The sequence below is a fragment of the Lepisosteus platostomus genome, chromosome 24 (genome assembly GCF_059453375.1).
Source record: "Lepisosteus platostomus isolate fLepPlt1 chromosome 24, fLepPlt1.hap1, whole genome shotgun sequence".
NCBI classification, from domain to species: Eukaryota; Metazoa; Chordata; class Actinopteri; order Semionotiformes; family Lepisosteidae; genus Lepisosteus; species Lepisosteus platostomus.
In genome coordinates this window covers 15,959,367-16,081,262 of record NC_142634.1, presented here as the reverse complement: position 1 = coordinate 16,081,262, position 121,896 = coordinate 15,959,367, and the positions used below count along the sequence as shown (strand labels likewise).

Here is a 121,896-nt window from a genome sequence, read left to right as displayed (position 1 = left end):
ATTGTGTACCAATCTGTAATATGAACAGTATGTTTCAAAAGGAATGCAGTAATTCAGATAGGGGATATTCACCCATTGTCTGAAAGGTGGTGGAGATAAGATTTTGTATATATATGACTTATGAGATTCAAGGAAACAAACAAAATGCTCATTATTGTGTGTTGAGCACTAGCTAATCCTGGAAGCCCCAAAGTTTCTCTATACATCAATTAGTCACCCTTTTGATAATTCATGTCTTAGCAGGCTTTAAAGGTTGTGTTTGTCATTTAAATGGAAGTTGTAATAATATCTGAAGGGATTATTTGTCACCATGGAAACGGCAAGAGATCTCCCTGCAGCTTTATTTTCAGAATATTCCCCTCAGGTTTAGATATAGGAGCAACACAAACATGCCGTTTGGGTATATTCAATTCCTGTTTGACACTTTGACAAGACTTAAAATTAGATACACAATAAGAATATGTAGAATTCTAAATAAGAAGATGAAAGATGTTCCTTTCATTCATTTGATTAAATATTGTAGAAACTTCAAGATGATTCCAGCACTTGAGATTCATCTTCTTACATTTATTATCATGTATGCTCAACTCTAAATTAAAGCTTTAATGAAGTAGAAACATAAAATTTACAAACCATCTGTAAGCCCCTGACTTTGGAAGAATGACCAGATTTTATAATTTCACTTATAAAAGTACTGGTAAGATGCATTTATTTATCCTCTTCGATTTCAACGTGTGTCTGAAAATGTTTCCAAGTTTCAACTCGGAACATTTCATGGCCCTATAGGTTTCCCAGTTATCTTTTAACTCCAATGTTGTTATAAAGTGGGGGAAAATAGGCAGATAAACAAATGAGCTTGATCAGGATTAGATGAACCTCAGAGGCCCACTGTGATCAAAAGCTGAGATCAAGAGCTGATTGTCACTGGCTTAACTGATAAATGTAATACTGTCGTTAATAATATGGCATTTATAAAATTGCTTAGTTTGTTTAAACTAAGCACATGATCTCAGCTACCACAAAGGCTCTATATCATTAAACATTACACTTCACATCACAGTCATGCACCAGTGGCTTGTATATACTGTTACTGTATACTGTTACTATGTTACTATCATTGCCTGGCTGCAATTGTACTTTTTATCCTTACAGCAAAAAAAAAAAAAGGAAATTGCGAGTATTTTAATTTGAATGAATTTGCAGTCATTAAACTTAATATACACTGGTCATTATAAGTGTTGCACAGTGTATATACAGTACAATGATAAATTCAATATAAATACAGATGAAGAACAATATTATGATCTGTCAGTTTATTAAGCAGCTCAAATTTTCTTGATATAACAGCTGCACAAGCAGCTAAAAAAAAACAAAAGCTCAATAATAATAACAATGAAAGAATGAACATAAAAGTAATCAATAGTAGTCAATATTAAAAAATATTAACAATAATAATGGTTGAATTAGGAACCTCTAACTAATTGCATGAGGCACAGCTATATCACAATTACCAAATAATAAAAACATTTAAGAGGGTTTTCAAAAACATCCAGATGAATAATAATTAAAAGGTCATTTTAATTGTTAGAAATATCTTTGCTGCACTCACACAAAATGATGTACATGTTGTGATAAACTAGCATTAACGTGAAGAGGGATGATTTTTGATGTGACACTGGAGTTTTCATAATCTTAGACCTGCTGTGCCTCTTCTGGAGAACACTAGTAATGTTAGTGCCTTCTGATGACTTCAGACACGTTCCTGGGAATACTTTTACTGTAGCCCTGACTGTATGATATTTCAAGGCTCCACAGTGTAGTGTTCATATTATGATTATATGAGTAGAAAAGTTTACTTTAGAAACACCCTTAAGATATATAACCTTATTTTTGTTGTTAGGATTAATATATCAAGTGAGATTATGTAATTATTTTTATTTTTAATATGGCAGATGTATTAATTACTGCCAAATGGGTGAATGAAAGTGGACAATAAACAGAAAAAATATTGTTCTTATTTTTAAAAATGATAAGTTCATGCATTAACATAAATATGTTAATATGTATGCCTGTATACAATATTTCGTATACAGTATAATAGATAGTTAAACATTTAATAATATTATAAATCCAGTACATTAAATAACAATCCATTATTATTGTCCAAATAAAATTGTTCAATGTAAAAAACATAGCTTAAAGAAAGTTAAATATGCATTATTAAATACAGTAAATATAATTACTAGCTATGGCTATTGAGAATTGGGCTGGCATGGAGGCATAGCAGTTAGACACTATATGTGGGGAATTGGCAGTCATTGCTGTATTTCCTGGGTGCTCCAGTTCCCTAATAGTTTCCTACTATCTTAAGAAATAGTATCCTGAAATATTTGCCACGACCTTGTGTGTATGCCCAGGGATGGAATGGCATCATGTCCAAGATATTGTCGCAGCTTGGATGAACTCCAGGTTGTGGCAACCCTCACCAGGAAAGAAAATGATTCTGATTATGGGTGAGAGCATTCATTCCAGAAACAAAGAACTAGTGACTACTTAAAACCTCTCAACAGCAGAAGGACAGTGTGATGCAATCCATACAGTACATCGTATATTTGCAGTTTGAGAAAACAAAGTTCATCACAGAGTATAAAGAACTTTTGTTTTAAAACATTTGTTTTAAGCAAATTTGTCCTTTTTTGGGGGGGCATTTAAGAATATTCTCTGACATATTCCCCACATCCCCAAAAAAATCACATTAAATATGCCTCTCAGGGCAAACAGTTCTTCATCATACAATAATGAGAATGTGAGAAATAGAAGTTACATACAAGAATCAATTATGTACCAAAACTGAGAATTCTGCATTGTTAAAATAGGGGAGCCAACCAGCTGCTGCTTTGTAAGAAAGACAGTTGTAGAAAGAAACACTTCATAATGAGCTCTCACTACAACATATTTATTTTTCCTCCTACTTGCATAGCACCATGCCTCGTTACTGTGCAAATTAAGGTAATATTGTTCTGTGAGGCTACAGAAATATAGTAAGGCAAGAGGCTGTACATGGCTAACATAATTTGTGTAGGGAGTGTAAAGATCCTTCATTAAGCTTTTAGTTATGCATCTTTCCTCTAAACCCTTCGGTATGTTCTACAGCTTGACACAATAAACAGGGGCTCTTATCGACTGGGAGGGGACTGGTATTTCACTCGGCAGTCTAAAAGCTGCTTGCTCTGAATGAGAAAGAAAGAACCGCATCCATTTTAATCAGAGTACATTCATGTTGTAGAAAGACTCAGACATGCAAGTTAAACAATTACACAAAGCTCTTAAATGGACCTGCCATTCTACAAATTCATCCTCACAATGGTTTAAATGTTTTTCAGTATGTGATATTCAAACCTCAGCATTTGAATGGTTTTTCAGACTTTAGGGGGGTACGTATCTGTGTCGTGGTTTTTGGCCTTTTTATTTTACAGGGAGGGGGTGTCCTTCTTACCTTTGGCAAGAGGCTGGAGAACTTGCATCTTTTTATATTCATGGGGGGTTCTGCTTGGCCCAGTCAGGTCTTTCTCAGTTATCAGAACGTAGGGGAAATTATGGTGAAACAGATAGATTTCAGGGACAGCAACCCTTCATCTCTCCTGGCAACACCCCTAAATAAATACAAGAGAACTTTTTAGGGTGAAAATAAAACAATTATCTAGTAGCGTTTTCAGTTTTTTACCCTTTTTTAAAATGAGTTTGAATTCCAAAGAGAGGTACAGAGTCTCAACCCAGAATGACTAAAACGTTTTTTTTTTAATTAATAGAGACAAATTAATACCATACAGAAAATGTTACAGTAATAACATTATTATTATACTAATACGGTTGGCTACAGGAGGGAATATTAGCCTTTTTCCCTGTAGAGAAGAGGAGGGATTCATGGACTCTCCCCCAGGAACCATAGTCAATGCCGTCTGGATTCCCTGGTTTTCCATTTTTAACCTATGGACATCACACAGCTAGAATAGGCAAGTGTGCAATCAACAACATTCCAAAAAATCAACTGAAGGTACAGTACTTAGCATACATACTACCCATTCTGAATTATACATGGGACCTGCTATGATAAAAGGACTTGGCATTGATGATTTCAGAGGACTAAACTTCCAGGCACTGGCTTTTTCCCTCTTCTTAGTACTGAATTTATTTCCACTCAAACTGGTGCCAAGAGACATATTAAAGTCAAAATGAGAGACAGTTAAGCTCATTTAACACTGTTTCAGAATGTTTCTAAGGTGATTACTTTTTCAAGTGTAATGACTGGATTGCTTTAAAAACAAGGATGATTTTTACAGCAGGTGTTGGTGTATTCAGACATCCTATTATTCCCACTTTTAAGGCAATCTGATATTCCTACTTGACATCCAAATAGTATAGTTCAGGAAATATTTTATACTGTCATTATCATACCTTTCCAAATGAATCTCATTTATTATGATTGATTATTTTCCTTGTTATTTTTTAATTTCAATAGCAGTTTTTCTAACATGGGATAATAGGTAAAAGTGTCCCTAAATGTTCTGTAGATATGACTACATTTTTAAATTAACAATTAAAGTATAGTTGGCAAAATTAAGTTCACAATTCTATATTAATGTAAACAATATTGTAGTTTTATACCTCATAGCACTTCTGGCATGTCAAACTGAGGTGCGTTTTAATTACATTTCAATGGACAAGAAGCTGTATTTTCTCTCACATCCTCATCAACTACCTGTATATTCAGAGGACCTGACCTTTTCTAAAGCAATTAAAACAAATTCCATTAAACTGATATAATTCCAGTTTGTTGACATAGCTCCTTAGAGATTATATTATATTATATTATATTATATTATATTATATTATATTATATTATATTGATTATAAAAGATGGAAAACCAGTTCTGAGTGAAGTATGCAGGTTTGGCAGTTCATACTCAATACACTTTGTTCACTTTGAAAACCTTGCTCTACAAATTTAGTCCATCTAAGCAAGGTCTAGATGTACAGTATGCTATAGTATAATCTCCCTAATTTAGTATTGTTCAATTAAACAGTGCAGTAAAACAAATTATGAGAAGGCAACTACAGTACACTATGCTGGTCTGTGGGTAGATTTCCAGATGTACTGTACTTACAGAAATTACTGGGCCTCTGCTGAAAATCTGCTCTCAAGGCTACTTAGTGATTTTGGATTTTCGTTAAATCCAACTTCTAACTGAGACCTCACTTTCAGGCTGCCCATTGAAGAGGTACAAATTCCACTGAGGATTTAGTGTAAATTATTTTCTTTCTTTTGCATCGTTCTTTTGGTTACCATGAAACCAATGAACAAAAAGGGATGATAATTGAATATGTTTGCTGCTTTTGTTTGAAAATTCCTATATCAATGCTTGGTTAAAGCAAAACAATTTAATATTTTTTTTTAATTATGTTAAATTCTTTGTAGTGCAAGGGAATGGTCATTTCTGCGATGCTCTCAAGTCTTGGAGGTCAAAAACAACAGCAACAAGGAGTTTGGGAGATTCTGCTCTAACAAGATTACTGTGATGATGTTGTAGCAATGCAGCCAGATGTGCTCAAGGCACATTCTAATGCTACGTTGATAAATATGATCATTAAAGAGTTGCAGGGAAAGATGAGTGTAGTCTAATAGAAGACATAAAAACAAGTCCACTTTAATGGATAGCCCTCACATAGTGAGTGGTATGGTAGAAGGATGAAACGGAAAGAGAAAAAAACTTGAATTAAAATCTGCACATAAAATGAGATATTGAAGTATTTAATTGAAGTATTGCTGGAAGAGTCTGGTGCCGGCTGTAGAGTACGGACTAGTTTTAAAGAGGTACGGCTGGTTGTTTAATTTTCTTTGTTTCATTCATATACTTAACCACAAGATTTACAAAAATAAAGGAAAGCTATCTCACATTGAAAGAAAAATATCCTAACTAAATTTCAGGTTATCTTCATGCCTGGGTTAATCACAGTTGCTCCATTCTACAGATGACTGACAGACTCACATACAGTACACTGCTATAGCACATTTTGTGGTTGATAATTTAATTGATAATATGGCAGCTGAATTTAGAGTAATCAATGCACTGAATGGGAGTAATTAAGAAAATTCGTACAATTTTTCTGTCCAATAACTGATTAGTGGATTTGATCACCTGCAAGTCACATACAGTATGGGTCATTAAGACAGTTAATGATACTCAATTACCTGGAACACAGCCAATACAAACAAGGAGAAAAAGTGAGAAGTCTTAGACTGTCCAAGGCAATCTGCAGATTTAAATCCATTTGAGGATACATTTTACACAATAAAGAACAGACTTAAATCAGAACACTCTGAATGTAGGCAAGAGATCAAAGTGGCTGCAGAAAAAAGCTTGGAAAAGCATCTCACATGATTACAGAGAATGGTGAGACATGGGTCACAAACATCAGTAGACCTTTGCCTAAAATGAATATGCAATTAAATGCTGAAAAAACAAAAGTATGTTTTGTTATGATACAGTATGATCAAATGTATAGTATGGAATTACACAAAATTAAATTTAAGCATATTACATTGCTTTTGTCATTCATGTTAATCTGAAGGTACTAAATTACTTTACTATAAAGCAGCAACAAATAACGTAGTTTCTTTATTGTCCCAACACTATTTGAGTGCCCTGTTTGTAAACGTTTCTTTGCCTTAACTAAAAACTATTCATTTTTAATATTCTATGTGAGATTAAGCAAATACATTAAGTCCAGAAAGAGGGAAAACATTCCAGAACAGTGTTTCTTCTACAGAAATAAATCATATTTAGATAAAAAATAATATCAAAATAGTAGGGAGTGTTTAAACAGTGACATTGTGGATGTGAGATGATAAAGAAATAGAGTAATTTCAGGAAAAAAAAATATTTTTGTTTTGTGCATAGATAGGCAGTGTGTCAGAGAGATAATTTGCATACTTGTCACCGCCCTGTGGATAGCACAGCAGCTAGCACTGGTCAGAATCTAAACTGATGACGATACAGTGTCTGAATCTGGTTACACTGACAAGTATAACAAGACTGGATAGGGTGAGAAAAAGGAAATAACTAAACCATCACACAACTACATCGCTCAAGTTTCTATTTTTGGATAAATTAATTTGTTTTGGAATATCTACACAATGTTCTTTTTCATTTTCTTAATTACAAATATCTTAAAGGTTTCTTAACAATTGGTGTCATAGGGTCAGCTTGTTACAGTTTTACGTTCTGTATATACTGTTTTTTGTAATGTAATATAATATTATTACATTAATACCAGATATACTGTAGATATAAATATATACTGTACTGTATGTGTATGTTAAGCACATGCTCATTCACCTAGAAAGTGCATTGCTACTAATGTAACATACAGTATAAAGTACAAGATATTGATACTAGAAAGAGACCTATTCCCACTGAGCACGTTATCTTAATGAGCACCACGAACCATCCATCAATCCTCCAGGATCAGTATTAGACAACATAAAGTCTATAACTGAGATATTTTATGGGATAAACAATGAGAGACATAACTTTAGCTCTCATTATTATGATCATGGGGCAGCATGGTAGTGCTGTGGTCAGCACTGCTTTGCTTTGAAGTGCTGGGGCCCAGTTTGTATGTTCTCAGCATGTTCACATGAGTCTCCCACAATCCAAAAACATACTGGTATTTTAATTTGGCTTCTGGGAAAGATTAGTCACAGGTGTGAGTGATTTTTATTGTGGTGTGATAAAAAAAAACTGAGATACAAAAAAGATTCAGATAAAGCATAAATTATATAGACATACAGTATCAAATACCAAATACAATACAATCAGACATTACAATGAAGATACAGTAGAACTCCATTCATTCTTGAGCAGAATCCTGCCCTAGCTGTCTGAAGTATCATAAAGTCCTTGTGCAAAATTACCAATACATACTTTTATAAAAGAACAAGTTAAATGACCAAATAGCCTCAGGATAGGTGCTCTTCTGGGACCACTCTGTTCTGGATTTGATATATCTTAACCTTCCTCCAGAAGGAGGAAGCTCAAACAAGGGAAAAGCTGGTTGGGAGGGGGAGTTAGAGGAGATGGGAACAGCTGAACCCCCCCCACACACACACAGACAAACACTCCTAACCCTGCTATAGTTAAGAGATGACTGTATGGGTGATGAACAATCCAAAGTTATGAACAAAAGCATTTAGTTAAGGAAAGTAAAGGAGTAGGATGAATTGCAATCACAGGTCAGGGTCAGGGTATCTGAAAGCTCAAGGGAAACAGAGGAAGGTGAAGAGCAGTGCAGGCTAAAACAATAAAAACGATAGTTCAGTACTAATGCAAAATAATTATTGAGAATAACGTAAAGCATGTCCAAGAAATCGACGGTAAACTTGGAGTTGATGAAAGGGACATGACAGATGTACTAAATTAATATTTCGCTCAGGTGTTCATTAAGGACGAAAGCAAACAACATGCCTTAGGCAGCAGAAGAATGTATTTCATTAAATGGTATCATTGTAGAAAGAAGCACAAGTGTTTAAAAACTAGAAGGACTCAAATAAACCTCTAGAAGCTGAACTTGGATTTAATTCCCCCCTTCATATTCTTTATAGCTACTGTATAACGAAACCTCTGCTGGTTGCTTGGTGTAGTCAGATTATACAGTATTTACGCTTTATCGTTCTAGCATAACTGCTACAGAAGTACATTTAAGACTGAGAATGGGAAACAATTCAAAAAGGGTTGCATTAGTATGGAATTAGTATGGTACAGTACCTGCCATGTGGTTGAAGCTGATACTTTGGCTTCCTTCAAGAAATGGCTGGATGGAGATCATTGGATCAGTAAGGTATTGGTCAGATAGGCTAGAAAATCCCTCTGTCCATTTGGCCTCTCTAATAATTTATATTTGTACTTTGATTGCAGTGGCTAAGGCTGAGAACTTCATTGTAGCACAGTACTTCCACATTCCAGTTAAATTATTTTTTATGACTGAATGAAAAGTTCATCTAAAACTTTTGCCCTGGAAGATATCCATGACCCACTCTATAACCCACTCTCTGATAAATATATACACAGACCTGAACTGACTTGATCGGATGTTTCGCTGCTGTAGAAAACACAGAATGTAAACTGTGCTAACCTATCATTATTTTTTTTCCATTTCACTAAAAGGAACATCCTACTGGAAAGAAACATCCTACTAAAAAAGAGAGAATAACAATTGGCAAGAGGATTTCTGGAAGATTAATGCTCTTGTTGTGAACCATAACCTACAGTGGGTTCACTGTATGCCCTGGGTTGCACAGAGGCATTATTTACATCTGGAATGATGGCGCCTTTGCATTACAGCAAGACTCTGAAAGGCTTACAGGCTTGGACAGGCCTGCCTAAACCCTTTTGTCAATGCTGTCTTCCCCAGCCCCCTCATATTAGCTGTTTGTCATTCTGCAGTAACTGAGCTACCAAGGATACATCTGCACTGTTGCGTATTTGGCAGCCACAGAGAAGATTACTTGTTCTGTTATGATCAGGTACACAAAAACACAAAACCCAATATATTATATGGAATATTATGGAAAAATGAAAGCATTAATGAAAAATTGTGTAAATGAATGTATTGGTAAATTATTTGCTTAAGATTTGTCATGATTGTTAATTGATGTAATGTATACACTGAACCTGTAACAAAATATGAATGTGTTTATATTATATATCATTATGCAACTGCAAAGTATTCTACACTGTCTCAATGTAGTTCAGTAATGTTCATTGTTATTTTGAAATTAGTTTAGTATATAAAATGTAATTGAATATCACCACATCCATCCATTTTTTAACTGCTTTATCCAACACAGCATTGCAGGGGGGCCGGAACTTATCCTGCCAAGCAATGGACTCAAGGCAGGATCACCCTGGATGGGACATCAGTCCTTGCTGGGCACACAGACACAAACACACACACTCGCACCAGGGCCAATTTTCCCAGAAGCCAATTAACCCGCCAGCATGTCTTTGGACTGTGAGAGGAAGTACTAAAGTACCAAACAGTCTCTCATCTTTTTCTTTGACTTTTTAAGTTCTTCAAAGATCTTTTTGCTTTTACAATGTCTGGGTTTTCTTCCTTCCTTCCTTTATCTTCCTTACAGGTGCTTTTAATTGTCACATGTAATGATTCATCACTGGCAAAGTAATCACACATAACACATGAAAGAACTGATACAGGGATAGATGTAAGGCTCCTGTTGTATGGCAGATCAATGCTTTCATGGTTTTTGAGGTTTTAAAACTTTTAATTTTATACGAGATTCTAAAAAATTAAACACTGTATACTGCAAAGGTTTCTTGCACTGCAGATACAAAACCAACAATAGGACTCTGCTACTTATTGATAAAATTGGCTATTCTGATAACTAAGAAATTAATTGGTGCTATAAAACGTTAAGATATATCCACAAAACTCTGTTCCTTATTCCCAGAAAAGAGTCTGTGATCATTCTCCTTTTCCTTCAGCGCTGTCTACTGATTTAACATGATCCTAAAATCCTCTGAGAAGTGCAGTACATGTGAATTAAACGTTAAATGCAGGCTGTTTCCTCATTTAATCCCTCTCACTGCTTGCTGGCGCTTATGGCTTTAACAGATGCCATTCTGCATAAAAGAAACTTTCCATCATGTTCTTAAAGATCTCAACCCATTGCCATTCATTATGCATGCCCCTTGACTTTAGTTAGGTTATGATTACAATTATCTATTTATGAGGTAATCAGCAATTGGAACTGTCCCTGTAATAGAACCTGCAGCTTGGCATCCTGTTAAAATTAACTCCACTGAAGACAGCATTGTGGGCACTGGTGTGGATCAAGTGTGCTAATAACCCAACTAACAGCAATTATGTCAATTAACCGTTCAGACATATGTTGCTCAATTTCCTGGCCTAAACAGCCCACTGCATCTCTGAAAATTCCAGACCTATTTTGCTCCAAAGTGCTGCCACGTTTACAGCCAGTTTAAGCAAAGAGAAGTTCATATTCTTTAGTTTCGGAAGAAACCAGCTGAATTTACGCAGGGGAGGAAAACTACTAACCAACAAATTATAAGGTGCTAGAAAATATTTAAATTCCGGTGCAAAACCCTTATGAAAAACAAGCAATGACCTTTGGCTTGGCACCACTTGTCCTTGGTTCTGTATCGCTTAGATCGCGGGTTCAATGCCCTGTTATTTGAGAAAGAAGTACTTTCTCATACTTAATACTTCATCTTTCATTCTCTTTTAATACAAAGAGCTGCCTTTGATTCATTGAAACCTGCAGGGAAATGTTTACCTTTTACAAACTGAAAGACTTAAGAAAAAAGGCTGGATAAAAAGTTTGCTTTTTATCTTCTCACTTCTGATTTAGCATACTTGCATGCCAGTCAGATAACAGTAATTGGCTTTATAGTGTAGTAGGGCAGCATCACTGGCACAACGGTTTGTCCTGCTGTCTTGCCTTGGGACCCTGGGTTCAAGACCTGGGGTGCTATCAGTGTGCAGTTTCTATGTTCTCCCTGTTTGTGTGGGTTTCCTCTGATAGACCCTGGTGTGAGTGCATGTCATCTCATCCAGGCTGTACACTCCCTTGAAGGATCTTCATATGTGGTAATATTAGTCCATTTTAATTATTCATTCTGGAAAATATTGGTATATCAAACTTGATCTTAGCGTGAAATAAGTTCTTACTGTATATAGAAGGGTCTGCAATCTGCAGTTGTGATATAGGCATTCTATACAAGTCCAAGCACAAAAGGAAAGAGACACAACAGTATCTGGTTGCTTACTTTGTATTTCATACAGGCCCTGATACAGACAATTGTGAACTTGACTGGTATTTATATAAGCACCACGAGTGGAAATGCTATGTAACTATAGTTTTACCAGTAATAATACCAGTCAGTCAAATCTAGCTTCTTACTTGAACCAAATCTAGTCATGTTAAGCAGAGAAAAATCTAGCCTAGCAATGAATTATCCCTCAATTGAAGGAGCACAAGGAGTATTTGTCCTCAGAAAAATATAGCAAAATTGTGGAAACTCACAGAGAACATCTACTGTACTGAGGACACAGCAATGGAAAACTACAGTAGTTTCCCACTGGGAAACAGCTACAAGTAGTCAGATACACTCCTATACATAAATTCAAAATTAATTAGCACAACGTCTTCAATGTGCTAGAGGTACGTACTTTTCCAGATTACACTGAACCTCAGTGGCTAAATGAGGATCTCAGTAGGTGGGTATAGACTAAGGAGATCAGCCCATTTGTTTTGCTCTCTAATGTTCAGCATTTTATGCAAGTGGTGAAATGCAATCTGTATGCCTCAGGGCTATCATCAGACATTACCAAATGAAGACATTAATAAAAAGTAAGATATACCTGTTAAATTATAGTGTGATTAGGGATCATAGAATAAACAAAGATATTTGTCTTTTGTGACACGTGCCAGAGAGTGAATTCCCAGAGCAGATCACTGGGGAAAACAGAAGGGATTTTTATAAAAAAGAGGGAAAATAAACCAATTAAATTTGTTCTTATATACTGTGATTTTCCTACTGTGCGACCAGATATATAAAATAGGTGGATCAAAGCTTAATTTACATTGTTTAAAGAAAAGTAAATAGAGGAGTACAACTTGTAATCTATGAGGAAATATTACATATTCTTCTGCTGTAGTTGTTTAAACAAAACAGCAGTATCAACCAAATCAAACTGTTACTGGGCACAATACAAACAAATATGATGTAAAGCAATTGGAAGACCAGTAAAGGAAACCCAGACAAGCATTTCTCATTATGCAATATATGGAATTTGACATATGTCAGTTTGCCCATTCACACAAATTTATAGATTATTGCATGGAATATAGAAAAAGCACTGATAAAAAATGTATACAGGATACGTACTGTATACAGGCAGTAAGACTGCTAAATAGCCAACCTGCAGCTCCTTTAGCAAATCACCTGTAATGGCTACACGGACACACAGTTTTCACTGTATTCAGCATAACTGCACTACATGTATATATTGCATACACCATGGACACATAGCAGCCCTACTCATATTGAGTTTTATTCCATTTCTATTACATCTATTATTACGAAACCTTATTTTCGTAACCTCAATTTAGTGCTTTTTGAGTTTTTGTGAATTTAGTGATTTTTGCAATTTTTGTGATTCTTGTGAGCTCGTAGAAAAAAACATTTCATTGCCAGCAACTACTGCTGCACGCTGTTTTGTTGTGCATTTGATAAATAAACTTTGATTTGATTTGATTTTGATTTAACAGTCACTTATTCACTTTGTACTTTGTAAATAAATCACTTTTGCACCAAACGTTTGTTGTCACGCTTCCTAAGTCCCTCACCAGAAACCCACCTGCATCCAGACGCATCCTAAATGTTACTCCCCTTTACCCCTAGACACCTGGGGTCGTAACAACAATGATTTAGTCATGGAGTTAGAATAATACTTAAATTGGTTCATTTACTGCTTCATCCACAGTAGTGCTGTTAATAAGCTATAAAACCAAATTGCACAATAAAGTTTGGTTTGCATTTTACCTTGTGCCATCATTTTTCCAAAACATGCTATATGTAAACTACAGTTTATTTAAATTATTGTACCTACTATAATGCAAGAGGTGTTATTTTTTCTGGCACTGGCATCAACCCTTTTATACAACATTGTAATTCAATAAGCTTGCAAGTGCTACAGTAAAAAAATATTGGAGATTAGTATAGTTTATTAAACAATTATAGTTGGCAGCATTGTGTACTAACATTTCCTACAGTATTATTTAAAAATAGTTTATAACACTACTACGAAATACTGTAGGATAGTATATTCATCCCCTTTTTGGATTTTTTTTATTTTTCCTGTAACTAGATTGCACTGGAAATTAGCAACAGTCTTCTCAGAATTTTCACAAAGAACAAGGAGTGCAGGCTACAAATGCCAGCCACACACAAAAAAGACAGGGAGCTCTTGCATTAAGTTTTAACCCAGAGCAATAAAAGCCCTGTAAAAAGATACTGCTCCTTTAATGACTCACTCACTTACTCAGTGGCAGCCCGCTTGCACACTTAGTGATCTAAAGATGCAGTGACACAAAAAGCTCACAGATAATTAAATATTGATTTTTGTTTTCTAATCCTATATAAAAATTGTCCTGGGCCTCCCAGCGGTAGTTTTCATCCCACTAAAAACGTGCCGATCGCAGTTTAACCCTATGTCATTTCAGGTAGCAGCGGAGTGTATAAAATAGAAAGCCTGCTGAGGCACCATCATGATGGCAATCTGTTTTGGGTACTGGCCTTGAACTGTGAATTGGCCATTACTCTTTTCTTCTATGGCGTTATAGAGAGAACTCAATGTGCTTGCCTTCCTCATTTTTCTGCTGTACTCTTAGTTCTTTTCAAGTGACAAGCAGCTCAGCGCCGCTTATTTTCCATAAAACTCCCTGCTGTTCAGTCCATCGACTACAATCCACTTCTCACCGCACCGAAGCAATCGTTTTCAATAAAAAAAATCAGTTGGTGCATTCATAAAAGATTGTTTGCATAGATGGAGAAAGTGATGGGGAGTGGCAATTTGGTTAGGAGAGTCTCTTAGTGAAGCATATGCTAAGTTTCAGAAATAATTATTTTAACAATTAAGCAAATGGAAAATAATGTGCTTCAAGGAAAATAACACCAATTTTTCAAAACATTATACAAGAAATGATTACGTAGTAACTTGCAAAAAAACTTCCGTCTTTAAATGTGTATCCCCGATACTCTGCAGAAATATCGGGCACTTGAAATGATAAACAAAACATGGAACAGAGACGCATTAATACTGTAGAAGTCAATACACCTGTATGTCGCATGTCCTGACACAGATGCTTACCAGAGGGCTGATATACTACATTTATACTTTGGGGCAGACAAGCAACAGAAGGAGACAATTCGATAATTTGATGGACTCACTTAAACAAGACTAAGTAACAATAGGTGTTCCATGCCTTAGCGCTACTAAATACAAAGTGTAGAGAGCCAGGAGCTGTACCAGTGACTGATGACATACGATACTTATTAAACTGCATTATATTGCTCATGGCGTGTAAATCCATGTAAGGATAGCTGGAAAATTATTGTACTCCTATGCAAAGCTTGAAGACTTTTCCTATGATGCTACATTGTACAGATACTGTATTAAGCTGTACAGTTAATAGCTCAGTGGTTTGTGATAAAGTCTTTTCATTGATTTTTTTTTATTTGTATGTTTAGACTAAACTAATTTATAAAAAATAATTCTATAAAAAATAATTCTATAACAACTCACTGTACAAGTCATGAACATTTTAAAAATTAACTTTTTAAGCAAAAGAAGGCTAAGTACAATTTTCTTTTTTTTTGCACAAATATAACTTCATACTCCTTGCTCTCTGTGACCCTCTAAGGTTTAAGATTTCTAAAAGCTTACGATTACTGAAGACCAGTGGAGGGATAGTTGTAGAATACAGGGTATAGGATAGTTTGTAATAAGATAGATCTGTTGTTGTGCAATAATTTAAAATACAAAAAGAATGAATAAATGTTGCCATGCATCTTCAGTTCATTTCTTCAGGGAAAAGCTGGCATAACTCATTAGAAATATTTTCAAATGTAAATGTTTCAGTTTGAACATTAAATGCAAACTTAAGGGTACATGTATTGTAGTGTGCCCATTAGAGTTGAGACACCTATTACATTTTATTTTTAATTATTTTATTATTATTACAAAATACGAATATTGGAAAATATCCAACAGTAAAGGATAAGAAGGATGAAAGACATTACAGCACAACACTGAATGGTTTTATGCTTTTTATACAATTAATAATCAACAGAACAGTGAGAATAACATGACATTGTCATCTAAATCATCCATGGGAATGATCTTTCATTTTTTCTCTTTGCAATTTGGAAACGTGTCCTTTAATGTATTTACATTATTATATTAATAAGAACATTTAATGCATGTTTAAAAGTGTGTTCAGTGTAATAAAAAAGGTCACGTGAATCACATTAACCTTGACACTGTCATTTACAGTATATCAAATTGAGATAGAAATAAAAGATTCCTTCAGCTGATCACAGAGCAAAAACTGAGAAATTAGAAGTTTAAAACAAAATGCTAAATAATGACACCCTGTGGTGAATGTTTCAACTCAGCAGACAAATGGTTAATAAGTCTGCAATACTTAATACTCAATATAATACTTACTGCAAAGAAATGTCTTTCCATATCAAATGCCAATATAAATGATTATTAAGCATTATCATAAGAAATCAGTGCTGCCTAAGGCACTGTTGCAGATGATATAAGATGCTACCAATTTTCCATCTCCAACTTTTCCTTTGAAATGGACTTAATACATGCTTTCCATTACAGCAAATTATTTTGATGTTTTCTTTTTAAAATACTTTTCCTCCTCCCCATTCGATTGTACTATGGTTTGCGCTTCTTAAAGTGGTACTAAAATGCCACAATCCAACCCAGGAAGATTTCAGGAATCTATGGGCTAGAATTAAGCCTGCTACATGGCTGTTTGTGAAAACTATGACTTGAAAATTCCAGGAAAAGATGTTTGATGAGGTATGATTAAATACATTTGTGTCAACCAGAAGCAGCACTAACTGCAGTTAGGGCTTTGTAACAAACCACAACGTGCAACTAGATTCTTAGTAATACACAGTTCACAAGATTGCCTTTGATTAATTACTTATTGGTTTGATTTTACAATGAATTACACCTGGTAAACTGCATACAATTTACAAGCGACTGGAGTACATACTGTACAATATTTTTTTAAATATGAAAGCTTTTGGTCAAGATAATACGTAACTAAATCTGCTCTTGCGAAAAAAGTGTTTTACTTTAGGATGAAGGGTCTAAATGAAAGAAATCACTTTAATTGGGAAATTATTATTCAATAAAGTATCAAAGCCACAAGAACAAAACAAATGTTTAAATTTATTCATTCATGTATGGAGTCTGAATTGAAATAAAAAAAGCAAAGGAGACAGGCCTATTTGTTTTTCACAATTAACTCCCAAAAGAGGAAGATAATCTGTACTTGCAAATATGAGTCACCAGAAATGATTTATTGTTCTTTTGAATGCCTACATGTTTTACATATCTAATTATTCTGAATATATCATGAGTTTATGGAGGGTTTGAGAGAATGGTACAATTGTGTTTCTTACACAACACTCTTGGGTTTCAAATTTACAGCCACAGTCATATTTCATATGTGTGCTTTTCTTTCTCTGAGTGCTTTATCACACAGCAGACTCTGTCCTGTACCCAGCCCTGTCCACTGCCTTGGACACTCACAGCTGCAGCATAAAACCTAATGAACTTGTCAAAGAACATTGTTTGCTTTCAGCTTCTGCTGTAATGCCTGGAGGGGGCAGTATTAGCAAGTGCAGTAATCGGCATCCACACAGTGAAGTCTTACCCAAACCACAAACAAAAAAAGTGCAGCTCTGGGTTAAGCACAAATGAAAGGATAGGTTAATATTCTTAGCATAGATTTGAAAACACACTCCCCACCTCTGTGCTTATTCCCAGTCCCCTTGCGATTTGCAATTTTCTGGCACCCAGTATCTGCAATGAAATAGGCTTTTTACTTTATTAAAAAGCACTCCTGCATCATTATAAGGCTGTCTCTTGCCAAGGGTTTCATGCGATTTAACAAATGATGCGTTTAAACAAAGGGGATTTTAATCAGTATTTGAAACGCCTCTCATTCATTCTTTTTATGGTGTTTTGAAGCCAAGTATCAGGAAGGCCTCATTGCAAAATAACACTGAAATGAAGGACATTACTTTAGTTACAACCAGTGCAAGCGCATGTTACCTGATCAACGTGCAATGCTTTGCACGTAGAATTTTAGTTGTCCCACTACCTTATATGAGCTGTCTGTCAGAAACTAAAAAACTGCACCTCTTCTGTCACCATTCTGTATTGCGTCTGAAGAGGTGTCATCATCTCTGGTTACTGTACCAGCATCATTAGAAAACCTCATACGTGTTGAACCTCACAGGAATTTAATGCTATAAAATGTCTTTCAATGTTCTAAAACCATCATAAAAGTTTATTGAATTGCATGATTTTTGATGGCATGTCCATCCTCAGATACTCCTGTCAAGTACCGTATTCAAAAGGTCAGGATGTGTGCAGTCATATCTGTCTACTGTATTTCTGCAGCACATTGGCATTTAGGATATCATTGAATTACAGGTACAGTACCCTGGCAGAATAAAATGGGCACCTGTGATATACATCTTTCAAAGGGTGTCTATTTTGGGCTGTAGATGTCTGTGTGATATGGCCTGCTTAAATATTTCATCTCTGCCTGAAAGAAGAACTGATTGCGTTTCAAAATGTAATAAGATATTTAGTGAGCCAACCTTGCTGCAAATGTAAATTGTGTGATAAGGATATGTCTCCCACAACACACTTTATTGTGAATATTATATTCATAATATTATATAAATTATAATCTGGTATGTTCTGTAACACAATTGCTTCATCTTTCAGACACAAGGAAGATTTGATAAACCAGCCATTTCACTCTTGAACCAAATAGATGCCCTGCCTTTTAATTATTAATATATAACACAGGTGTTAATTTTGTTTTCCATGCCACTATACTGCATATGGGACTTTAAATCCTTTTGCCGGTCTCATTTTATTTTCTGAAGTAGTTCATAAAGTAATACAGCTTACAGATAAGAGGTCGCTGGTTAATCTAGCTTGTTTATTTTTACTAAATTGTTTTCTAATGATTGTATATTCTATTTTAACAAAGTAGTATATTTTATAAACTAACTAGTATTTGAAAAAAAATCACTGCGCGAAATTAAATCAATACAACTCCACACTATAACGTGGAGCAAAGTTAAAACAAAACTTTACAGGATGTACTGTTTATACTGGGAGATAAAAAATAACAGTTGAGTTATACAAATTTAATTATTTAGAAAATAACTGTTCAATTGTACAATTGTTTTGCTTTCTCTGGCAAATATTTCACCTCTTCTCCCAGAACACATCATCTGTTATACTTTACAACAGAGACCATGAGAAATAAGGCCGATTAATTCTGAACTCACTGATATAAAATGAATTTTCACTTGATTGCTTTGTCAAATGTCCACACCCCTCTACGTTTAGACACCAGCGTTGCAAGGTACATATTGATTCCAGCCTACTGTACGCTGGCCTGTGGCGTTTTCTTTCAAGACTTCTTTGGAACAATCTTTTCAGACTCCTCTCAGGGGAGTTGCCCAGTTGTTTTTTTTTTCTTTCATTTTTATTCTGTAAAAGATTCTGGGAAGAAAACAAGGTCAAAAAAGGTTGTCTGCCCGGCACCAGCAGAGGCGAGATAGCTCTTGAAAAGACAGGCCTGTGCTGGCAATATCCCAGAATGCCTGCCGCTGATAAGAAAGTGGGCCATGTAACCTTTGGGAGCACGTGATGAGAATGCAGAGGCCTGGGTGCTATTCTTCAAGGAAACTAGTCTGCTCTAAAGATGAAGTCAGAGCTGAAAGAGAGTCCTGATAAGAGAAGGAAGATTTTAGCTGCCAGAATACAGAGAGAGAATGAGAAAATGGGATAGGTTTGTCTTCTCGTTTTGTGTTGGGGATAACAATTTTATTGCTTTCAACTCGGCACAAAGGATAAAAAAATTGAAAAACTTTTTTTTTAGAAAAGAGAAAAGTATCTTCAGAGTTAGGAGGTACAGTAGGAATCATCTCAATGCAGTATATCATTTGAACTGAGATGAGTATGGAATTTTTGCACAGTCATGATCTTTCAGCTTCAGCTGGACTTTGCTATCAGAGACAGGAGTTCTGAGTAAAAATAAACTGAACGGAGCAAAACGTGGGCACACTAATCTTTTTGCTCCATGTACTGTAGCTCTTTTTTTACTATATCTGGTTCATCTAGACTGTTTGTGAGCATCAAGTGAGTACTGTATCTCATCACTTATTACTCATATTATATTTATGCAGCCAAATAAAAGCATATGCAAAGCTGACACACAGTCTGTGCTGTAAGTTCGATTGTAGGTGCTCACTACAGATTTACTCAATCTGTTTAGTGGCTCTTAACAAGAGTTCACTGTATTTAAAGTGATATACAATTAAATATATCACAAAAGTGATATATTTAGTGGAGCTGTCGTGCACAATGTACTGCTTATCCAACACAATACCTTGGCAAGCAAAAAAACAAGAAAAACCATTATGCGTCTTATGTATTAATTACCCATCTAATTTTACATCCATTTCTTCAGAAGCCCTTTACTGTATATTAAATCAGATGAACATCTGTTCTTATTCTTTTAGAATATTCTTTAAATATTCCTTGACTTGAAGTTCTTGTTGCAAGACATTCTTGCTGACATTATGTATATTTTATTAATTCTTAATTTTATTTTCATTTACAGTGCTTAATTATCAAGAGAAGTACAGTATAATTCCTAACGTATGAACTTATGAAGCTATATAATGAAATGAAAAACAAATGAGAAAATGCTTACTTGTAACAGCATGCAATGAAATCAGCCAAAAATAAAGATCTATTTGAAAGAAAAAGGGACAATTAAAGAAGCAAATGAAAATCAAAATACAGTATCTATTTTACAATATATCCTGATGATGATAGACTACAGCTACTGTATGCTTCATACATCAATCTGTTTTCCAACCATTTTATCCTGTTTAGAGTTGCGTGGGAGCCAGCGTCTATCCCAGCAAGCAATTTGCACAAGTGAATGGGATGCCTGTCCATCGCAGGGCAGACAAAGACACACACACACACACACACACACACACACACACACACACACACACACACACACACACACACACACTCACACTCACACTCACACTCACACGAGGGCCACTTTTCCCAGAAGCCAATTAACCTACCAGTATGTCTTTGGACTATGGGAAACGGGGACACCCGGAGGAAACCCACACAAACGTAGGGAGAACATACAAACTCCATGCAGGTAACACCACAAGTCTGGAATTGAACAAAGGGGATTCTAAGCACTGCACCTCTGTGCTGCCCTACAATTATAGTTGTATTAACCAAATGGTTTGGAAGAGCAAATGTTTTTTTTTATCTGAACAAGTTCTATTAACATTGGATCTCAGCTGACCAGCATAATTATGTGTGTTTTTTAACCTGAGATGAGCTGTTAGTGGGCTGACACCCATTTCTGTATTGACTGTGGTGTGGGGACATTAGCTGAGCTCTTATTCAGTAATAAAATGGCAAACTAAGAGCGCCACTCTTATTTTCCACAATCAGATCAGATCACAGCATATGGAATTGTATTTTCAAAGTAGCATTGTTGGCTCAAAAAGTCTAGCATGAAAGAAAATAAAGTTGTACTTCCCTTACCCAAATTTGTGACATTCACAATTTACCAAAATTTAGCCTTTGTGTCTATGGAATAGTCAACATTGTGATAGTGGAGGATGCTGCCCTCCGCTAGTTATTTGACAGGTGCGTCGACTCCTTGAGCTGGCAGACTTATTGATTGACAAGCATGATAATGTACCTCCATGCCTTATTCTGATTGCTCACCCACTCAGTCAGTCATTCACTCAGGGGTTAGCATCCAGCCCACATAAGCTGGCAAGCCAGGCTGGTTCTTTGTTTTGTTCTCTGTAAATTCTTCGTTAGGACTGATTGGCTCCACAAGTGTCATACATATTAAGGTTTTCATTGGAAGGATATTTATTTTGAAACATCAAGCTTACTCTAATGTCTTGATCTGACCTGCTGTGCAGTTGTACTAGTAGCACACAAGGGTCACAAATACAGTACTGCAGGTAGGTACTGGACTGCTGTGCTGGATTCAGCAGCATCCATTTTTAAAGTAAATTGAGATGCTTTCAGATGAGAAGTACTATATAAATTGAAAACATTAATGACTGATTGATGATATTTGTCACTGCTGTAGTTACTTTGGCAGGGATGCTTTCAAAGAAAGTAAGTTTTGTGTTTTGATCATTTTCAGCTTTTCTCATTTGCTTTATTATCTAGATACACCCACAGATAATGGATATTTACCACCTTACCAAAGCACTCTATTCTGCGATTTCAATGAAAAGACCCAGCTTTAGATTGTATTCTGACTCTAGGCCACATTTGTGTATATTGTATAAATTGAATGGGTACTTGCGTGACCGTTCATTCTCTCAGTGTGGTAGAAACAATGAATTTGTATCATTTTATATAAAAATATCACTGCATGGCTAGTGATACTGTATATATTGACATTAAATACACAGATCCAGTATGAGTTGTGCATATAAGTAATGACACATGGCTAGAGGTTTCATTTTCCAGATTTTGCAACCTCTTTCCTTCATCCTGCCTTATGTAATCCTGAATATTACATAATGTACTTTCAAGAACATAACATTTTATTCTGTATGGCATCTGTATGTGTGCACAAATATACACACATATGAATCTTAATGTATAAATCCATAATTAAAACAAATAGAATGCTATGTGGTATTTTAGGAAATGGCTTCTTAAAATGAAATTGCAGCAGCTGAAAGGAGGAACTCACCAGCTAGCCTTTTTATGTAAATGCATTGTTCAGTAGCTCAATAGCAGCATGCTACAGCACATCAGTCTGATAGCTCTCGACTTGGGAATAATTGACCCTAAACAATTATTACAGTGAGTGCTCACATTTTTACTAAGGACTTGCCATAGCATACCAGATTTCTGGTGAAGATGCTTCACAAATGAAGTCCTTTTTATCCCTTCAGGGAATGCAGTACCATTTGTTTTCATTATCTTGACATGTCTCTTAAAGGGATGCTGTCTTTTTTTAGCATTCCTTTAAACTGGTACAGTAATTCCAAAGCCTTGGCTCCATTATTGAACTTGACGTTCAGCGAGAATGCTAATGAATGTTCCAAAAAACAAATATGAACACTGAAGATTCTCATTAAAAATGGAAAGGTGTGAGAAGTCACTATCATATAGATGAGCTGTAAAGAAATTCAAATAGTGTCACAATATACGGCTGCAAACATAAGATTGCAACTGTATAGTGTGAAGGAATTGGCAAACTCTGCAAAAAGGTTTCTCATGAATGCAGTAGGTTAAAGATTGTTTTTAGTCCATACTTATTAGTTAATGATACATCTTCTAGGTTAAGCGAATACATTTTCCTTCAGGCACATACATTAGATCTGCTGAATGTGTTTGGCTCTACACATTCTTGAGGAAACATATCTAATGTACATAATACAGTAAATATTGTTTTGATATTCCCTTTTGTCTCCTAGGTTTTAAAGAAACACTAAACGTTGATACTTTCCTTTCCTGTGTATTGCCCAAAACCTATTCTGAGGTACTTTTTAACAGTTATGTTCATGGTTTATTTGAAACACTTTCATAGAATGCTATACTAATTCATGACTACATTACACCTAGTTATGCAAGTATTCATAATACATAACATTTGTCACAGATGACTTTAGGAAAGGGTAAGATTATGAACGCTTACTGTGTAGTATGTGTCTGTTAGCTATTCTGGAAAAAATAGCTGAAACTGATAATGAAAGTTATTACATTTACCATACTATGCTGTACAAAGCCATGTTGGCTTAATATTGCATTCAAATAAATCATTATCAATTTTGCCATCCTAATGGTGAAAGAGAGCCAAATACAACAAGAGCACTTTTATTAACAGTGTGGTCTCAGTTCCATCTGAAAATTCTTTGGAAGGACAATTAATTCAAATAGTAAATGGAAATTGATATTAATCTCCAGTATTTCAAATGGTGAAATAAATATCCTGTCTCCTCCTGTACGACTCAAGATGTCTCCTTTACAAAATATTCAGTGATACATCTGGGAGTGGGTAGCCATAACAGAGATGTTTTTAGTAGTAGGGAGGTTTCAGGAAAACAGACACATACATGTAGCTGTAAGGTAATTAAAGTGCTCTTTGATTTGTAAAACACAAAACAAAATGCCTTGCTTTATTTTTATGATCTAACTACATTTCTTCTGTATCCTCTTTTTAAATACCCAGACAGATAAGCTACCTACAGCATGCAAAATCCAATTCAAAACTCTTCTTTCAATGTTCACAAATCATGTGTCCTTCCTCATTCCCTTTTCACCTGTGATGCAGGGCATTACAAATGCTTTGCTCTCTTCTTAGACAACACCCTGTTAAATGTCTTATGACTGTCTGCAGGTTTAGGACTGGAAACAATTATATTGAAATATTATTTATTATACTTCCGATTTCCCATTAATTTCCATAACACATTTTGTTGGTGGGCCTGCACAGTAGTGAAACATTTCACTGGTTCCTCACAGCTTTTGGGTCCAAGTTTTGATTCTGTTCTGGGGCTTCCTATAGAAAAAAAATAGCATATTCTCCCAATCTTCATATAGGGTTTTGTATGGTGTTCTTGTTTCCACCCCCTTCCAAAGCATGCTAGCTTGATTGGTGTCTCTAAATTGACCCTGTGTGGTTGTGAGTGGTGTGTTGTGTGTGCCCTACGATAAACTACAATGCACTGTCACGTGTGTAGTTTTGCTTTGCACTGTATTTCTTCAGGTTAGTCTCCACTTTGCTGTGACCCTTACCAGAAATTTTCTTTATATTAATTGATGAGATGGAGAGATAAATTTGCTTCTGTATGTCCCTTGTATACTGATTCAATATTTTCAAAGATTATAGAGGCGCCTATGACTCCCTCTCCTAATTTTCCTTTGAAGGTTGTTTCACAAAGCAGGACTAAATATCACTTATCTTCTTGAAGCACCTTGTCCAGTTAAAAAAAGAAGCAGAAGTGACGTGTCTAAGTTGTAAAGAGTTTACACTTCAAGACAGCTTCAAAATTGATAGCAAAAGCTTTCTAGACTGTGGGACAGATACAGTATTAGCAGCTTCTACTGGTTATTCCAGTTGGGTTCCTCCCTCCAATGTGTAACTAGAAGATCTTTTAAAAGTTAACCGACTGTATAAGCATAGTCTATGCAATTCCTACTTTTCTGAAGAATGTTTATCGAGTGAATTGCCAAATTTAGCGAGTCCATTTTTTACAAAATAGCAAGTGAACAACACTACTATGGAATCTTTAATTTACTTTTTTTTTGGTAATATGCATCATGGCAGTAACCCACAGGGGGAAAAAAACTCAATGGAGAAAATGGGGAATGGGATATCTGGGTGAATACTGAATTGTTTGGTGGCTGCAGTTACTCGTTAGTTTCATATACCCCAGTTGAACAGTCAACAGCATATTCAGAGTCAGGGTTTCCACAGTGCCCTCTTCTGGACTGGAGGGGAGCTAGTCTCCTCATCCCTTTAGTAACCAGTGTTTTACAAGCAATTATTTCATTTACAATATCATATTAAAGGAAAAGTATATTAAAAAAATACTTCAGGGTCCACAGCCGAAATGTCGTGTTTTCTTTCTTCTTTTTTTCAGCATGGAATAAACCTATTGCTTGTTCCTTTGCAGCCTATGCAGGCTGACGCAGCTGCCCTCCTGAACTACAAGATGCCTTTTAGGTGTGCTGTGGGAGGTTACAGGGGTGGACCTCCACAGCACAAGGCAGAGGCTGAGCTCGGCCTGGGTGGTTCTCTTGTGGGTTCCATGGAGAAAGGTGCTCTGCCTTTTTTGTTATGAGGGTTTTCTTTTTGGAGTAAGGCTGTTTTTATTCCCCACTGTACCTATGCTTCCTGCCATATAAATGAATTAGGACCTTTTTACATATCCTTTTTGATTGTGGACGGGTTTCATTTGGCTTTGGCGAAGAACTGATTCCAGGTGACTAGACGGGGGCAGAGGGAGCCTTGTGACACCTGGTTTGATTGCTCGTTAATTGGTGGCAGGTGGTTGAGAGAAGCTGCCATACTGGGCCCTTGTGGCGCTGGACAGAGTTGAGCTCCTCATGAGAATGAGATCGGTTCCTATGGAAACTGAGGACTGGGAGCATGGACCTGCCCAGGCATAACAACCCCTCCTTGTGATATTTGTGATATTTGGCATTGTAAGGATGAGACAGGCAATAAGAGTAAATGGTGTACAGGGAATGGAGACTATAGTGTAATTAGTGTTAAAAGTGTTACAATATTATTGTAATTCCTTATTATTGCTCAAGGTAAGCACAGACTTTACTCCATACATTCCTCAATCAAGATTTCTATTTCTTATCCAGCCCAAGGTCCTTTAAATTAACTTGTTGATTTTTTTATTTTTATGCTAACTAATTGACTTGTTGGACAGAATTTGTAAACAACAGCAAATCTAGAAAAATGCTTTACTAGATTTATTCTAGATGTGCCTTTAATCAGCTATGAGAAAATTATAATGCTTTCATGTTCTATCCCTGCCTTTTGTGCAGACTAGGACAATTCAGTAGCTGCAGAGGAAGAGTTTATTCCATGCTGAAAAGAAGAGACGTTTCAGTGTGAGAACCTGAAGAACTGAACCTTTTTAGTCTTGAACTTCAAAAGTTCCCATATGATGGGATCTGTTTCATCTATCCCAAACCTACAGCTTTTCAGAATGTAAAACACTTCATTGAATACTACTTTAAATACCAGGACTGTGCTGTGCATTTAATAAAATTCAAAGACCACGGATCATCTTAAATGTAACTTGAAATGCACTGAATGAATGTTTTTCACTGTATTGCAAATGTGAAGTACTTGACATTTACATATGTGTATGTGTGTAATTAACACTTTAACTTTTTATATACATTATGAAAGTATTTATTATACTGCCATGAAGAGAGATGAACTGTGGAACCCCTTGATTTTGGAAGAAGTAGATGGTCAAAATATTAGGAACGCCCTATCAAATTAACAGACTCTCTGAGGCACACTTCAGAAACAAGAAACAGAATCCCATCACTTTCCATGGACTGAACAATTCCCAGATCTACATCGTATGAAAAAGGTGGAACTGCTGGAACATGCAGCTCAATCCCACACACCATTAGTCTCATGACAACCTCATATGAATTTAATACTCCTAGAAGAATGAGATGAAACTTGGCTACACATTTGTCAGAAGCTTTTAGAACACCTCTTGCACCTGTTAAAGCTTTTCTGGCTGTTTGTCAGGGCCCAACACATTATTTGATAAGGCTCCTAATATTTTGGCCATTGAGTGTGAAATGTGTAGATTTTCAGATCCCCACCTAGTGTTTGGAATTATTCAGTAGTCTTGGTCGTAGTCTTATTCAATAGTTGTCTCATGCATAACAACTAAAACAGTTAAACAATGCTAACTTTTCTGGTACTGTATGTGCTGAAACACTGGTACCCGTGACCAACCGAAGACATTTTACAAAGTCACAGAACTGCAGCTGGCTTCGTGCATCTGCCACAGTTAGGCCTGCGACTTTCACCTTAAAAAAGGCTAATTAAAAATTGAATGTTTGTGGCTGTGTTAAATACATAAAATGGGTTGTGCGATACAGGGTAAGGGCATTTTATATTCAAGTAAAAAAATATAGTTGGAGTCATTTAGTCAAAGGTACGGTAATGAGGTTGACCCATCAATGTACAGAATGTTAACCACACATGTGTCTGAGTATTTAGATCACTATGCTCCAGGAGGTGGAGAACCTCATCTATATCCCACACTCAATCAACTAGAGACAGACTCAGAGCATTCATTTCTGAAGTCAACTTGATTAATATCACAAGCCTCAGTGAAAAGAGACAGAATACACCAGAGGCCAATAGTTAGATACACATGCTTTCTGAAGTGAGAATTATTATTATTATTGCTTGTTCCTGTAATTCTCCTTTTTACTGTTAACAAAGACTGTTTAGTTTATTATTTTATTATTATTATATCAAGTTTAGTGGGTGTAATTTATACTTTATAAATACAAAATAAACTAGCCCTTCAAACACACATTAATAAATGTTATACTGTTTATGCTAATAATTTAGCTACACTTATGTGAATATTAATTTGCAATAGTTCATCATTATTTGATATTGACTCTATGGTAATGCTTTATATGTTTTATATACAAATGTAGAAATAAGCAAACCATGTTCTAAAGTTTCAACAATACCAATAAAATGGAAAGAATAATTACCTATGTCATTCCCATCTAACAGTAGAAAAGCTAAAAGATGTTCGTATTAACTCTGGTCCCTGTGTGGTAAAGACAAATTTGCATCAGGTCATCAATACTGTTATAGGTGTTAGAAACTGTAAAGTGACACTTCTGTTCCTCTTTATTAACATAACCTCTAGTGAAAAACAGTTTAAGGGTTAATAGTGCCCTGGACAGACAGAGTGCTTCACAATGCATACACTTGAAATTCCTTGGAGAAAATCTTTTCTCGCCACCTCAGACTACACCAAGCAGCAGGCAGCAGAGCAGAAAACTGAATTATTCTCAGCTGTTACACTGCTTAATTTAATATTTCCAATGAGCTACTTTCCCTCAATCCAGGAGCTAAGTGCATATTTGCGCTGTGTCACAAAACATTAGACATTGTCAAGGCAATTCATTTTTCTATGGTAATTTGTAACTGTGCTCTATGGCAAATGTGAACTGCAAGGTTTTAAAGTATTCTATTCTGTTTATTTTTGTATTTATTAATGGAAAAGACAGGAGAAAGGTGCATAAAGCCACATAATAAAACAAATGATACTGAATAATTATGATTTCATTGCATTTTTTATGTTTCATGACTGCTATCCTTACTATCTGATATGAGAGAAGGTTTTGACATAGAGTAAGCTTTTGGTACAGTGTCTTTGTCAGATAAGAAAAAACATCCTAAAAAAGCGTAAGTTTGTTGAAGTAGTTAACTAACTTTACCTAAGGAGATAAGACACCAGCTGTTTTCTGCTAAACTTTCTAGCTTCCTAAGATTAAGGCATCTGCAGTACAGTGGTTAGTTTTATGGTCAAGCAGGTAGGCAGCAAAGATCAAGCAACTGTAAAAGACATTTTTTAAGATACATATATTTTACTCTTACTCCAGCAAACACAAACAGAAAAGAAAGTTTCTCTTTCATCTCTAAGAACCTGATTTTTTACTTTTATACTGTACCACACTGAATGGCCAAAAAGTATAAACTGCTGAATCTGGACATCGTAAAACTCCCAATTCAATCATATTTTGCTATTTAATTTAGTGCAAATCCCCATTTGTTTTTTAGTCTTGTTCTGTCAATTCTGCCAATAATAATAATAGACTCTTGGTTTCAGAAATTTGAAATTAATTTAAGCGTTTTTTTTTTTATTCTGCATTCTGGAATGACGACGGTTGATTGCTCCACACTGCTGAACACTATGACTTGATTCTAATTTAAGCCCAATGTGTAATGTGACTGTCGTCAAATTTTGAAGAGTGTGGCTTTCTTCAGCAGGAAGAAAAGAGTGAAGTAATTGCAGGGGCCTGGTCAGTGTTTTTTTCCCTTTTGGTGGGATTCTAGGAGAGTTTAGCATTCCTCACTTTCAGCCTTTGTTTCCCTTACTGCTCTTACCCGCTATGTCACTGCCAAAAACAGCTGCATGTGCAAGACAGCACATATCAATGGTGCTAATTAATTGGATTAATGGAAGGGCACTGCAAATTGGGTCTGACTTGGATAATTTCAATGGAAACTGAATTGCAATCCCTCAGGTCATCTGAATATGGATGAGGCAAAATTGAGTTAAAACGGAGGAGATTGCTGCATTCATTAGCCCGCCCACCCTCTGAAGTAGTCACTTAATATGCACGCTATTACTATGCAAATCAGCAGTAATGAAACGCCGAAGCTTTTTAATCAGTGGAACAGCAGCAGATGTCGGGGAGAGGAAGAAAGAAGAACATGCTCCCAAGAAAGTGCCCTCCATGCTGGAAATGAAACAAAATTAATATCAGAGAACACCCCCCACTATACACACAATCCACCCTAGTAAGAGTACATGTTGGATTTCTAATCTTTCAAGTATTATTACTAATATTTTCAACACATATCTTGCACATACTGTACTCTATATGTACTTGGTGTAGTGTTTAAAAATGCTTTAGTAGGAAAGATTTTCTTCAAAGAGCTGTTTAAGACAGAACCTAAAAAAAGTACCTCTGATTGGCTACCCTATCTCCTTCTACCCTAGAAACAAACCAGTGAAGGGGTCTTTGGTTTTGTTTTTCTGTACAAAACTGTTGCTCATTTCATCGTATTTTAGCTGCATCTTCAGCTGCTTCTCATTCTTTTGTCTAATTTTACTGCTCCTCTTTTTTTCCAATTTAGTTTGCGCTGTTTAATTTACAGACTTCACAAACTATACTGACCGGCCAAAATGTCTCTTGATTCCTGGGGACTGTAAAGTACTAACAGACCAGGCTTTTTATTCAATGTGATGTTCTTTCTGAGAGGTGGGTGATTTAAGTTATATTACTTCATAAGAAGCAGACTTGTTGATTGTTGGTACACGTGCCTGTGGTGTAATGAGGAAAGCAACAGCAAGCATGTATCAGTTAGGACAGTCTTAAAGGTTTACAGGCAGTGGTTGGAGAATATATAAAAACAAAGGTTGATAGATATGAGAGGAACTTTCTGCTTCAAGCTGTTGGTGAGTTTGTCTCTCCCTGAAGGAAGACTGATACAAGCTTTTCTTCTATTGCAAACAGATCACTACTTACAAAATTAAATGTTCTTGATATACTTCATAATGTTCAGCATTCAGCAGTTCAAATTGTAATGAATTTGTTAACCCGCTGACCTGTACTGTATGTGTTCTTTTAATATATTATAAATGTATTTGGGACAATATTTTAGAATAATTACATCCTTGATTATGTTTATATTGGGTGTTCTTGTTGAAAGTGATTGCTTGAAAAAGAGATCATCCATATAAAAAAGTTTGAATGCTCCAGGGATGGTTGTAGTATTGTGTGACAGAAAAGCACAGAGTAGATGCTGCTGTTCATATAAGACAGCAGTCTGTATAAGTAGAATTACTTGTTGAAGTGTGACATTTTATTGAAAAGGCACCCCTGAGTGAAACAAAGGAAAGAAAAGAAAGACATTTATCTCACTGATTCTTGCTTAACTCTATCTATTCTTTTTTCTTTCCTAAAATAGCTAACCGCAAAGCCCAAAGTGATCATAACTTTGTTCATTAGCTACATTGCTAGCTGCAGTTGGCTATGATACTGTACTCACTGGAGCTCAGACATGGTGCATGGTAGTTCGTTTCACGCTGCTGGCTGAGCAGGAAGCACAGCGGGCACTCATGGGGAAAATTAGCATCAGTTTTGTTCCTTGTTAAATAATAAAATAGACGCTGATGAAGAGAATTCCTCCTAATTGTGTTCATACGAGCTCTACTTATCAAATCATCTCCAAATATACTGCTTCAGGAAGCCCTTGTTGCCAACTCCAAACAGGGACTGCAACTCGATATCTTTTACTCAGCATAAGGCAGATTCATGCAGCACTGAAAAGGATTATTTTTCAAACAGTTCTTCCTGGCCGATTGGAAGCAGGTTTTGTTTAAAAGGAAAATTCTGAACATGTAACATACCCACTCTGTGCCTGTTATAGTTTAAAATATTTATTCAATATCTACAGTTCATTGTATTATCTTTTCTGCCATTTACATAGAAATCTTTGCTCACTGGTGTTTCTACTTTACTTTAATCAACGATCCCTACAAACATGTAGTTCACCACTTAGTGGACTGAGATTGGAGAAGGCAATTTGTGCATTTTTATCTAATTACAAAACAATACAAATCAAAAGTAAAAGAATGATTAAAATAAGAACCAAAATAGAATTCAAAGTTTAGTTAGATCCTAATAAATACAATGAAGAGTCAGTTTGCTAGCTATGTTTAGCTAGTATGAATAGCTGAATAGCTAGTTTGCTATTCAGTTGCTAGCATATGCTTCTCCTAAAGCAAGCCAATTCAATTCAATTGTCCCTAACCGCAACGGCAGCCTACTACTGTCTGTGGATGCCGGCTGCCCAGAGCTCTCCTATTCTGATCACAGTTTGTCTCACTCAAGGAGAAAACAGTCTCATCGTTTTATTTTGACAGAAAATCCCCTCGTCTCTTTCTATCCCAACTCGCCTTCGTCCTCCCCCTGCCCCCCCCCCCCCCCCCACTCAAAAACGCGGGCGGTGGATTTCTTTTGTGCTTTGCTGTTGTTTTTCCAGAGTTGATGTACTGTAAGGTGCTGAAGGATGGCTTGTGGGGAGCCGTGAAGAAAACGACACAGAAATAGAAGCACGTCCCCGCGAGGGAGAGCAATGGGCTGAAGGCGGATCACAGTCCAGGCACAGCGGTGTCGGATCTGGCCATGCTGGCTTGCCTGCCAGACCTCCAGCTTCCCCCGACCACCACCCCCTGAGCCGCCTAAATGGAATAACACGGCCGCTGAGCTCCAGCACATCCACACGGCCCCCTGCAGCACGATGGCAGTTGACGCTCTGATAGAGAAAGACATGGTTGTTTAGCTTGCTGTGTAGGAAGCTATGTAACTTTGCAGACCCCTGTGTTCATGTAGAAATAATTTTCAGGGCAGGGCAGTGTGCTCTAGGAGTCTTGGGGTTCAGTCTACAGGCACGTAGCTCAGATTATTTGGTAATATGAGTGTTATCAAACATGTCTCATGCACACATAGGATTCAGAATGGTAATGTACAAACAGGACATACTCTTAGGGTAGTTGAAATTTTTTTAATTAAGCCATACCATGCTTCTTAAGATAAGACTGTAATTTTTGATGACATATTTCTATAAATAGTTTTTTTTTTATAATAGGTGGCCTCCAGAAAAAAACACACACCTTCAGACAGACTGAAAGCAATGCCTATTAGCCTGTGCTTAATTAATTTTAATTCTTACAAAACAGACAATAAATATAAAAAAGTAATCAATATTACTCCATATTTTCATCATTTTACATTTATTTTATATCTCTTATTACTTAAGCTAATAAGCCACTTTAAATCTCTTAGAGAAGAAAAAACACAATATGTAAAACATCAGATGTAAGGCATGGGTTAAAAAACCTTAAAAACCACGCTGGGTTTGTGAGTATCTGCTCGAGGTGGAATATCTTCGAGAACAACTAAGAAAAACACTGGAAAACATCCAATGAAAAAATACTTCTCAAGGTGTGGAAACACCAGAGCATATCAAAGCAGGCCATCTATACATATTACAGGCTACACTACTCCTCTCCCTTTCCCTCCCTGCTCCACAAAGCTGTTTACCCACACTCTTCTAGACAATATGGACTAAACTGGTGCATAGAAAGCTTCTTTTCGTAAGTGGCTCCCTGTAGCTTACTTGACTCGAAGCCCCATCTGTGTGCCTCTGCGGTCCTGTTACATTAAGCAGGCCATGGCGCTAAGAGATTTGAAGCATCAAAATAAAGTGTTTTATCACTTGCTACTACTGTGTTCTTGGCTGCTGTTCGCTGGCTTTGCTTCATAGGCTTCTTGGCCCAAGCTCCTGAGTCTCGTTGGGGTTGTGTACAAATGTCGAAGGTTGCCTGTGTTTGGATTTAATGGTCCGGTAACATTTTTTTCTCAGTGTAAACACCTCCAAAGGTAATAAGCTCCACAGGGAAGCCACCCTTATCCCATCCAGCATGGCCCCACTATCTTCTGAAGTGTAAGAAGCGTTTGATGCCAGGGCCGCCGTGCCCAATAACAAAAGATGATATCCTATGTCTGACAGAACTGAGGGCACAGCAGCTATTAAACCATTTCAATTTATACCATTACCCTTCATAGAGAGATTTGTCAGAGCTGTACTTTCTGAGTACAAGAACTTAAAATCCCTGTAGGCCCACAACTGCAGCAAAGCCTTACTGTTTTACTTGGATGCACTGATTTGAAGAGTGGCGGACAGTGGGTGAGAGGATGAGGGTGGTGGCGGGAGGTGATTTATAAACATCAGCTGTAGGAATCCTTCTCAGATCAGCAAAAATCTGTAATGCATTTGGCTTAGGGCCCGACTGCTGCAGGCACTGGCATGATGACGGATCCTTTGAAAAAGAGATCGAATTACTATTATAGCCCCAATAGTGTAACTGATTGCTGTCATTTAAAAAATATATTTAGAAGGACTGTGTGCACTCTGGTTTCTCGTTTCCTGCAGGAAATGAGATTTTTAAACTTATGCTTTAAAACTTATTTTATTGTCATTAAGTGACATGGAATTAAACCAATATCAGGCTTTTATTATATAGTATGAATGTGCGCCTTCCCGAAACAATTGCAAAAGTGTTGCTAGTCTTCTATCCAGGAACCTGGGTGATTAACATGCTGGAGGGCTGCTGTCTTACTAGTGACAGTGATCAGTTCGCCTTCTTTACCAAATATAAGGATATTTGTTTCTGTCACTAAAAGTTTCATGTTTTTTTCAAGTTCACTGTTCATTGTTGTAACATGTTATTAAATTGGTCTCAGACTATAATTGCCACTCTAACATTGAGATAAAGGCAAGATGTGTCTGCACATAAAAAAATCACTTTAAAAGCATACTTACCATTCTTTTACAGCCCTACAAGTCTTATTACTGAGAGTAGGGTCCTGTTAGTCATTGAATTGATTTTTCCAGCAGTAAAAAAGCTGTCCCAGGCAGTTTTTTTTTTCTGTGTGTACAGTACTGTATGTAGGAAGAAAGCTGTAACTAAACCGTAACCATGCACGTTTATCTCATTAAGAGAACAACCGAAGCACGCTTATTACTGAGTTACTTTCATTGCAAATGAAACAAAAGCAAAAAAAAAGAAGCATTTTCATTAATGTGAGAAAGAGTTTCTATTGATAATCAAATGGCTTAGGTCATTGTTATGAAAGAGGGAGAATGCAACATTTTTTTGTGTTGATGGAAGGCTTTCTTTATTTGTGCATACAAAATGAATTTCATTTACCTATTTCTTAATTTGTGTTTTCATAATTCAAATACAAAAGACTTTGTCAACTAAATCACATTTTGGATCAAATCAAACTTTGGATTTTAAATTATTTTAAGATTTGCAATTAAATGTTTGTAGAACAGTGTGATGGAACCTGGCTTGTCTGTCCATCTTATTTTTTCTTTGGAATATTAATGTTGATGATGTGTCTATCAGAGGATGATATCATTAGGCAGCTTCAATTTGACTGTTTGTATTGTAAAACATTATGCACTGCTAAATAAAACAATAAAGCCTTCCTGCTAAATAAAACAATAAAGCTTTCCTTTACCATACATACTCATGCATATCTGGTTAGAAGAAATTAGGATCTGCTTTATACTGACATAATTCATAAATTAATACCTTAACTTGTTTGTTTATTAAATTGTTTCAATCAGTCAGAAGCTACCATTGGTGATTGTTCCTGAAATAGCACAAAAAAGTTTCCAGAAACACTTGGAAACAAGGCTGTCTGATTATAAACTTGTCCTGCCAGGGCCTGGCGCTGACTTTTGAAAATAAACCCTGGTTTCGCTTGAAGGGAAAGTTTTAGTAACAATGCTTTCTTTCTGTGTCAATCATGAGTTCTTGAAGAGGTTATTTTATTTATACAGTCTAAACAGATATGAATGAATAGGTCTATTTTTAGTGAGCCATCTGTTTCTTGCATAGTCACTTAAACACACATCAGAAAGGATATAAGAGACTGGAGTCTTGTGTAATCCTTGCATCCAAAGTATCATTTCTACAGGTATTTTTAACAGTGTTGGGTTAAACTGGTTTAATGTAAAATTTGTTTCTTCCACATTTTATTAAAAAGGAAGCAAATAATGCCAAAAACAGCTGCAACATTTCCTTTTCTGAAAAGTAAATAAATCTTCTTCCTTCTGCCTGTTTATTGAGCTATCTAATTTCTATGTATCTCTCTTGGCCAACAGATTTGTACAGTAAGAGATGCCACACAAGACTTTGACTTGGCTGATTAGGCCGGATTATCCAGAAGGTGAAAACCATAGAGAAAGACAATTTTTAGGAATATTAGTTTGAATGAATTGCAGTTTGAAACATATTTTGCATACCGTCTTAGCACTGATAACGTTTATAGATGTGTTAGCACTTTAGCTGGCTTGTTAGTTATAAATATCTAATATTATAATGTTGACTGAGTGTGTAATTTTTGCTCAGTTTTCGACTGTCCCCACTCGGGGATCCCTACACACGGCACCAGCAGGATGAAAAAAGTAACTTGCACTTTGTGTACACTTTAAAAATAGCATAAACCTAGACACGGAGTGTAAAAAAAACAGAACAGGAAGCAGTTTGTGATTTGCTGCACAGCTGATGCAATTTCCTTTGAATTTTAAGCTGTCAAAACACCTAGAAATCAATAAATCCCCGAGCAGCAGGCAGGTGCACTGATGTAGTTGTGATAATGTCAGTGCTCTGGCTGAAAGAATGGCTGGGTGAAATGGAGTAGGATTCAACGATACATCAAGTCACAGGAATATAAACCTGGATAATGATACTCAAATGCTTCCGATTGTTTAGAGTACTGAACAATCTGAACTTCAAACCAGATATCCATGGCTGATTAGGAAGAAATCAAATTCCGACTGCACATACTGTAGTGTGCTTAAGGAGAGTGTGGGCTCCTTAAGTTCAGAGAAAACATGAAGGGCATGAAACTCGCTACAGTGGATAGTGTGTATTGTGTCCTACACACCTCCAGAGGTGAAAAAGAAGTTGCTTGTTGGTTTAGAGCAGACAATGCCTTGACAACAGCAAATTCCACTGCTCTAAAAGGCTAGGTCATGCACAGTCTACACACAGTCTAGGTGTCAGGGGGGTGACATCACCTCTGTAAAAATTCACTGGACTGGGTTTTGTCATTTTTTCAATACAGGCTAGTGGGAGATCATACAGACAGACTGAAACTTTGCAGACCTTAAAAATGGTCCATCACAGTGAAGGAGTTTATATACAAAGATTATATACTATATAATAAAACATCTTATATGTATATCTAATTTCTATAGCATACTATACTATATAGTATATTAGTCAATAGTTACTTACAAAAGGTAATACAGTAAGTACCCACTAAACATTAAAACCTTTGATTTTTCATTATTTGAATAAAAGCTGTATTTTGTAATTACTTTAACCCACACAAATTAACAGGGATAGGTAATTATTCTGTGAAAAAAAAACTTTCACTTACTATTTCATATGAATGTTCTGACAGACATTAGAATCAGTAATTGGTGTAGCACTTGAGCGACTACGACAACTGGATGTTTCAGCTCTCGTGGCGAAGATCAGCATGTAGTGACAGGTTAACTCTTTTAACAGAAAACGGAGTAAGGGAAAACTCACAGCTGCCCCCGGATAAGTGGTTTATTTTTCCTTTCAGGTAGGATTTTAATAGAGCTCACGGTGTGGTGCTTATCCTCAGAGCCCCAACCACGGGCAAGGTCAGCTCAACAGAGCCAGCTAATAAACTGTTTTCCAGAGCAAAGAGAAAAGGAGGGTTGCTTTGTATACATGCAAACACAGAGTGAAGAGGTGATAACACAGATCCTACAGGGCTGAACAACAAAGACGCTGTGTAAAATAGCTTCATTTCTGTGTCGCTTTTGCAACGAGTATTGTTCTGTCTTATCACAAAAGTTGCAATATTTAAAATTTACTTCTGGCCTGAGCAATATGTAGAGAGTTCTACTTCCAGAACAGAATACTCTAAAGATTATGACACCCCAAATGCCCCGGTGCAGTAGAAGGTAGATTAAACCTTTTCTATAGTCATAAAAAAGGGAAGGGAGCAAGATCTTCTTTAAACAGAAGCTATACGGTTAAAAACTGATTTTGAACTCCCAGTTGTGTGAAAGGAAACAAGTCGGGGTGAGTTTCAAGATGGGATTGTTTACTGGTGAAACACTACAGCAGTGCCATCTCTATAGAAGCAAAGGATGCCACAATTCTCTGTGCTGTCACTGTTTACGATGATGTCTCAGTCAGTTTGCAATGCATACAGAAGGCAAAGGACCAAGAGGCAAAAGGAAGTCATTTCAGATAGCCATCTTATCTGAGCCTGATGTTCACACAACACTGTTATTTCCACTGAGTGAGCAGGAGAGCAGCCCGGGGAAATTGTTTGGCCTGATCCTGCCCAGGTATGGCCTGTGCCTGCACTGTGACTGCACCACAAGCATGGCATGGAGGCTCTGTGCCTTCTGGCTCTCTCTTGCTGCCTCATACACTGCCTGGCTCTTTTAAAATCCTTCCCAGGCTTGACAGCAGGAGCTGGAAGGATATGTTACAGTATCTCTTATTTGCTGTTTTTCTGTGGTTGTAAATATTGATATGACAGTTTTTGAAAATTGCAGTAGAATTTAAGTTTTTGAAAACAGCAGCAATGTAGGTTTACAGAAGTAGTACATACAGTACATACTTCGCAATTAGATTATTGGAAGACTTTTTACCTTGTGGGTATTCATTTTAAACAACTTTCTTCAACTTGTTTCTTTGTTAAAGCTCTTTCACACTTGAGCAAAAACATTCTTTGCACATAAAGACTATTCTGAAATTCTGTTAGGTCATTTCACACATATCTTAATTTTGAAAAGAAACAGAACATCTACTGTAGTCTGTAGCTTATATTTTAAAGCAAAGAAAAACATTCACAATAACAAAAATGATTTGGACACCATTGGATCAATGTCTAAGTACCTTATTTCTTTGGACACTTTTCCTGAGACCATAGATCAGGCTCCATGATTTGCATTTGATAAACTCTTGCATGCTAGGGTGTGGAAAAAAATAGGATTAAAGTGATAGCCATTGATTGATTTCCTTGAATCTCAATGCAGAATCAGGCTTTCTATATACTGCAAAAAACTGGATGTTGCCAAGAGACTTTTTTAAAAACAAGTGCTTAGTGTTAATATCATTTCTGAGTGAAACATGCCAATATCTACTGTATACACTTGAAAAACAGCAAACAATGCTTTGGGTGATTCAGTTCCTCAGGTGTATTATAGACATCCTAGGCATCACGTGGTTATTTCTATCTTTAGAACTTGTTTGTTCATCCCCCTTTCCCCAATTTGAATTTGATGTATTCTGTTGTTTTGTTTGCAGTATAGTAAAAAGGTAAAACACAATGATTACAATAATGTTATTTGATGTACAAAGATAACAGATATTGGTGCTGCACTTGAGCTGTAATAAAGCCATTAAGTAGTTTTCCCTCTCCAATTTAAGCTATTTGGAAATGGGAAAGCTTCAAGACCACAAATTAGGCACAATAATTGCATCCTTCTTCATCGCCTATCATTTTTCAAGCTCATTCTAAACAGTGAAAAGAGTTTGTTTGTTTTTGTGTCAGTGTGATTTAAAATCAAATCAGGACCTCCAAAGGAAATGAGCTCCTGCAGCCAAATGGCAATTCTACAGCTATAACTGCATCTCAGAACACTAGGAGGAGAAAAACAGTCAAATAAAGCTCCTTCAAAAGTAGCTTTCTCTTTCTTAACTTTCACAATTTTGTGGCTAGAAGCCTGTTAACATTACATAATTTATTAGTTGGATTAATTGAATAAGCGTTTGTATTAATAATTCAGGTTTATGTTACGTAAATTTAACTTAACTACAAATAAAAGACACTAAGAGTGAAAAGTAATCACACTTCAAAAAGTGCTTCTCTGTAAAAAAGGTATCGCAAAACTTTACTAGGGCTTGTACGGGTTAAAGTTCCCTGACATTGTATCATATCCCAGAGCTGAATATGTTATACAGTAAGTGTCTGCTTGCTTGTATTGGTTGCTTCCCCTGGTTTGTGAGAAATTATACAGGCATTTTGAATGCTACTTTTCCATCCATGTGATTTGTCTCAGAATAAATGTGCCAACATGCAATGTACAGCAGAAAGCACGTGAAGATCTCTAGTATTAAATTTACTTATAAAAAAGATGTGCACTTGGTTGGTCAGGCTTTTTGATTAACAGCATTATAAAGTTAGAGAATAAAAGTCCTTCTCATATCTCGCTCATTTGCAAATTAATTCCAGAAACTCATCCAACCGTTTTTGGAGGTATCCCAGTGGTTCAGCTATAACATGACTGGAGGATTTTTGGGACTTTTTAGTCCATGTTCCAATACTGAAGTAGCAAGCGTCCTTCAGAACTTTAAACATTTTAACCAAATCCCCATTATCTTCTTCATCCATGACTATTTATTTCCAACATTTTGCCTGTGTATGACATTACTGTAAGTCAGAGCCACACTTTCCAGAAGGTCCTGTATTTGTGCTATGGAGGACAAAACTGGACACCATATTCTAAAGGAGGTCTTATTATTTAACTGTTTGTCCTGGTTCAGGTGAAGATATATGACTTATGACTATGGATTCTTGCCCAGGATAGACTGTATATGTTTCAGTCTCTAACTACAGTACCTCACTAGTTTCACAGCTTAATATACTGTAGTGTGCACTGCATTGAAACACTTCTAGTTTTCTGAGGGGCATTCTATACAATCTCTGCCCTTATTAAAAGGCAGTCGGGCTGCAACTGTCTCTTTAAGTTCTCGGACTGTGAAATTGGCTCCCTGCGAAAGCCACTCGGCAGGAATGAGGGAGTTCTCCCATTACCCAGGTTCATCTAGGCTTTTAATTTTGATTGGGTGATGAATGAGAAAAGGTCCTGGAAATTAAGCAGTTGCAGCCTCAGCGCAACCAGCCCTCCCGCCTGTAATTATTTTTGCAGAGAATATGTCAAGTGTCACGCTTCGCTGACACTCGTTTAGCATTCAAATGTTTAGTGATTAAGCACGGCTTACTTAATTAAGCACTTTGTAATGGCTGTAAACCTAAAGAGTGGCAGGATTAAAGATCCCTTATTGTTGTCCATCACTTTAAAGGCACAGTAATAGCTGCCTAAAGAGATGTTGAATCAGGGGAAGAGAAAACAGTAAATGTGTACAGCAACAGGGGGCTAGAAAGAAGAGTTAGTGTTAATTTACTGACGTATCACATGGCGTCATTTCAGCTGGTATCTCGGTGTGTCTTTTCTAATCATTTAATTTTGAAAATACTTTAGAGCACATGTAAAGAGACACCAGGCACCCTCTGATATAACTTTGACAACTCTGTAAGAATCATACCTGATCATGATACCCCTGACTTCAACCTAATGCTGGAATTAAATAAAGCCCTCTCTCCTTCCAGCAGGTTCAAGGTCTGAGTAATACCAATAGTGTCTGAGAACACCAAGTTCACTTTGCAAAGAAGACATATTTAGAAAAAGTGTAAAGTGTTCGCAGAAAACCTGTTTTCCTTCACTCTTTTTAACATAAAAGCCAATGTGATACATGAAAGTACTGAAATGTAGAAGGAAGAAATACAACATTTCATTTGTAGACCTTTATCTACAATTGTAAGGAGGTTATGTTTCTTTTTTCTACTTTTCAGTGTTGAATTATTCTTTATTTGTTCCTATACAGACAACACACACCAACACGGGCTCCTCCTCAGAATATTTAAATCATAGCCACCATCCTTTTCTACTGTATGTCCATTGCTCTGCTTTAGCACAGTTCCAATTAATACCCAAAATAAAACAATAAAATAAAAATAGTCCAACCAAAAGCAAATATTTAAAAGAAAAAATCCTCAGGCAAGGTCCAATCTCACCTAGTCTAGTGAAGTTTAAGATTGGAATTGTGTTCTGGATCTGATGATTTCTCCCCAAAAGAGTTTGAAATCCACAAGAGTAAAAACAAAAACATTTATTCAAAACATGAAATAATCAGATTAATAGGACAATTTAGAACATTGCTTAGGAAGAAAAAGACAAAACAGGAAATTTCTCAGGAGATGCACTAAAGGAAGAATGGAAATAGATCCTATTTTTTATCAGTTGGAGCAACTGATTTCACTGGCTAGTATAATTCAATCTAGTAGAAATCAAGAATACCAAGAGTTTTTTAAAGAAACTAAAACATTTAGAAATGTAAAAGTGAGGAGGAGGTGAGAAAGAGAATAAATTAACATCTTCAACAGTCATTAAAATTGAATTAATTGAAATGACAGATGCTGCAGTAGGTCACAAGACAGCATAGTTTAAAAATATTTAACATTTTATTTTGCTATGGGCATTTTACAGCAAGTTGTGTGTGATGTAATTGGGACAGAAAGATCGATCGTGTTCGAGCAGAGAGCTGCATCTTTGCAGGATGACTGCAAAGGAACAAGTAAAGTTTAATTCCACACCATAAAGTAAAAAGTAGAAATGGTACAGTACATTGTGTACACTGAGTTAATAGACTACATCGGGTATATTGGGTACAAAGGGTACATTAAGTAGACTGGGTACATTGAGTACATTGTGTACATCAGATACAAGTAGTATCCTCTTTAAAACCATGAAACAAAATAGCTTAGTTTTATTTACATTAACATTGTCCTCATCAGGGCACTGCAAGTTGACTGGAAGGTTGGGGGTTCAGGTCTCAGGTGAGACACTACTGCAAAATTGACCAGACCAATTTTCTTGACCCAGATATCTCACGTTACATACCAAGCTGTATAAATGGGTGTAAATGTAAGTCGCGTGGGATAAAAGCATCAGCCAAAAAATGAATAATTTAAGAATGAGAGGTACCTGACCTTGTGCAGCTTCATCTTCAGCATGACATTTACAGTACAGTATGTACAGTACTGTACTGTATGTCTCTGCTTTGGGCCATGCTTATGAAACAAATAAAGATATTTTAAATGTTAATGACTTACAAAACTTGCATTAAATATAAAGTTATTAAATAACTAATTAAAACCTATAGTTAAACAGCAATTGAAAGGTAGTAAAGATACTACCGTAGCAACATTTCGAAATAATGTTATCTAAGTAAAGCAACCCAAGACTTGTAGTGTAAAGCAAAATATTTTAAAGCTGTCTTTTACATCTTTTAAAGATTTCAGACCCAACCATTTCTGTAATACTAAAAGGTTTTCTAAATGCTACTTCTAAATGATTCTTAAAAAAGATATCTTATAAATATTTAAAATAAGAGGTATGCGCAAAATGCTCTGCCCCTACTGTAACAGTGTTTTAAATTACAGTACTTATCAGACACTGTACATATCAGACATCAGAATAAAATAGAAAACAGGCAGCAAGTCTCTGTATGGAGATGATTTGTCTTTGGACCATGTAGCAATGACATCATTAGCTTATTTTATTTTTCCTGATCAGGTCCACATGTCCTCTTACAGTAATGCATCACTTTCTCATCAAATTGCCCATAGAGCTACATTTATAGCATGGACAAAGTCCAGTGTATTAGGTGAAAAATATTGGCTCCAGACTCCCAATAATACAATAAGAAACTAAACTTTGATCTGTAGTAAAATTGTTTTTGAAAAAAAAAAAAAAAAAAAAAGATTTTAACCATTTCACCTCTGGAAAATTGTGTATACTGTAACTATAGCACTTATATCGTGGATCTTAATGTGTACATCTGTAATAAAGCTTCCGCCTAATTTGTTTGATTAAATATAACTTCCCAACACACCCCAGTGCTTTATGGTGTTAATGACACCACCACACTGGATACAGATTCCTATAAATAAAATGTATTTTGAAATGGCGAGAGTTAAATTAATAATAATTGTGCCAAGGTAACAGCAGGTTAGAAAGGTAACAGAATAACGTGATGTAGGATCATAATACAAATATAAATATCCCATTTTATTTACTGAATGTTTTCACATAAAATGGATACAATACCTAGTCACCACCTGGTCCAACAAAAAAAACATTTTTGCTGTGTGTAATGTTAGATGTGTGAGTGTTAGAGGTTAAATTTGAAAATATTTTGGAAGAAATGTGTTCAATAATTCTGATTATATAATTTTGGAGGAACTATAGACCTATTCTGTTACCACAAGGTTAAAAAAATAATGTTTTCAGCCTTGAAGAAAGATAGATGTTGCATGAATGAGAATTGAATAGAACTGATCGTCATTTGCCATCATTACAAAAAATTGACCTACAGTATCAGTGATTTTCCATTATCTGGTGCCCAGATGCATTTATTATGCAAAAGCCAATAGGAAACTGGTTTGGGAAATTTATTAAGATTACCTCACAAGTCCCCTGTACATATTGTTTGGAAGAACCAAGGGAAAATCCATAACTCTGTCCTGCTCTGTGCAGCAGTTTTTTTTGAAAACAGCAACCATAGTGCCAACGTGAGAAAGGCCAGTACAGACCGATACTGGTGATTCCTGTCGTTCCTGTCTTAATGCATACAGAGCTGTACTTCACAGCTACAACTGTACAACAGATGTGCAACAGAGGGACACAGGTTAGTGAATGTAAGGTTATCTGCACTTGACCTGAACTTTGCATCAACATAGTTTAAGCCAATCTCCCCATCTACAATATCTTAAAGAAAATCAGTCTAAAGGTCTAAAGAAAAGGTCTAAAGGTCTTTTTCCAACAGCCTTGTACCATAAGAGGTACTGTGATTTCAAAAATAATCTGTAATACTTCTGAAAAAATAAACAAAACAATGTGTTCAGACTAACATTTATTGATTTGTTGTATTCAGGTTAAAGTATTAAATTTTATTGTAAACTGAACCTCTTCTCACTCCCCTTATAAACCTGGTTATCTGTACTGCTTCAATTTTACACTAATAATATAATCACATTGTTCCTGTCTTATAATATGACAGACTATCACAGAGGATTATTACACATGAACACACACTTTCCAAAACAAAACACAAAGGGAAAACATAATAGATTTAGTTGTAGGCACTTAAAGTTTTGCGTTGTTTACCAAGACTACTTGATTGCTATCTTACTGGGAAATGATAATGAAGAAAAATCAATTACTTCATTGCGGTTTCTCTTATCAAAATCAAAATGTATAACTCTGTTAGTGGTTTAGTTGTGTTGAACTGCTCTCTGTGTTCTACAGATTCATAATCATACAGTACAAGCTGAATTTTTCCACTTTGGAATCTGCATTTTTCTTGGAGGCCCCTATGGCTTTTACTCATTGTTGGGAGTAATCTGGTTTCCAAGGAAACCAGTTTGAAGTAACAGGAAATATTTCATTCCTTTCTGCAGTGGAAAAAAATAGAACTATGTGACCACTGACAAAAGTTCTAAAGACTCCTCTAAAGCGCTTAGATTTTCATTGTTTGTTTTGTTTTAGAAAATAAATTAAAACCATTGACTAATTTCACAAGCACAAGACATTTTTCTCCTTTAAAAAAACTGGAAGCACTGTCAAAGTGATACAATAAATAAGGCAACAGACAGACAGTGAAAAGTCTGGAACCATGTCTACAGTATTTACACATACTGGACAATGCCGAACTTTGAACAGTACAACAATAAACAAAGCAATATTGCAGTATTGATAATTAGTCACAGTAAGTAATTAGCACAGTAGTCCTTCTGCCCAGCAGAAGTCCCTGCTACAAGACTCTGTTGCTTTATTTTTAAATTACAGTATCTATCTATTCATTATCACCATGGCTCTAACTCTTAATATGCTTTATGGATGCATAGGACTGAAAACAAGAGTATACATGAGATGAGATCCCAGTCCAGTGCTGAAAATAATAATAATAATCCTTATACTTAAATCACACTTCTCTGTACACTCCACTCAAAGAGTTTTATAAGTCATGGGGACTCCCCTCCACCAACACATTCATATCATAGATTTTATGTCTCTGTTTTGACCTAAAGCAACCTATTTTTGCCACTTTCAAAGGATAATGACTTGGTCATGTCTGCTTCGTTAATGGTGCTGATTACCAGTCAGCAGGTTAGACTATAACTCTGATTAAGGGCTGTTCCATCTGCCTTTTTGTAAAAAAAAATGGAAGGCAACATCGTCAAGCTATTTCTTTATAAAGACATTATGCTAAACTGACCTTTAAAGGAAGATTAGGAGTGGTGAAAAAAGCATGTGAAAGAAAGAAAGATTTGCTGCACACAGTTCATAAATAAAGCTGATGAACTGTCTCAGACACTGACAGAAGAGGAAGATGGATAGTTTCCTTGGATTCTTTTGCTACACCATTGGAATTTCCAATACTTTTTTAAAAAAATAAAGGACCAGTGTGAATCTTGTATGGAGTCATTCTTAACCATGGCATATGGGGTTCAATACAGAGGAGAATCATTCTAGATTGACACAATATTAGGTTCTTATTGGCAGATCTTGGCATGGGAGTTCCAAGTTAACATCTGTGATCCCAAAACATGTGTGATAAAAAAGGAATACCTAGGAATGGTCACAGAAATCACAATTGAATAAGTGTCCAATGAGATTAAGTGGGAACATTTTTCTTGCAGTGCACTGCCTTAATAAAATTACAGAATTTCCTTGATAGTGGGCTGGTCCACGTCCAGCATTAATTACTTTTGCAACATATTGTGTCATCGATTCCACTCAACCAACAGCAGTTAATGCAGCTTTCCATGGGATGGTAGATGACAGATCAGTGGCTTCATCAGGCCTGAACTATCCTTCTTATTGGTGTTTGTAATTTCTTATTCACCAGTTGCAGTCTGGCAATTCTTGAGACTGCCTTAATAGTCACATTTACCATTCTCATGTAAGAGAACAGAAGGTTCAAATGTAATGGCAGCCTTGTCTGGACCAGGAGACTTTGGAGAAATGATCTGCTGCCCCCAGTCACCAGATGCTGGAAGACAACTGGTCAGGTGACAGATTAAAAAGCAGGACGTGGAGGAGTCTGTTTGTTCTGTTGTCCAAGGGACAGATGGTCTTTTTGCTCCATTCAGCAGAGGGAGAGCCCTGGCAAATGGTGTAGCCTCTATTCCACTCATATTTCACACGTCTGTGATACCTAGAAGCTATAACATGTCAATTGCTGAACCAGCACACTATCAACTGTCTGCTTCCCTACCAATCTCCGTCACATGACATTCACACAGAACCCAAACTGCTGCTTTTTCTTTCACCTGAGTGATCCTGGTGCTGCTTGACTACAGCATTCAAGCAGACCTACAGCTCTCTCACAGGTCAGCCTGGCATCTACACACCCCACCCACAATTCAAGGCCCTTTCCGATCTATATCTCTGATAAACACCCATTTCAACACACCTCAGTCTGCTGTCCGTAGGACCAGGAGAACTTCTTCTCCCTCAGAGCTTTCTTCTTAGAGTGTTGTCCATCTGTCTCAACAATTGCTGTTGCTCACTGTCCATGTGTCCAATAACTGATATTACCCTCTAGAGAGACTACACAGGTTGTAGACTGTAAAAAGAAAAACTCTCAGCTGCAGCTAATTAACATCCCAGTTCCGTGCAGCTGCACTGCCCTCAAATGATCACTGACTAAACAGCCTATCACAGTCTCATTTTCTGTTCGTTTTAATTGTTTTTCTATTATTGCTCTGCATTATATAAAACTACTGTGAGGTCTATAAGATCAGTTGAATGGAGGAATTTGTATTTCTGCAGCTTATGTTTTCCTTTTACATATAAGGCACACATTATTCTAACTATAACTTTTCTACCTGGAAAGAAAGCATATCCTGTAAGACTAAACAGAGAGCCCAAGGAAATAAAGCAAAAATCAAACACAAGGCCCAGCTATCTTCCAATGGTTTCCTTGGGTGTTTCTGGGAAAGTCAAAGTGCAAAAGCCCAAACAAGACCCCAATTACCTTAAACACAACCATGCATGCAACCTGTACTAATTTGTAAGCAAAAGGCATACATGGAAGCCTTTCTCCCATTCCCCTAGGGATCAAACTATCCTTGTACACTTTTTGGGAGGAAAGCAGAATACTTATATAAAAGTAATGTGACAGAGAGATACTTTCAAGGCTAGACTCAAAGATTCAACCCCTGGATCTGGAAGCTGTGAGGTGGCTGCACTGGACCAATCCAGTGGGCCTGAAATAGGTGTTGAGAATCCATGGGGCTGGACAGTTACGCAGCAGGGACTGTGGTGCTTGCCTTGCATGCGAAAGGTGCCTGGTTCAAAACCAGGTGGAAACAAGCAGGGATTGTCCTAAAAGGTAAGAAGCCAAAGGAAGAATTGATAATACAAGGTGTTGCTCATTTTTCCAAATATTTTATCCCCTACAAGATTAAGCTCAAGCAAGAGGTAACTTCAGTAAAACTCCTTGCGAGGCCAGCCACAGTTTCTTGCGTGTTATTTTTCTTTTTGTTTCAAGGGGTGTCTATGGCCTAAAAATAAATATGAGCAAATGTAAGTAGTTGGAACTGTTGGCAGCCAGATGAGGGGACTTGGCAAGAGAGCTCAGCCCAGTCAGATTCAGTGTAAGCTGCGTGTCCAACATCTGTCAATCCTGTACGGACAAGCAACCACCCCAATGGATTTCTCATGCTCTGGAGAGTTTTAGTAACTGCAAACAGTTGGCTAACCCCACTATGCTGCACTGCTAATCAGAAACAGATTGTCCACCTATTGTCACCACTTTGTTTAACAGACTCCATCAAGTTGTTATTTTGGATGTAAAACTATTCTACAAGATGATAAAACGATGGGACTGCTTAAAAATAATATTGTTGTGTTTAATTCAATGAAGTGAATTACAGATACTTTGTTTGTAGTCTAGGTACATTATAAGGATTACTCCTTCCAAGACATTTCAAATATCACATTTTCTATAAAGATATAAAGGATCTTAAGAGTAATGCAGCTAATTACAATACATGCTCATATGGCTCTGAAAGGCTGTGTTTTTATCTTTTTTCATTTATGGTAATTTTTCTGCCGCATCATATACTGAGACACATTGAAATGCAAAAATTGTGTACTTGAACCAATGGCATTTACTGTTTTTAATGTTTTCATATACAGAAAGTTAAAGAACCAGAAAAACTGAGAAACTCTCCTGTTTTCCCAGACTTGCCCTTTCTGTAAACAATATTGTTTTTTACAAGAGTTTGTTCCAAAAGCAGCATCTTGCAAATGCACCACAGTTTGTATCTGCTCCACTCTTGACTGAAGTGTGTTACAGATGCATCTCAGTGATAAAACTGCACATCTTGATATGGCAGGTCGCTTCTTTGCCCCCTTTGTCAATGAGAAGAAACAGTGAATGGCAACAGCCAGTTATGGATCAAAGAAACATTTAATATATAAAAAACATGTAGGCAAACTGGGTTTTGAAGAGGTAATGCTCAACATTTTTCTGTAACATTTTTTAAGCTTAATTCCAATCCTATTTAGAAAATAGGATCCTACAAAAGGGTATAAAGTCAGTTACAAGTAGCTTATTGATTCAAGATTTCAGCCAGCCATTTCCCAAAAGATCTCATGAAATCATCTTCAACAACATACCTGGGCAGTTTGGGAGCCCACAGCCCATTGTATTGTAGTTTTAAATAACTCTCAAAGAAAAAGGAAATGTTTTTGTGGCTGGCTGGACTTCACTGCACCTTATGAAGATTCTACCGATTCTTATGCTGAGATCAAATCTCAAGACCTCCTGCTTGCAATTGCAATCTTGCAATGTGGAACAGCTACAGTTCTGATAAAGAGGAATTTCCTAATTATTGTGTTTGTAGAGACTGTCTTTACACAAAGATATCTCTTGCCAGCATGAGGTCTCTTCGTAAACATCATATATCTGACTGTACTGAAATGAGAAAGGATTCCCTGTCAATATGGACCCTTCTTAATCAGATTTTTCTTGAAAAATAATAATTTTCCAAATTACAATATATAAGTTATATAAGTTACATATGTACTGTATATATTATATACTATATTATATGCATATAGTTATAGTTATAGTTAAAGTTGTAAAGTTAAATAACTATAATAAAGTTATAGTTATTTTTAATCAACATGGCTAAGATAAAAATAAAAAAGAGCAATTCAATAATGATTCTCTTTTGGCTGTTTTCAGTAAAATGTCAGAGTGAACACCTCTTATTAATTATTGATTATTATTAACTGATAAAACAGCAATAAAGACATTTTTTATTTCTCATTTGTGATCAGCCGTGTTTTCAATCAGAAGTTTTTTTCTGTAAGTTAATGCCAATTAATGACGTATTTCTGTATACATAACACCTGTGGCTGTTATACAGTACCTGGTGCAGCAAGAGCCTGTAGCTCTCTGTCAAAGTCAAATCCTTGAGAACATAGGTGTAAAACCAGCATACTGCAGTAAAGGTTTTATCATGCTTACTTGAAGGATAGGAACAAGAATCCATACATACAGTATTAGTTTTACTTACTGTAGTTGACTCTAACTAAAATGTAGGACTGGTTTTAAATCACTTTAACTGTAGTTAAACATTCATCTGTCATGGATTAGTAGAAATTTGTTTTTCTTTCAGTCTTAAAAAACATTTAGGGGAATGTTAGGATGGGAGAAACCTTAAATAAATCTTTTTTGCATTAACTTTGTAACAAAATAAAGTTCAATGGTAATGAAAATGTACACTGTGTGATATAATAACAAAAATGTGCATTTGTGGTTTAAGAGTATGTACATATCCATGAAGACATTTGAAATAAATGCGCCAAAAATGTAATACTGTACCTAAACCACTCTTTATACTGATCAGAATAAGGAATTTCTGCACCCCAGAATCACAATAATGTGTATTACAGATCCAATGATATGAGGAAGGATTTTAAACTTTTCATGGCTATTGGATAAAATTCAATTCAGTTGATAGGTAAAATCCTAATTACAGTACAATGATACAAGAGGACGAAGATTGGTGTTAACTAGCCTGGCTCACTTGCAAAGAATGAAACAGGGAGGATGCTGCCATGATGAAGTTGGGTGAAGGTGGAGGGAGGAGTGCTAGAGAAATGGATGCAGTTGTAGCCTATGCGTTGTGGGCAGCTGCCCTGCGAGTATTCATCTGTAGGAGGACCAAATTAAGAAATTAGGTTCTGACCCACTGAATTTCAGTTCAACAAAGCCATTTCAGTAGTTTAGTTAAAATTCTAATTGCATTTAACACATCTGACTGAGTAAATGAAAGCTTCAGCTGAATGTCAGAGTTGTTACAAGCCCCAAACGGATCACTAAAATACCCATGGAGATTTCTTCAAATACTGAGCTATTTGGCTGAGTCAGTTCAGCTGCGAAGTTTTGCAGGATCTGATCAAAGAATGGGTGCTCTTGCATAGAGCAAACGGGGAGAGTAAATGATACAGGCATGAGCTTGTTTGATCAAGTAGATTTGATACTCAATGTTTCAAAGAAACAATGGTGGACACTGAGGTGAATGAGAAGCACATATCATACAGGTGATGGAATACAGTCAACAAATAGGTAGCAGTAAAGGAACTAAACTTATCTCTCTTGAGATTGCAATTCTGTGCTGGGTCGTGGAAGACACTGCAGGAACCAGGAAGAGTAGCCTGAGGTGAACTACTGGATAGGAGCTGATAGTGAGTTATATATATATATTAAGTGTCTTTACCAAACTTACAATGCAAGTTCAACAACAGATGTGAGATCAGACAACGAGGTAAGAGGATGCATTTCAAATTTAAGACATACTCACACTGTAATGCTACAATTACCCATCAATAACTATTTCATTACTGCAGTCCAACTGCATCCTGTGTATTGTCAATCAATGGAAAGTCAAAGAAAACAATTATTCGGGGGTATCGGTATCAGTGGTCCAGCATTGCTACTAAAGTAACACTAACAAAGACTCTTGACCAGCAACAGTTATAAATACAAGCCTTGTTGTGATGGCCTAGGGCAGCATGTTCTTGGCTTCAGCTCAGGAGAATAAGCTCCGTTAATTATCAGCAGTCTGTCCTGTTTCCCTATTCCATTTAGTGTTTCAGCCAACACAGCTGCACCATATTCATTCCTCTTATTTCATGCTTTAAAGCAAATAAATGATTGCTTCCTCCACTATTCACCTACCTGGAATTTGTGAAGCTAATATGGCAATATACCAGCTAAAGAGTTTCAGTTGGCTTAGTTTCTAACCTGACATTTTCACTACACCACTCTTTCACCTGCATTGACCAACAATCCTGATGTTTACAGTCATTACTGAAATCCTAAAACAAACTCTTTTTACTTAAAGTGGACAGACATAAACATCGGTGCCTTAGAAGGGCTTACTGCATCATCATCTATTCCATTATAAATCATTAAAAGGAACTCACTATCTGCCCAGGAGTCCCTGGAAAATATGTATTATGTAGCACACCTGAAAAAAACTCAGATAGCTGTCAGATAGCAGCAATCACATCCAGTTAGCTTTTAGCAAAAGGACAGTCTAAAAAGTAATGCACAGTACTACATTTTAGCTACACTTTTAAAATCATTTTAAAAGTAACAGGTGTGTTTGTTCAGGAGAAGTCCCTATACAGTATATACCTATCTTGATAGGAGAGGTTGTGTTAATGAAAGACGCATTCCTTTACTTTGCATTAAACTCCTTATTATGGAAAACAAAACTCACAGGGTGACAAGCCAAACCAAAAATCCTGGATGCATTAAAAGAGGGAAAAAAAGGACATATCATACTGTTTAGGAAAGAGGGAGTCTGTCCAAGAAAAACGGACTGCTTACTTAGAAGTGGCTTATGGGATGAAGTGCTCCATAGGTACTCTGCTGTGGGGAGAAAATAAGAAAACACTCTTAGACTTGGTCCGAAAAGATGGATTAACCCATCCACAGCAATCAAAAAGATTCCCATCTTTGTGTCGCCACTGATTCAGGTCTCAGCTAAAAGCAGCCAAGAACCTTTCGGCCGTTGCGAGCTTTGTGGAAACTTTCATAGAAGCAGCGCGGCTATTTACTTGAAACCTTGGCTACAGCTTTGTTTGGATTTCATCTTGAATTACAAGTTGCTCCTACAGTGCAAGCAGTTGGCATCAGGATTTTTTTTTTCAATAAGGCATGTAGGAGGTCTGGCCTGGCATGAATGTCCAATAGGAAAGGAAAATATAAGGCTACTTTAATGTACCCAGTGACATAAACCTTCACTTAATTAACGTCTGCATGACTGTTTGCATATATAAATACTGCCTTGTCCACTTGAATCTGTGCCCAGCAATCCAGGCAAATATCATTGATTCTGTGTTCAGCAATTGAAAATGATGGAAATTTTCTCTTTTTGAAGCTCCGTACTGCCCATGCCTCTCTAATGACAATAGAATCAATTAGGCAGGTCCAGTCTTCTGATATTGGTTTAATAACCAGGATGAGCCAGACTCAGCATTGTAACAATAATATTTACGCACTGTAACGATAATATTTATGTTGAACTGATTTACTACCTAAGGTACGTTACAGTCTGCATATACCAGAGATACAGTATGTTAAAAAGGAACTAGCCCTTCTCCAAACACAGAAGGCTAGTGGATATAACACAGAGACACACAAATTGCTCAGAATGCATAAAGAAAACAACAGAAGGGGTTGGGAGATGTAACAAGTTATTAAAACAGAACAGAAACAAAATATTCAAATGGTTTTGCAGAACATCTTTATAATGACACTGGGTTTCTTTGCCCTTTGAAGACCAATGTGCAGTTTAAGAGGTCTCATGTAACCACAGTGTTAGATTAAAGTGCATCAACATTTATATAGTGTCTGAAATATTAAAAAGAATATGCAAGCAAAAGATGGCATGGTTTAGATACTAAATAAATGTAATCTTAATAAATTAATCCATTAATTTAGCAATATGAAATATATATGGTGTAGCTGCAAAATATAATTATTCTATAATTAGCTAATGAGTTTAAATTATGTTTAAATGATGCCAGCCTGCTTTCCAAAACTTTGGGATTCAAAAAATAGGAATATAGGGAGAAAAAACACAGTCTTACGTTTTGGAAATGGGCTTTCCACCATGGCCACAGAGAAAGGGCTGAAACTTTTACTTCAAAATAGGGTCAATTCAGGAATAGCTATAAACTGAATTAACATTGTTTTAATCAGCATTTAACACAGCAAGATGACATTCAGCCCTGATATTCCTAATGCTGTTTTACCTTTAGATATGTAACAGATATTGCACCACACATGTTTTGAGAAATGACTGTCCTCACCTATTTGAGTAACTACTAATAAAGCAACATTAGCCACGTGCTCTTGGAAATTAATCATTTCTGGTTTTAAAAGAAATCTTAATAACAAGATGTGGTTACTATTCCATCCGAAGTTCTCATTGACTTGCAATACAAAAATAAACTATTTTATCCAAAGTAGCCTTCATAAAAGTGAACAATGCTTCACTATCGCATATTATACCACCGACCCTTAAATTCTGCACCATGGAGGACTGCTGCATCTGAGCCACATAATCCATCTCTTTACAGTAATAGTAACAAAGCAGCATAAAATATGCACCAACAAATTGATTTTACTGAGCAATGCAAAATGTGAGAGAATTTAACTTTTTAAAATCTCTTGGAAAATATAAAACAGCAACTCAAAGAAATATTGCCCAAAATGCGGGCTGCAAAAGTAGTTTGAAAATTGTGTACTGTACCAATGTGCTGGTTTAATAAATGTGTTTTTAATTTTTTAAGAGAATTTTAAAATTGGCTCGTATTTTGTAGATGATTCCATTCATCCGTATTGTAATCAAGATGCTAAAATACTTTCCTCTTTAATTAGGCAAAGCTTTGATATTTTCAGTTTTGAAACTCGATGAGTATGAATCATTGGTATGTGCTCATGGGATACATGAAGAGGGCCTTCCCTATGAATTTGGAAAACCTATTTTCATACCATTTTTGTGATATCTTTTTTTTACATATTAGTACAGTCTGTACTTTAATTAATGCAAATACAGTAAAGCTATTAAGCTTATGGTCAGAAATGTTATCCTTGTGTTGTGCTGTCATATTTTACTGAGATATAATTTATGACATAGAAGTATAATTTTAAATAATTTCCCTTTCACTTGTATATAGCACATTAACCAAAATGAAAAAACACAGTTGCCTACACTTAAACTATGTATTTTGTAAGTTGTGGGTTGTCACTAAGGCTGTAATCCACAGTATTTACAGATAAAACTAATTTCTGATCTCATATTTACATGGCTAATTTAAGGACCAGTTAATAGCTCATAGTGTTATTTGACTTTTCAAGAGGTACAGTATATTGAGAAGGCACTGTGTTCTCTCATGCCATCACTATCATGATGTTTCAGTAAATACTACAGGGACTAGCTGGTTACAGTGGCTTTCCCCCAGGTTTGACTCAAGGAAATGGAAAAAAAATACAGGAAAAACACTGGACAGGAGCAAAAGATTGTGTTTATTATTGTTGTACCTGCTGTTGATACACTTATACAGTACGTTTAATGTAATCATGACAGCTGTGTTCCTGGCTTTGCTACTCTCTGTTCAAATCACTTACAGTATTAATATTAGAAAAGTGAATCAAAGTATGATATAACTGAACTGCAGCTATCAGCGTCTTTTAACTGATGTCACAGATATGTATGTTATACTGTACATTCACATAAACATTTAAGCAATGTTCTGATTTATTTCTGCTTAACCTTTTATCTTTTTTCCCCAGAGAAAAGGAAGAACATTCCTAGTTATCCATACAAAACTCACAGTTAAGAAAACCTTTCAATCGGTTTCATATAATTTTAAGTCTTGCCTTTACATTAACATTAAGTATTGTTAGTATTGTTTTTAAGGTCTTGGTTGTGGTACAGAAGTAGTCAGCACATTTAGGATCACAGAATCAGTAACATATGGATCTTATATGTTTCAGTGAACTAAGCCTCATTTTAAGGAATACTTCTAGTTGCATTTCATCTGTTCCTGCTTATTTTGGACTTTGATGTCATGGCTGCACTGCATCTAATATGTTTATTCAAATACTGTTTATGTAAAGATTGTAAAGTTATTATAAATAAAATTAATTTGATTTTGTATGCACACTTACCAACGGTGGCCTCCTCAGGCTGGAGGAATAACAGTTTACTGGCAGTTATAGCCTGTTTCTTGGTGGCCAGTATTTTAAAATGGTGAAGAATGTTGTCGAAGAGAACACCCACAAAAACATATGCACGTCTATCCCTGTCTGTTCCAAAGCATGCTGCATGATCAAAAAGACTGTTTGGAGCAGAAAGAACAATGCTTGAAACTCAATCTAGCTTCAAATGCATGAAATCACAAAAGAATGTTGCGTTATATAAACAGCACACATGTGCATGTAGTTTGAGTCAAGCGGGTTAACTTTGTTGCTGCTTGTTGTAATTGTTAACATTGCTGTTAGTAGGGGAGCACCTGCTTGGCACACAACCACAGGAAACCAAGTATAGCAGAACAACTGGATTCAGTTTTCTGTGTTCCAGAAAAAAATATGGGTTTTGGACTCTTAGTAAAATGACTATTTTTATCCTCCAGAGAATGGAATCCTGAGAACTGTTAACAATTTCTTTTTCCCAAACAGAACCAATGAACAACACTGTCAAAATGACAAAATACCAGTATAAATAGCACAGAAGGGGAGTTCAGATACTGTACCTGTATAATGTATACTCGTGTATTGTACTGTATGCAGTTCCATGCCTGAACTACAAAACATTCTGTAAAAAGTTGTTTGCTAGATATTGTTAGAATAAAACAAATTTCACAAGAAAGTTATTCTAAAAGGCACTCACAAGAGGATGAACCATACAGTATACTGAGATGAAGTGTGTTGTGGAGTTTGATGATGTTGCAAAAAAATACTGTAGGTGTCTACCTATCCTCAAGCCTATTATGGTGTCCTACTTTCAAAACAATGCACTTAATTTGGCATAGTAGAATTGAGATTTAGGTGCCTCTTTGCTGCCTGCTGGTCACAGGCTTTCCTAAGGTACTTAAAAGATGGTCACCACTGGATGCCGTGTCAGGGCCCCACCTGTGGTATCACTGGTATTTGTGAATGGGGTACAATGTGCGTTCTGACATTACTGTGCACCTGACTGATAGAGTACATCAGCTCAGCAGCCCAGGTGGTTCCAAATTTCTCTGTGACTGGTCCAGCATGTGACAGCAGCAATCAGTATTTGACAGTTCTTATACTGATACTTGGCTTTATCACAGACATTAGTGTGTTCCTGTGGGCTCATGATGAAGTAAATGAGAGTGTTTCAGCTAAAAGCATTCAAACATGCTGGGATAACTTGTTTTCAACCCTGAGACATGTTATCTCATTCTCAAATTTTTGAAGTCGGGATAGAGTTTTTCATCTCACCACCTTGATGATGATCCCTCCTGTTCGGGTGAAGTCCAGAGTTACAGTTAAATAGAAACAATTGTTCAGAATTTGCCAGTCTGTAAGTTAAACATGCAGACTCAGTTTTATGTTAGGAGAACACCATCTCAAATACTTTTTCAACCATTATTTGTCATTCTGACAATAGTTCCATAACAGAAAGGTCTACTGCCAAGCTGCCGTTACTGCATGACAATTATAGTATTTTTGAAATATTTTGAGGCTTTGGAACAGACAGATTGTAATATCAAAATCAATATTACATTCAAAATGGCAAATGCTAGACAATCAGCAGTGAACATTTATAAGTACATTTGACAATAACTCAAAAGGAAAAGAATGCCTTTACAGTATGTAAAAACATTAAGGGTAAAATACTATCAAGGGTAGAAACAAGGCAGTGTAACTTTTCTTACATTTGGAAATGTTCATCCTGCTTTGAGCAGTTTTCTGATCTGATGCTTGAACGAGGTTAATCAACAGGAGACATCTTGACTAATCCATCATGAAAGGAGGAATTAAGACATCACTAATGTTGATAAATAAAGAAGCCTAAGATTTTAATTAACTGAAAATCACCTTTGGTCTGTGTTACCTGATATAAAAAAGCATTAAATGTCGAACATTTATAGTTCATAGACCATGGTGCTAAAATTGATTCTAGCTACTTCGTCGCTTTATCCACAGACAGTTGTAGCCAACAAAACTCATGTTCCCCTTCTAGGCAGTCCTGAGTGGATGCCTTTAGGTTTCAAGTCCTAAAGTCCTGAAACCACGTAGGTGGGCATTTGAATTTTAAAATGTGTAGTAATTCTCTGGAGACTGATTTGCAGTGCAGGATGAGTGATTCAGATCATTTCGATCAGCATTTCCCTCTGAAGTATTTTTTTCATCAAACAGGAATCATGCTTCTCCCTAACAGCAGTTAGCACTTTTTGGCAGCATAGAGGCAGTCATCAAAACCTGCTTTGAGTCCCAGAAAATGGCTATTATGATCTTTCATGGTGTTGCTACTGCAGTGAATGTTGTCTGATTCCACGGTCTTCATGGTAAATGTGTATCTCCTTGCTTTTAACTTAAATCTTAAGTTGATACAGGTAGTTGGATTCTACCAAAGTATTTCTAGGATTTGATGAAGTAATTCCTTCTATTTGTGTCAATCCATCTTGGAGAGCCTTTGAACATATGAAAATGATTACTGTAGCACCCTTATTAGTAATATCCAGCATCTGCCTTATCTATCATGGTGTGACAATTAACTGTTATTGAGGTCTCAACCCCAATGATCACTGGATTCCAAAAACGTTTCATCCGGATACATTCCCATGCTTGAAGTCCATAGTAGTAGGTATTGTGTCACACCCAGGTTGCTAATGGGGTGTGTGTAAGAGTAGATAATCATGAGCAGTCCAAAAAAGCTTACAGAAAATAATGCAAAGCTGTTTATCTGAGGAGTCGTGTCCACACACATAAAAAGAAATACCAACCAATGTGAAATGTCACCACACCATAAAGAAAAGATTTATTTATATACTTATAGGCGTATTTACATTGATATTATTTCACCATTTTATTAATTGGTAGCCTGCAACATGGCAAATGCTATCAAGGTGAACCAATCAACCTTTTCCTTTTTCAGCCGTGGAGGTACATAATTTCTACTCAAAGTCCTTCCCACTAGAATGTCCCAATATACAGTACAACTAAATGGAATTTCTGTCATGAATTTCATTAAATATACATTATAATTCCATTCCAGCAAGCCCCCAGAGTTGCATATAAATAATACTCCCCATTATATACACATAACACAGAATAACATAATTCCATTGAAGTATATTTTTGTGTTTAGAATGTACAACACCCATAAAATGGAATCTTTTCACCATATTGAGCTACCTATGTACAACCCTGGGACAAGCACTAATATGACAGTTGTAGTTGCTGTTTCACATTTTAGGCAACTTTAAAAGAAACCAGAACACTTAAGAATAGTTCATTTTCCACCTTTAATGACAAAGGAATAAGCTTCTGAGTGGAGTGTCCCAAATAAAATTAAATAACTCATTCGGTTTAATTGATTCACTCTGAAAAAAAAAGTAAATTGTAGATATTTGTGCACATAAGTATATGTTTCCATATAAGTATACAGTAGCACTGAACAGTATAAGGTTATTTACGCATTTCATTGGAGTGTAAGCTGTATATGATTTTCAAAGAAATATGTTTTGTGAAAACTGATGTTACATTTATCTTAAATTAATATGAAGAGATTGTTTTGTTTGTCCAAAGAAGAAATAAATTCATTAAAATCACTGAATTTAAATTAAATCTAGAGTATTGCCCACTCTTGTCTTGTTTCAGCACTGCTACAAAATGATTACATTCATTAAAAAAGAAACATGCAAATAAACTCACCACTTTATCATCATCATTATTAAAAACTTGCTGTCTTCCAATAATGAGATGCATTTTGGCAGAAAGTCCTTGTTAATATGACCCCTAGTCAGAATTGATTGATCTTAATTGATGTTAATTTGGTGAACTTACTGAATATATAAACACTTGCAATTATTTTCATTATCCAACTTTTGCCATGACATTTGCATTAAGTGATTGAGAGTATACGTTTATTGCTCAGAATTGAAAATTAGTGAATTTGTTGCTTTAGAAAACCAAAACTAAATATAAAGAAAAAGGGTTCTGAATTCCCAGGTAATTTTTACATATTGTACATGTTATGCCACCCACTTACTGGCAATATAAAAGTATTACACTGATTTTATATTTTGAACTTTTTGAAACCTGTCACAAAAGTGTATTTATAAACATACCCTGAATTGCTGCAGTTATCAATTTAGAGGCACATAGAAGTTCTTCAACAAGTTTTAAACATTGTGACATTGTTTTAAACAAATAGACCATTGTGACATTGTGGTGGGCAAATTAGTTAGCGCAAAGTTAAGAAAGAGATTTCTTTATGCTATTGGGGAGGAAGACACAAATGATCAAAGGGTATCCCTATATTTTTACTTTTATAAGTTACATTCACTGTATATCCTTAGTATTGCTATATTAAAGAATAAACCTTCTACAGTAAACAGGCTATTCTTAAGGAGGTCATTAATCCAACTTCCTTAAGAATGGATCAATGAATAAATACAGGACCAGATACACAGTAAAGGAGAGAAGAACATGAAGAGAGAGGAAAACATAGACCCCATCATTCATCATCAACTTCAAAGCTGTACTGCAGGAAACTTCCTTTTTCTAACCAGATTGGGAAGCAGATTTTGCCCAGATAATCTGAGCATTATTACAAAACACTATTCTTGCAGTTTTAGGAAATTCTGATTTCCTATATTATGGAATCCTCAGGCTAAAACAGCTCTCCTTTTTAGTGAATTCTTATAACAGAGATTTGATTAACAATCACTGTGGGGCACCATAGAAATGGAGATTTAGTTGTATTTTAGATTCATTTATTAGAATCGAAAATTTGCAGTACTTTCAGATTACATGATAGTGGTCTAAAAGTGGTCTAATGAAAATAGATCATTTTCAAATGATGTTTTTATTTTTTTGTGCAGTAATGAACTCTTACAGCAGTCATGCTACAGAGAGTTTGTGACCATGGTAAACTAAGAGAAGCAACTCTGTGAATTTTAAATATTACTTTCTTTACCTACCTTAGGCAGGTTAAGGCAGTCCTAGGCAACCTGCAATGAACTGTGAAGTATTTAATTGGCTTAACTCACAGTACTTACTGTAACTTTGGTCAATTATAGTTTTTAACTTTGTTAAAGGAAATTAATCTAAAACAATTGTATGAAATAATATAATGACTTCAAAGAGGTGTAAATGTATAAAGTATGAGAGTTAAAGGTGAGCTGCATAGAAAGTGAAACAAAGCACTGTTAATGTTACAGACATGACAATGACAAAATCACACAATCACGCATCTAATTCGGAAGGACTGGCCTTGAAGGTACAGTACAGTAATATTAGATGGTCACAGCCACTGCTTATCCACCTTGCAAGCAACACAGGAAAATATTACTGATGCAACTAAGAAAAGAGAAATGCTGGTCACATTTACCTTTTTAAGAATTTAAAAAAGTGCACAATGTCAATATGCATATATTGTACTCTCAAGAGATTTTAGAAGAAGCACTGCATCTGTTGATTTCATTTTAAAAGCATGATTTTTATGCCAAGATTTTATTTTGCACTGTGGTACAGCTGGTGATAAATATGTTAAACATGATTCATATATGGGCAAGATATTGAAGACTGCAAAACCACTTATTTTTTCTCTTCTCACTCCTTTAAAATATTTTATGACTTAAGAAAAAGCACTTTTTTGTATTTTTTGCAACTAAAGTAGGAAGCACTATAATTTACTGAGATGTACCAACTGAAGACGTTATTTACAGTATAAGTAACAAGACACCTACCTACTTGATTTAGCTTCAACAAAAAAGTTACTCTTCCAGATAATTCAAACTTGCAGGCTCTTAAACAGACTTCTCTCTGTTGATATTATTATTATTATTATTATTATTATTATTAGTAGTAGTAGTAGTAGTAGTAGTAGTACTGTGTATTTGTGTCAGTGTGTGCCCTGCAATGGACCTGCCTTTTGGCCTCCGGACCACAGAGATTCTGAATTGGCTAACCAATTGAAAGCATTTTGATGATGATGTTATATATTATACTAGTAATACAGTATATAACAATATAATATTGTTGGATAACTTCAGATACACAAACCGTGGTATTTGTCTCATAGTTCTTATGGAGAGTCCTCCTGTAATGGGTCAGTACTATAAATGCCATTGATACAGGGACACGCTTATTAACACTGAGCATAGTCAGAACTTCAGTACATTACTGGTCAAGTGCTGGGCAACTATCATGGTACTCCGAGTGTTCATTGAGATGTAGGGTAATTTGTACAATCGTAGAAAAGTTTTGTTTGTGAAGTGAGAGTCAATTAAACTAACTGCAGTATACTCCGCTAGTAGGTGCTAGTCTAGTAGCTACTCGCTATCACTGGACCTTCTAGTTACCTAAAGTAAAGATGAGGACTTTAACAACACTGGGCTGTCTTTTGGGGTTTGGGTGGTACAATATTGCTTATTTGGCCATATTGAGGCCACCAACTTGATTTCACCTTAGTTATATTTTTGTAACTGCTCTTTCTGTTAAATAAAAATAACTACAAGTCATTTTGTTGAAAAATCCAGTGTTGTGCAAAAAATGAACAGCCCACATTGAGTGGAAGGTAAGGCATTTAAAAGCACAGCTGGAGTAATGGAAATTTCATATAAACTTAGGCATGACAATGGATTTGGACCATCAAGGCCTATGGATTATTGAATGATTCACTAAATCCCAGAGTAGTTATTTTGGCAGGTGAAAGAAATGAAGTGTGGTACTAAGGGTTAATAATGTGCACCCCTCTCCCCAAGTCAAACACTCAAAATCCCTCCCAGACACCAAGTTGTATTTTCCCTTATCATTTTTTTCAGTCCTTACATCATGGCTGTGTTATGAGTGCTGGCAGGGTGCCTTGTTTGAGAGCTGAAACTGATAGCGCCTAGTGCTGTGTAATTTTTGGCAACAGGGGAATGGAACCTCATTCAAGGAATTTCAGGCAGATCGATGTGCAGAGAGTAGCTCAGCTCCACCACGGTCACAGCAGGGATGTTCTGTGAAGCACTGTTTTCTGCACCTTCCAAGATTCCAAGGATTAGTAAGATCAAAACGACCAAACTTCTCCTTATTGTTATTAAGCTATCAACCTTAACCCTTCCCAGCCTGCAGTCAGTAACCAGAAGTGTCGTGGGAAGTGACTGCACTACAGCAGGTTGAATATTTTTTAATCTGTTTTGTCAAGGGACTACAGTACATTATACTTACAGTAATGTATGTTGTCACGTTTACCAGTGTGCAGTACGTATATACTATGCGCTAATTGCTAGCATTTTTTTTTCCAATATTTGATCTTACTGAAATTGCCAAGTATAAAAAAAAACATTGCTTTACGGCATTAGTTCCTAACCCAAATCCAAGAGGACACCTGTGTCTCATAGTTTTCAGTCCAACAGAGGTGTTAATTACTGGTGTATTTTGATATCTTTAATCATTATTCCTCATTTTGACTTGTTTGTCAGTTTCTGCCCTCAATCCTTGATTTTAAAAATACCCTACTTGGAGAAATGTTTTTCTAACCACCTCATGACCTTAACACAAGCTCTTCTCAACTTGTTTATTAACAGTTTGCTCCATTATTTGTGTCTAAACAGCTCTTAACAGCTGTTCAGTTTAGAGGAAAAAAACAGATGGGAATGACAATGCATAACATACATTCTCGTATCCAATGCATCACAAACAAGAGCATGAGAGAAGTTCTGAAACTCAGAATGCAAACTTAAAAACATGCTCAAGATAGAAAATTGAAAGCTATTAGATTTGTTTTTCTTTTTTTTTTCCCCCGGTTTCTTCTGTTCTTATAAAAAAAAATATTTAAATACAAAAAGGAAAAACAACAACAAACGGGGTGTCGACTTTTGCCCGTGCTCGCCGCGGCTCCTCCCACTCTGTTAGTACAACTTTGTTTTTTTACAAAAGAAGTCTCCGCCTCTACCGCAGAATTTCTCATTGCATAGCGATGTAAACACTTCCGCGTATATAAAATTAGCACCAAAAGACGTTATGCAGGAGTAATACATTCAAACTAATAATAACAGTTAATCATTGTAGAAAAATAAAATACCTTCATTAGCGGGAATCGAAACTCCATCGCCCTTAATTCCCATGGAACCAATGGGTTCTAGAACATGATTTTCTATAACACAGTGGTTTCCAGGAACACAACATCACATTATAGCAGCAATACCCATAAGGACTACAGAGATTTAAAACCCTTCCTGTAGTGTGGTGGGAGGAGGCACATACTGTAAGGTTACCGACTAGAACTGGTTTTGGAGAAGAATGCTGCTGGAGTTTATCTATGGGACAGTGGTTTTGGTTACTGGAGCCCATGGAACTCTTGTGCTGGTCTGGCAGGTGTGTCCCTTGGAGATCATGTGCCATGGGATATGTGTTGGCAGTTCTCGAATTTGTTAAAGTAAAGGGAGACAATATTAGCTGCAGTATTCTTCATATTACAGTTTTATAAAATTTAATCTTATGTTTTAAGGAATACTGACCGCCACTATTTTGAAACTAGCTGGTCCTAGTAATTTTTTTGTTTTTTAGATAGTAACTGATCCCCAGATCTTCTCCAACAGTCTTTTCTAATAACCCAGTTTTTCACCTAAATGTGGTCTGATCCACAACACAACACATATCCTTCTGTGTAGCCCAAGAGTAAAAAAGTAGTCTCTCTTATTTGCAGAGTTTCAGGGGGCCGGGGGTTCATTAGCAAAGTATTCCTAAATATTGGATTGTTTGGATGTAAAACTTGTGAGCGAAAATAAGAATACATAGAAACAAAACTGAGCATTTTTCCATACAGTGATTCATTTGATTTTCTCTCCAGAATTGGCACAAATATGGCCAAAAAAGCCCTCAGGGATAACAAAGAGGAACCCACTCAGTAATAAATGCTAACATCTGTACGGAATACTGAAATTTACAGACCCGTCTTATGGCACATTTAAGACATCTAAAGTATAATAAAACTCTACATGGCCTTTGTGCTGTGTACAAAAAGGTTTTTCTCACAATCTCTATAAAGAACTGTGGACTGCTGTAAGCAAACTGCACATAAACACTAATTATACTACTTTATTTCTTAACCACCCAAGAACAACAAGAAGAAAGTCCTTAAAATTTTACCAATAACAGCATATATAATTTATATCGAAACTTAGAGTTATTCTCTTTTGATAGAGAATGCCCTTGCCTAACTAAACTGACCAAAGTGCATACTTTTCTAATCACGTAAAAAATGGGGAAAAAAAAGCTAAAACAAAAACCAGCAGTTTCAAAATGTAATTGTTGCACTGCCTGTGTAGAAAAGCTAGTTAGAACATTTGCTTTCCATTTATACTCCTTAAAGTGTTTCCTGCCTTGTCACAAGAGATGCAATTCTGAATGCATTACAATATTTGCTTTACAATTATGTTGGTAAAATAAAGGCGAAAAAAACAATGTTTCATTGATAGATAATGCCATACAGTACATGATGTATTATTAAAGTGATTTTCAGATTACTGAATGTTTTAACAGTCTGGAAAAGTGATATATCCAAGCACATATTTTGTGAAAATAAAATCTAAATCTACTTTGAGACGGCACATCCTTACCATCTAAGTAAATCTCGGTGAAAGACACTACACCCATGCAGGATTGTCCTAAGGGTCTGCACGCATCAAACCTCACAACAGCCAAGAGAAGTGAAGTCAGGAAAGTTTTATTTGACTCCTTTTTAGAGTAAGCAATAAGTCACAGGTAAGCACTCAAAAAAAAAAGAAACAAATAACCACCTCCAGTGCACTACCCTTTCCATATCAAGCACAATTCTAATTAACCCCACATGAGAATGTGCAGAAACACCTTTCAACACTAATCTAATCAATTATCTAATTAACACCAACTGTGAGACTATCTAAAAGATTAGGGGCTGTGTAGCAGGTCAGATGTAATAACATCTCTTTCTTTAACTGGACTGCTACAACCTTGGCCCCTCACCAATAGGAAGAGTTTCTTCGTCCTTCAAACAGGGACAGGTTGCATGGAAACAGTTTTCACAGACTACATGGGTTGAATGCCTTCCCTCCATGAGTCATCTTCAAGCAGATGCCCAGAGGCTACAAGTCCCCACTTTTCTCTGAGGGGACCTAATAAGTGCTCTCAGTCATCTCCTGGAGGGGGTGTGGTTGCAGTTCACAGCCTGGTGACCACCTTCTCCTCAGATGAAGATGGCTGCAGGGAGAGTGTTGTTGCCATCTACGTGATTCTCTCTTGCTGAAGTGGTGGAGACTTCAGGGGTAGAGGTATCATTGCACCTGCAACCCCCTCTCCCTCGGATGATGGCTGCAGAGAGCGGCTTCTCCATCTAGATAATGTCCTCTCCCTCCTCTTGTTCGAGCAGAAAGGCCATGGACTCACTGGACTCTCATTATTTTGGAAAAATTAAAGCTATATGTAGATGTCCCCCGCCTCTTCAAGACCTTTTGGTCAGGGCTGCCACTCTAAACTGTCTTCTGCCTCTTCTGGAGGTTCAGACCAGGGTGTCAATTATTTGTTCATAGACTGTATATATTCATGTATTCTAATTTTTCTTTGCAATGTAATGGACAATGAAATGCTTGTAATTTTTAATTTGTTATCCAAGTAAAGTGATGCATTAATGGTTCAGTGGTAGAACTCTCGCCAGCCATGCAGGAGGTTGGAGTTTGAATCCTAGCCAATGCACAAATTGTATTTTAACAAATTGCCCCAGGGTATAATAAAGGCTCTTTTATACAATTACAAAATATAAGAAATAATATGCATACTATATTTACATTTGTATTAATTTAATATACCACATTACATTAAATATTAAAATAATAGTAATAAGGAATGAACACTGATAGGGCCGAGTTACTGTAGCAATCGTGTGAATACTGCAATAGAAGAAATAAAGAAAACCTGTTCTACCAGTCATTTTGACCACAAGACTAACAATCTCCAAGATGCTCAGAAAGAGTAACAGAGATATAAAAAATGCCCTTAAACAGAAATTGCAATTGAGGTTTCTTGTGCCTTTAAATACTAATCATTAAAGCCACTATGTATGATTTATTGTAAATAGAATTGAATATTTTATGCATATTTATTTTATTGCTTACCTTTGTACCACTTATAGTTATATAAATGTTATATTTACATTCATAAATCAATATTAATATTTTCAGCTACCAAAATTTCCCTTTACTTACATTATTTCTTATTAATATTCCACATTAAGTTTATTTAAAGAATTAGTGCAGCAGATTAAATAAAGCTACCATGTCACTAACATCTAACACACTGCAGGTGCCACTTATAGATCTTCTTTGGGCAGTGAAACACTAAATTTGGCTTGCCAAAACACACTACAGTATACCATGGTTTTCTTACTGCTAATGCAAGTTTTGACATGCATTCCAGATAGCATGATCTGTATATAAAGCCAAGTGGGTGGAACATAGAATGTAACCTGTCCTCAGAGCTCTTTGCAATTTGAGCTACTTCAGAGTTGTTGTTGCTTCAAGATTTGGGCTTTATTGTCACAACCACAACGTTCACTGCTGAGAAAAGATTTGTGAACCCAGAAGTTACAAATTAAATTTTATATGGAATAAATATACTTTGAATAAATATGGAAAAATAGTTTTACCATGATAGCCTTTAATAATAAAAAGCAGTCATTAGATAAATATGTAAGTGGCTTTATAGTTCCTTAGGTTTTGGGAGTGAGTAACAGTCTGTCACAATCTCACCATTTACAGAACCCTTAAGAGGGGTTTGAATACCGGCTGTTTTAATGTGCAATTATATTTTAACAGTGGTAGCAGTTGCTGCACACTGCAGAGTATACAAATCTAGTTAGCACAACTGTCTTCTACAGAGAAATGAAAAGGAATGAATGTTATCATAAACATTTAATTATCTTGACTCTGAATTTTATTTAGACAGAACCAGCAGGTGTCTGAGACCAACTGATAACAGATTATTGACCATATGCTATTACATAATTTATTTTCAAAACAATCAAATAATATGAGATAAAAAAGAGAGAAAAACCTGACCCACACAGAAGGTGCAATGGTATTCTAGACAACAGCACAGAGTATTTTGGTAAAGACACAGTACAGACTGCATCAAGATAGCATCTGCCTTTTATCCGATTGTGAAAAGAATAGTTTAGCAGGGGAAGCGAGGTGGTAATGTAGTGGATAAGCTTTCTCCTTGAATCTGGAAGGTTGGGAGATAGAAACAGATAGAGGGGAAAAAAATCAATGGAAATCAATGGTGTCCTCCGATCCGATACAGTTACCTCCTTTAGGAGGAGTAATTGGAATTGACCCCTCAGCAGGTGAAATCTTTACCATCCCAACTCTCGTGTCAGCCTTTAAGAAGAAACATCTTAGGGGAAAAGTACAACTGACTTCAGCTCCTTTTTTTCAAAAACAGCAATGTAAAAAAGCTAATTGGCAAGAAAGCAGTTTAGCATTAACGTTACAAATTCATCTGAAAAAAATGTCTTTAAGTGTCAAAAGGAAACATGCAGTATTTACATGTACAGTATATGGTGTCCATAGCAAACCACTTCTCTGTGATGTATCCCTCTTGCTACGTATCCAAGTGTTAAGAGACTTCCTGTAGAATTCTTGAGAACACACCTAGTTTACCAGTCTGTTCTACACACTAACAATGCTTAGTATAAATATACTGTACTTGCCATCATACCCAATTCAAATGCATCTGAATTTCATTTCAGCTCTCTCTAGTCCTGGTCGTTGTGATCAGTCAAAAGAACAAAACTTTTTATTAAGCCTTTTTTAACAGCTGAACTTCCCCCTTAGACCTTCCTTAATTTAATGAACCCTTGAAAATACTTTTGTAACAATGTTTCTTTGCCAAGGTAAAAGAGACATGTAACAATCCAAACAATTTCATTTAAGAAGCAAATTCTCTATCTTTTTGTTACCATCATCTTCAAAGGCAGCTGTGTGTTCACAAGTTGTGTTTCAATGCCTGTCCTTTTTTCTTCATACTGTGGCTGACAAATATTGAAAGTGTGAAACCGTGGACAGTACCCTTTATGGGGTTTAAAAGTCAGTTACTGTATTTGGAAATTTGAACAAGTTGTGGGAGAGATGCAAAGCATAAAAACTTTCATCATAGACATCTTCATTGCTGTTTCCCTGAGCACACTGGAGCTACTCTTAGGTACTGATTGACTCATTCTCTTTTGTAAGTAACTTAATTTTCTCTGATTGTTTGTCTCCACTAACTTTGACAAAGAGAAATACAAGGCTCATACATTGCTTTAAAAAAATCCTTATATGTTCTCATGCCACCAAGAGCTAAAATAATAATGATCATGGTCAATGATTGGCGATCATTGATTTTATCATTGATCATTGATTTTAATATGAAATGGATTACATAAAAAAACATAAAAATACACTACTTACATTATAATACAACATTAAAAACAAATTTCTACCTATTACTTATATTTTAGATGCAAATGAGAAAATATTAATCAATACAGACACTCACTCTATCCCTGCGTTGCACCACCCACCCCAATAGTGGAGGTACATAACTGCAGCTTTTATGCCTTTGGGAAGTCCAGTTGCTGTAAGGGCATGGATTACACTATCAATAGGATCTATTCTGTTCAGTGGTGAATTGATTAGCTATACTGCCTCACAGCTCCAGAATACTGGGCTTCATTCTGGCTTTGACCTCCTATCTCTATGGGTATTGTGTGCTCCCTGTGTGCGTATGGATTTTCTTCGTTTCTTCCAGCTTCCAGCTTCCAAACAGAAGCAGGATAGATTTAAATATGAACTATAAATTGACCCTCTCTGGGTTATGAGGGCCACTTCATATTTCTGAGTATTTACTATATTATTACTGTAATATACAGTATAGTCATTATTACAATAATATTCTATAAAATAGTAATTACAGAATGACATTATTTTTTTTATATAATGAAGATACATAAAGTCTGATATAAATTAATTAAAATAGGAAAAAAAACAAAATAATGCTTATATTATTTCCTAGTTACTTTTATAGTCAAAATCTAATTGCCATGTAGAGCTGGACTTCGGTAGATAGGGATCCTATGCGAGGCACTTCAGGTGGCGAAGGTTAGAAGTTGAGAAGGTAGGCGAAGACGTGGTCGAGCACAAGAGCAGGGGTCCAAAATCCGGGAAGGAGTCGAGAGTTCGCAAGTACCAAATCGGGAGGCGAAGACTTAGTTGGAGGGAGGCGTTGAGTCAGAATAATGAAAATCTTGATGTGATTTGTTTTTCAGTCTTGTTTTTAATTTAAATCCAAATGTTTTTTTTTTGTTTGTTTTGTTGTCTCCTAATTCTTACAAAATGCACAAGAGGGTAATTCCACATTTCATCCAAAGCTAAAGTGATCAGTTATTGAAAGCTGACATTGATAATTTTGTCACATGGTGACAGGGTGGAAAGAAGGTCAGTAGCTTTGGGACTGTGTTTACATACATTAAGTTATGTATATAATGCCCAATGCTTTTGTCAGGTATGCTTTGTTGTTTATTTCTCTTATACGTCTGCTTGCCACACAGTCAGAGGCACATTCAGATGTGTGTGGGTACTGAGCAGGCTGAGACCAGACCTGGAAACAAGGGACAGAGAGGAGAGACAATGGACAAGGGAATGGTGGACAGGCCACAGTGACACCTGCCAGTCTGCACTCAGTCCCTTCCTCAATTAGCCCCCCAGTTTGTTTGTTTGTTTTGTCTACTTAACTCTCGTGATCACCTGGATGTTCCCTCCATTCCTCCACTGGTCTCTTACCCTCTTTTGTCTTGCTGTTGGGTTAAGGGAGATACTGTTTAACGGAACATGTGCTTCAAGGACTACCAAGACAGGGTAAACGCCACCAAGACAATCCAGTGAGTACAAAACTCCAGGGAGTACAGTGAGGGACAGCTTGGGAGAGAATCCTGTCATGGGAGGTTTTGTGTTTTTGACCTGGGGATGACTTGGATTTAATTTTTTATTGTTGCTGTGAGAAGAACACACCCTGGGGTTTTATTAATTTAATGTATTGTTGTTTGCACGTGTCCCTTGTGGATACTTTTATTTTTGTTCTTGTTTTTGAAGTAGACAGTGACACCTTGCTGTAAATGCTAGTATATAATAGAATAAAACTGCAATTACTGTCTTGTGCTGGTCTGTGTGTACACTGTTGGCTCTGGGGATTTCTGATAGCCTTTGGGGGGAAAAGGGTGCTAGGACCCTTAAAATTGTTTGGTAAATCAGACAACAACCTGACCCGCACACGCCCACTACTGTGATAAGAACACAGAGAAAAGAATGTATGTACAACTGCCGATAACTAAGTTAACTCTTTAAAAAAAAAGTTTTATATTGATGTAAATTATTTGACCTGTTGTGGAATTCAGGTGTGTCCTAAATACAATTTCCAAACTTTTCTGTAATGTCTGAACACAAGCCTAAATTATAATTTGTCTAATTGTTTAAGTTCTTTTGTTTAAAAACAAAAGAAAAAACAAAAGAGGTCTAAAAGCAACAGGTATAATTATGTATTGTTAAAGCAAAGACTATAAAGCTGCAAAAGTCATGTTGAGCATTCAAAGCAGTCCCTCTTTAAATTAAAGCTTAAATGCTACGAAATGAAATGTAGGGATCCAGCAGAACAGCAAGCCTGTGTCCCTGCAATGAGTGAAAAACAGCATGGGGGGCAGCAGCCTTCCAGATTTGAAGACAATTTATTCAGCGGTGTCATTTTATAAGCTCTCAGTGGCAAAGTATTAAGGGACTGTGTTAAAAGGTCTCGCACCCTGTAAACTTAATGAGAAATAATGCACTTATTCAGTGGTTTCACAGCAGCTCAGTCATATAACAAGGCATTACTTGCCTGTTAACATACAAGTGGCCTGGATTTATGTGCTGGCAGGATGTGAAATGCCATTGCTCAGAATTATCCTCTTTAAATGTAGGTTTCTGTTCACTGTTACCCCATGAGCCCAAGTTCTTTCAGCGCCCATGACCACCATAGCCCCCCCCACCCCCCCACACACACACATCATGGCTTATTGTCAGAAGGTCCAGATGGAGTCATTATGTCACATCAAGTGATGACTAAAGCCTATCTTTTTACGCATCTTTAGTTGTTTCCCAAAGAGTTCCCTGGTTGTAACAACATTGACTTGCTGTCATCTGTAACACCAAAAACTGAGCTATTGAATCAGAAGAAAACTTTAACAAGAATTACATGAAGGACTAAAGCTAGTAATAAATGTTTTGGCCTCCACCTTCCTCTTTTTTCAAGCTTTTGACATGTTTGTAAGCAGGCTAGTTACTTTGGGTTGGCTACAGATTCAATATTATAAATATCAAAACAGTATGTAGGCTGTTTGACAGTACGTAGCCTGAGAAATGGAACTCATGCACAGGCAAGGGAGTTAAGGATAAACAAACGAAAAATAATTGAAAAATATTGCATTCATATTAGTAAGAATAAAGGTTTGTTTCAGTGGTTTCTACAAGGGTAATGGCTTCTTTTATAATATTTTAAGTCTGCAAGCTTTAATTTATGAGACTGCTCTGTACAGATGATCTGGCACATATAATTTTTAGAACAGGCAAGTTCTACATACAGTAGTAAGCGTTCAGTAATTTCAAAGTGAATGTATAATAATCACCTTTTGTATTAACATAAACATTAGAGATTAACGTACAGTAGGAGTGAACCCATAATCCATCATCCAAATGCAGTACATGCAGTCATATGTAAATAGCAATAACAGTTTTTTTTTTTTCCCTTGAAAGGTTAATAGTCTCATGGTACCAGTGTAAGATCATTTGAGTATAGCAAAATGACAAAATATTGGATTTTGGAAGAAGTACTGTACAATGCCAAAGATCTGAAATACAAAACAAATTGTGTAAGGCAGAAGCGAATGTTTTTACCATGGCTTTTTCTGCATTGTGTATTAAATAATGAAGTCTTTTGTCGTATTACAGTAAATACAAACTAGTGTAGGTATAAATCCAACATTCTCTCATTTCCACAAAGTCCAGATTACTTGGACCACCTACTGTATCGATTGTACATTGTAAAACCTTTACACCACCTGTGTGTGTAAACCTACGACAGTTTGACCATTCATTCTAGAAAGAAAACAAGGTGGTGGACTTCTAAAAAAGGAACTGTAAATGACAGCATTTGCAATTCAATAACTAAAAAGGAAGTGCTCATTTTCCTGGCAAGGGAATTTTTTAAGGGTATTGTAGCCTCACCACACGCTGGCTGCTTCTCTCTGTGTGTGTGTGTGTCTCTCCCTCCCTTTCTAGTTTTCTCTTTTTTCTTTTCTTTTTTGATATTTGCTAATTTTTCCATGCTGAGGCAAATTTGTCACACGCGTGGGCCTGTTTGATTTCATTAAACAGAATATTTAAGCATAAAAATTGTTTAATCGCCTTGTGTCATTATGAGATGAATTTCATTTTGCATACATTTGCATATTTCATCAAAATTAAGCTGCTAATATGCAAATGAGGGACAGGTTGTGGCGGAGGTGTTTATTGTTATCGCTGCAGGCTGTTCCACTTGAAAACATTTCTTTGAAGGAGGGGCGTGGGGGGGACTATGAGAGAGTGATCTCACTACATAAGAGAAATTACAAAATGAACAAATTCCAAAATCAAAGGATATTTTATAAAACAAAAGTATCTTGTTTAAAATCAATCTCTTGTTATCATTATTACATGTAGAAATTCTGTCCCTGACCTACTGTGGACAGTATTATGTGTTATGTGTTATGCTACAGTCTCTCTGCTAAGAAGCAGCTTTGCATGTTAAAGAAGAATTATTTTTCTTCATTTACTTCTGCCAGTGAATTTTATACCTAGAAACCTACACCTAGATGCATTACCACAGATGAGCACAAATAAGATACTGTAGGAAGTTTCATTACCAGTTTTCTCCCCAATCTTTATCATTTGGTAAGCATCCCCTATCAAACATCCCATCACACTTGTGACCCCATCCTGCCAGTTTCAGCTGGTATTCTCCCCACCCCCCATTAAAAGCTTGGTTGAGACCATTAAACTTGCCTGGTCCAAAAGCTCTGGTCATTTAAATTGTAGCAGAATAGCAGAATAACATAGTCAGTTAAGGCAATGATGTTTAAAGGATTGTGAACCACTACTAATTCTATTATCATCCTCCTAAGATTAGTCTTTTCTTAGAGAAAATGAAATAAATCAGAATAAAGATGCTGTTTTTGCTTTAAAATCATGTCAACTATTTTTTTTGTTTGTTTTAATATGCCTGAGCCAACAATGTAGAGCAGTATTACCAGGCTACTAATTACAAACATTGATGCAATAATTTCACATCAAGAATTAAAGCTGTTTTAATTTTGTTCTAATTTTCTTCTGCTGCAGTTTTAATCAGATACCAAAATCTGTTCAGATGCAATAAAATGGCACAAAGACTAATCTAAAAGAATTAAATAGTATAATTGGAACTTCAGAAACATCAAAAACATGATGCAGAACTAACCTGTTTTTTAGTCTTAATTAAGGAATATAAGAAATATTTGCAACAGGCACTTTAATTAATATGCTAACGTTTTATTATCCACTTTAAATCATGTTCAATGCAAGACAAGGGAATGCAGTCTGTTAAACTATTACATTAATTTTATTTCTCCAACAAAAAAAAGTGATGTGATGTTTTAATAATGCCATATTGCACTTAAAGACGTACAGTAAATATGGTTAAATAATTCTTAGCAATAAAAGTGCCCAGAAATTTATACAGTACATTTCAGTTTTAATTATTATATCAAACTTGTTATGCTTTGTTAAAGCTTTGTTATGGTGTGACATTAAGAACTTGATTGTACATGCCAGCCAGCCTTACTGTACAGTAAAATAGTATTTGAAACATAAATGCAAGACAAGGGAATGCAGTCTGTTAAACTATTACATTAATTTTATTTCTCCAACAAAAAAAAGTGATGTGATGTTTTAATAATGCCATATTGCACTTAAAGACGTACAGTAAATATGGTTAAATAATTCTTAGCAATAAAAGTGCCCAGAAATTTATACAGTACATTTCAGTTTTAATTATTATATCAAACTTGTTATGCTTTGTTAAAGCTTTGTTATGGTGTGACATTAAGAACTTGATTGTACATGCCAGCCAGCCTTACTGTACAGTAAAATAGTATTTGAAACATAAAATTTAGAGCACTACTTCTAATACAGAAAGATAACAATACAAGAACAAGAACAACTAACACTGCTAAAACTGAATCTCCTACTTATTATTATTGAAAGTAAAAGCTGCAGCCATAGTAATGATGGTTGCATACTACAGAATATACAGTATAGTATTGCTACAATATACACTCCTAAATCTATTTTCTTAAAAACACAAAATGAGACATGTTGTTAATAGAAACTGTGCAGCATTTCTCCAAGCAAAATCATATGCTGATTAGCCAATTCATGAGAACTGTTTACCCAACTGCATTTGGAATTACCTTTCACAATTTTGTGAATTGCCTACACAAATTTGGTTGATTTACCAAAATTTGGAGCTACAACACAGGTGCTAATTTACACCCAGACAGCAGGACACCAGAGACCATAAGACACTGGGACAGAGAGGCAAAGAATGAAACACATTCTACATGATTTCTTAAGTTCGTATTTTATTAAATAAAAATCATCATACCCTGCAAAAGAAATCATCTTTGATGTTTCTCTGTGGGTCGTGTGGTACGAATCTTGTGCGAAGAAGGGAAGTAGGCGTCACATGTTAAGTTTGGATCAGAGACTCACTGTCAATTGACTGGAGCCTGGGTTTGATCCAGAGCAAATCTTTACCACTAATGTGTCTTTGAAGACCAAAGCACTTAAATCCTAAAGTCCCCCTTGCAGTTAGTTTCACATCAGTGGAGTTAAACTCAATGCCCCCAGGCAGAATCCATCCCTCGTGACTGCTCAACACAGTCCTGTGACCCCGCCTCCCTTTTCAAAGTTGGAGAGATGTCGACCATATTTTTGCAGCACATGTTTTATCTAATTTGGCCCTCGATATTTTAACAGGAAAAGCTGTGGCTCAGAACTTGAACTTCAATGCAGGACACTACATATTTTAACTAACAGCATATTTAAGGAAAGAAAAGCAAATTACTCAAAAACTATTTTTTTTTCATTCTACACTTTACACTTGCAACAGTGCATATTGTATGAAAATAGAAATTAAATCTAAAAATACATTAAAAGTGTTATTTTTCTCTTGATCATATTCTTGATGTTCTACAAAGTCACACAATGTCTGCAAAACTATTGTAAAAATGTTGAAAAGCTAGGCACAGAGGCGACACTGCCATTGAGTTAGAGGGAGTAAGTACGTTTTTGAAAAAAAGTTGCACCCAACACATACAGTATAACATGTAATTAGATTAGTTAGTACTAATTACTGCAAAGCAGGTGATGTACAGTAAGTTGCTGGTGAACTGCAAGCCCTTAGCTTTTCTTTAAGCATTTACAGAGAAGACTACAGGGGAATTGATCCAGGAATTCAAAATCATAAAGGTATTGACAATACCAACCAGCAGACTTCTTCAGATTAAAAAGAGAAACACAAACCCGAGAACACAAGTGGAAACTACATGAAGGTGCATTTAAAATGGAGAACAAGAGACGCTTCTTTGAACAAATTGTTCTGGATGTCTGGAACAAGCTCTCCTTCCATGGTTTTAAAGCTGATATCCTGGCCTCTTTCAATAAATGGCAGAATAGTAGTCTTGAATAAATTAGCTGCTAATGACCCAATGGGCTCGACGAGCTGATTGGTCTCTTATTTGTAACTTCTATTGTTTTCTAATTTAAGAAAGGAAACAAATGCCAGTGCTATGACCATTTTAGAGCTGTGGTTTCCATCCATGGTCCTGGGGCACCCTCTGTGTCTTCAGGCTTTGGTTTCCATAATCACAGTCTAATTGATTTCACATTTTTAGTTAAGTCAGGTTTTTAAATTTACATTTGACTCTTAAGAACATAAGAATGGTTACAAACGAGAGAAAGCCATTTGGCCATCTAGCCCCTCTGGTAGTACCTAATTGATTCCAGGATCTCATCTAACGGTTTCTTGAATGAAGCCATGGTATCAGCTTCAACAACATGACTGGGTAGGTTGTTCCATACTCCCACAACCTTTTAGGTAAAGAAATGTCTCCCAATTTTTGGTTTTTCATGTAGATGCCACTTGTACCCTCTGATACACTGAATAGAATTTTTAGTTGATATAATCCCCTGTCATTTTTAGATCTGCCCTGATTTTGATTTGTTTTCTAAAATGTAACCAACTAAACCTCTGAAGAAGAAATGTACTCTTTGTGGGGATTGTCTGATATATTGTTATTATAATAAGTGTCTGCTCATCATGCTTTGATCGTGTACTTAGAAATGTTTAGATAGAAATAAGGGAACAAATTCTAAACCAATTGAGGAGAGACTGTATAAGGCTCTGTATGGTTTTGCTGGAACGATACATCTGGAGTAGAGTTTTTAAAACCAAGAATTGAGTGCACAAAAAGACACAAAAGTCCAAACAAGCAAGAAGATCAATTAAAGGCATCAATCAGTACCACTGATTACCACCTCAGCTGGAATGGAAACCAGCAAACACAGGGATCCCCCAGGACCTGAGCTCGACGATATTGTTTCAGGAAAGACTGAATTGATTATAAAACCATCATCACAATGCTTTCTGCATCCTGCAGAAGGGATGGTGTCACCACATGTGCACAGCCTCAAGTGCACTACCTCAAGTGCACTTCTTCTGAAACACAGCTAAAGAAATGATTCAAGAGCTTGAGATGTGTCTGTGGAAGTGAAGGAAAAGGAAACAGATATGACATTGCCACTCACAGCACAAATGTCAGAGCATCATGTTTATCATTATTATTACTAAGCACCCTCTAGATTTGTACTGTAATTGTGTTCATACTACTGGCTGGTTGCTGGTTTTGTAAACGGATGTTGATCTTTTCTATTTCACTCATGATTTGTGCCTTTCACTGTAATGCAATAATACAGTGGAGGCATATTTAAAAGAATGCGTGCTTTTATGGTTTAATGCAGTATCCAATGTTATCTTTCCTTGTCCTCTGTAGTATTTGCCTGCAATAACTTGCAAATATTGTCCATACTTTTTCTTGAAGCTTTATATGTATGTTTTTCTTGAATTATAGATTTTTAGGACACACTACCTGATGTAAATTGACATTCATTGTGATTACCTAGAAATCAGCCAAATACTAGCCCATACATTACTAGCATATTCTATAAAGCAACATGTTGCTGTAGTACAGTGGCACTGTGGGAGTGGACAATTTATTTGCATAATGCTGATAATCTGTACAAGTTATTGATCTGTCATAGTGTAGTTATTATTCTGTGATAGTTCTATTAAAATGCATGTGTAGAACATTAAAAGGTGGCCTTGCTAACCGGTAGTCAGGGGTATCATTACATCACCGGAGGAGTTTGCAGTACATGTTTTTTATTTTGGAATGACCTGCCACAAGGCGGCACTGCAGAACTAGTCCTGATCTGTTGCCAATAAAAGAGTTTTGAGCAAACAATTTAATTGCTTCACTCCTCGATTCATGCATAAGCACTTGCATATAAATACACACATTTCACATTTTGTCTATACCTGTATATCTTTTTAAATTTCATATTCATTTTGTCACTCACTTCTTGCATTTGGGTTCTGAGTAAATAATTCAGTTCATTTTCAATTCCCTAGTTATAAACTGCTGAATTGTTTGCCCTGAGTATTTCACAAAAAGAGCTTCCCTGGGTAGGATCTTGGAGACATTATGCAAGATATCAGCATATTTTGTGCCATCATCTAAATCACTTCACAAAAAAAGTTAATGGCCCCACATCTCAAACTCTGTGCTGACCTCTGTCACTAGTGTTGGTGCTGAAACCCTGCACAAAGCAAAGAGCAAATTTGTACTGTAGCAAAAATACTGCTGTATTAATTTGATAATGAAACACTTACAGTATACTGTATATCTTTATCTGGTCTTAATTGTTTTAAATTTAGTCTTTGTATTTCCTGCATTTACAATATACTGTATTTAGACAAAATATCTAAATCAATTAAGAATAAAACATTTGACAAAACAGCAATCCTGATCATGCAGTTTGAAAATTAAAAATGATGGCCTATATAATGACGAAGCTCAATCCTACAGTCTGGAGCTTGTTATTAAGATTCTCCAAGTGGAGGTGCAAAGATTAAAGGCACCTGAAAAGCTTGTTACAGTGAACAATATAGGGGATTTTAGAGTCTGTGTAAACTGTGCAACAGCCTTTTATGTCTAAGTTTTCTTCGTAATGTGCTTGGTGTTAAATACAGTCAATTTAACTGAGCAAGATTGTGTTCATGTGTTGAATTGTACTGTAAATAGTTCTAATCTCTGTAGTAACCCATTTTGCAGTAAACATTTTAAATAAAGTTGGTTTAAAGAGATATCAGCTTTCATTAAGTGGTTTTAAGATGGTCACACAAAGTAGAGGAATTTAACAGCTAAGTCCCTAACTCCAGACTGACTCCAGACAACAAGAATGTTTAGATAAAAAATATTTATCTAAAGTAATTCTGTTTATTTTGGGGTGCAGAGACCCCTGGGAATCCTTAAAAAAGTTTTTTAAGTACAATAATCAGAAATGTCAGCCTCTGAATAAACAGTGTTGCACTTATCAGGTGCAAACCTTTAATTTATTGTGAATCACAGTATGATTTTATTGCATCTTCACCCTTCTTGCATCTTACACTAGGGGGACAAGAGATAAATTCTAGAAAGGGATTTCTTTCAAAGATTTTTTTAAATGCTAATATTAGAAAATGCTTTCCTTATTTCTGGTGCATGAAGAAGCAGGTTTTAGGATATTTGCTGTGCAAATTGTTTATCTTACCCTAATGATATATGCAAATGATGATAATACACTTTCTGTATCAAAATCCGTAAAAGCTTTATGTTCCCTGGAGCTATTATTTATGTATAGTATCTCTACTATATTAAACTACAAGCATTGAAATTGTATGGTACTTGTGTACCCATGGCATAAATATCAGCCTTCTTGGTTGTTGACTCTATGTCAGCCCGTACATGATCATTGAGGTCAGGTACTGTACCTACAATTATGTTGCTGGAACATCAACTGCATATTCATACCAAGAATGTTCAGAGTCATATGGTATGGAATCAAGTTAAGGATAAGATTAGGAAATACCTACTATGGTATGTTTGCAAGGAGAAAATCCAGTTACGCCCATTCAAAGATTTACATAGGGGTTCCGTTCTGCACGTGTTTATGTAACTCGAATTTTATGTAAATTGGAAGTGACTCTTTGTTTGAAGTTGCATGAATGCATAAAGACAATTACCATTCATGCCATCAATAAACCTTCTACTTAATAAAAACATATTTTAAAACCTTATAATTAAAATTATGAAAAGACCAACTATGCAGTAACATACACTTGAAAAAATATACAGATAAATAACATATGAAACATTGGTGGAAGAGATAATTACTTTTTAACTAATTTACAAATACTGTAAGGTACATTTTGCCCCATAGTACTCAGTAATTAAGAAAAAAATAAAATATTTTATGACTGCAAGATGGGTTGTTTACAATTTTCTGTGAAAAGGCATGAGATAATCCTGAGATGACACGAGAGCAAAGCAAGAGAGTGTGAAATGGAGCTTTGGTGGATGCTGGTGATGACTGCATTACTCTTAATCCACGTTATTCATCACAGAAGGAGCCCACTGCACTACCTGCTCTCCTGTGAATCCAGTGTAACTCGAAATCTCTATCATGGAACCTAGGAGAGGTTTTAAGTAAAGTCCAATTACATATATCCAGTCATATGTAACCCTGGGAGAAGATTTATTTTGCAATTGCAGGGGTTCATGTATTTGTAAAATCAAAATACCACCACTATAAAACCTGATTAACAGTACAGAACTGGAATTCTGTTGTTTACAAACTCAGCTTTTAAAGATAGATACTGTAGCTTACAGCTTGTGATCTTTCAGTTTCAATGGAAAGTCTGAGAAAGAGATCATTTCCCCCCCCAATATTTAGCTCTAAAAACTCAAGTTTTTTTGTTTATTTGTACTTTTGTAAAAAATGCAACACATTATCAATAATGGAGGCTTCATAAACCATGTCAGAACCCTGCTTACTGCACTACTATCACATCCTTTGCTTTTCAAACCCGCACTTGACTTCCTTATAAACATTAACACGGAGGCTCTTACCAAGATCTGGAAAGATGAAGTATGACACAGACGGGCAACAATTTCTGTAAAACATGCAAACACTTAAAAGTATTTTTTTCATGTTCAGAATATGCTTTCCTCTAGTGCCATATGTGCTTTAAGGCTCGCGTTTAATCAGGACTTTTCACGGTACAATAGTTGTTTGTACAACAGATGTTTAAATCTTTCTTTCTGTTGTGTGGACTGCGTTTATTTTTTTTCTGAATAAGATACATTCATTTTCCACATAACAATATTATTATATTTCATTACTTAGTTCCCTTAAATTTGTGGAACAACATTTAGAGTAAAACAAATATTAACTGGCCTTTGTAAGTACTGGCAATAGAAACCCAGGTGCACAAATACTTAATGGAGCCATTGTAAAGAGAGTCTGAATGACAGGACACATATGGAAACTATTTGCGTTTAGGACTTACAATTGGCGGTATTTCTTTACACAAAGGGTTGTGGGGGGATGGAACATAACTGCCCAACCACGTTGTTCAGCTGGTTTTCTTTGGATCCTTCAGGAAATATCTGTATGAGATTCTTGGATGAATAAGCTAGTACCAATCAACTACAATGAATGTGTAACATGTACAGTCATGTGTAACCTTTCTAAACTTCTTACAGTTTGACAAGATAGAAAAACAATAGAAAATACCTTAAAAGTGAGTTTATTTCAAGATTTCTGTGAGATATATGATATTGTAGTATACCTTTTGAAGAATATTTATTCATCCTTATATTGAATTGGATGAAGAAAAGACATTTGCCATAGTGAAAATGTTCTCAGACATTAAAGTACAGCTGGTGAAATGTTTCAAATGCTTTTTTGAAGTTGAAAATTGAAATCAAGTTGAAAATTGATTGTTTAGTATGATTATCAGCTTTCTTTCTCCTTTTGCTGGAGTATTTGTGCACTTTGTGTTTGGGGGAGCTATTTAGGAAAATTCTGACAACAAAACATTAAATTACTTCATAACTTCAGACTGAAGGAGAGGTGACTCCTTAAAAACAACATAGTGATGATCCAGATCTTTACATTAATGTACTGTATGCTAGGCACATATTCTGAATAAACATATGGAGGAAAGGGAATAGATTTAAAGAAGATATCTGAAACCTATTGCCTAGCAACTCGATAAAGTCATACAAAAGACATTTTGGAAAAATTAATCAATGCATTACAATCCACTCGGAAAAATATCATAAACATGCCAAAAAAAGCATGAACCCAAACTTCATATACAGTATATATAAAATCAAGATTTCTTTTCTTTTCGGTTCCTCTTAGTAGTTAAAGTAGTAATTTATTAAATGATTACTCAAGATTAAGAAGAAGATGAATGGCAGTTGTCTTACACTTAAATATCAGCTATGAAGCAGCAGGTTAACTGCCTGTCTATTCTTGATCTTTACACATAATCCAAATAACATACAGAGATTATTACCTGAATTCCACATACTGTTTTAATTGATGCTTCACATTATATGATTAACTTACATTACTCTGTTTCCTTGAATTAGAGTTATTTGCACATACCATATTAACAAAATATGTTGAAAAAAGTTTAGAGGATTAAATTCCATCTGACATATGTTATGGTAAAAAGAAAATTTCTTTTTACTTATTAAAAGGTTTTTTGATTACCTCAAATAATTGTTTTTGCATGTAATGTCTTTTTAACAATTCCTGAACCATTCCAGAAATGCACTTAACTGTTGCATTTTTTTTTACAATTAAAACATTTGTTGTATAGTGGACATAAATTCCTGGAGCCAATAACTGTTTTCTGGAGTACAATGACTCAAAAAGTAATTAGGCAAGTTAAGACATATCACATAGTGAGCCTGAACCATTTAGGTTCAATAAATGTGGTTAAGACAAACTTGGTACAGTATATGGAGTGCAACTTTCCTATTTCAGGACTAAGTTGAACCAAAGACTTGTGAAGTGCTTCATTAACAATAATATATTTTCATCACCATTCAGCATTCACCATACTTCAAACTTCTATGCACTTAGCTGCAAATAAAGTTGATTATTTGTGAATGAGCATTTAGCACTAGTTTCTATGGCTCTTGGTCAGTATACTGTGGTCAGTTCACCACATGTGCTGTGTTTCAGTCTGCTGGAAAGAACTCCTCCAGTCTGCCTTAAAAGTCCCCCCTCATTCTTTCAACCAAGAAGCTCCTTATATTAAATCAGCGTTGTATTATAAGGGGGAGAAAGGGGGGAAAGAAAGTGTGTTGAGTTGGAGAAACGTGAGAGTGTATCCTTAAACAGTCAGACAGGGTCACCAAAACCAGACTAAACAGTCTGACTGCAGGGCGATGCAACGGGGCTGTCTGAAAACCGATCCTCACGCCAGAGAGAAAGCAGGCAGGGAAGGGGGGGTAAAAGACATATATAGGGGAGGATTGGTTCAGTTCATAAAAAACAGTCTGTCATTTATTTTTTTTTTACAAAAGCTCACTTTCTTTAAATCCATATTGTAAAATAAAATGTCAGTCTGTTGTGTCAATTAACCTGTTGAAGCATCTAGGCCATTTACAACATTAACAAATTATACAGAGCAGCAGTGCACAGTCTGATGAATACATTTATATACAGTATACACAGTATGCAGTGGTATTCAGGAATAATTACAATAAGATAAAGGCTCTTTTAATGTCAATGTGAATGATAAGGGTTTGTATGTATATTGCATGCTTACAAGTTGGACTTCAGAATACAAGAACGCTACAAGTATGCACTGTTAAATATGGTGTTCTCCAGATATTTATAGATTTTTACTTTCAAATCTGGAGGAAAGCAAATGTAATAGTTTCATAGATGTGCACTGGCTCCTATTCATAAGTTCAAGTTCTTTGTTTTTTCCCCTGTCAAGTTGATTATACTGTAAATTCACATACTGTACATAAATTTAGATCACTACTTATATGGTCTTTTAATGTTAGACACGTTATAGTTTTTTTATAGGTGCACTAGTGTGTTTATAGGTGCACTGCTTGTTTCAAGCATGCCCAGAAATAATCACTAGGCCATTAGTTTCTTTTTGTGCAACCGAGAACATCACACATATTTAAAAAATACATCTCAAATAATGTAAATGACACCACAGATATGCTGTATATAAATGTTAGATGGATTTGTATTATTGTGTAATAAAAATAAAAATGTATCTGTGGTGAGTAATTATTGTTTACACAGCACAGTGGCCAGGTTTTGTTTCTGTGAAGAACCAAAAAAGACGCAGAGCAGAAATGCTCATTCGAGCTGTCTAGTAAAAATAGTGTTCTTATTATAAGAAAGAGGAAATCAGCTTTGAAGACTTAGGCTTCATGCTTTGAAAGAGATTGAAAAGAGAATACGTTCTTGCAAGGCTAACTGCAGACTGAACAGCAGGAATCTGCAACACCAATCTTTTTGTTAAAAAGACTTGGATTCTTTTGTCAGCTATTACAAAGTGCTATTTTTGCTAAATATGTAACCAAAGCCTGGGGTTTATCAAAATAATTTGGAGGAGCCAAATACTATCTGGGCAGATTAACTGTCAGAACATTAACACTGCCATTAAAATATGCATGTAAGTGTTGATAGTTTGTAAGTGCAAAACCTGAAAATCCCAGATAGCCTACCATCAAGACTGGGAACTCAGTATAGTTACTTGAACAGTGTTTTAGTTCCTGTGGGGGTCACTGTTAAGGCATTTATAAAAGCATTACGAAAGCTAGTTTCCTCCAAATTCCTCAACCCCTTGTTGAGTTAAGCAATGATACTTCTAAGAACATTTACTGATCCCTGCAGTTTATGATGTAGTACACACTATGCTTTAATACTTAGTTGATTGAAACCACCAATTTTCTGTCAATTCCCATGCCTTTGATACAAATTTGCTAACACGGTGAGAAATACCTATCTTTATAAATGCTGAGTTTTACCACATACATTTTAAATCATCCTGTTTTGCATTAACTACCAACTACCAAGTACACACAATGTGCAAGCTGCAAAAATGCTAGTGCCAAAGATCACAGATTAATACCTACAGTATAAGTATCAACTATGCATACAGGTATTTAAAGGTAAAGGTAAATTTAAAGGTAAAATATTATGTTGAAGTACCACACAAAAAATGCAAATACTGAGACTTGATAGCACACCTTAATGATCCATCGTGTATCTTTTTGTGTATCAGTTTGGTATTCTGTTTGAGGCACCTTGCATTTGTTATCTGAATACTGTATGTGTGCATAAAGTGTCAGTCATTAACCACAACCTTTCCCAAGATGAAAAATCGTGGTTGTACCTAGCAACCTAGCTTAACCTGTACAACCAATAAAATATAACCTTTTATTTAATTTTGGATGGCTGCATATTCCTCCTGCACAATAATGATTTTATTCTGTTACTTTCAGCTTCCATAGTAAAATGTCCTCAGTAGAAGCTCTCAAGTTGCCTCTGTCCCCAAATGATTTCCTCAAAATTCCATGTACAGCTTGAGATAACCTTCAAATAGGAAGTCAAAGCAAGCTCATAAATCACCCCTAGAGATATGCAGAGTGATCTTGGGAAGATGAAAGACTGTATAGCCAGGGAAACAAATACTTAAACAACCAATAAAGAAATATGCTTAAATCTAGTTTTACAAAGATCACAAAGTATAGCTAGAGATGATTCACAGCTTGGTTTTCAACAGTGGGAAAAAATAGACTGAGGATTTCAAATCTTATTCAATTTAGCTCCTGATTTGAGGTCAAAGTTGAATTTTTTGCTTTGCATTAGCATCTAAAGTTGTAACTAAATCCACAGCTCTAGTGTAAAGCAGAAACTGATTTGTTACCTCTGTTTTTGATTCCAGAAACACTTAAACAAACTTTATTTTGTTTTGTTAGAATGCATACTAATCAGAATTGTCAACTACACAGAAATGTTTGCCTAAAGATGCATGAAAGAATCACAAGAATAATACACAGCTTTGTAAAATGGCAAGATCTTAATCCATTCTCATAATACATTTATATTGTTTATATATATGAAATGTTCTGGAATACAGTAGGTTAGGCATTATAATAATAATAATCACTTGCATCTACAGTATATAGTGCTTTTTATCCCAAAGGATTCCATATTACCCCAAATCTGGAAGGTGACCTACTTCATTTATAATTATGTAGTTCATTAACCACTTGGGTGACATGCAGAACCCTTTATGAGAGAGCAGCCCTACAGATCACACTGCACAACAGATCTGGAGGAGAAGCGACAGAAATTGCTTCACAAATTGAATTAATGGGGAATTTGAGGGAGACCATATTGTAAAAACCCATTGGAAAACAACCCCTCCACTTCCAAACATTGCCATGGGCTCTTTAAAGACCATTAGTAAGGTTTTTGCTTTTACATTTAATATTAAGAATGGCACATTCTACCACACAGTGCCCTATAATGGTGCACTGATTTAGAAATTCTGGTGCAGAACAAAGAGTGCCACCTACTGATTCATCAATACCACTAGAGCTTTCATCATATTCTAATGACACCAAAACAAGTGGACAGATATAAAGGGATAACTAATATTACTTAATATTTTGCCATTAGCTCTCCAGGCTGAGGAGCTGACAGCACTGGTCACAGATCAGCAATGTTACAATGTCCCATTCTTATGAAGGGTTGGGGTGGAGAGAGGGATGCTGGCTAAGATGCATATAGAGCTGTGTGCAGCCAGGGAGTGGAAGTGCTAAATTAGAATCTTCTTGAACTTCTTAAACTTCTTAAATAAACACTTTTTCTAGCACCAACCTTGTTTTTCTTAGAGGACTTGCATCTCAGGTGATAAGGTGATAATGCTGCTGATTTTGTTAAATTAATCTCACAAACTGCCCAGATATTTTGTTGCATTTGTTTACCTACAGTACGTCTGATTAAAAGTAGTTGGCTGTTCAGTAGATGACTCAAGTGACAGTTTTGTGACTACAGTATATGGGAAATATTTGTAAAGGGCTGTGCACATCTGCAAATGCTTTCAGTGCTGGCACAGAGTGAAGGGCTGCTAGTCTGCATGGTAATATGCAGATATGGTGCTACAATATACAGTACAAAATAAGAAAAAGTCAAATTCTGTAAGCAGAGCTGTTTCCATTGTCACACCTTTGGTCATTCAATTCCAAACACCTCTTTAATGCTTTGCATTATGATCAAGTTATGGATAGGCAAAAGACAAACCTTTTTTCTGATCATCATTTATGTACTGCCACACACACACAGAAGAAAATATCACTTGTTGGCTGATTTATTTCCTGGCATGTTCTCTGATAGATTCTGCACTGCCAGACAATGTCTTTGGAATCTGCTCTTTATATCACATTGGCCACCCAGCATCTGCGTGATACAGGAAAAGACACACCACACTTATTTCAGACAAGCATACAGTACTGTACATTTAATGGCAGTTTAACTCTCTACCTTTCATCTATTATTAAACACAGACAGCTGACCTGCTTCCCATCACATTTACTCAGATGTCCACAATCTTGACGTCCAACGTGAAACTAAGAAAAGTTATAAACAGGTGGGAACTGATCTGCCCATCATGCAACCTGCTTGTGTTCATCGGGATATTAACACCTCCAATAAAAGTTCATATTCTGCTTTACATTTTTGTTTGCTGGATGCTTGCAAGCTTCACAGGACTATAGTCTTGTAGGACTCAAACCTCACCTGCAATGATAAATCTGGTTTAAATATCAAGGTCAATGAGAGTGTTTAGAATAAACTGAGTACATGGGCATAAAGAAAACAGGTTACTGGTTCAAGCAGAGTCCTCTGGCAGGTGTCAGGCTCCCTGTGTCTCCTACAGTTTAAAGTCACAAGGTTGTGTTTTGCGAAGCTTCAACGTTTGAGGATAAAACATTTCTCTTTTATCTCCAGTGGGACTCTGGTGTCATGGGGTTTACCCTTGGGAGAATGCTGACTTTGTTTGAAGGTCTTTATCCATCTCTGCAAGACTGTCAAGGTTGGGAGTAACTACAGAAATGAGGATACAATTTAATTTTAATTTGTAATTATATCACACCACTCATTAACCTTTGATTCCAAATTACTTTAATGTGCTGCAGTCTCACACCATAGTCATTTTCATTATAAGACAGATGGAAGACTGCATATGAAAGATCTGTATGATGTAACTGAAATAAAATTGTTACATCTGGAGTTTCCAAAACACATGTAAAAGGACAAAAACAGCAGTTTTAGAAGTGTTTTTTTTTCTGACCACATGGAGCAGGCCCCGATAAAACCTTTGGATAAAACAAAACCATGAGAATGTTTGAAGATTTTGAACTTTTGTCTATTTCCACATACTGTACAAAAGCACCCATCCAAGGGCTTCACATACTTCCTATTTAGATTTAATGTTTCTTAGTTTTAACAAAGTTTAAGAGGCATCATGTCATAAACAAAAAAGGGAGAGTAGGCCTTATTATCAAGTACCTTCATCTGATGCTTATTATAATATTTAACTAATACCTTTAGTCAAAAACCTTACATTAACAAAACTTTCATGTTCTGCTTGTAGTGGTCAGCAATGGAGTCAAACTAGTTTCCCTCCTAATACTGTGTTCAATATTCTTGATTCCTTTTCCATAGCACAATAGAACTAAATTTATCAATGTTATCCAAAACATTGTTCTTATTGGCATAAATAATCCTTTCACATAAGCACATACAAACCATGTTGAGTTGTGAACTGAAACTGAGGGGGAAAATATTTTCAACAGGACAACAAACAATTGAATGTATTTTTTTTATTTTAAAGAAAAAGAAAGTGGACACCCAATGCTGCAGCATTATAAAATATGCTGATTTGCTTCAGCTCCTGCAATCTGGTGCAATTTCTTCCTTTAGCTGAACATATTCCTATGAGAATTATTAAAAAAACAAAGGGCTTCAAAGAGGTTGAGAAAATTTGTCAAAGCTGTGGCCCTTGGCTGTAAGTTTCACAACAACAGTGAATTGTGTTCTGTTGTGTATATATATACATTGACTATTTGTGGTAACAGGCTATCCTGGGACTGGTGTAGACTCCTGGTTTCCTGTTGCTATTGCCTCCTAATTCACTTTCTCATGTCTGGACCTCTAGAGGGAATTACACTGTTGTGAGGATGAAATCCAGAAAAAACGTGTGTGTGATAAGGCTGGATTGTTAAAGAGCTTAAAAACATATTCTTTAGGTCTTAACGAGGACCTCTCTCGGTTGCTTTACAATCTAATTTTCCAACCTGGAATTAATTTAATGTATTACCTGTTTAACAATCCATTTTGTTTGAAGTCAACCTGAAGCGTTGAAACACAAAGTTCTAGAATTTGCCACTTAAGATAATAATACATTAATATACTTTTATTAAGTCTGAGATCACCCTTTTTTGTTTTGTTTTCTTGGTAGGTGACACGCTCTAATCACACTAATTGGTGATATATATATACAGTATGTGTGTGTTGGTAAGAGATAATTTTTTCACTATTTCAGACAGAAACACTCTTGCATTATAGTCACAGAATTGACTGCTACAGGTTTGCCTGCTTGAACTGCAGATTTAGTTACAAAATGATACACTATGGATATAAATGTATGCAGCAACAGAGACCGAGCCTGAAAGAAACTGTAAACACAGCACAGGGTACTGCTTATGAAAGGATAAATTCCAGACTAAGAGCTGCGCAAAAGAGATCAATACCTGCAAAAAGTGATTATTTTGTTAATGATCCTCTAGCAATGAATATAGTATCCATACTGAAAAAAGCCTATTTATCATTCTAAGAACCAAATTAACCTCTTGCGATTCAAAATAAGAAGTGACTTTGGAGAAACTAATATTCTGGACTTGCACAGTGAATCTCATTATTACCTCTATTCTAAACACTCTAAAGTAAGCAGGATTTGGAAGAAACATCATAAGCCTGACTATACCTACAATTAGATGCAGTCTCTTTTTGCCCTAATCACAATCTTAAAACAAGATTACATAGACTCCCTAGTATATCAGCAGGCCTCTTGAGCAATGTTAGTCAGGCTAAAGGTTTGAGTAGTTAGAGTAGAAAGGCAGGTCGAATACTTTTTTCTCAGTGTCAAAGAACTTTCAGCAGCTAATATGGGAAATCTCTGTCTTCTGCTACAATGTACTATTTTATAGTTAAGCCTCTTGTGACTAATGTCCACTATTTTCCCAACATATTCTGTTTACTAGCTTAACAAATTCATTTCAATGTCTAACCTATGGTGATATTCCACAAAATGTGTGACTCAGCATAGGCAAACACTAGGGCTCATAACTCTGTATTGTGAGAAATGAGCTGTAGGGAGGCAAGGGGTCCCAGTGGAATGACTTGAGATGACTTTAATTTATTACAAATATGGCCATTTCAGGAGAACACTGGGAGAGGACACACACAAGGTGCGTGATCACCTTATGTTATTACCATTAATGGGGATTTATAAGTAACCATTCCACTTTTCACGTATGGCCCAGTCCTAATAATGTTATCCCTGCCCAGTCCTAATAATGCTATCCCTGTCTTTCAGCTATCCCTGAGATGTCACATACAACAGCAAGTGTCTTTCAAATTCACTCACGCCAGGTCAGCAGTAATAACCCAGGGTCAGATTTCTACAAAGCCATGTGATTTTTGGAATCCCTAGCTGCCAATTACTTTTCTGGTTGTCTTACTACTAGAACCCCAAACCAGAAGGTGTGAAACTGAGATTGTGAATACTTCAATATGCACACTTGAGCCATGTATCATTTGATACTCCGAGAGCCCTTCAAAGCCTTAGTGGAGAGTTAGCACCAGCAAATCAATGCCACTAGGTTTAGTCAGTACCTACTGTACATTGAATGAAGCTTGGAAACTCAATTTTGTGAATTTTTAAAGCTGAAGTTTACCACTTCTTACTATATATTAGTAGTCTATTTGTCGTTGCTTGCCCTGATTTATCAAGCTAGCATTGATGCAGCACCAATTATATCAGCTCTCAACTTGTGACTCAGCACCAGCTGCGAATACTAATTGACAGGAGACCTGCACCACCTGGAGATCATTTACTACTAGGTTCACTTCAGGTGGTTCAGAATATTTAAAGTAAGCTATGTAAGGAGTGTTAGATTAAAAGCTGTGGTTGACAATGTCACAGCTTCCCTGTGCATCTAGTGCAGCTGCTGTGCAATCTGAAAAATTAACAACAGGAAACACACAAATTTAGCAGATGATCTGGAGCTAATAGCTTGTACACCAGAAATGCAGGACTTGGTCAAGAGCATATGTTCTTCAAGAGCATGACATGGTAAACATGGTAAAAACACAGGTAATCATAGCATAACACTGAAGACAAACACTTGGCATACTGTAAGTTGACTATTTTACATGTCTTGGTTCTAACATCTTTAGAAATCTTAGCATGGCATCAGTAGAAGTGACCAAGTTCTCAAAACTTGCAAGAGCTCCTTTTTCATTATTTCATTCACACAAAAGGTTGACTTGCTTATTCATTTTGGTAACATACAGTTGTGGGATCTGGGCACAGAGAGTAAAAGTTTTTTAAATTAAGACATGCAGAAGGGACTTGCATATACTGTGGATAGCAGAAGAGACAAAGATGAACGTGCTACATTGGACGGGCACTTGTTTGCTTCTTCGAGAACAGAGAATTAAGACTGAAGTACTTTTCCAACTTTATGAGAAAGCCAGGAGACTGTTTTTAAAATAACAAATACTAAAGCTATTATTTTTATTATTATTATTATTATTAATAATAATAATAATAATAATACATAGCCTTTGAATTAAGAATTATTTAATGGAATCAGATTGTCAAGCAAGCAAATATACTTACAGTAGCTTTGCTGTGTGCCTCCTATTGCATACAAGGACTTGAGATATGATAATATTTCTCACAGTTGTCATGTATTATTGCTTAACTACAGTATGCCCTTGCAAGCAGTTATGAGATCACTGTAGATCACACAAACACCCCCATTTGTGCAACTGCATAAATTCCAGAGATGTCCTGATGAAAACCAACCAGCAGCTGAAGTAACACTTTAATTTCAGACCAATTACACTATATATTGCCTTGAAACTCATCATTACTGCTTAATTAGGCACAAACAATGATGTTTTTTAATAGTTTAGTTGTAGTGAGTACATACTGTACTACACACACAATTATTACAATTGACAGACCTTGGGATTCATGCACAGATAACTCTCTGCTTAATAATAATATGGTTTTCTTTGCGGTCACTTAGTTTCTCTAAAACATTATTAATTCTGTCCATTTGCTTTTTAGAATTGTAATTATCTCATCTCAAGGACACTTCCAAAAATCTGTTTATATAGTAATGATTACTAAAGCTTTCTGTTCTGGAAAAACAGTGTAAAACAGCCTTGTAACAAATAAATACATAAACACATTTCCTACAAACAATGCATTCCTAAAGTTGTTAAAAACTCAATATCACTTTGCCTTGTAAAGTGAAACAATCATAGATAATTTAGAAATTGCTAAGAGCAAATGAGAGGCTCATTTCTAGTACCATTTTCTGACTAAACTGCAGGGTTCAGACTTATAGTAGCAAACCAGGACACAATTTATTTTTTCTCTTTCAAATCTGCCTGTAACCAGTAGTCGTTTGGAAACACGATCGTAGGCTGATCCAGAAACTCCAGAATGTTATCTTTATTGGGAGATCTGTCTTCCTCCGGGCAACAAATTAAAAACAGACAGAGTTACTATCTGAAAGGAAGCTGAGGCAACCGAGACACCCAATCCCTGGAGACCATAACTCTCTTGACCACTGCACATGACATCATGGAGTAACCAGGTTTGCACAGTAAATAATATAAAACAAAAAATATAATAAAAATACATCCCATAAGTGATGCATCCAAGAAGATGATTTATGTTCCTAAGGGCAAAGGTTTTTTCTAATTTCTTTTTTTTCCAAATCTGATTTCATTTTCAAACTCTAACTTACTGTGGTGCTTGACAGGTTAGGATTTCCATGTACTGCAGCAATTCAGACAGGAGCAGAATTGCCTTACTGTTGAAGCAAGAATATCATCATATCTGATTAATTCCTTCTTGAGTATGCTAGCTCTTTTGCTTCTTTGGAAATAGATGATTGTTATTATTAAAATGTGTTTTTTTTCTCTTATTTGAAACAAAATAATATGGCCCAAGAAGCTAGTTAAATGGCTTGGGAATCCTCTCCTGTATTATTAAATTATTGTTAGTTTCTGCAACACACCCGCACTATATAGCTTAACGATTATACAAACAGACTCAAGATCTTTCAGGCTAAGTTGATTCTTTTGTAACCCTTTCACTACTACAGTCAGAAACAGCAACTTGTCTTAGAGTTATATACAAAAGACTGACAGTGACAGCTCCAGCTATTCGGTAAGTAAAACAAGCTATAGCAATTATAGCAAATACAGGGTAAATCAGTCTGAACAGCTGGCAATATTTATGTATTGCAGCACACTATGCAGTCTGTTTGCAAAACTAAGAGTGGACTATTCAAGTATTCTCCTTGTCCAGCAAGCCATTTCAGACCTTGACACTTAAGCTGGGAGCTTGACCAATAGAGAGTATGTGTATATATTTTTTTGCTTTTCAAGAAAGAGCAACAAGAGAAAAATAGATACAGGAATAAACAGAAAATGGAAGATCAAAAAAGGAAAGGTTTTGTCAGACAATGTGACCATGCTGTCATAGTTCTTGCTTTCTCAGAAATGTACTATACATTTGAATAAATACACCAAGTATGTTCTAAATCTCAGTCTCCACCCAGCCTCTTAACCTAAGGTGGATATTTTGGATGAAGCTGACTCACCACCGAAAGCTTAAAAGCTTCAATGTGTAGAGAAATGTTTAATTTGTGAGTGATGGACATACAGCTATGACAAAAACATCAAATTCCTAATGCAAGAAATTGTATATGGCTAATAAAGTGATCTTATCTTAAATGTAAATACAGAGTAAAAATATAGCCTTTGAATTGTCCAGTCTTCTCCAAACAGCTTTTCAGACATTACATAGATATCTGCCATCTATACACGTGTGTCATGTTCTCAAAGAGGCACAAATAGAAATAAGACACTGCTGAATTTGTGCCTGCTCTAGTGGTGCTTTGTCACATGTCTTATACAGGTACATGCCACTGGTACACCCAGCTCCTCATGTTCATCTGGCAGAGCTGTGCACTGTTGCCTTCTTCAGCATCTGACATTTCCTCAGCTCTTCCGAACTTTCAGATCTGCCAAACACCGCCTCTATAAGGTTCATTTTACATTTCATTTTGGAACCTGGCAAATCCGATCTTTCAAACAAATTGACTCTTTGCAGCTATATCTGGAAAAGTAAAAAATGTTGGTTTTGGGTCCTTTAACCTGTCTTGCAAAGTTATCTGTAATGCACTATAAAGCAAAACCAACATACTGAATTGACCTCCAAGAGTCAATGGTTTTGGGAGAACATTTCACTTACAGATACAACAGGGCAAAAGTTTAGTGTGTACTGTAGTTAACCTTTCATGCCTCAGTGACGCTGTATGTGTTATGCCGGAGAGTTTCAAAATCATGTCTGAATGCAAGAATATTTTCTATAGTATTTTAACAGGGGCTTCATGTTTCAGCAGACATGTAGTTAACTTTAAAGGAACAAGTAATAGGTTTATTTCATGCTGAAAAGAGGAAAAAGAAAACACAATGTTTCGGCTGTGGAGCCTTATTTGGGTGTGAAGTAAACTTGTTAATTGTGTCCTTGATCCATTCAGTTTGTACTATAGCTAGTCAGGAAAGACAACTTGATCATAATCTATATATGCAAGTAAGTGCTACCATTAAATGCACAATAGAAAACTCTAGACAAGTGAAAAGCTGATTGTAAGCTTTGATTCCACATACTGGGCTTGTCAGGCTTCCCACAAGTCTCCACATCCCATGTTATCATGTTGAGTATCACTAGGCGGAAGCTACAATGTGCAAGTAAATCTACCTACAAATGGAAATGGTGCTGACTGAGAGCCTCACATCTGATATCGGCTGGCTCTGTCTGTGAATCCCAGAGGGGCTGAGGGAGGCAGCACCAATCAGTTATCAACTAGTTAGCCTGGCAGCTCCCAAAGGTCCTGTTATGAATACAGATAGGGACCCTCCATGCATAATTCAGTGGAAAAGGAGTCGAGGAAAATGAGCAACACGTCCCAAACAAGAACGGCGTCTGCAGCGAGGGCATAATTAGAGAGCTGTCACTTGTTCCTGTCAGTATCTGCTCCTGCTGCACTTGGGAGTGTGTGTGTGTGTGAAGGGGGGATATAAATTAAAGACGGAGAGAAGAGAAAGAACAAAAAAAGCAAGCAAATACAAAAAGCAGGAGTGCAGGTATAGAGGGAAAGGATTTTTAGAAAGGAAGTATGCTATTATAGGAAATGCGCTGGCACAGGAGTGTCTGTGTTTTCAGAAAGGCCCAGTGGGGTCCAGAACTCCCCCAGGGTGCCAGGAAAAAAAAGTGCCATGGAATCTATATTCCAGGCAAGTGCACGACCCAAGTTCTGGAGATGCCTGAAATTAAACGGCCCTGCTAATGATTGTTGTCTTGATGCAAAGCTCACACACACAGTGTCTCCTTGCAGCATTCCTCCCAATTAAAATACCCTTCACAAAAGCATGGGTTCATTATTACTGGGGGTACAGACTGTGCACACCTGCTTCCTGTCTGAAGCTTATTAAAGGGATTGTATCAGATGTATTTTCTGTGAAGAATCTAACAAAGCATGGTGCAAGCAGTTCACCAACATTAAACAAACACATAATTACAAATTAATGCTAGATAAGAATGCATAAAACTAAAGATGAATTTCACTAACAGATGGATAGTTAGAATGATAAACCAACTGGCCAACAAATGGTTTAGATGATCAACAGATCATTCACAAGGCAGCATAAATTCACCGTTGAAAACATTGTGTTGTAAGAACAGCACAGAACAGCCAGTTTAAGGACAAAACAAGCACATGCAGACCCATATAGTACTTGTCCCAATATTTTTATGTGTAAAAGATGGTATACATACTGTGACACTGCCAGGGTTGTAGTGTAATAGTAGGTGTCTTTTAATAGGTGATTCTTTAATATGACAACAGACACACATATGCTGCATTATGCTGAAAAACAGTACTAGTTTTTCACACAAGGTGCAATTAAACTCCCAAGTAAACAAAACCCTAGCTCCTCTTTGACCTGTAACTAAACATCTTCCATAACTGTGCTCCTACAAACAACTAGACGGCAAAGTTATTTAAAAAACACTAAGTCTATAGTCTATAGTCTATAGTCTATAGTCTATAGTCTATAGTAAGTCTATAGTGGCATGCTTTTCTCATTTAATACCTTAGTCCATTTGATGCTCTCTTTAAGAAGTTTATTCAACACAGCATTTTGCTTGTTTACAGTTTGGTTGGTGGTCCAGTTATCAACCTTCAACTCCTTTCTCAATACTTATTTAGAGAGTAATGGCTCATTTCCAATTGTCCAATCCTCCCATTCCATCAGCTCTGGGGATATACTGCTCTTTCTTCTGTTCTCTAATTTGTTGGGAAAAATCCTTCTTAATTTTCACGAAAAAAGTAAGTCAATATGACAATGTCAAGCATGCAGTAGCACTTCAGGGCAAAACTGTTTATTTAAGCCATTCCCTTCCAATAATCCAAGTGCAATATACACGGTGAATCAGACAACTATATCAAAGACAAAGAGGAATACAAATACTAACATAAATAAGACTATGTAAGAACCTTCTACAGTACATTGCAGATTTAAGCTGATGTTCATCACAATCTTACTATCCACCTTCTTTCTCCCTAAACACAACAGTACCTCCTTGTAGGTATGTAACTCCTCCCATAGGACCATTTCATTCAAGCAGGTGTGTGCCTAACTACTTTATCAAATACCTGGCTGTGGCAGAGCCATAGACTCAACAAGCAATAGACCCCAGGTAGAATACACCCTAGACAGGGCTCACACACTCACACTAGAGCCAGCTTGCCCAGAAGCCAGTTAACCCACCAGTGTGCCTTTGTACTGTGGGAGGAAACTAGACCCCTCAGATGAACCCCACGCATACATAAGCAGAACACAAAAGCTTCAAGCAAATAGCACCCAACATCCAGGATTGAACCCAGGCCCCCAGCACTGTAAGGCAGCAGTGCTAACCATTGTGCCACTGTGCTGCCCTAACATCCAGTACTTTTTAGAAAGGTGACTATGTTATTATAGTGCATTGGCATTGTGATATTCTACACTGCATACAGCATTTAGAACATGTACACAAAATTTTAAACATGTATCTGGATTGCATAAATAATTGACATTACCCAGCAATAATTGGTCTCTTCCAGCTCTGGAGAATCTTTGCCTTCAGGCATAATATAGCCACCCATTGTTTTGATTTGGTTTGTTGTGGTCCTTGAAGCAAAAAGTATTACTTTTATCTGTTATTTTGGATTAAAGCTTATATATAATTTTATATTAATTTGAAAGACATTTATGGCCTCTATTTTTACCTTGTATCTTTTATTACTCTGTATGAACAGCTGCAAAGCAATACGGGCACAAAGCAGGTTTGAACCTATTGTTTTGTTGTGTACATAGTATACGTATGTTTATCTTTTCTACCTTGTTCTGTTTTTTTTATGATGGTGACTGCAGTTTGGAGTGTATTGTGTTACATTCCTTCTCCTAGGCTCTGTGTGCATCTTCCAGGCCATGTCTACCATTGTACAGAGGACTGTGAGGAGGTGGGGACACTGCTGCTACATGGCTTCCCTTTCAAAATCCCTTCCTGTCTCTAGAAAGCTCGGGCTCATTTTTACATACCCTGGGGGAAGGTGTTTCCTGCCCTCAGTCTGGGACCCTGGGAGCACTCAATCACTTCAAAGACTTTTTTTTCTTTTTCTCAAAAAAAAAAAAGGTTTGAACAAAATTTTCATTTGTACTGTCGCCAAACAACCTCTAGAGTGCACAGTTTTCAATACTGCAACATACAGTATACCTGCATTCTCCACCATACAGTATGCATCACCACCAGGTGTGTGGTGTTGTAGCAGGTATCTTTTAATAACTGGGTCTTGGGGAAAGATATACTTTACATAAAAATAAAACAATGCTCCTTATTCATTCACAGTCAATTAAGCCTAAAAATAAACAAAACCACATCCTAGCTCCTCTTTAAGTCTTCTGTAAGTGTCCTCTCTAAAAAACAAGCTGGGCAGCTAATCTGCTTATTGACATCAAAATATAATATTTTTCAAAACCTTTTTCTTCCTTTCTTTCCCTCTTGTCCAGTGTATAACAGAGGCGTGGTTCTCTTTAGAATAAAGTCCACAGACCCTGGATGCTTCTGCTTCCTGGTATTTAACAGTTACCTGACCCATTGTCATTGTCTAATCAGGTGACAGAGGACAGCAAATCACTCCCCACAGCTTTCTGGGGAATGTACAGTAGTTAAGATTAGATCTGCTATATTGTCTAAACCTAATATCTTGTCATAATACATAGGCCTGTCTATAGTTTAGGAGCTGTTTCTTTCGGAAACAATGCAATGTTAATTAATTAAAGACAAAAAATACCAAAAGAGAAAATGAGACAGAATATGTTGTCCAGGAATGCCAAGCCACTTTAGGTCAATTTTTTTTTTATTTTCATTTGCAAGTCAGTAAATACACTACTAATAACCCCCAAATAATCTAAAATGCTTCAGTGAAGCAGAAAGTTACAAACATGTTCTGCTATTTTAAATCTATGGACATTCAATTACCACATTAAAACTTTAGGGCAATGGGTTCCCTGCATATGCACTGCATATGTGTGTAGAATCATCTAGTGTTGACAATGCATTTATACGGAATAAAATGAATAAACTGTACAGTATTAAGCTGTACATATTGTTTACATTGCTGAAACAGCTCAGAGTATTAAAGTGGTGAAATAAATAATTTACAAGAGCAAATTAATGTCTAAACAAACAGCAGGTCAGGCTTGAAATGGCTTCATGTACAGGCTGGCAGTCTCTCTCCTCATTGGGGGATTTAAGTTATTTTTTGAGTTCATAAACAATTTATTTATTGTTTTCCCTCTGGGTGGGAGAATGTGAGACACTGTCTATCACTGTGGGCTCCACACTTCTATGACATTCTGTAACATGGTAACATTGGGTTAGGTCCAATTAAAGAGTATCCAGCTGAGAAGCTATAATAGCCACTAACAACCTGCAGAATGATGACAGACTGCCTGCATACATGTCAATATTCAAGATGGATAAAGTGTCTTGCAGGCCACAGTTAGGCTTTGCCTTCTTAAAAAAGAATACTCAGGAAAGTTACATAAATAACACCAAGATGCAACTCAGCACCTCATTTTTAAGTCAGTTTGCATGCCATGAGTTTTAATTCACCAATATATTCCAGGTTGTCAAGATACACACTACTATTTATTCACAATTTAAATGTCTAATGGCCCTAATGTGATATTGAATATATTTTTAAGGGATGAAAAGGTCTGCAATCCACAGCAATAAAGATTTTGATATTGATAATAACCAACGGGTCTCATTCAGCCCTTTCTATTTAAAGCATGCAGCTTTACTACAGTGAAAACAAAGGGTAAAACAACAGACTTGAGAGGTGGTGTTATGACCCCAAGTGTCTAGGGGTAAAGGAGTGTAACATTTCGGATGGTTTTGGATGCAGGTGGGTTTCTGGTGACAACAGGTTTTGGTGCAAAAGGGAATTTATTTTAAAGTGAATAAAGTGACTGGTAGGTATACAGGACACAATAACACACAGGGAAAGGGAACTAGAGCGCTGCCAAATAAAAAACAAAACAAAAACAAAATGGAGCTGGCTAATAAAGTGAAGGGAAGCTGACCCAAATACAAAAACAAAACCTGAAACACTCGGTCTTCGGCGTCTTCTAACGGCCTAGCTAACCTTCACTAATTACCCCCAAATCATACTAGACAAAAGGCACTCACCCCTAAACTAGTGTTACTAATACAAAGACCAACTACGTGTGCAGAATGTACCCGACAACCTTAACTAACCCTATACACAAAAGTTCACACAAATACACAAGTGAACTATGAATACAAATAAAGGAAAACGAGAGTAGACAGAAGGAGTAGGGTACAAAACAGCACAGATGTTGATATAAACACGTTAGAGCAAGGTAAGGGTGAAATACAGGATAAACACAAACAAACGAAATTACAAGGAGGCTAACACAAACCCACAAAGCCGAAGCTTTATAAAAACACACATGAAGCGAAACGAACAAAAACGGAGAAGCGAATCCGAAGCAAAGCGAAACGAAACTGAGCCGAGCAGAACCGAAGTCAAACAAAAGGCCCCTTCATTCTAAAAACCTCCTAGTTATATACTGAATAAGCTGAGTTCTGATTGGCCAATAAGCTGATTGATGACGACATCACAACGGCAAAGATGGTTTAGTGATGGACCAATGGGGAGGGAGCCCAATCAAAGTCAAAGTCAGGGAGTGTGGAACATAGTAACAAAAACACACATAGACCACACACAGGGACGGACACCAGGGCTTTAGTGAATTGAAAGAAAAGTTGGAATAAGGATGCTAGTGCAAAGAATCAGAAAAAGCAGGGAGAAGAGCAGAAGGGAGAAAAATATTCTATAGTTTGGTGAGATACTAATTAGCATGATAATAAATTGAATATAATAGGATGGTGTACTTAATATGTCAATGTTCAATATTCACTTGCCTGGTTATGAAATGTCAGACTTGGCCATAAGGTCAAGGCTGCCACAATTCCTCTTGCTTCTGAGGAATGAACCAGGGAGGCAGCTGCAAAGGTGAGGTGGAGGGAGGGGAGTTGGAAAAAATGTGTGCAAATAGGTGCTCGATAGTCAAAATATTAATAGAATAACAATGAGATGATGAATACAGACATATAGCATGATTCATATTTTAATGCTTAGCATTAACTCATCTGGGTGAGAAAATAACAACCATGGCTCTAAGATCCCCCAAAAATGATTAATGAAACCATAAAACACTGTTACATACAGTAGTTCTTCATTGACAGGGTTTTCTTTGAGAGAGTTTTAGTGTAGAGACAAGTTTTCGTACATGTTTAAAGGCAGAACACTTGTTGGCTCAGAATGAAAAAAGCCTTTATTGAAACTAACTGCAAATGATTGCAACTGCATATTGCAGGGTCTACATTGCTTGTTTTTAGAGATATTCTTCCCATGCTGGAGTTGAACATGCATTTGTTTTAAATATGTCCTTGTTCTAGCACAGTCTTTTGTTCTTTGCAAGGAAAAACAGAATGCTGTTGTACCTAGAAATGCCTGACATAGCTGAGGGAAGGAGTAAACACTGGTCTCCCTGCTCAGCTCACCAAACATTATAAAAAATGTCTCTTAATGTTCTCTAACAAAATTGGACTGGTACCAATGACATTTAAATCTTTCAGTGTATGGTACTGAAAAAGAAAAGGAAGTTTTTATGTTATAAACTATAAAACATTAAAAAATAATTCATTTTGGACATTTTGGACATCAACAATTGCTTAGAAATGTAACCACAGTGTAAAGGGGGGGCCGATCCAGGCTCCCGTGAAGCGTAGTTCAGGACCCTATGCAGACGGTATAATCCGGAAGTAAGTGGAGAAGGACATCAGGGAGGAGATGTAGAGGATCAGGAGGGGTTGACAGACAAGGGCGCATGATGGCAGTGATCGGGTGCTCAGGGGGCATGGCGCAGGCAGACAAGTCCAAACAGTCTAAGGGGGGATTCGGGGCACAGTCCAGGGTCCAGGTAATGGGAAATCAATCCAAGACATACGTAGGTTAAAATCCAAAACAGGATCCGGAACAGGAACAAAGAGTTAAAACCAGGCTAACGAGGCCAGGTGCTCCGAGCCCCGGTCTCAGATGGTCAGGACGCCGTGATGAAGCCTATGCCATTGGGTCTCTCCTGGACCCACTGGTAGGCGGACTTCCAGGCGTCCATCTCCCAATGCTGAGCGAGGAATAGCAGGAGCGCCAGGCTTAAATGGTGGCAGACTAAACAGGGGGCAGGTGCACATAATTAACTAAAATACGAAAGGGCCGGAGCGCCCTTAAGAGGAGGGATTACGATCGTGACACAGTGTGGTGGTAAAACATTTTTTTAAGTATCATCAAGAAAACTGTATTTCAGTGGTACAGTAAATGGAAAATACTAATTTTCATAAGTCTGTACCTTTTCTACAATACCACATTCAACATTCAAATGCCTTGTTTTTTGATGCCATACAGCTTTGTAAGCAACCACTTAAACCACTCTATGGAACATAAACAAAGTATTCAAGTTAATACTACAGCATTCCCAGTTGTCTGTTACTGCAGTAGAGACAATCCTACTGCTCAAGGCATTATAATCTGCGGAGTAAGTGCCACATGCCTCCCTCAACCCGGGAACTTTTAAATTAATGCGATGAAGTATTCTTCTCTGATTCCACCGCAGAATCAGTCACAGATTTTGAACAATAAACTATTGTTTATTATTAAACTATCAAAGAAGGAAGTTTGCCCGAAACTTCCTGGAAAATCAGATTTAATTGAAGTTTTAAAACAAATTCAACATAAAAAAATGGTTTTTATTTACATAAATATATATATATAGCTTGTATGCTTGTTTTTTTACATACATCAATTTGATATACCATGAGAATATAAAATATTTATAATTATAAAAATAATTTGTAAAACAAATGTATAATTTATACAAATATAAAGCACAATAGTGTCAAAGGAAAAATACTACAAGTTGTGTACGTGTACAGTATTAAAAACTAGTACTTAAATGTACACAACAGCTTATTGCACATGTAAAGAAGTCTCACAAATCATATTTGAAATTAATTAAATATGCCATTTTTTAAAAAGCCACATAAAATGTCTCATTAAATTATTTCAGTAGAATCTCTGTTTCGCAGAGCCCATATTAATTATAACAGTTTTGGTAATAAATAAATGTATTATTTAAATGTTGAGCTCTAATTAAGAATTAATTGGAGTTGAACAGCTCATCAATAACTCAAGAGACTACGCTCCCAACCAAAATATATGACTAATACATAAAAAGGTTTAAAGAGATAAGTTCTCCATTAATTAGTAATAAATGTTTAAAAAATCAAATCCCCCCAGTAAATGACTAGCAGTCCAGCACCAATTAGTAATGTGTTAAGTACTTGTCTAAAAGTGGATTTTCCCAAATTAAAAAAGCACCAGTTATTTAGTCTTTTAAGCATTAAAATCCTGCTAACCCAAGGTTTCCCATAGGAAATCCACTGTGGGGTTTACTCTGAATTCATGCATGGATTTTGCAAGATTTGTTTATGAAAAAAATAACTCAATCCTCATCGTACTCTATTTATTATTTCGTTTTTTGGGTATTAGACCCACAGAAGAGTTCCTAATCTCAAAGGGCAATTTCCTTAAGGTCAAGAAATGTGCCAGATGAAAATCACAGCTGATTGATTCAGGTTTTTGGTATATAAGCATGCAAGCTGTGGGTGCCAAGGGTGATACTTGTCTTGCATTATGTTTCCTATTGTACTGAAGAAAGATTCAACTCTCAACACCCTCAGCAACATTCTTATTACTGGGCCCCAGTTGCATTTTACCAGTAGTTACAAGCTATCACCCCAGTAAGGCAACATGGACATACAGTACAGTAGCCCTTGCCTTTGGAAAAAACAGGAGCCTCACGCTGTCACATTTTCATAGTTTCCTCTCTTGATATCTTGATCTCAGTTTTTGTAATGGAACCATATATTAAACCATATTTTCAAGGTGCACTGTACTATATGTAAAAAAAAAGATTGGTTACTTTTCTCAGATTGGTAATTCAAAAAGGATTTCAACCACCTACGTTTAATTAGCTACCCAAAACACATCTGGGTAGGGTACAAATGAAGGGTGTAGTCTCCACACACTTTTGGTAGGCCTACAAAAAGGAGGCATTATAGTAACTTCTATAGTAACTATAGTTACTACAGTAACTATAGTAACAAAGTTTCATTTCACACCTTTCTACACCTATCCTGACTTCACACCTCTTGATTGGCCTCTCTTTCTGTCCCCTGCTCCCGCCTCTAACCCCTCCTCCCTCCCAGCCTTTGTTCTCCCACTACATTACCTTTGCCTACTGCCTTGTCCCTCTCACACCTGAAGAAGGCTCCACGGCCGAAACGTTGTGTTTTTTCTCTCTTCTTTTTTTCAGCATGGAATAAACCTATTACTTGTTCCTTTGCAGCCTACGCATGCTGACGCAGCTACCCACCTGAACTATTATAGTAACTCTACATCAGAAATGTTAAACAAAGATGAGTTTGTCAGAAAAGGCACTAATCCATGTCTGGGAAAGCGTGGAAAGATCATGGCAAAGAATGAACATAGACTTCTATACAAAAAACTCTACTTAACTCTAGGTGCTAATAATCCATGACACAACAGCGGTGAAAAACATTGAGGTTTTGTGTTACTTGTTTACAACTTCTTCATTGCTGAATGTTTGTTTCAGAGAATGGGTTGCATTTCACATTGGTGGAGTTAGTGGAATTCCTTAGACAAATGAAATAAAAGACATAACGTCAGATTCTTACCTTCCACTTATGTAATTATGCTGCAAACAGGCAACATTGTAATTTCTACTTAAGAATAGAAAAAAGAAAAAGAGTAAAATCTAGGGCATTTCTGGTGTCAATTTTTTTCTTTGTACTCTGAACAATCTTAGAAAAGCAACATTTTTCTCAGACGGTGCAGGACAGAGAAGGTCCCAAAGTCCTTGTAGACTACAGACTGTATTTTTCCATCCACAAACAATATGCTGGAAGCCAAAAAAATAATTGGTCACCTAATAAGACTCCTCATTGGGGAATGGATAAAAAACCCATCACATTCATAGTAAGAACAAGTGGTAGCTTGACAAAAGTACATGTTGACTGTGATGCCATAAGGGACACCATTCGTGAAAGGCGGTATTTATCTCAAAGCATCATACAATTTATGGATTCTTTTGCCTGCACTTAAATGGATGTGAGAGAACACCAGCACACAAGATAGCATCAACAGGCAATTGCTGGAACAGGGAACAGCTGTGTTACCTGCTGCACATCCAAGAGCACACATGTACATGGCCCCTCTTGCTACTTCAGGATCACCCAAAGGTCATTGTGTTTGTCCAGGAATCTTATTTCTTTTGCAGAAACAGCCCTACAATTTACTGTATATCACTAAAACAGAAACATGTCAGAGCAGTGTGGATCAGTCATCTTCCCATTTTACTTCTCCTGGCCATGATTGGAATCTGTTCTTTAATATAAAAAATAAAGTTTCACACAGTTCTTTCAAAAATGTTCAACTTTCATTAACTAATTTCTTTTTAAAACTCTCCATTTACAGATTTCTGCCTGCTTCTGGAAATGATACCTGTAGAGTTTCCAAATCTTTAGACACTTTCCAAATCAAGCTTTCTTTTGTTTTCTTTACCACTATATACTGTGGTCTTCATCAGACCCCCTCAAATGAAAAAAAAAAAACTACAAAGCTAAAATATTGTTTTTCCTTTCTTTTTAGAGTCAATTTAACCACTACATTCACCTCACTTTGCATGCTGACTCCGCTTCCTACTCTGAACTCTTTGGACACAAGATTATAGAAATATCCTTATGGATTCATACCAGATACTCCAAGGGCTATAAATATGCAGTTTTGAGAGGAATATTTTTGCAAAATGATTAGTTATGTAGTCTTATCAAAGTAGTACTTACACACTTTATGCCTCCAGGTTAAATGTTGGCTTGGCTTTATATGTGTATAAAAATCTACAGTTTGGTTTCTCTTCAAAAACAAAATCTTTAATATGTGTTTCATTTAACCCAAAAATGCAGCAAAGGACACTACATATGTGATCTAATCAAAAAAGTGCTTGACCTTTACTGTTTAGATTGCCTCCTGAAAACCTGATTAGACAAGCTTCCTGATAGTGAGGTATGGCAGTTAACTAGGTTTAAATCTGTCAGCTAGGTTTCCCTGTGCCACAAAATATATTGAAACTCACTTGTTTTCTGGTCCAATAAAACTAAGAATACAAAATGGGAACCCTACACCTTTTTTTCTAAGAACTGTTACACTGAAGCAAGGAACAAAGACCTGATGGAATACAGAACTCCCGCTAGAGGCTAGAAATAGTTAAAAATTGCCTGAGCTGGCGAGATTTAGGAATTCAATCTGCGGTTGAAAGCTGTGTCTCTCCAGCAGCTGCTGCCAGGTTAAAGTGGTACAGGCTTGCACATGTGAGGAGAAGGGGAGAGGCATGACTCATCCCCAATCCCCTCAGCTATTTCCTGCCTTTGCAGACATGGAAGCTGCACCTGGATGTTCCAGGTGAGTAGAGCTCTGTTCGCCAGGAGATCAGTGGCTAAGGAACTCTAAATATAGCCACTGCACATCCTTACCTGCTCACAGGCTGTCAGGCTCAAAAGGTAAATAGGATCCTGAGGGCAATGGGGAGATTTCAACATCACTTCAGAGAGTGAGGGGAACAGAGAATGCAGCTGATAGAACAATGGGTTTGTTGCAGTTCAGTCATGCAAACCAGGCACTGGTCAGATGATTTATGCTTGAAACTCCTTCCTGGTTACACGCTTATCTGAAAATACACATTTTAAGAAATTCTTCACCTTATGGAACAACTCTAATTCTCCATTGAGTGTCTCTTGAGGAAATGACACAAAAGGTGTTTATTTTATAACTCTGAAATTAAAATGTTTTGTCTTATCATCATCATAACCTGACTTAAGTACTGCATTTCAAACAGACAACTACCCATACTTGCAACTTACATGCTGTAGGGTAAATGTCAGAGCAGAAGGTACATTTTCGTGATGCCTCAAACCATGTATGTATCCATTTTGGAAGGATTCTTTTTCACATGAAAAAAAATCAACACCAAGGCAATTGATATTTTAACGTTTGTTTGTTTTTTTCAGGTCAGGTAGAATAATGGTAGAATTGGTACTTCAGGGATGAATTACCTATTAAATTATCTGTACACAGTTAGCTAATACATATGCTTCAACGTCATACACTTTAGGCAAGTATTATGCCAAAATACTGTAATGTTGGCAATAAACACACAGAAGAGTGGTGATGGAAGTGCTCTTTTAATAGTCAGAATAACATAGTTTCACTTTCCTTAAAAGGACTTTTCTCCCCAACCAGCAAGAAACAAAAATCACTGTAACAATCTGTGAAGGTGTGGCGTCCTCACTAACACAGGCCAGGAATGTCAGGGTGGGAACCTGAAACCACAGATCAGGATGGGAAAACATGGGACAGGCAAACATGTACAGTATACTCACGTACAGTACACTCACATAAAATCTACACCAACCAGAGTCCTTCCCCACCCAGGAGTTAACGATGTCCCTGATATTTCCCAAGTATTCCAACTATTATCCCAGCATGCTCTCCTGAGGCTGACATCACAAGCCCAATTGCTTACCAACTCAGTGCCCCGTCACTGCCTGACGAGGGTGCTACGGTACTTTGTAGCTCAGCAGGATAATTGTTAAAAATAAACTTCACAGCATTTTAAACATAAAACATTAGTGCTGCTTTAAATTTTCTTTCAAGATAGTGGAAGTACAGTTTAACTATGTTTGCTTTTCCATGGAGTTCCAAACTCCGCAGAGAGCTTCAGACAATGGGTATTGGTTTGACATGTTGGCCTAGTTATACAGGTGAACTAAGAGGCCTAACTGCTTCTGTGTCAGAGGCGAAGGCATGGGTTACAGTTAGCATCTCTGTCTAAACAGGATCAGTTGAGTAAAGTTGCACTGCTACTATTAGTGGTTTAGTGGTTACTAATGGTTATTAGTGGTTAAGGTTATATTACTTTCTAAAACTTTAAGATCTAGTGAGAGTTAGGGTTAGTTTTCCTTTCCCCAAAAGGTGCTCAGTTAATGGTTATCTGTTCCAGATGCCTGCAGCTCCATGTATATTTTTGGTTTTTCACTTAAACACAATTTTGTCATTTTGGATGGACTTTTGCAGAATGTGGAGAAAGTCATAAGACTCTGAAAAGCCTGTTGGAATCATAAGGAATTTGAAAAGGCTGTTAAAAATGTGATGTCTTTGCCCTCTCATATTGAGCAGCTGCAGTAGAGAAAATCGTAAATAGAAAAAAGAAATCAAATGGGTATTGTCTTTCATTGAATAAATAAACAAATACAAAATCTAAATAAAACAAGAAATTGGTTTTATCCCGAGACTGTCTAGCATTGCTGCAAATCCATTTTTTTCCCTCAGACACTCCCTCATGAATTTCAATTTCCCTGTCCTGATGACAAACATTAGTGTGCACCTTGAGAACAGAATAGAAAAAAAAATCACTTGGACCTTAGGGGCTACAAACCATGCAATTCAGAAAGTGAAAATCCAATTTAGCTGTCTTATATTTGCAAAATCAAATAGGTAAGAATATGATAATTTTTTTTTCATTAGCTTGTTTTTTCCTTAGTGTGTGTAGCACTAGTTACCTGCCATTTGACTAAATCTGATTTGGTGCAATGACAGCCAGGCTTTAAAAAATAACATGACGGAATGTATGGAGACAAGGAATCATATATTTATGATTGTGATCTAGCTCATGTCTAACAAGTTAACAACTGTGCCACATCTTTCTTGGAGATGGCTAGGCATAGGCAAGCTTGTCAGTTGGTGCATTTTAAACATTCTCTCACTTGAAATTCTTCAAAAAACCAGATTCCATCTATGCATTATTAAATTTATGAAAATGTGGGATGTTAACAACATTTATATAGTAATGACACATGTACACATATACTGACACATACCATAAATAGAAATGTTCCAATAGTGGCCGAAGATGAGAGGTAGTAGCTTTCGGAATATTGTCAATTGCAGTAACTTAATACAGTAAATTTAAGAAGCACCAGCTGATATAAAAAATTATAACTGCAGTGTATAAATTTCGTTTCTAAAACCAAATTTCTTCTTCTAATACCCTTATTTAGAAATCCTAAAATATAATATACCAAAAGTGGAGTTCTGACTAGACAGAAACACCTTCTAAAATGTCAAAACGTTTTACACATTTTAGTAGGTATATCATGGTTAGGTTGGATTCATATTATCTCAGGCTTTATGACTAGACAATTGAAACATCAATCACCTACATACTTTTTAAATCCAGATTCTGTGTGTGATATTTTAGTAAAATTATCAAATTTCGAAGACCGGTGTGATTCTATAGATTGTGTTTGTTAAGCTTGAGTTCATGGAATAATTAGAGATGATGATTTTGCTTTGCACTATAATGAAATGTAATGTAATGTTAGTATTACATTTTGTTTTGTTTACAAAGACTGTTTATTCCTAATCCCTTTTTATGCCTTAGTCCTCTAGGGACACTAAGGCTATATTAAGCTGAAAAAAGAAACAGAAAATAAAATTTGGAAATACCATAAGAAATCTGATAAACTGTCCTCTTTTACATACAAAATATTTTTTTATTCCTCAAGAAGTGTATTTTTGGTTCAGTAATGAAAGCTGCTTACAATGATTCAGTATCAAAGAGTCATGGACTACAGTTTGGATTCTAAAAAAAAGAATAAGGAGGCGTTTCAAAGGTACTGTATGACACAGGAAGGGATGTAGAGACAAAATGACAGCTGTTTTCTAACACTTCTCAGACGACATCTACTGCTTTTCTCGCATCTGCATCATTAGAATGTGTCAGAAGAAGTCGCTCAGCATTCCTTTCACTGGGTGCATTTGAGTGACTTGACAAACCTTTTCAAGACTTCCAAGGCATTAATTGTATGTCGGCTTCCCACATTTTACATTTTTTGTTGTTTCTGAACTTCTGCTGTGTTGCTAGATAAGTTGTTAAAACAAGGAGACGACTGACTGCTCAAACAAAAACAAAAAAAACCCAGCAAATTCACAACTTTCATCAAGAAAAGGTTAAAAAAAAAACATGGAGATTTTTCATTTTCACTCAGGTTTTCCCGTTGGATTCATCCTGGCAGACGTAAAAGATGTAGGCTTTAATCAACAAAGAATTCAATTGTCTCACCCTCCATTTGACATATTTCGTGATCTATCAAGAGGCGCTGCATACCCTTAACCGATTTATCTTATCAAATGTAACTCATTTGCTCCCGAGTTTCACTCTAATGGTTTAAATATTTTGGTTCAGAAAGAGCCTTTGTTTTTGTTTTGGGGAGACTCTTCCTCAGCTGATGAAGGTTAAGTGATAAACAGGGCACACGGTCTTGCAAGGACTCGGTTTGTCAGGAAAATGATGGAATAGATGAAGCACCAGAAACAGAGAGATACAGGTACATATACAGTAGATAGGCTACCAACAGTAGTTACTAGTAGAGTAGGGTCTCGACATTTGTGATGGTGTGGTGCAGAGAACTATCAAAAAAAGCCAAATTTGTATATAATCAAAGGCCACCCCCTATACTATCACATAATGTGCTATAGTATAGTATGTATGGCTAGAACTAATGAATTGGATTTAAGTTAAACAACATTGATTAGCAAGAGTTCAAAACTAAGAGGAACAAGAGTGATCGAAAACTTATGATAATCAGGTAAAATAACACTCATCCCTCCTCTGTGTCCAGCTCGCTCTTCCTCTCTCTGTCTCCATGATTAGAATGCCCATTGTGAGGAAAAGGAAAATAATATCGACGATAAGCCCGTAAAAGTTTCTCTTGACCCTCATTCCCCAAACTGCTGACACAACCAGGAGTGTTTGTCGCAGTATAAAAAGATGCGGTTGCTGGGTAGGGGTAACTTGGACAGGTGGCAGAGTGAAGCTCACTCACTAGCTAAACTCGTTTCACCATCCTAGCCTGCTGCGCTGCTAATTTGACAATTACAGTTAACCTTCAGCTTGGTTTCATCCTGCTCTGCTCTTCTTCCATAGAAGACCCCCTCAGCCGGACAGAATCGCGAATAAGCAAATTTGCTAAGCTAAATTTACAAACGTTGACACCTTGCTGTACTTACTGTATGCTATGTCCTCTAGGAAGAGTATGGGCAAAAACATAAGACAAGATAAAACAATGGAATATTTCCACTGTTTGGCTGCAACTAAGCAACCTAGCAAAAGGTGGCATCAGCCATACCATTGCACATGGTGTGTGCTCATAAGACTCACTGAGTCAGAGCTAATCTGGCGCTCCATGGAAGGATAACTGTAATACTGAGAGCATCATTGGTCAAATACCCCACAAATCAGGTTGCCATGGTGCTATTGATGCTTGCAACTTCTGTTACATAAACAGCAGGGGAATCTTTGCTGAAATTTTGCAAAACCATGACAGCCCCATTGAAGCCTATAATCTCTGCAATTGTACTTTGTGTAAGGCTGCTTGGGTCATATTCAAGATATTGTGAATAGAAACAGAATGTAGTGTATTGAAAAGCTTTATTACTTAAATCAGTTCTGCTTTATTTAATCATTATTCAACAAACTATAGTTGCTATGTAGCTTTTCATAATTTCTGGTAAAGAAACATTTGACAGCCAAGAACAGTGTTTTGAAATTGATTTTATTGATAAAAATGTTTTTAATTAAACATTTTGGAGATGAGTCAAGTTTCATAAAATGGTTCCTCTAGAGTCTTACATGTGTATAAAAAAAACAGAAGCTGACACACAGGAAAAAACCAATATACAGTAGATGAAGAAAAATCAACAAACAAGAAGTATAATACATGTCTTTTTGTTCTTCACAGCTAAATAATCACTAACTGTTTATGGGGCATCTAACCCACAAGCTAGAATATTTAATAACCTTTATAGAACGGAGGAATGGAATTCGTTTCTCTTTAATAAATAGATAATGATTGTGTTATTTGTTCATCCTTTCAAGGTTTCATCCACTTTGACTTACTGCAGTATGTTCGGTATACATGTACTGTAAGACGATTACTGTAGGCAGCAAAAATCATATTGAAAAACACTTGAGTGCCAAGTAAGACTTCTATGCATATACATATTTATGCATATACATATTTGGCATATACAGTATATGTAAATTAGACTCATGGATAAACTAGAACGTACTGTTGTTTGCACCTTAATTCTAATCCATGCATGAAATAAGAAAAGTATTACACAGGCTCCTGAAAGATTTATGCTCAGAAAAATCAATTAAGTAACGACTACCTGAAAATGAATAATTCCTGCATTTATATCTTTCCAATGGGAAGATGTTGCTGACCTCTTTAATTTAATCAAGTGACTGATCACTGCAGATATGGATTTTACAATATAATATACAATTTTTGGAAGCAGTGTCAGAGGGGCTCCTCCTTTTTCATTTGTTTTTTTTTTTCCTGTTCATTAAACATTCACCTTCAACAAGGTCATAATTTACTGCAACTGCCTGTTATGTCCCTACTGTAAATACAGAGGTGAAACACCATGCTGAAATGGGGGGACCCCATGTACCCCAAGTGGAAGCAGCCTCTATGTGAAAACATGTTCATGCTTTGTAGTTCAGGAATCGGTGGTTCAGATCTGGAATATGTCACGAGTGGAATTAATTGAACGCAAAACAAATCATGGTATCAGTGTTGTGTGGTTGGACCAAACTCATTCCATCATCTCCAAGAATCTGATATGCACATGATATACAGTACAGTACATACACGTCAGAAATCCATATACTCTGAAGAGCCAAGGGGAGAGACTTCATTGTGTTAACTTCTTATGACCTGAATGCCGCATCCTGTTGTTTTTTTATATATTTTTAAAAATATCTATTTCAAAATACATAACATATATTTTTATTTTTATATATTTGAATCATTGAGGCTTTCTGGAAATTTCTGTGATGCACCAGAGACATGAGCCACCTGACACCTACTGCAAGATCACCTTGAATCAGCCTTTCGCACCATACAGTAGCACAGTTGAGAGGACTTCTAAACGTTCAATGTGAGAAGGGGTGTTAAAGAGGCTTTACTATGGTTAACAAAGACAAGCAAATTCATTTAAGTTATAATGTAATTATTTTTTTGTACAAACGTTGTAGCTTTACAGTTTAAAAACAAACTAGGAACAAAGTAAATTAAAATGGACAGTCTTCTCCAATACCAAACAATTTCTCCATATTTAAGAAGAATCATTAATATGAAAATTACACAAATATGACTTTCTGTGAACAGTGCTAACCAGCACTTAAATCTGATTTAAATGAAGAGTGAAATGAAATTAGCTTAGATTTTATATTAGTTAAAAAGTCAGTGTAGTGAAAGAAAGATATATTTTATGCACTTTGTGATGACATCAGTGAGTCTTGTCTGTGTAATTAAGCTCTGATCTCTTCAAGGTATTTCTCTAACAAAGTGAGGGGGTTTCAATTGTTCAAATGCCATGCTTGTCTGGTCTGGGAGTACAGTAAGAGAATCAAACCCCCTGGATGTCTGTTTTCAAATACTGTACTTTTGCTGTATATACAGTACCACAGCAAAAGACAGCTGTAGTACTGTAGTTACACATTTTAAGGCACATTCATTAAAACCTGTCCCTGTTGCATATCATCTTCCAGATCCCTGTGTGTTACACCGTTGTAACATCTATTAAATTTGCCATCTACTGTATAATGTAAATCACCTAATCCAGCAAAACTTGCTTCTAAAAAAGAAGAAGAGACAATTATTGACAGGAAAAAGGAGTACTTGAAAGCTGTTTAGGGACACGGAAAGAATTATGACATTTAGTAAGGTTTGGCTTAAATTGTGGTCAGATTAACGTTCCTGGACTTGTAGTACGCAAAATACATACATGAAGCAGATACATCAGAAGTATTGAGAAAATAAATATTAAATGAATATGAATGAAGTTAATCTGAGAGTGGAAAAGATTATTGAATGCACTACTCACGACAAACCTTGAATTCCAACACAAATGATGGTCTGGGCACAACTTGAAAAGGAAAAGCAAAGGTATCAGGACAGCTTGAGGCAGAACAGTTTCAGATGAAACAGCACTAAGAAATGAAGGGGGGGGGGGGGAGGTGTAAGTCTTTTTACTGCCTCCCATGAGTCTGTTGGGACTTCACTCTCCTGTGTTGTGGGTGCAACTGCATGAAATTGAAAAGGTTAACTTGATGAAGTGGTTTAGTGGCATCTCAGTGAACAATCATAACAGTAAAGATAAAAAAAAACTTCTGATTCACTAGGCAGTACTTATAATAAAGAAGAAAATTGAACCGAGTTTAGAATGCTGCAGGTTTTTCATCTCACAATAAGCAGCAGGCCCAGCCCTTGATTCAATCCAATTATTCAGCATTAGTGCCTGCCAAGACCTTTAACGGCTTCCCATCCCCAGCCCAGCTGGGAGCACATGCTAATCAACATTTCAGCAATATTTATTCCCACTGTCAGTGTGCTACATGTTTGTTTTTCAAGTGCAGCATTTTGGAGTGAAAGATCAAGATAAACTGGCAGAGAGACAGGGATGCAATGTGCTATTCTCCCTGGGAGCTCCATTCTATACATACAGTACTGTACAGTACACCCCACTTGTACAGAGTACAGACATGGATACCAATACACAGCTTAACCATTTCTCTCCAGTGCTGTGTCCATAAATAAGTGCTAGCAAGCTTAGCTTATGGAAGAATTAAAAAACCACACTGACCCCAACAAGGAGATCCATCTGTTATTTTTATAATGTACAGTATTTGATATCAAAGTGTATATATACTAAACCCTTGTTTTTCTTCCTTTAATGGTTCATTTGGAATGCATATTCTATAGTTTTTTAAAACATTTTTAAAAGGAGTACCAAGTACAATACAGAAAGCTTCTAAGCATCTGTATACATCATGAGAGTAAAGGACCAAAGTATCTTAAGGGTATAATTATGTAACTTAGTACTGCACTATATTGCAAGTATTCCTTTTGAGATAAGAACTGTTTGCTGTCATTGTCAAAAGTTACTGAAAAAAGATTGCAAAGTACAATCAGTGAATATTACTGACAAAAATACTTAAAAATACTGTAGATGTTATCCATTTACACAACACTAAACTGACCAGAGTTAGAACAGACACATTCTTCCACTTTTGTCACACATGAGAAAGACCAACCTGTGTCAGTGGACTGCTTTTCTCAGACATGTTAGGTAATCTAATTGGTCAATAATTTACAGTACAAAGGTGAGATTGGAATACACATATTAGCCCTGTGCTCGCCTTACCTTTATGTCACTGGCAAACAGTGATGCACAGCATGATTAAAAATGTGTGAGAAAATAGATGTTGAAGATGTAAAACACTATTCACATACTGAGAAATGTGAGGATTTGATGGGAGTTAATAATATGAGATTAAACGTGTCTTTCAACAGCTTTTGCATTAGAAGCACAATGTTGATGCTTCTACTACCATGAGTAGTAGGCATTTTTATTGTCTGCAGCCCTTCATGTTGCTGTTAACAAGCAGGAAAAATAAGATAATTAAATATGCTAATTTATGCAGAAATAAGCCTAATGAGAGTAGGTTGGAGAGAGTGTTTACTTTAGAGCTGCCTGTGCAGCGCAGGGTGACTGCTGAGGCTGACAGAGATGTTTGTCAAGCAAGGAAACTTCCTCGGGGGTGACACAGCCCACAACGTTAGGGCTTCCAGACTACCTAAAATCTTTTGGCGTTTCAGCTGGCTTGTGGTTTTAATTTTGCGGTCATGGAGAACTCTATTAACCCTGAAAGACTGTACATTCTGGCCAGCCTTCCATTGACGTCATGTTGCCACCTGAACCAGAGACCCACAATTCCTTGACACCCTGCGCTTCTCTGTCTACTGTTCGCGCAGGATTAGCTCTTTCAATTCTATCCCTTCTGGGAATATTGTTATTTTTGTCCCCTCTGGTTTGTCTTGACACAGACGCTGCTCTCAGCAGGATTTGAATGCCTTCAAACCTACTGTCTGTGGAATAAACACTACTGGCCTTCCTCTGTTTTGTTCAGTGGGACTTACATGTCTCAAACATAATTTCTTCAATTGTTGATGTGCTGAAGACCCAGCAATTCTCTCAATAGATTTCAACCTTTTCAGGGGAGACAGCTCTCCCTCCATCCCTGATTTCTTTGGCAATTTAGAGGAGAAGAAAATGTATCTGTCTTTCTCTACTGACATCCGCCATCAGCCTGGCAGTAACAGTTGGGCAGCCACTCGACCTGGATAGGCCTCAGATTCCACTATTATCTTTCTGTTAATACCAATTCAGGATCTGGCAACTCCTCCTCCTTAGTGCAGGTCTAGGACATGACTACTCTTTGTTCCAAGGCAGCGCTGACGAGATCCTTCATTGCCATGGCTTATGGAAAAAGGTACTTCTGCTCTGGAATCAATCCGGAGAAAAGAAGAAACCAGCTAATTGCTGGGCTTAAGGGAATGTCCAGCTATAACCAGTTGCAGGAATTCCACCTTTTTGTCCTTAAACAGAGAAGATGGCAAAGACACCCATTACTATAGTAATATGAAAGTATATATAAATCCCCAAAGGTACTATAAATGAACAGTAAAACATGAAACAGAGGACAAAAATTGGAATTGCATTTAAAACCAAGAACAGGAGACACTTCTTTACCCAAATGGGGATCAGGAGTATGGAACAAGATGCCATATTTTCTTATGGCACATGATGTGCTAATGTGTTTTTTTTACTTTCAATAATCTTATACAAAATAAGAAGGCTCGCAATTGAATGCGCAAATTATAGAGCTTCAGAGAGCCCATAGATGCACAAAGAGAGAAAGACAGTGAAAGAAGAATGAATGAAGTCTGGTTATATTGGCTGGTTTCATGACAATCCCTAACTGAATGAATGGGGTACATAAATCTGAATTGATGGAAGGTGAATTCAAATCTAAGAGTGGTTCTCTATAATCTAATTTATTACAACTATTTTGAGTGATGAATTCAGTGGTTCTGAAAGGAGCAGTGTTGGAGATGGATGTCAGTTATCTGTTCCCAGAATCAGAGACAGTAGGCTATATTTTCCCTATGTCAGAGATCTCAATATTGCCAAAAATAGTTTCTTCATGACACCTGAGACATGACAAACAAATTTTATAACTGAACACTAATGAATGCATAAAACTGAGCTCTAAACCTTTGCTAAATAGTCAGTGTTTGTTTAATTACTGTAGGACACCCAGCTAATACAGAATTTGTTTCCAGGTCTCACTTCATATTGTTAATATAATATAATATAATATAATATAAATATATTTCATTTGACTGCAAACTCTTACTGTTGCCTTAATAAAGTGAGACCTACAAGAAAAGACATTTGCCATACATGGTGTGTAATATATTTAATTATTCTTCACAGCATTTTGTTCTATGCTGAACCTGTCAGAACCTTGTTCAATGTGTAGATATTGTACTGTCTTTCAAAAAGGGAATGAGTGTTCTTTTTCTCATTATATGGAAGGTCTTAACTGAAGAATAGATTTTCACTACACATACACAGTAACTCTTGCACACACCACCTCTCCCATTTTTCCACCCCATCTCTACTCCTTCACGTTTGCAGATACTCTTTGGTTAACTAAGTGGGTTAGGCCAAAACTCATTATAGCTAAATAGTCTATAAACATTCGCAAAGCATCTGATTCTTGGACAGCATTGTGTCTCGTGAAATCATTGGATTTTTGCTGTGATCATACTGTATGTAAGATCTTGTTCTTCTTCATGGGGATGGCATAAGGCATACCATTTACAGCACCATGATGCTGATTTGTGATATACTGTACACTGCCCACTAAAAGAGTTCAGAACCGCAAGCAACCTCAAATCTTTTTGGGTAAGTCTCCACCAATATTGCACACTGTTGGTGAAATATTTTCCCATTCTTCTTGGCGGATGGGCTTAAGCAATCTTATGATCACTTAGATGACCATTTTTCCACAGATTCCGAATAGGATTCAGGTAAGGACTTGAACTGGGCCACCCACTATTTGCCTATATTTTGCTCCATTGATTTTTTCTTCTCTCCTAGAAAGCTTCCTGAGGACAAGCATCCTAATAGCATGATGCTGCCACCACCATGCTTTACCGTAGGAACAGTGTTGACTGAGAGGTGCTCCCTGGTGGGTTTGTGCCCCATCTATAAACTGAACTTTAGACCTAAAAGTACAGGTTTGGTATGATTTAGCCACAACATCTTGTTTTACAGTATATTTATAATAATGATTAAATGCTACTTTAAGGTGTCATGACTGCAAGCTTTAAGCATCAAAATGTTAAAATTATGCAAGGATCTGGAAAAACATTGCAAGGCACTGTACACTTAAATGAAGTTCAGCAAAGCTCAAAGGGTTAGTTTGTTCAATACTTTCAGTTTTAGTCCAAATTGATAAACCTGTCCAGTCTCAAAATCATAAGGAATTTTAAGTTCAGATGGGAACTACAGATGTGCATTTGCCCCAAACAGACGTTTGTATCACATATTGAAAATAGGACTTTGCTCTGTGCTGTGCACTAGCAAAATCTGAGCTACTGTATAGATCTATACTCAGGAGATCAATAAAGGAACTAAAAGTTTACAAAAGTAGTTTAGTCTCTTATACCCACCAAACAGCACATCCCGGCATGAAGTCCTTAAGCAGTTTGAGTGTAGCTGTGTGGTTCTGTAGGAAAGGAATCACATTTGCAAACAGAATAATCCAGCTTGAATCATATTGCAGGGAGATAAAATATTGAGATTTTTTCACTTTATTTGATCAGCAGTGTGAAAGGGGAAAATGGGTCAAATAAACTGTAATTGATTCCAGTAGTTGCCCAACCCCAATCTGTCTTCAAAAATCCTCAGGAAAATTGGATTTTAAATGGTCCTGTTTTCCTTTCATTTATATGCTGTGGTGAATAGTTTCAGAAACTAATAAGATTCAATTGTTCATCAATGAATGATGGTAAATATATTTTAATAAGAAGAAGCTGCAGTGTGCATATGGTAAAAACTTTTTCTAGCACTATGAATCAGAAATATCATTAAGGGTAGAAAAATAATTGCTTACATAAATAATAAAAAGTCAGAATCTGAAAAAACAATAGGATACTTTTGGTTCTGAAGATATTAAATAATTATTTTGCACATTGAATCTATATTCAGCTTAGAAACCTTTCAAAGAGAAAAAAAATGGCAATGCAATGTAATGGTCACATTTCTCATCTTGCAAAAAAGCTAATGTTACACCAGCAGCAGGAGGACGGATCTTATTCGATTATTGTCATGTCAGTATAACCTCAGGGATAATAACATTCAACCTTCCAGGAAAACACACCATACCAAATGGGCTGTATGGACAAACTCCCCTTCTCTCATACAGTATCTAACCTTTCTTACGGTCTTTTTAAGTAAGGACCAGTATTTCATCAATGTACTGTAGCACCGTGCCGTCATGTTGACACCGATCACTAAATGTTCTGTGTGCTGTAGCAATTTTATGCTCCTGCCCATGCCATCAATAATTGTTGTCCACCACATTTAACATTTTCTTAATGTCTGGCACTAACAGGGTAAAAGAAGATTTTAATTACTGGGGAGTTCAATTACTGGGGAGAACAACTAAGGTGCTGCTCAAATCAGTTTATTCCATTGTTTCAGTGAACAGTGGCAAAGCAATGAGCCACTGACTGCTTAGCTGCTTCCACAAAGTTGAACTTCTGATGTGCAAATTGTTGTGACCCGGAATGTCTGCTGTAGAGGAATTGGCAGCTCGAAAAACGATCACACAGATTGAGCTTGATGTCATGTTGATCTTGGTATGGTGTCATTACTTGTGGTCTCCCAGGTCATGGCCCATCACTGATGGATGTGTTTGGCTGTAATGTCTTGCCAGGTTAGAAATTGCTGTCTGTGAACAACCCAGACATCAAGTGACAGTGCGTGAGTTAGTGCAGTCTCCAACATACTGATGACACAAAGACTTTGTTCTCTTGATAAATGGGTGGATATTGGTTCCTTCCTGTGAATTTCTATCTTTATTTTCACCAGGCCTGCCAATCAACAGATTAAACCACATTATATGTGCCCGATCAACTCTCTCAATAATTAGGTGATTTAGTGCTTATGTAACAGACTTGGATATATCAGAAATTATCAATTTATCACAATGAAGCTGAAATCAATGTACAAAATCTGTATAGTACAGTATATTTTTCGAAGGCATATGTGCATAAATAAAGTGATACGATGTGTCCGATGTTCAGTATACCATAGTTGGTATAAGATGCTGATTCAATATCTGGAATGGCTGGTGTTTGTCAGAGAAGGTGTTCTGTATTTTCAACTTTAACAAACTGCAAAACCGATACAAAATTTATGTTAAATAATCATACCTTAAATCCAGATCTAATATGTTTAGAACAGTGGTCAAAAACCTGATTGTGGAATTTCACACAAAATTAAGTACTAATGGAATACATTTTTAAAAATAAGGTCAAATTTTCATTGCTCTTGAAAAGAAAAGATGTTATATCTAAATGATGCAACTGTTCTTAAATTTAATCAACCTTATAAAAATGCACTTTGTTTAAATGTTGCCATATTGCTGAATTATACAAATCTCTTATACCTAAAGTAAAATATTTTTCACAACTTAACACTGTTTATGTACAGTAACAAGACATCATTAAATTTGAATGTTTTTGACCACTTCTGACATATTGAACTGTTCCATTTTCCATTCCTAAGGAAACTAGTCTTGTTTTATCTGTGTCTTCTCTGTCAGTTTTAGCAAGTCAGGTAGAGCAACCACACACACATATCCATTTTAGAAAGCGTGTGCTGTTATCCGATACTTATATGCTTTTGCAGTTTATTGATAACGTGAACTACACAAATGAACACTTTGTATATACCTAAAGATACAATTAATGTTAAAAATTAAATTTACCTAGAAACAATTTAAAAGGCTTTTGAGTATACAGTGTAGCACCGTGGCCGTTTCAAAAGCAGGACCTACCTGCCCGCTGCTGTCGAACACCGACTGGATTGTATCATGGTTCTTCTCTCAGGAAACTATTCCTGAAAGAAGGGAAGTGAGTCCTGCAATAACCTGTCTTGAGGATAACAAATCACTCATAGCGATACTTAAAATAAATATTTTTTAAAAATCCATCTTCAGGCTTCTGCTGAGGAGTCTACTTTCTATATGGCTGGGGAGTTTTGGGGATTTCTCATTGAACACTGCGACCTCCATTACCACCTCCTCCACAAGGA

The 121,896-nt window shown here is 36.3% G+C and overlaps 1 long non-coding RNA gene across 1 annotated transcript; it reads right to left on the bottom strand.

The window, feature by feature from the left end:
* Window positions 1–1,313: 1,313 nt before the first annotated feature.
* LOC148641772 (uncharacterized) lies at window positions 1,314–56,239 on the bottom strand. The gene is made up of 4 exons (XR_015929698.1): window positions 56,034–56,239; window positions 52,683–52,724; window positions 3,497–3,653; window positions 1,314–3,230 (listed from the first exon to the last, which is right to left on the bottom strand). It is a non-coding gene; the product is annotated as an uncharacterized LOC148641772 (long non-coding RNA).
* Between the last annotated feature and the right edge of the window lie 65,657 nt (window positions 56,240–121,896).